Source organism: Oncorhynchus nerka, linkage group LG2 (assembly GCF_034236695.1).
Source record: "Oncorhynchus nerka isolate Pitt River linkage group LG2, Oner_Uvic_2.0, whole genome shotgun sequence".
In the NCBI taxonomy this organism is placed as follows: Eukaryota; Metazoa; Chordata; class Actinopteri; order Salmoniformes; family Salmonidae; genus Oncorhynchus; species Oncorhynchus nerka.
Genome location: NC_088397.1, coordinates 58,193,812 through 58,337,990, shown reverse-complemented (window position 1 = coordinate 58,337,990; position 144,179 = coordinate 58,193,812). Strand labels below are relative to the sequence as shown.

Here is a 144,179-nt window from a genome sequence, read left to right as displayed (position 1 = left end):
AACATTCAAGGCTGGCTGTAATCTTCCCCAGAAACGCTTTGGATCAGAGAGAGTGCAGCTCTGAGTTTCACCTTTAGCCAACACATTACTCAATGCCAAATATTGTACAAGCAGAGACAAAATAGAAGGGGAAGGCGGGGAAGCAAAGCAGAACCCAATCACAAGGCAAGAAGACACTTTGTGAAAATTTGTGACAAGCCCACCTGGCAGTACAGGAGATGAACACATAGTCCATATAAGGAAATCAGTTAATTTTCATTAATTAATTAGGCCCTAATCTATGGATTTCACATGACTGGGCAGGGGTGCAGCCATGGGTGGGCCTTCGAGGGCATGGGCCCACCCACTTGGCAGCCAGGCCCACCCACTGGGGAGCCAGGCCCAGCCAATCAGAATGACTTTTACCCCATAAAAGGGCTTATTACAGACAGAAATACTCCTCAGATCCCTCAGGTGAAGAAGCAGGATGTGGAGGTCCTGAGCTGGCGTGGTTACACAAGATCTCTGGTTGTGAGGCTGGTTGGACGTACTGACAAATTCTCTAAAACTACGTTGGAGGCAGCTTATGGCAGAGAAATTAACAATCAATTCTCTGACAACAGCTCTGGTGGACATTCCTGTAGGCAGCATGCCAATTGCACTCTCCCTCAAAACTTGAGACATCTGTGGCATTGTTTTGTGTGACAAAACTGCACCTGTGAGGAGTGACCATTTATTGTCCCCAGCACAATGTGCACCTATGTAATGATCATGCTGTTTAATCAAATACATTTTTTGGGGTCACATACACATATTTAGCAGATGTTATTGCGGGTGTAGCGAAATGCTTGTAGCTTCTTGATATGCCACAACTGTCAGGTGGATGGATTATCTTGGGACAGGAGAAATGCTCACTAACAGGGATGTAAACAAATTTGTGCACTAAATTTGAGAGAAATAAGTTTCTTGTGAGTATGGAACATTTTTGGTCAGTTTATTTGGAACTGGGAAGTGAAATTGATCAATATCTGTAAGGGCTGATCTACATTAGGGTGTCAGTTTACAGAGATCAATTATTTTGATGAAAACCAATGAGCCAATCCAGTGTTCTCCCTTGGGGGTGACTGTGGCGTGCTGTGTGCTCCTTGAATACAAAATCCTAGCTCCAAGATTCTAATCTCATTTAATGATTGTGGTTAAGAGCTGAAGGCTGAAGGGCTGAAGCTTGGGGAGGGTTGATTGTAACTCCTGAGGGACCCTGAGTCTGGCTCTGATTGAAGTTTATTTTATTTGGGATTAGGATGTCACCTCATCTGTCTTCCAGCAATGACACAGAAGAGACACAGCCTGGCAGCATGGTCAGAAGTTCAAAATGTAGGATCGGTCTAAGGCGCAGCGGTCTAAGGCACTCCATCGCAGTGCAAGAGACGTCACTGCATACCTGGGTTCGATCCCGGGCTGTATCACAATCGGCCGTGATCGGGAGTCCCATAAGGTGGCGCACAATTGGTCTACTGTCGTGAGGGTTTGGCCGGGGGGGCTTTACTTGGCTCATCGCGCTCTAGTGACTCCTTGTGGCGGATCGCGAGCTTGCAGGCTGAACTCAGTCACAGGTGAACGGTGTTCCTCTGACACATTGGTGCTGCTGGCTTCCAGGTTAAGCGGGCAGGTGGGTGTTAAGAAGCATGGTTTGGTGTGTCATGTTTTGCAGGAAGCATGACTCGTCCTTTGCCTCCCGAGCCTGTTGGGGAGTTGCAGCGATGAGACACGATCAAAAAAGGTGGAAAAATACAAAAATAAAGTTCAAAATGTATAACATTGGCTACATAGTGTTTCACCACGGCAACAAATTTGGTGAGAAGAGAGGAATAGCCATAAAGTACAGCATGTTCTTGAAACTAAAACTTTTATAGAGGCCAGTTGTACAGAAACAGGTTATTCCACACAGTACTAGGTTGAGTTATTGTGGTCCCTTGGCCACCCCTTCTTCTCTTTCAATCCACCGAGGTGGAATTTTCCACCATGGGAGCTCCATAGACCGGTGTGGAATGTAGACAAGATGGAACACGCTGCACCTGTCCTGAATTCTGGTAGTCTTGTGTTGTAGTGTAGTACTTTACTTGTGCACATCATATCCAGTGCCTGATAAAGGGGAATCCTTTTCCAAAGGGGTGGTCAATTACTCAGAATGTAGGCTACATCCACTAGTCACTGGGGCTACTGACTCGTTGCCCAGAGGGTCTTACAGCAGTCAACTACTGTACCACATTAGTTAAAACAAGTTGCAGAGGAGCATTTTTTACCACAAGGAATTGGTCTTGCAAATACTATGAAAACACAGATGAGAGGATGTCTTTACACTACACATGTGCTGACGTACAGAGCTGATACAGACATTTACGATTCCGCTATGAACTATCAGAGATGGTAATCTTCGCCTTGGAGCAAAAAATCGGAACTTGTAAAGTTATACATCATGGGCAGGGCATGTGCAGACATAGCAACAGCCTCACAGCTCTCTCTATCTCTCTCCAGACTGGTCTCATAGACTAGACATGACATAGCAAACGTAACTCCAGGACACTCAAATTAGTATGATATGTTAAGTTTGGTATGGTTATATAAGACAGAAGGTTAGGAAGGTGTTTGGTCGGGGTGGATGGGTGGGTGTATATAACGTGAATGTCTAGCAACCCAAAGGTTGTGTGTTTGAACCTCATCACGGACAACCTTAGCATTTTAGCTAATTATCAACTTTACAACTACTTACAATTGTTTTGCTACTTTGCAACTACTAAGCCTGTTAACCTTAACCCTTTAACCCTAACCTTAACCTTTTAAGCTTCCCCTGACCTTAACTACTTAACCTAATCAATCCTAACCCTAACCTTCACCCTAACCTTATCCCCTAACCCCTAGCCTAGCTAAGTTTAGCAAGCTAGCTAATGTTAGCATTAGCCACCCCTAGCTAATATTAGTCACACCAAACTGGAATTTGTAACATGTCATACATTTTGCAAATTCGTAACATATTGTAGTTTTTGAAAAATTCATAACATATTGTACAAATTGCAATTCGTGACATATCATATGAAATGGATGATCGACATCCACAAATTAATACATGCCACACGGAACGTAACATGTCATACTAAATGGAGTGTCTTGGATTGGAATAATACATTTAATACATTTAAAAACCACATCGCTCTCTCCCCTCCTCTACCACCCCTATAGGTAAATAAAGGGAAGACCTTAAGGAAAGGTCAAGACCTTAAAGAAGCAGCAGAATCACAGATTCACAACTATTTCCCCGAAACAGACTGAAATGTGGCACAACAAGACCATACTTGCCAAAATGTAAAACATGAGGCACTAAAAGTATGCTGCAGCTGGAATATCTATCTTGACTATTACATTTTCCTCCAGTTAGATACTCTGAGAACTACTCAAGTAGTTTTTTGGGAGTATCTGTCATTGATTTTTTACTTTTACTTCACTACATTCCTTAAGAAAATATGTACATTTTACTCCTATACACCCTAAAGTATTTGTTACATTTCGAATACTCAGGCAGGACAGCAATATGGTCTATTTCACGCACTCATCAATATAACGCGCTGTCATCCCTACTGCCTCTGGTCTGCGGACTCACTAAACACAAATACTGCGTTTGTAAATTATGTGTGTTGGAGTGTGCCCCTAGCTGTCTGTAAATCATTTTTAAAAACAAGAGAATCGTGTAGTCTGGTTTGCTTAAAATAAGGAATTTGATGTCTAGCATTTAATGTTACTTTGAATTTTTATCCAAGTATGACAATTGAGTAGTTTTTCCACCACTGTACTTAAGTACATTTAAAACCAGATACTTTTACACTTTACTTAAGTAGTATTTTACTGGGTGACTTTCACTTTTTTCATTTTCTATTGAGTACTTTTTCCACCAGTGCCAAACAAAAATGGCAAAGTGCTTTATGTAAAGCACGGGAATACATTGTCAGAATGGCATAGCGGTACATCTGTAAGGCTGCTCCCATGGGGTGGGGATTTTATTTCTCCTTATTTAACTAGGCAAGTCAGTTAAAACTTCTTCGGGATAGGTGTCCCTTCCATGGGACAGTTGAGCTAATGTAGGCTAATGCGATTAGCATGAGGTTGTAAGTAACAAGAAAATTTCCCAGGAAATAGACATATCTTATATTGACAGAAAGCTTACATTCTTGTTAATCTAACTGCACTGTCCAATTTACAGTAGCTATTACAGTGAAATAATACCATGCTATTGTTTGAGGAGAGTTCACAATTTTGAACATGAAAAGTTATTAATAAACAAAGTAGGCACATTTGAACAGTTTTGAAAACAACATTTTGAACAGAAATGCAATGGTTCATTGAATCAGTCTAAAACTTTGCATAAACACTGCTGACATCTAGTGGCCAAAATCTAAACTGCACCTGGGCTGGAATAATACAATTGGACCTTTCTCTTGCATTTACACACAATTCAAAGTGTTTCCTTTCAAATGGTACCAAGCATATCCTTGCTTCTGGGCCTGAGCTTCAGGCGGTTAGATTTGGGTATGTCATTTTAGGTGAAAATTGTGTGCCGCCCTATAGGACTCGCAATCACAGCTGGTTGTGATACAGCCTGAAAACGAACCAGGGTCTGTAGTGACTTCTCAAGCACTGAGAGGCAGAGCCTTAGACCGCTGTGCCACTCAGATATTACTGTTACATATACACACAGTGTGGAACTAGACCAGCATAAGTAATATGAAGCTTTGATTCTTCAAAGAAAGTGTTTTAAATCACAGCTCTCTAACACAAATACACAGTAATCACTGGTACAGGTACTTTAGGCTACATTAACACACCAGGAATGGGTGAGATTAAGAGCCTCACACAGCTTTACATGAATATATTATGGAAAAGTGAATCTGCTAGTGTTGTCCCAGAGCAAGAGGAGCCAACTCTGCCCACTCAAACCTGAATAATGGCTATCTGATGGGTCCTCAGTCGCACATTATATTACATCCCCTGCACAGGAAGCTGCTGAGAGGTGACCGTCTCATAGTAACGGTCAGAATGGAGCAAATGGAATGGCATCAAACACCTGGAAACCATGTGTTTGGTCTATTTGATACCATTCCCTTTATTCCACTCCAGTCATTACCACGATCCCATTATCCCCAATTAAGGTGCCACCAACCTCCTGTGATGCCCTGGAGCATAAGAATGAAACAGCATCAGTTTTCAAGACAACACAGCAGTTTAATGTGTAGCACATAAATGCCATGTGCTCTAATGTTGAGTAAAGGTGCAATATGTAGAAATCACTGCAATATGCTAAAATTAGAATAGTTCAACTAATTTAAGTTTATGTGACAAAACAAGTGTAGAGAATAATTGTACCATCTGAACAGCTGTGAGATATCTTTTCAACAACCAAAAATATATTATTTTAAGCTGTTTTAAGCTGAAGTACACCGAATGTAACCGAATGTACCGAATGTAAAAGATGCAAAAACTAAACTTATGAAGCACATAGAACAGATCTACTGCTTCTTAGACTTGCTTTCAATGAGAATTACAAATCTATATCTCACATTTCTATGTGAATTTTATTTGGGTCGTCCAAAAAGTCACATATTGCAGCTTCATTGAGTAAAGTGTGACATGACCTTTAGTTTGGAAAGTTTGGCTTGTTACTAGTATTAGTACCACTGTATTGTGCAGTGAGGCTCAAAGATATAAAATGAGGGGGTAGGAGAACAAACCACCTGCTGACCAACAATGGTATGGCTTCTAAGGTGCAACGGTAACTTGAAACTTGGAGGTTAACAGAGAACCAGTGACATCTATGCTCAGTCTGGTAAACAGAGGGGAATGAATGCACAGCACACCCAAGGCAAGAGGAGCTCAGAATGCTAGTATAACGTCCTCACAACGTACAAGCCTGGTGGGTTCACTTTACTTCAGGGAGTGCCTCACATAAATACACTACATGACTAAAAGTATGTGGACACCTGCTCGTCGAACATCTCATTCCAAAATCATGGCCATTAATATGGAGTTGGTCCCCCCTTTGCTTCTATAACAGCCTCCACTCTTCTGAGAAGGCTTTCCACTAAATGTTGGAACATTGCTGCGGGAACTTGCTTCCATTGAGCCACAAGAGTATTAGTGAGATTGGGCACCGATGTTGGGCGATTAGGCTTGGTTCAAAGTTGGCGTTCCAAATAATCCCAAAGGTGTTCGACGGGGTTGAGGTCAGGGTTCCGTGCAGGCCAGTCAAGTTCTTCCACACCGATCTCGACAAACCATTTCTGTACTGACCTTGCTTTGTGCACGGGACATTTTCATGCTGAAACAGGAAAGGTTCTTCCCCAAACTGTTGCCACAAAGTTGGAAGTACAGAACCGTCTATAATTCTGTAGCTTTAAGATTTCCCTTCAATGGAACTAAGGGGACTAGCCCGAACCATGAAAAACAACCCCAGACCATTATTCCACCTCCACCAAACTTTACAGCTGGAACTATGCATTCCTACAGGTAGAGTTCTCCTGGCATCTGCCAAACACAGATTTGTCTGTCAGACTTCCAGATGGTGAAGAGTGATTCATCACTCCAGAAAACACATTTCCACTGCTCCAGAGTCCTACATCACTCCAGCCAACGCCATGGAAAGCCATTTCATGAAGCTCCGTGATAAACAGTAATTGTCCTGACATTGCTTCCAGAGGCAGTTTGGAACTTGCTAGTGAGTGTTGCAACCGAGGACAGGCTATTTCTGTAACTAATAGATGTTTCCATTCACAATAACAGCACTTAAAGTTAACCGGGGCAGCTCCAGCAGGGCAGAAATTTGACCAACTGACTTGTTGGATGGTGTCCTATGACGGTGCCACGTTTAAAGTCACTGAGCTCTTCAGTAAGGCCATTCTACTGCCAATGTTTGTCTATGGTGATTGCATGGCTGTGTGCTGGATTTTATGCACCTGCCAGCAACGGGTGTGGCTGAAATAGCTCAATCCACAAATTTGAAGGGGTGTCCACATACTTTTGTATATATAATGTAGATGCTTGCCTTGCATGGCTCAAAACTACAAAGCACAAGCTTAGTCTGTCTGCAAATTCAGAGTGGGGTTCACAAATTACTACATACGATACGAAATATAACATATCATTCTAATTGGAGTGTCCCAGATTTACGTACAGAATAATATACAGGTTGTTCTACCAGCAATACACAAGAGTTATACATTTATAAACACACATCTCATACATCATCATCTCTTTGGAGATTGAATTTAATCTGCACTGTGAGATTCTGGAGGCGTTACCTAAGACCTCTTAAATGTAAGTAAATGTAATCGAAAATGTAATCTAAGTAATCCCCAAAACGAATGATTTATTATGAGAGGGCCATAAACAGTAACTAGTAATGCTACATACTCCAAGAAAGTTTAAAATTTCACCTTTCTGGTAAAAACAGTTATAAATTGCTGAGGTGTATTCACGTTTGAGGTGCACAGTACAACTATGATAAAAATATGAAAAACTTTATGTGAAATATTTCATATTCAACAAAACTGCATGAATAAGTCTTGAAGTGACTTTTTTTTCCAAATATACAGTAGTATAATCAAGAAACATGTACCAGAACCAATCAGATTCACTAAACAGGTTTTAATGTTTACCCTTTTCATACCCGGACTTTCATGTGCCGCTTAAGCACTGTGCCTTTGAAACAGTGCTGTAGGTACTCTAGTTGAACACCTTCCCTGCCAATGGGCTTTACAGGAGATTAAGTAGAGGACAAAAACAAGAGCACAAAGCTAAAGAGCCTGCACCGTTCCAAGGCTGCCAGCTTCATTAAACAGACTCATTCTGATAGCGTCTCTACATAAGAGGCTTATTCTGACTCAGTCCAAGGCTGAACTCACAGGAGCATTCACAGAAAGTTTTCTTTGAAACCCAAGATGATTATGCACACTTCATAGGTTTGTTGACTGTGTGAAGAGTGTTAGGCATGGAAATGTATCCCAAAGCTGCCACCTCACTACCTTGCCCAGTGGAGGGAGAGTTTTAAACCTTATTTATTCAAGGTGATTTTTCCCTACTATAACTCAAAAGAAAGAGAGACAGAGTGCAGGAGAACAGTGCAGCAACTAAACATTACCAATAGTCTTTTCAATCCGGTCTTTAGGACACACTTGAGTAGGAAACACCTCAGTCATGTTCTGTTGAAGTCAAGCATTGTGAACACTATGAGTTGGACGCCATTATCCAGATACCTTTGCAATAACATGTTATAGACACATGTAGGCCTACATGTACAGTGTTTGCCCATCCCAACTGAGCTAAGCCACACATAATAGATTCTATTAACTGGTTTTGGTTGTCTTTGTGCTGCGTGTCTAACCTAACTAATCTTGATGGCCTACTAATCGCTCTTCACCAAGACGCTACACTATTAGCCATGAACAGCATGGGGTTGAAGATCCTGAGCTTGACTGACACATCTTGAAATAATGACTGCTATTCTAATTCTAGTTTATGTGCCAGATATGCTTGTACTCTTCCTTACCCCTTATGATGGCAAAGCCTCACACACAAGCTTAGAGCACGCTGTTTTGTTGTTGCGCATATAAGCACTTCTAGGAACTCCAGCAGACAAAGAGATAAAACACACTTGAGGGAATCTTGTTAGAATGTCAAATCAAATCACATTTGGATTGTCATACGCGCCTAACACAACAGGTGTAGACCTTACAGTGAAATGCTTACTTACAAGCCCCTAACCTACAGTGCATTAAGTTAAAACATTTTTTTTTAAGTGTTCAGTAAAAAAAATGTAAGTAAAAAAAATTGAAAATAGAAAATAAAAGTAACAAATAATTAAACAGCATCAGTAAAATAAAAGCAAGGCTATATACAGGGGGTACCGGTAGAGTCAATGTGGAGGCTATATACAGGGGGTACCGGTACAGAGTCAATGTGGAGGCTATATACAGGGGGTACCGGTAGAGTCAATGTGCGGGGCACAATTTAGCTGAGGTAATATGTACATGTAGGAAGAGTTAAAGTGACTATGCATAGATTATTAACAGAGAGTACAGCAGCGTAATAGAGGGGTCTGGGTGGCCCTTTGATTAGCTGTTAAGGAGTCTTATGGCTTGGGGGTAGAAGCTGTTAAAAAGCTTTTTGGAACTCGACTTGGCGCTCCGGTACCGCTTGCCATGCGGTAGCAGAGAGAACAGTCTATGGCTAGGGTGGCTGGAGTCTTTGACAGTTTTTAGGGCCTTCTTTTGACATTGCCTGGTATAGAGGTCCTGGGTGGCAGGAAGCTTGGCCCCAGTAATGTACTGGGCCGTACGCGCTATCCTCTGTAGTGCCTTGCGGTCGGAGGCCGAGCAGTTGCCATACCAGGCAGTGATGCAACCAGTCAGGATACTCTCGATGGTGCAGCTGTAGAACCTTTTGAGGATCTGAGGACCCATGCCAAACCTTTTCAGTCTCCTGAGGGGGATTAGGCCTTGTCGTGCCCTCTTCACGACTGTCTTAGTATGTTATGGACCATGATAGTTTGTTGGTGATGTGGACACCAAGGAACTTGAAGCTCTCAACCTGCTCCACTATAGCCCCTTCGATGAGAATGTGGGCGTGCTTGGTCCTCCTTTTCCTGTAGTCCACAATCATCTCCTTTGTCTTGATCACGTTGAGGGAGAGGTTGTTGTCCTGGCACCACATGACCAGGTCTCTGACCTCCTCCCTATAGGCTGTCTCATCGTTGTCGGTGATCAGGCCTACCACTGTTGTGTCATCGGCAAACTTGATGATTGTGTTGGAGTCGTGACTGGTCATGTAGTCATGAGTGAACAGGGAGTACAGAGGGGACAGGGAGTACAGAGGGGACTGAGCACGCACCCCTGAGGGGCCCCTGTGTTGAGGATCAGCGTGGCGGATGCCTTGTTCCCTACCCTTACCAGCTGGGGGTGGCCTGTCAGAAAGTCCAGGATCCAGTTGCAGAGAGAGTGTTTAGTCCCAGGGTCCTTAGCTTAGTAGCTTAGTGATGAGCTTTGAGGGCCTTATGGTGTTGAACGCTGAGCTGTAGTCAATGAACAGCATTCTCACATAGGTGTTCATTTTGTCCAGGTGGGAAAGGGCAGTGTTGAGAGTAATAGAGATTGCATCATCTGTGGATATGTTGGGACGGTGTGCAAATTGGAGTGGGTCTAGGTTTTTTAAATTTTTTATTGTATTATTATGTTTGAACCTTTATTTAACCAGGTAGGCCAGTTGAGAACAAGTTCTGATTTACAACTGCGCCCTGGCCAAGATAAAGCAAAGTGGTGTGACAAAAACAACAACACAGAGTTACACATAAACAAATGTACAGTCAATAACACAATATAAAAGAAAAATGGAAAAATCTATGTACAGTGTGTGCAAATGTAGAAGAGTAGGGAGGTAGGCAATAAATACTGGAGTGATAGATTTGCAGATGATGATGTGCAAGTAGAGATACTGGGGTGCAAAAGAGCAAGAGGGTAAGTAATATGGGGATGAAGTAGTTGGGTGTGCTATTTACAGCTCGGCTGTGTACATGTACAGTGATTGGTAAGCTGCTCAGACAGGTGATTCTTAAAGTTAGAAAGGAAGTATTATATATTTTTTGCAATTCGTTCCAGTCATTGGCAGCAGAGAACTGGAAGAAAATGCAGCCAAAGCAAGTGTTGGCTTTGGGGATGACCAGTGGGTGGGTGTTGCTATGTTAACCAGTGAGCTGAGATAAGGCGAGGCTTTACCTAGCAAAGACTTATAGATGACCTGGAGCCAGTGGGTTGGCGACGGATATGTATTAAGGGCCAGCCTGACAAGAACATAAAGGTCACAGTGATGGGTAGTATATGGGGCTTTGGTGACAAAACGGATGGCACTGTGATAGACTAGATCTAGTTTTCTGAGTAGAGTGTTGGGGGCTATTTTGTAAATGACATCGCCGAAGTCAAGGATCGGTAGGAAAGTCAGTTTTACAAGGGTATGTTTGGCGGCATGAGTGAAGGAGGCTTTGTTGCGAAATAGGAAGCCAATTCTAGATTTCATTTTGGATTGGAGATGCTTGATGTGAGTCTGGAAGGAGAGTTTACAGTCTAACCAGACACCTAGGTATTTGTAGTTGTCGACATATTCTAAGTCAGAACTGTTCAGAGTAGTAATGCTAGTCGGGCGGGCAGGTGTGGGCAGCAATCGGTTGAAGAGCATGCACATAGTTTTACTAGCATTTAAAAGCCGTTGGAGCCCACAGACGGAATGTTGTATGGCATTGAAGCTTGTTTGGAGGTTGTTTTATTTTGGCCAGCCGTGGAAAAATGCTTGTTGAAATTATTGATAATCGTAGATTTATCGGTGGTGACAGTGTTTCCAACCCTCAGTGCAGTGGGCAGCTGGGAGGAGGAGCTTATATTCTCCATGGACTTCACAGTGTCCCAAAACTTTTGGGAATTAGACTCAGTCTGTGACAGGTTGAAAATGTCAGTGAAGACATTTGCCAGCTGGTCAGCGCATGCTCGGAGTACACGTCCTGGTAATCTGTCTGGCCCTGCGGCCTTGTGAACGCTGACCTGTTTAAAGATCTTACTCACATTGGCTACGGAGAGCGTAATCACAGAGTAGTCTGGAACAGCTGGTGCTCTCATGCATGTTTCAGTGTTACTTGCCTCGAAGTGCGCATAGATGTTATTTAGCTCGTCTGGTAGGTTTGTGTCACTGGGCAGCTTGTGGCTGTGCTTCCCTTTGAAGTCTGTAATAGTTTGCAAGCCCTGCCACATCCGATGAGCATCGGAGCCAGCATAATAAGATTCAGTCTTAGTCCAGTATTGACGCTTTGCCTGTTTGATGGTTCGTCGGAGGGCATTGGATTTCTTATAGGCTTCCGGGTTAGAGTCCCGCTCCTTGAAGGCGGCAGCTCTACCCTTTAGCTCAGTGAGGATGTTGCTTGTAATCCATGGCTTCTGGTTGGGGTATGTACGTATGGTCACTGTGGGGACAACGTCATCAATGCACTTATTGATGAAGCCAGTGACTGATGTGGTGTAGTCCTCAATGCCATCGGAAGAATCCCGGAACATATTCCAGTCTGTGCTAGCACAACAGTCCTGTAGCTTTGCATCTGTTTCATCTGACCACTTCCTTATCGACCGAGTCACTGGTACTTCCTGCTTTAGTTTTTGCTTGTAATCAGGAATCAGGAGGATAGAATTATAGTCAGATTTGCCAAATGGAGGGTGAGGGAGAACTTTGTACACACCTTTGTGTGTGGAGTAAAGGTGGTCTAGAGTTCTTTTCCCCCTGGTTGCACATTTAACATGCTGATAGAAATGAGGTAAAAATGATTTGTTTCCGTGCATTAAAGTCCCCGGCCACTAGGAACGCCGCCTCTGGATGAGCGTTTTCCTGTTTGCTTAAGGCCGTATACAGCTCTTAGTGCCAGCATCAGTCTGTGGTCGTATATGGACAACTACGGAAAATATAGATGTAAACTCTCTTGGAAAATAGTGTGGTCTACAGCTTATCATGAGATACTCTACCTCAGGCGAGCAAAACCTCGAGACTTCCTTAGATTTCGGGCACCAGCTGCCCCTTGTCTTACCAGAGGCCGCTGTTCTATGTTGCCGAAAAATCTTTAAAAAACTGCTTTATGTTAATCATATTGTTGTTCAGCCACGACTCGGTGAAACATAAGATATTACAGTTTTTAATGTCCCGTTGGTAGGATATACGTGCTCGTAGTTTGTCTATTTTATTATCGATTGATTGTAAGTTGGCTAATAGGACCGATGATAAAGGTAGATTACCCTCTCGGTGACAGAATCCTTACAAGGCACCCGGACCGTCATCCACGATACCTCTGTCTTTTCCTCCTGCGAATGACGGGCCTTGTCGGGTGTCTAGAGTAAGTCATTCCCGTTCGACTCGTTGAAGAAGAAGAATTCCTCCAGTACGGGGTGAGTAATCGCTGCCTTGAGATCAAGAATCTCTTTTTGGTCATAAGACACGGTGGCAGAAACATTATGTACAAAATCATTGACAAATAACGCAAAAAAAACACACAATAGCACAATTGGTTATGGGATCGTAAAACGGCGGCCATCTCCATTGGCACCATTATGACATGTGATGTGGTGGTGGATATTGAGTAAGGCAAATGCTGTAGGTTTAAAAGGCTCTCCTCTGCATGGAGTCAAAGTCTTAAAAATGTATAGTCACTGTCTGTAGGATCACTCTCCTGTAATATTACTATTACATAACTTATCTGCAATGTAGCCATGGATTAATTAGTCCAAATGAATGACAGAAGAAAATTAGAGAATTGGCTCCCTCATGTACAGTAATATGATGTTCAGAGACAACATTAGTTGAAATGGAAGGAAAAATGAAGATGTTTGTGGATTTTACAGCATTCTTCATCAAAGATACATCATATTTCTCCAATGTACACTACCGTTCAAAAGTTTGGGCTCACTTAGAAATGTCCTTGTTTTTGAAGAAAAAGCTCATTTTTTGCCCATTAAAATAACAGAAATACAGTGTAGACATTTTTAATGTTGTAAATGACTATTGTAGATGGAAACGGCTGATGTTTTAATGGAATATCTACACAGGCGTACAGAGGCCCATTATCAGCAACCATCACTCCTGTGTTCCAATGGCACGTCATGTTAGCTAATCCAAGTTTATTTTTTTATTTTTTAAAGTTTTTTAAAAGGCTAATTGATCATTAGAAAACCCTTTTGCAAATATGTTAGCACAGCTGAAAACTGTTGTACTGATTAAATAAGCAATAAAATGGGCCTTCTTTAGACTAGTTGAGTATCTGGAGCATCATCATTTGTGGGTTCGATTACAGGCTCAAAATGGCCAGAAACAAAGACCTTTCTTCTGAAACTCGTCAGTCTATCCTTGTTCTGAGAAATTAAGGCTATTCCATGAGAGAAATTGCCAAGAAACTGAAGATCTGTGTACTACTCCCTTCACAGAACAGCACAAACCAGAATAGAAAGAGGAGTGGGAGGCCCCGGTGCACAACTGAGCAAGAGGACAAGTACATTAAATAGTCTAGTTTGAGAAACAGACGCCTTACAAGTCCTCAACTGGCTTCACTAAATAATACCCGCAAAACACCAGTCTCAACTTCAACAGTGAAGAGGCGACTCCGGGATGCTGGCCTTCTGGCAGAGTTCCTCTGTCCAGTGTCTGTGTTCTTTAACCCATCTTAACCTTTTATTTTTATTGGCCAGTCTGAGATGTTTTTTTTCTTTGCAACTCTGCCTAGACGGCCAGCATCTCGGAGTCTGATGTTATTTTAATGAACATTTGTTTTTGATTTTCTTTCAAAAACAAGGACATTTCTAAGTGAACTCAAACTTTTGAACAGTAGTGTATGCATCTGGCGAATTTGATATGCTATAGCAGTAAATGTTACATACAGCACATACAACAAATACATACAATCACAGTAGGTGGCCTATTTGTAATGAGGGTACATTGATTGCCTGAAGCTTCGAATCTCTGCCATACATTGTGGTTTTCTTTCACTGAAGGGAGAGGAGAGGCCACAAATTATAACGGTTGAGAACATTCCCCATGTGGTGTCCAATGAGCAGCAGCAAAAGTTCAGGTGTTCCAGTCAGACAATACCCACTGTCACAACAGTCGCTTATTATAAACTTGACCCAAGTCCTCTCGGGTCAGTGGTGCTTTTCTTCTTATTTCCTCCCCTCATTCCCCTGACACACATACCATTACACCCTCAATCCATGCCCACATAATCCTTGTCAGCACTTCATTTATTGACCAGTTAGACCAGCACTAATGTCTGCCTTCCAGATGCCCGTTGTGACCTCCACTGAGTCGTCAGTCTTTATGTCCCTTATCACGAACTCCTACTCCAATCAATATGATGGCAGGCTCTTAATCACAAGTAATTAGGCAAGGTAACTTTGTCTTTATCACATTCAACTTGGGAAATGCTCTTGTGTATCTGTCAGAGCGATTTCATTTTGTGTGAACATTTTACCGTAAGGTTCCAGCAATCACCAGCAGACAAGGTTATGGGAAATGAGCCAAGGCAGGGATCAGGACCCCTTCACAGCTCAGGATCGAGATAGTGACTAAAGGTCAACATAGAAGGTCAACATACGGTATATTCACTGCATGCTGAGTACAGTACCTATCTAAAACACGCATTTTATGGAACACATTCTACTGACTGTTCTCTAGCAGAAGAAAGCAATCTCTAAACATCTTAGGTAAGGTACTGTTTTCTAATCTAAACCACAACTACATAATGCTGTCCGATAACTCTGAGTGAGTAGAGACAGAAACTAGAATGATAAAGTGTAAAGACGAATCGATTGGAAGTTATTCTCATTGTCACAAACCATCAATTGATCAGGCACTTAGACCTGGTTACAGACAATACATTGAGAGATGATTATTCTTTCACTGGAGATACTAAGCTTTTGATTGTGTCCCCATCTTGTGCTTCATATGTTTGCACTGATGAAGACCTCAACACTCCCATTTGAAATAATATTTGATGGAGAGGGATGAAAGTATATTTCCTTGGAAAATACCACAAACTGGGTTAAATCTCAAAGCTGCCCAAAATCTGCCCAGAGACCAATGAGAGATACCAGAGAAACTCCCAACTGTCTGGAAACAGCATGTTATGGATAGCACAGCAAGATGAAAATGACAGCCCAAAAATTGCAGAATAAAGTATGTACCATGTCTCTAATATTACATTCTCACTATGTGTCATTGCATCTAACATCATCCTTTCAGAGAAAAATGATGCTCCCTGCTGGAATCCATTATGAAAGGTTACAAATAGGCTAATTTGTAGCTCTGACGGCAGTGACACTAGACTTGGCAATGGGAACCGTAATAGAGTAGCTGCAGCAGTGCCAGTCCACTGACTGCTTTGATGAGAATACCATGGCTGAGAAAAAGGGTAGGTACGTTTTCTCTGTAAACGTTGACAAATTAAGAACAGAGAACCTTTGACTTTTTATCATGCTAGGGAGATGCAAAGTTCACTGCACACAGCAGTTTCTTTCAATTTCTCTCCCCCTCCCCTCAAGACATATTTTTCTGTAATAGCTTATTGCACTGGGAAACGATATTAGGTGCCAGCAACACACACATACTATACTATTACCTCTATATGAGCCTGTTCATATGAAAGGTCACTGTAGAACGAAGGCACTGTAAAGAGATTGCTGATTAAATGATTTTATATGAAAGAAATGCATCTCAAAATCACTTGGTTTCGTTGAACTACAGTAGGCATATGCATGTTGTGGAAATGAGCAATCATTAATTATCATGTTTGAAATAAGGTTCGCATATTCCTCTGTTGCTGTGCTGTCTGTGGCCTGTCTCTGTGTCATATCTGCATTCTTTCTTTCTGATGTTTACTTTAATCCTCAAAGTCAAAAGGGACAAACTGCAAATAGCCTATAGAGCAGATTAGGATACAAGTTTTCAAGAGGATGTGACTGTGTAAAATACTACCCCAAGCATGTCAATAATGAAGGAAGTAAACAAAGTCATTGTGATTTTATTGCCGTATTACATCTCGTAAACACTGGCAGAGCATGACTGTCTCATTTAAATGTTAATATAATTCCCATCATTCATAATGTAATGTGGTCTCTGGCATTTTCTGTTAATCTCTGTAGCATTGTACATGACACACCAATTTACAAGGATTTAGACACTGCTTCAGCATTGTATCACACTACTACAATATAATAGATCCAATATATTTCTCAGGTCACAGAAAGCTATTCATATTCAGCACAGTGTCTTCTTTCTGTCAGTTCAATTGAATCCCTGATATCATCTTTGCTATGGGAGTTTTCCTTTGAGCAACTATAGAACTATAGTGCACCCTAACCAATCATCATACCTACTATATGTAGGAAAGTGCCTGTGAGATTCTCCTCTGCTGCTCATCCTCCCCAAGAGGTGAAATAAGTGGAGCATTTAAACAGAAGGAGATGAAACCAGTGGGGTGGGAGGTCATGCAGTAATAGCCTTGGGGAAAATACTTCTGACAGATGACAGCTCTGAGGAGACAGAGAGGCAGGCTTAATGTTGGTATCTCTGGGACCTTTCCAGGCATTACCAGAGTGCCCAGAGTGTAGCACGTGATTCTCTGCTGCTGTATGTCTGCAATGTTTCCCTCCAGATCTCTACAAGGCCTCTGTCGTTCCTCCAGACCGACAGCTCTACCGTCATCGGACTGTAATTTAGCCCCTAATGCCCCAATCTCTTCATCTGACATGGGTATAGCTGGTGACACTAATGATCCCTACTCTCAATAATGCATTGAAATGGTTCCCTCGCTGTTGGGTGGCTTAACCTTTGATGAGGCTCTGGCAGATCTCAGGGCATAAAAAGGATTAGTTGATTCATGAAAGCCATTGTAAAAGAAAGGTTGCATCAGAGGATGGTCATTATTTAGGGAATTTAAACAAATGCACAAGCCCAAACAAATGAGAAATGAAAGCTTGAAGAACAGTAGTCTGATTCAATTTCAACATATGTTTATTAACAAGAGTGCAAATTGTATTATGTCTTAGAGAAACTGCCAATTTAGAGCTATTTAGAGACTGGCATCCATAATGCATATTACAACCATTGTTGCAACTGTACAATGTCTTGTATGCAGACACCACACTCTGAGTAGGGCAACAACAAGGCTTCATAGCTACAGCAAAAGACTATGAATGTGCACAGATATTTACATGATGTAGACTCCTGATGTAGACTCATGATGTAGACCCCCCCAAAAAGTCCAAAAAGTGCATATTCAGTTGAACAGACACAACTCTGAAAATGTGTTGCAAAGCTGAAAAAATGGTCATGTTTATATCACAATGAGTCTCCTGGCTGTAAACCAGAAGCACTCTTTGAAAAGTGCATGTAGCCCTTTCCTGCAGTCAAATGACCTAGTGGCCTCATTGGTTGAATGTTATTAATATTTTTAATAATTTAATAATTAATAGACATTCTTTTTTTTAAACCCGCTGAAAATCCGGTGTTTATATATCAAACGGTTTTGCTATATTTCAGTTTTTTGTGATGTATATAAAGTGTAATATTTGGATGTAAACTCAAAATGGAATACATTTCAACTCTATATCTGACATGGTACTGGTGTCTTCTTTTTTAAAGCCCATAATCATGTGTGTGAGGTGTATACTTGTGTTTCAAAGTAGATTTGTTTAAGACTACCAAAAACAATCTGTGTGAACCTGATTTAGCCCACTGCAGTAAAAACACATCCAACAGAACTTTGTTTTCCTCCCCCCGAAGGGAGGTTTTATAAATTCATGACAACACTGCGTATATGTTTTCCCTCCCATCGTCCTCCATATCTGACGTCCTCCAGACGCGCCTCTGGACAGATTGTGTTTTGAATGACAGATGAGAGGAAATGATTCATTTATCAGACAGGGCCCAGGCTGTAATCCCAGGTGCCCTGGTGATCAGACGGCTGATATTACACATCCTCCCCTGGCTGACGGTGGAAGCTGGTAATAGGCCTGTCAATAGATGTGCAGCGGCCTGGCAAAATCTCAACCTCTTCTATAGGTTATCTTTCCTCCCTCCATCCCTCCCCGACTTCTCTTGATGACAGCAAACAAGCTGGCTGCCTTTGAAAAATTGACATCCTTTTCTTAAAGGAAAGGGGGATACCTAGTCAGTTGTAAAACTGAATGCCTTCAACTGAAATGTGTCCTTCACATTTAACCCAACCCCTCTGAATCAGAGAGGTGCGGGGGGTTGCCTTAATCGACATCCACGTCTTCGGCTCCCAGGGAACAGTGGGTTAACTGCCTTGCTCAGTGGTAGAAAGACAGATTTGTACCTTGTCAGCTAAGGGATTCGATCCAGCAACCCTTCAGTTACTGGCCCAACGCTCTAACCACTAGGCAGACTGGTCATCCACGCCACCTAATTCAAACGTCAGTTCAAAAAGCTGAGCGAAAGGTGGGCAATTTGGAATGAGGGGTGAACAGGCATTTCAGGCCTATAATGTTTTTTGGGGAAGTGGAAATATGTGTTTGCACCCCTGGAGTGAGGATTTTCTTCAGCTTTCTACAGCATTATGTGTGCGAATACATGTTGTGAGAAACATTTCATGTTTCTGGCCACTGTACCGGTATTATACATAGACAATTATTACTGTGAACAGACAGGTAATTTCAGAGCAAAAGTAACAGGAAGTTCTGTAGACAAAGTGAGCTGCTGTCCATGGTGCTGAAAGGGAACATGTGCTAAGTGCACTGTTTTCCCTCACCAAAACACAATTAGAGCCACAGAGCGAGTCAGGCTCTCTACCTCATGGCAGAAATGTGACCATGACAGACACATTGGTATGTATGTCTTCCAATACAAGACACCCGAAAATCAGGTGTATTAAAGCCAAACTTTAGAGTGACCATGGATCCTTCTTTCTGTCTCTTTCACTCTCTCCCTCTCTCCATTATTTTAGGACATAGTCCAACACTGTTGGGTAGACTTCAGTTATGAAGCAATGAAATAATCGAATAAAAAGGCTGAAGGTGGGCGATAACAGACAGCATTTCAATCAGAGAGCCATTGTCAAACTGTAGGTTTTTTATACAACACAAAATTAAAATCTCCTCCAACTCTTCTGCTTTCAGATTTCTGTGGATGACCTTTGTCACAATTTGCATTGGAGCAATTTATAGTCTCAATGAAGGGAGATGGAGGTTAAATGAGTCTTTACAGAAAGCAGCTTCTCTTCCATTACTTTCCAACATGGCAATATTCTATAAACCAGACTATCTTTCCCTCAGTCCTATAGAATACACATCTTTTATTTAAAAAAAGGCAAATTTACCAGGCAGACGCATTTGCTTTTAACCAATAAGCAAGATGCAAATGAGTTCCAGGAAAGAAGGTCAATCGCATTTAAGTCCCATTTGAAAAGGTCTGGATGTTGCTAGTTTATAATGGAAGAGGACATTTTAAAAGTATTTTCCTAACTCATGACATACAAACAGAAAAAGGTAATTTTATTATCCCAAAGTTTATATTATCTGAAAGCACATGTTAAAGTAAACCTTTTCCAACATATTCCCCGAGGCCATTCCATGAAATGGGCAGAACTAAACCATGTACATTAGGCAGGTCACCAAAACTATTTGGCTTCTGATCACAAACCACTCTGCAGGATGTGCTGACTTGGCTGCTCTGTTCTAGTCCACCTGTTCACCAGGGAATGACCTCCAGACCCAGGTAGCAGATCACAGGAGGACTCATCAGCATCATGAGCCTATTCCAGATGAGAGGAGGGGAATGGAAACATCTGATAAAATAGTGATGAAAGGATAGAAGACAGGTTGAAGCGGGGGAAAATTGTCTGGAGAAGTATTCTAAAGTATAAAGTCAACCTTAGCTTATTGCCAGCTTTGCCCAACATTTGTGGAACATACATGGATTATGAAGGCAGGAGAACATTGATGCCAGTACTCCAGCCATTCAGAAACACTTTCAACAGAATGAATGCATCTGCTGTTTCATTACCTTCCTCCAGATCTGTATTTACTCCTTTGCTAGGCACAAAATATCAGCTACATTTCTGCTGTTGAAAATGCACAAGTGACGGTAGAGAAGGCTGTTTGAATATCACATTCACAGATCATTGGTTCTCTTTCTATTTCCCCTCTGGAGCCAATGGAGTGTCATGTTATATAATGATAGGAGACAGGAGCAGGAATAAGAAATAGTTGTTTTCATTCTCTACCCAAAATAGAGGACGTCATGAACATGAAGCCCAAAACAAACACTTGTATATATATATATAAATATAACACAGGGCTGTAACCCAAACGAAGCGCGAGGTGCAAAACCTTTAATAAGTACACAGGACGGGACCCGTAATAACAATACATGGGACGAGACCCGTATCTAACAAGTGCACACTAACACGGTAACACGAAAGCCGATACAACAGAGCACAGATACTCACAAGACCAATGGACATGGAACAATAATCCACAAGGACAATAGGGAACAGAGGGCACATATATACATATATACACACATACTAGGGGGAATGGGAACCAGGTGTGCATAATGAGACAAGACAGTCCGGGGTTGGTGGTATTGATCCAGTTCAGTGACGCCTAGAAGGCCGGTGACGTAGACCTCCGGAGCTGGTGAACGGAATGAGCAGCAGTACCGTAGGAATCCGTGACAGTACCTCCCCCGACGCTGGTGCAGTGGGACGACACAGGCCTCGGGGACGACCACGGGGACATGGTGCGTGTCGGTCAGGGCGCCAATGGTGAAAATCCCTGGTCAGTGAAGTGTCCAGAATGTCCACAGCAGGAACCCAGCACCGCTCCTTTGGGGAGTACCCCTCCCAGTCGATGAGGTACTGGAGACGCCCCACCCGACGCCTCGAATCCAGGACTTCATGGACTGAGTAAGCTGGACCTCCCTCGATGTCCAGCCTCAGTGAGGGGACCAGGCACCACTGGCCTGAGGAGAGACACATGAAAAGTTGGGTTAATGCGGTAATCAGCAGGGAGTTGCAAACGGTACATTACCTCATTAACCCTCCTCAGGACTTTAACCTGTTCAACCTATGGGGGCGCTATGTCATTATTGGATAAAAAGACGTGCCCGTTTTAAGCGCAATATTTTGTCACGAAAAGATGCTCGACGATGCATGGAATTGACAGCCTTGGAAAGACAAAACTCTGACGTCTCCAAAACTGCAAAGATATTATCTGTGAGTGCCCCAGAACTAATGCAACCAAGATGAAGTTTCATCCAGGAAATGCCCCAGATTCTGAAGGCGCTGTGTTCCAATGTCTCCTTATATGGCTGTGAATGCGCCAGGAATGAGCCTGTGGTTTCTGTCTATTCCCTGAGGTGTCTGCAGCATTGTGACGTGTTTGTAGGCATATCATTGGAAGATTGACCATAAGAGACTAATGACTTTAATGACTTAATATATATATATTTTTTTCCCTCCCCAAATGTGATGAACAAAACGGAGCGATTAGTCGACACAAATAATATTTTTTGTAAAAACGGAACATTTGCTATCTAACAGAGTCTCCTCATTGAAAACATCTGAAGGTCAGCAGAATGTTGTCATATAAACCACAAGGCCCATCCCAGCATGTCCCGGAACACTTCGTTGATAAAGGATTGGAGGACTGAAGGAACATTAGATGATGGTTGGGATGAGGGTAAAGGATAGCTGAACTCAACAGTGGCTTTATTCAGTTTTCGATAGTCAATGCAGGAGTGCAGTGCCCCATCTTTCTTCTTAACAAAGAATAAGCCTGAGGAGCCTGGTGACATAGAGGTGGCTGATAAAACCCTGCTGGAGGCTCTACTGTACGTAGATCTCCATGGCCTCGGTCTCCACATAGGAGAGGGGGTAGACATGTCCTCTCGGGAGGGCTGCGTCAGACAGCAGGTCAATGGCACAGTCCCAGGGGCGATGAGGAGTCAGGCATTTAGCCTGGGTCTTAGAGAAAACTCGGTGAAGATCCTGGTGTTCCTCTGGTAAATCCACTTGAGGGGCATCGTCCGGACTTTCCACCATAGTGCTGTTGAAAGACGTCGCGAGACACCTCCCCTGGGTTGGAGCAGGGGAATTCCCTGGCTTGCCACCTCCTCGCCTATTAGTGAATAGAGGGCAGGTCGGGGAGAAATTACAATTTTCTCCACCGTAGGAGCAGAGGCCCAGATTCCTCCTTCTCCTACACGCTGCCTCGGGAAAACAGGCAGAACCCACCTCCATCGGCTCTGGCCACGTAGCAGGTCTAGCCATGGGCTCTGGATTCCGGCCAAGTCTTCGTCTGGACCGCAGGAGGTTGTCCAACCGGATTGCCATGCTGATGAGCTGGTCGAGTGACAGGTTGTCATCCCAGCAGGTTAACTCCATCTGTACCTCCTCCCGCAGTCCGCTTTGGAAAACGGTGACCAAAGCCGACTAGTTCCATTCGGTGGAGGCGGCGATGGTCCGAAACTCCAGGGTGAATTCCCGAGGCAGTCGTAGATCCCTGGCTTAGTCAGAGTAGGTGCTTACCCCCCTCTCGGCCCTCCAAACACTGAGTGGAAGAGGATGGTGAAGCGCTCGTAGGACTCGATCTCGGGTCCTCCTGTTTCCTAGTCCAGTGCCGAGATGATGGTGGCAACCCTGTCTCTCCCGGAGACAGCCTCGGCATAGTGGGCGAGGTGGTCGCATTGCAGAAGGAATCCCTTGCATCTCGCTGGAGTGCAGTCAAAGCGCTCTGGGAGGGACAGGGGTATTCCGCAAACCGGATCAGATGGGACGGAGGCAGGTAGTGGTGGTGTGGGGGCTGGTGCCGGAACCGGTGCTGGAGACTGAGGAGACTGCACATTCACCTCCAAACGCAGGATGGTTGCCAGTACGCTGTCCATGGCGCTGCCGAGTCAGGAGAGACAGTCCTTGTGATGCTGGACTGTCCCTACGATGGTCACCAGCTCGGCCTTTCCCGTTGTCTCCATTAGATGGGTTGATTATTCTGTCACGTTGTATAATGATAGGAGACAGGTGCAGGAATGTGAAATAGTTTTTAAAATTTCTCTACCTAAAATAGAGTACATCATGAACATGACGGGGATGAATCCCAAAACAAACAAGTATATTTATAACACAGGGCTGTAACCCAAACAAAGCGCGAGGTGTAAACCTCTAATAAATACACATGACGAGACCCGTAATAACAAGTGCACACTAACACGGTAATACGAAATCTGTACAGGTACTCACAAGACCAACAGACATGGAACAATAATCAACAAGGACAATGGGGAACAGAGGGCACATATATATACACATACTAGTGGGAATTGGAACCAGGTGTGCATAATGAGACAAGACAGTCCGGAGTTGGTGGTAATGATCCAATTCATTGACGCCTAGAAGGGCGGAGACGTAGATCTCCGGAGCTGGTGAATGGAATGTGCAGCAGTACCGGGGGAATCCGTGACATGGGGGTAGTAACATGAAGATGGATTAGATGCTGGATCCTAAAATACCTTATTACTGCAGGTACAGTATGTTTCCCACAAGGTGTCAATAATCTTGAAGATGTCTTATTCTCAAGCTGCAGTTTTCTTAGAAGTCATTATTTACGTGATAATGCCCGATAACCATGTTTGGAGGATATATTGGCACGGGTTTGTCTCGGGCCGGCAAACCGTGCAAATGTATCCTCTAAACACCGGCTTTCAGGGCATAATCAATTTTATATAACGGGTTACCAACCATTCAAATAATGATTGACATATTTTAATTAAAAACTTTATTTTGATGAATTTATTCATACTTTTTTATCCATATATCCATAAAAATTATGCTAGCTGATTCATGATTTCGACTGGATGAGAAAGGTTGCCTGTCTTTCTGTCTTGTCCCGACACCCGACATGTTCATTACTATGGAACAGCTGGAGATCGAATTTGAATATCGAAACAATGTTGCAAATGTTGGAGAGACAGACAGCAAAGTTTATACAAATCTCTACTGTTGAAAACTAAATGTTAGTCTAAAAGAAATGTGAGATAATGTCTAGATGCTTTTTATAGTGGAGATCAAGTTTATAACTTGCCTGGCTGGGCTGATGAGACAGTGGATTGTGCAGTCAGATGGAACAGAGTATATAGGCATTATAACGTCATAGATTTAGCTGGTGGTAACTTGTGGAATAGACACTGGCAGGAATGCGCTTTAACCAATCAGCATTCAGGATTAGACCCACCTGTTGTAAAAAAAGGTTTAGACATATGTATGTATACGCTGGATACAGTGCATTATTACCATAGTTCTGGTTCTCTCTGATGTGGTAAGCTCTTTGTGTCCATAAGGCAGCTTCATGAATATTTAAATGTCATATGTAGGTGTAAATAATGCAATGTCATGCCCTGACCATGCCCTATTTGTTTAGGTCAGGGTGTGATTAGGGTGGGCATTCTAGTTTTTCGTTTTCTATGTTGGCCTGGTATGATTCCCAATCAGAGGCAGCTGTCTATCGTTGTCTCTGATTGGGGATCATATCTTGGCAGCCTTTTCCCACCTGTTGTTTGTGGGATCTTGTTTTTGTATTGTTGCCTTGAGCACTGCAATACTGCACGTTTGTTATATTCGTTGTTGTTTTTGTTGTAAGTTTCACTATTAAATATAATGTGGAACTCTACGCACGCTGCGCCTTGGTCCGATCCTTCCATCGACGAACGTGACATGCAAACAAATAAAAGCACAGTGCCCATTTACTAGGCAGCCAACAGTAAAACGCTGTGTCCCCTTAAGGTACAGGTAACTGCCAAAATAAAGAAAACACTTAAATGAGCGATACAAAGTATATTGAAAGCAGGTTCTTCCACAGAGGTGTGGTTCCTGAGTTAATTAAGCAATTATCATCTCATCATGCTTATGACAATTGCCCATTATTTTGGCTACAAGAAGAGATCTCAGTGACTTTGAAAGAGAGGTCTCAAAGTAGCATAGGGGGTTTAAAAGTGTGTGTGTGTGTGTCTCAGTCGCCAGATCTCAACCAAATTGAACACTTATGGGATATTCTGGAGTGATGCCCTAAACAGCGTTTTCCACCACCATCAACAAAACCCCAAGGGACGTAATTTCCCATAGAAGAATGGTTTCGCATCCCTCCAATAACGTTCCAGACACTTGTAGAATCTATGCCAAGGTACATTGAAGCTGTTCTGGTGGCTCGTGGTGGCCCATGCCCTATTAAGACACTTTCTTGGTGTTTCCTTTATTTTGGCAGTTACCTGTAATTGCCTTCACAATGACCGCAGTACAAATATTTTCAAACATGGCAGTACAATACAGCTTCCTGCTTGGTACATGCATTTCATTAGGTTATCAAGTTTATTAAAGTAGATTACTTTTCAAGTAAGTCTCAGCACGTTTGAGTGACCACAGATAATTGTTTTCCAGCTGTTTTCCAGTTTTCCAAGATTCAAGTATAATTTTTATAAATGTCTTGTTATAATCCTAAAATGATGGATGTGAAGTGAACAAAGTATGAAACGAATTCAGTGTGTTGGTTTAGCAGTCCTCTTAGTCTTGTTCATTTTAACAGCTCAGGTTTTTCTTGTTATTATCCATCTGTTATGACAGCTTGATTGAGCAGCCAGTCAGTTCAATACAATTCCATTGTACCCCCTTCGCTTTTCTCTTTTATGATAATATATTTCCATGCAATAGATTGCATTTAGCTGTTCAATTCGGGCACTACACGTGAATGGGGTCATAAGCAAAGATATCTGAACAATGCTTTGTATGGTGGACACATAATAACAGTATTAATGACCAACATGATCCCTTTGCTGGGCAACTGAATTACAAACCATGATGAAAATGTAAGATGTACTTCTTGTTGTCCATGTTTTTCCCCTTTGAATTCAAAGACCTCTCACATCACCATGATGGGTTTTTAAGACAACAATGGAATATTCAGACACAATGACTAAAATAACTCACGTACCAGTCCTGTCCAGCTCATATTCACGTTATTTTAAATAGGCAGACAGTACACAATTGATGCGGTTGAATTGGATTATTATTATTCTCTCTATTCCCTACATTCACTCTCTTGTTACTCTGCCAACCAGCTGTGTACTGAATAACTCGTTATATGTTCAACTCCTTCCTGTTCTGAAACCTTTGTGTTTTTAGAGTGCTCTGTCTGTCTGTTTTTCTCTGTGTAATTGGGGCTCTTGGCCAGTTCACCTGGAGTGGGCCAGTGGGGGAGTACCTGCCATCTGTACTGCTGTGGGGGAGCCCAGCCAGCCCACTGGCCACCTAGGGGCCGCACAGCACTTAGGGGCCGCTCAACACCTAGGGGCCGCTCAGCATCACCAGGAGGGCCTGACATCTCTATCGTCAACCGCTGGGTAATGAGGGCCAGACAGCTGGCCGACTGACAGTCTCTGCTACTGCCTCAAGGAAAACTGTCCGAAAGGCATTCTGAGCTTTTCAGCAATGTAAGCAGCTCTCTGGTCAAGACACTCTGGGTTTGACTGTGAAGTGTATACAATGGCACCCACTGCCTGTTTGTTAATTAAACCATGGTTGATTTTACTGCAAAATGTGACCTTATTCTGTATTTGGTTAATATTGTTTGGTTATGTCCTCTCTCAGGCTGTGTCTATAGCAGAATAACTCCACAAGAAATGTTATCTTATTCACAAAATTGCCTCTGAGGGTAGTTTATGTACACTTTCAAAAGAGATATTCTGGATGCTCTCTACTAGTCTGATTAGAAGCAAGGCGAAAGAGTTCATTGAACAAGTGTGGTTGCAGCAATGAACCTACAGATGTCAGTGTTTTAAAGGGAAATGTGACATTTACATCGCCATATAAAGAATGCAGTAAAAACATGTATATATTCGAACTGGCTCTGATATTAAAATAATTCACACACCCCTCCCCTCCAGTTTATCATCGATAGACACACTTGAGAACAAGGAACAAAGAAATATGAAATGTATTGGATGATACTGTAATTTAAGTCTTTCTAGCTTTTGTCACTATACGCATGAAGTAAAACACACAATACAACTGAGCACAGTATGTGAATGTGAGAGCATCAGATGACTCGGTCATGTGGACAGACTTGGCGATGAAGCCAACGCTCAGTCTACGAAAAAATATTGCACTGAGCCCTCGTGAAAGGATGACGCGAGGGAGGTTTGGTTTAATCCGCACACACTGTACGTGAGATGAAAGTAAACTGATGAGAGTCCGGTCTTGAAGCCTACCACCGGCATTCAAACACCGAATGGAAACGTGAAGAGTCTTTTGAAATGTGTAATTGGGGTTGCGAGTTTAGAAAACACGTATGCTAAATGTCCATTGATCAAATGAGAGAACTGTTTCCGCGTGATACATGAGAATCAAAATTGTCGCATCCTGAACGTTTTTCTCTCAGTATATGGACATTGCGCGCATCACCGCTGACTGTGCCATTGTGGGACATTTTCCAACCCCAAAGGAAGGACACTGAATCCAGCAGATCCTTTATTCATTCAACACACTAGACACATCATGAATTAGACTTTCTACTGCTCAAGGTGAGTACCATACTAAGATTGATAATTGCAACCCATGAGGACGAAATTGCAAAGTTGGGTTACTTTACGCGACCAGGGCGCATTGAAATGACAAGCGCGCGTCCAAAATAAATGAGCTACCGGTACATTCTTATTGTTCGAAATGTATTTACATACCGGTATATTATTTCAGGGTGTAGGCTATTCCAATTGTAACAATTCCGTAGAAGTCATGTTGAATTGAGTTATAGTCTACTGTGATATCATCTCGTTTTCCCAGACAGTGAGCAGCTGATGGGCACATAACGCATGCAGCACGCATATGCTTCATGACTTATTTATATGGATATAAAGTATCTATCTGGAATATCTCAGATTCTGATACATTCTCTACGGAGTCTCTCTTTAGTGGTACTGCACAATCATGGACATATTTCTCTATAGAGGTATCATCTGGTATGATCATGAGAACACCAAGATTAGACCTCTGTGGGAAATGGGTTTTTGAGGCAGGCACTTTACTTGATTGCCAACTGTCAGGGATTCTGGGTTTAGGCAGCAGCAGCACACACAACCTAAATATCCTTTCATGAGACGTCATTGTAAATATGAATTTGTTCTTAACTGACTTGCCTAGTTAAATAAAGGTTAAATAAAAATAAATAAAATCCTCATAATCATCATCATCATCATCATCCTTAATGGGCATACATCAAAATGTGCATCCTCATAGAGATAAATGCATCAGGTACCACCAAACCAGCTGTGGAGAGAGTTATCTAATCCCATTGAGAGTTGTTTGGCCATTATCTGTAGTTGTATGTAGTTTACTGGAGCTTCGGTACACATAGCCAGCCTTGGCACAGGAGTGAGAGTAGAATCTATTGGATTGATGGAGACAAAGTGCAAAGCGGAGAAGAGTTGGAGCCTAAACAGCCAGAGTAGATGCAGCTGCAGTGCAAACTTCCACAATGATGTTTACCAAGCTCATCTCATCTTTGTTCTGTGTGTGTATTTGGGAGAGGTATTGGATTTGGTGCCTTTTAGACTCTCCCAGTCAAGCAAACCAGATGGACCCAGGGCTCTCTGTGTTCCTGCTTATCTCACTGGCCAGTTGGACTGGATTTATTCAGATGGTCCCACCAGAGCTATAAAGCTTCTCACAGAGAGGGAGATTGGCCTCTCTCTGTTTGCTCACTAATGCCAGGCCGCTACTTTATCAGTTGCTTGCTAAATTTAGAATTGAAATGGGTCTTTATTTTTGTTCCTTTTTTATTGCTACACTGTAATATAATGATATTGCATTTTCCTTTGGAGGTGACTCAGAATTGCTTCCATTACTGTATTTCTCTATATATTTATTTGCAAGTGCCAATGGCAAACAGAGTGCTATTTTGTTGCAGCACAACTTTCTGTAATGTATTGATTAAATTAGACTTTCTGTAATCTACTGATTAGATAATATGTAACATCTGTCATGGACTCTCGTTTTCATTGCCTTTCATCAGTCATGAGTTCCCTTCATATCTTTAGATTGAATGTTGCAGCACTGCCTTGTGTGTTCTTTACCGAGGTGTCATGATCCCCCTTTGGGAAGGATTTTTGATTTAAACAAAGATTATAGATAAAAGAATACAGTTCACTCACATATGAGGTATATTTAGCGTGGCGTGGTAGCCTGATCAAATGTTGACACTATATAACTATGGTTGTTGTGTGATCAATTCAAATCAAAGTTTATTTGTCACGTGCGCCGAATACACCTTACAATGAAATGCTTACTTACAGACTATAATCAATGGTGTGAAAAAAAGGTGTGTATGTGTGTGTGTGTGTGTGTGTGTGTGTGTGTGTGTGGTGTAGGTAAGTAAAGAAATAAAACAACAGTAAAAAGACATTTGAAAAAAGAGTAGCAAGGCTATATACAGACACCTGTTAGTCAGGCTTATTGAGGTAGTATGTACATGTAGGTATCGTTAAAGTGACTATGCATATATGATGAACAGAAAGTAGCAGAAGCGTAAAAAGAGGGGTTGGCGGGTGGTGGGACACAATGCAGATAGACCGATTAGCCAATGTGCGGGAGCACTGATTGGTCGGGCCAATTTAGGTAGTATGTACATGAATGTATAGTTAAAGTGACCATGCATATAAGATAAACAGAGAGTAGCAGCAGCGTAAAAGAGGGGTTGGGGGGGGGCACACAATGCAAATAGTTACCTGTTCAGGAGTCTTATGGCTTGGGGGAAAAAACTGTTGAGAAGCATTTTGGTCCTAGACTTGGCACTCCGGTACCGCTTGCCATGCGGTAGTAGAGAGAACAGTCTATGACTGGGGTGGCTGGGGTCTTTGACAATTTTTAGGGCCTTCCTCTGACACCGCCTGGTGTTGAGGTCCTGGATGGCAGGCAGCTTTGCCCCAGTGATGTACTGGGCCATACGCACTACCCTCTGAAGTGCCTTGCGGTCGGAGGCCGAGCAATTGCCGTACCAGGCAGTGATGCAACCGGTCAGGATGCTCTCGATGTTGCAGCTGTAGAACCTTTTGAGGATCTCAGGACCCATGCCAAATTTATTTTCCTGAGGGGAATAGGCTTTGCCGTGCCCTCTTCACGACTGTCTTGGTGTGTTTGGACCAATCTAGTTTGTTGTTGATGTGGACACCAAGGAATTTGAAGCTCTCAACCTGCCCCACTACAGCCCCGTCGATGAGAATGGGGACGTGCCCGGTGCTCCTTTTCCTGTAGTCCACAATCATCTCCTTAGTCTTGGTTACGTTGAGGGAGAGGTTGTCTCTGACCTCCTACCTATAGGCTGTCTCGTCGTTGTCTGATCAGGCCTACCACTGTTGTGTCATCAGCAAACTTAATGATGGTGTTGGAGTCGTGCCTGGCCATGCAGTCGTGGGTGAACAGGGAGTACAGGAGGGGACTGAGCAGGAGGGGACCCCTGGGGAGCTCCGGTGTTGAGGATCAGCGTGGCAGATGTGTTGCTACCTACCCTCATCACCTGGGGGCGGCCTGTCAGGAAGTCTAGGATCCAGTTACAGAGGGAGGTGTTTAGTCCCAGGATCCTTAGCTTGGTGATGAGCTTTGATGGTACTATGGTGTTGAACGCTGAGCTGTAGTCAATGAACAGCATTCTCACATAGGTGTTCCTCAAAACATCATCAGGAGCAATGTGGGTCAGCGGCAATGCCCTGTACTCTAGTCGCAAATTAGTGTATGTAAGACAATTACACGGTTTGTGACTGCACAGCAGCTCACTACCCAGAGCTGGAAACTCCCCCGTTGCCCACGGAGACACTGATTAAACACAACTTCTTAGATGCTACAGCCTGAGGAGAAGAGCATATGTGAAAGAGGGAGCGTCACAAAGAAAGGCAGGGAGATAGAGTATGAGAGTAAGAAATATAAATAAAATCCCCCAAATGAACAGACATTTCCTGTAGCTGTTGTGCTCCCTCTTCTCTTACCTCCCCAGTCCTCCCTCAAGCACCTGTTTATTTAGAGCCTGAGCCAACATTGAGGTAAAACGACTGTACATTTATATTCAAAGTAGTGGAGAGTGTGGGAGGAGAGATACAGGTGGAGGGAAACAGGGAGCTCACCTGCCATATGGTTCCTTTGGCAGTACACTGCATGCAGGGATTGCTATCTTGCAATATGGCACAATGCCTACAGATTGTTATCACTATTGTCAATGTAAATGCTGCTGTCACAGTGCTATTGTATTGGATGATCTCCTACAGGCTACTTCCATGTTGATTTGTAATCTCTGGCACTTTGTGATGGCATTGTGCCAGTGTAAATGGGTGAGCCTTTTAGATATTAAGTGAGACACACTGATGAATTAGTGAGAGAACGAGACCAATGACAGGACATTGAATAGATGAGCAGGGTTGAGAACTAAGAGATAAGAGCAGAGATAAAGAGATATACAGGACTCTAGGAGGGAACTTGACTGTGTCAGACATGTAATGTGAGGAGGAAGCAATTCTGCATACTGTATAGGGGAACATGATTTGTGCAGCAAAGTCAGTCTCTATGCTTTTATTCCCTGTACCGTGCCCTTGACTCAGGCATTAGTGCAGCGTTTCAAGGTAGGGGCAGGACGGACCCTCCAGACCATGGGAAGAAGCTAGGCTGATGCTTGTATTTGCATAGCTCTGTGTGTGAGCCACCTCCTTGGCCTTATTTACACTTAGGATTAAATCTGGAATGGGTGCTGCCGGTGCACCGGAGACTCCAGAGAGGAAGTTGTGAATAGCAGACAGCATGAATTGTCTCTCCTCCTCTTCCCTGTTTGCTGTGTTTCTCTCTGGGCTTCCAGCGATTTTTGTCAGCAGTGAAGGTAGCAGATGCTCTGTAAATCTTTGATCGTAATTATTCGTGCCAGCTACCTCCATCATTGGCATCCTCCTCCCTACACAGCCATATGGGCCAGTTGAGGGAAATTGAGGAAACATACAGCCTTGGTCTGAATCAGTTATTATTGGCTTTGTGTGCATGTCCATATAAGGGTGTGTGTGCATGTGTGAATATGTGCTTCATGTGTTTCGTTCTATTGTGTATGTTATTTCCTCCTCATATGCTGTACTCTGTACCCGGAATCCTACTTTGTATATGGACGTCTACTGTCTATCAGTTGAGAGAGCAACATCTGCACTGCTTTCACTTTTCTATCCTGAATGATTGATGCCAACAAACCTTACACAGTATAGCGAACTATACAGTCATACCTGATCTACAGGGGCAGTTACAATAACTGCAGGATGTCGTAAGCAATACCAAAAAATGAACTCATGGCAGAAATGGACTGTCATATTGTACCAGCACAAAACTGACTGAGTATCTAGCTGAGGGAACACTTCCAAACAGAACTCTATAGTTGTTCCTTGTCCCTGTCCCAATCACACTGGAGAAGAGAGCTTGTATTTCACTGGCCTTATTCCACATTCCCATCAGCTGTTATTCCAACAGTGCACTAGTAGCTTTACTCTTCCCATTGTTCTGTTTCTAGTCACTACCAATGGGCGTGCCGTAGCAGTGTACAGACGTGCTCTGGCTACAGCAGAACATAGTGGGTCTCTGTCTTTCACTGAATGCTGAATTATAGAAGACCTGGTATTGCACTTGGGCTGCACAGGTCACTTTGACTTTCCCCTTTGATTGTCATCATACAGTACATACAACATGAGCACTCCCTGATTCAAATCCTGTTTCAAGTCACAATGAGCCAGTAGAGATCTACAGTGAAAGGTATGGAAGACACAGCCCAGGGAAGTTAATTTATGAATGAATCTGACTATGGCAATATTGGGATGTTCTATATTTCCATGCGGACCCAGAATTCTGCAGTGTTGCAGAAATGTCTATTTTATCGCTGTGCATAATGCCATGCATTGTCAAGAGGTCACTGATTGTGTTTTGGCAATATGCTTGAAGAGATTCCTTTCCACAACCTTGGTTCACCACCCTGTGGTTTTTTATGAGTATACCATTCTAGATTGATAGAGTGCTGTTTTATGGTTCCCCATAAACGTCCTCTGCTACCCTGCCATCATTCTTAATGCTTGGTCTCTAAAGCTAGCAATCTGAGAATTGTTCACTGAACAACACAATTGATATAAAAATGATATTATGTATAACAAACAATCCAACAAACTATGCTATCAAATAAAATTATGAATAGCTTGAATTTATTTGAAGAGGGATATGGTCACTAAATGGTAGAATTCACTGCTTGTATGCCTATCCAATAATCACAGTATTGAGTGGTTTAAATGAACATCCATATGTCATTATAGCCATTTTAGAGCTGAATGTGGGTTTGTAAGAAGACCAATAAAAGCAGAATCCATAGCCCCGGGCCTGGCCCTCCAATGAGTACACAAATAAGACACGGAGGAGTGATCACAAAACATTTATTTTACCATAAACCCCACAGGTCCCATGTGATTAAATCTGACATTCGTTTAAAAGTCATCGTTAACAAAGACGGCATTTTCATGTCCTAATTCCTCTTCCCATCACTGTAGGTACCAGTGTCAGCCTCCGGCTCTGGCTCGCTCTCCCCCCCATCTCCACCACGTATGACCTACTTCTGTCTCCGCATCATTGTAAACAGATCTACTAATTGCTTTAATTTATTCATTTGGAAGTCAAGTTCTGTTGGGGCTGGCGCCCTCCCAGTTCATTCATGTGTGACGTGTACAATTCTCCCCTCCCCCCATGACTCATCCACATGGATTTGTGGCAGACCCCACGACAAAGGTATCCCATCAGGCTTTGTGATTTAGCCAATGATTAAATGAGTGCCATTTTGAGTGCGAGACATTTTTGCAGTGTCCCATTGTGACTAACCTAGAAGTGTGGCACATGACAATATACCGAACAGAATGCATTGACAAGCTCTAGAAGGAATGAAGATATCTTTATGGATATATGGCTTTGTAAAGTTTTTGTCAACACCCCTGATATTCCACCCTAAAACCTAGAAGTGGGGAACATTGATTTTGAGCAATTCTCTGGAGGCAGTGCAGGTTTGATATGACCAGATCACATACAGATGTTAATTTGATCACTCTTTTGTTTGTCCTTGTTGCTAAAATATGCAGATGAGTTTCGTGATTTACATAAATTCACTGAAAACCCACACTAACACCCGTTATATTAACAGTATTGTACTTTTCATGTAGCCTACCTTTGACCAGCTAATAGCCTAACTATCGATCAAGCAACATCAAGGCCTAAACCTGTTCAAATCCTGTTGCTGCAGGATCATTTTGCTGTGAAAATATTGGTCCAATGAAGATCCTATATCTGTACACTCCTGTCCCTGTGCCTCCAACCTGTGTTATTACTCTGTTTTGTCCAGCCTGATCAGACTAGGCCACAAGACACACAATTTTCATCACATCTGATGTAATAACACAACTCTATTGTTGACTCAGTGTGAGAACATTGTGTCTGTCCTGCAGCCTGAAAGATGGTGTCAGAGTCTGTCTGATTCCAATCTTCTCACATGTTATCAGCCTGTGACCAGCAGGAGCCTCAAAGGCTGCTGCAAATGGAACGCATTGGGCCCCACTGAGCCATAAAGTACAATAAGCACTGTGCATGAAGTGCATAAAGGGGGAGAAGGAGACATATTTCTGTGATCATTTTAGTTCATGTTTATGTATGGTTACAGACGGTTACCCTCCAATGAATCACACATAATAAGACACTGCAGAGTTTATGCCAGAATGTCACCCCAATGCATGCTGAAAACATAGGCACAGCCCTGTGGATCTTGGTGGGGTTCTTAAGGTCAAATTAAAAATGGTGGCACGAAATTTTGACTCAGATTGGTGCCCGCCACCGTAGCCAGAGGCCTGAGCATGTTCTTCTATGAGTTTGTGTGAATGAGTCACGTCTGGGGCTGAGGCTGGGGTTGGCAGGAGCGTATCTGACTGACGAGGCAGTGTATTCAGCAGGGAGGGCTGCAGCCAGCAAGATGCTGTCTCTACAATCTAGGGTAAACAGAGCAGCATTACCGCACGCCTCAGACGAGACTGAATCGAGAAGAAAATAAATAGATGGGCTGCTGTTACTTCCTGCTTCTCGCCCACCTTGTTATGTTTAACTTGATCTTCACAACACTGAATTAACCTCTGTAGGTCTCTGTATTGCGGAACTAAAATTGAGGGATTACCTATCATTTTGCACAGACACAGGCACAACACTTGAGGCGCAACTAACATCTTAAAGCAAATTATGTTGAGGTTCATAACACTGAAGTTTGTCATATGATTTTGGATTGGAATGATTTAGAATAAAATATTGGATTTCCCAAACCACTGAACACAGCAACTCAAGGTGGTCTTCCATGATATTGTAAACTGGGAGCTTAATATAGAGTTTGAAATGGGGTGTACTCCTGGGGGGATAAAAATGATTAGTGACAATCCATTTGCTTGCGGAACCTGTTAATGGAATTCACTCTCTGCATGTACAACAATTAAATGCTGCATAGAGACAAACCAGATTGCCCTGAAGCCATCATAAAACAGAGCTACGACTCACACCTGTGTGTGAATCCTGTAGAAGGGCCCAGAGACTCACTAGGCTAAGTCTATTCATTATATTTCACTACAAAGGCCAACTGAATACAGTATGTTATTATATAACCACATGTATACCAAGATGGCATAGCAGTCAGACGTCCTTTGTCCTCGTCTTGTCGTGTCCCGTGTATATATATATTTACATCTTTCTTCGCATATCTTTTAGATATTGCTTTTCTAAAAACTCAACTTCAAAACAATCTCCTGCAACCCGCCTCACCAATTAAAAAAAAAGGTATTATTTACCTCAAATCTGAAATCCACAATAGAAGCTAGCCAGAAGCTAACCAGAAGCTAGCCAGAAGCTAACCAGAAGCTAGCCTGAAGCTAGCCAAAAGCTAACCAGAAGCTAGCCAGAAGCTAGCCAGAAGCTAACCAGAAGCTAGCCAGAAGCTAGCCAGTTTACTGGCTAACGTTCGTATTCAGCTAAACACGGTTTGTGGTCATCAGCTATCCTTTAGCTCGAAAAGCTATCGCCAGTTTTGTACAACACGACTCAGACCAGAACATATCGGACCTATTTTTCTCTCCATATCCCCGGATTTCAACCGCAAGCTCTGGACATTTACTCCTGGATCTCACAGCTAGCTAGCTGCTATCTGTGTGACTATTGGAAAACGTCAATCCCGGAGCAAACATCAATTATTCCGGAGCTAGCCAGCTGAAGAGTTCCATCAGCCACTTCTGGGCTACAATCACCTGTCCAGAACCATTTTACTGCAGATGCGGAGCCCCACCGGGCCTTCACGACTGGCCTACCGACGTTATCTGCCCGAGGGAGTTATCCAACTGGCCCCTCCGTCGCGATGTTACCTGAAAGCCCATCTGCGGCCCGCTAATTGTTAGCTGTCTTATCGGCTGCTATCTGAATAGGTCTATCGGACAATTTTTCTTGGGTCACTATAACTATATCTATTTTGCCATTCGGATTGATCCCCTCTACCACACAGAACCCCACTAATCTACCGACGGAAACGCACGAGGTGGCTAAAAACAGACCTCCATCCTATGCTAGCTTGCTAACGATGGCCCGGCTAGCTGTCTGAATCGCCATGACCCCAACCAACCTCACTACTCACTGGACCCTTATGATCACTCGACTAAGCATGCCTCTCCTTAATGTCAATATGCCTTGTCCATTGCTGTTCTGGTTAGTGTTTATTGGCTTATTTCACTGTAGAGCCTCTAGCCCTGCTCATTATACCTTATCCAACCTTTCAGTTCCACCACCCACACATGCGATGACATCACCTGGTTTCAATTATGTTTTTAGAGACAATATCTCTCTCATCATCACTCAATACCTAGGTTTACCTCCACTGTATTCACATCCTATCATACCTTTGTCTGTACATTATACCTTGAAGCTAATTTTATCACCCCCAGAAACGTCCTTTTACTCTCTGTTCCGAACGTTCTAGATGACCAATTGTCATAGCTTTTAGCCGTACCCTTATCCTACTCCTCCTCTGTTCCTCTGGTGATGTAGAGGTGAATCCAGGCCCTGCAGTGCCTAGCTCCACTCCTATTCCCCAGGCGCTCTCTTTTGATGACTTCTGTAACCGTAATAGCCTTGGTTTTATGCATTTTAACATTAGAAGCCTCCTCCCTACGTTTGTTTTATTCACTGCTTTAGCACACTCTGCCAACCCGGATGTTCTAGCCGTGTCTGAATCCTGGTTTAGGAAGACCACCAAAAATTCTGAAATTTCCATCCCTAACTATAACATTTTCCGACAAGATAGAACGTCCAAAGGGGGCGGTGTTGTAGTCTACTGCAAAGATAGCCTGCAGAGTTCTGTCCTACTATCCAGGTCTGTACTCAAACAATTTGATCTCTAAAAACAAGTCTCTCACCATTGCCGCCTGCTATAGACTACCCTCTGCCGCCAGCTGTGCTCTGGACACCATATGTGAACTGATTGCCCCCCATCTATCTTCAGAGCTCGTGCTGCTAGGCGACCTAAACTGGAACATGCTTAACACCCCAGCCATCCTACAATCTAAGCTTGATGCCCTCAATCTCACACAAATTATCAATGAACCTACCAGGTACCACCCTAAAGCCGTAAACACAAGCACCCTCATAGATATCATCCTAACCAACTTGCCCTCTAAATACACCTCTGCTGTTTTCAAGCAAGATCTCAGCGATCACTGCCTCATTGCCTGCATCTGTAATGAGTCAGCGGTCAAACGACCTCCACTCATCACTGTCAAACGCTCCCTGAAACACTTCAGCGAGCAGGCCTTTCTAATCGACCTGGCCGGGGTATCCTGGAAGGATATTGATCTCATCCCGTCAGTAGAGGATGCCTGGTTATTAAAAAGAAAAAGCCTTCCTCACCATCTTAAATAAGCATGCCCCATTCAAGAAATTTAGAACCAGGAACAGATATCGCCCTTGGTTCTCTCCAGACCTGACTGACCTTAACCAACACAACAACATCCTATGGCGTTCTGCATTAGCATCGAACAGCCCCCGTGATATGCAACTTTTCAGGAGAACTAGAAACCAATATATACAGGCAGTTAGAAAAGAAAAGGCTAGCTTTTTCAAGCAGAAATTTGCTTCCTGCAACACAAACTCAAAAAAGTTCTGGGACACTGTAAAGTCCATGGAGAATAAGAACACCTCCTCCCAGCTGCCCACTGCACTGAGGATAGGAAACAATGTCACCACCGATAAATCCACTACAATTGAGAATTTCAATAAGCATTTTTCTACGGCTGGTCATGCTTTCCACCTGGCTACCCCTACACCGGTCAACAGCACTGCACCAACCCACAGCAGCTCACACAACCCTTCCCCATTTCTCCTTCTCCCAAATCCAGTCAGCTGATGTTCTGAAAGAGCTGCAAAATCTGGACACCTACAAATCAGCTGGGCTAGATAATCTGGACCTTTTCTTTCTAAAATTATCTGCCGAAATTGTTGCAACCCCTATTACTAGCCTGTTTAACCTCTCCTTCGTGCCGTCTGAGATTCCCAAAGATTGGAAAGCAGCTGCGGTCATCCCCCTCTTCAAAGGGGAGGACACTCTTGACCCAAACTGCTACAGACCGATATCTATCCTACCCTGCCTTTCTAAGGTCTTCGAAAGCCTAGTGAACAAACAGATTACCGACCATTTCGAATCCCACCATACCTTCTCCGCTATGCAATCTGGTTTCAGAGCTGGTCATGGGTGCCACGCTCAAGGTCCTAAACGATATCTTAACCGCCATCGATAAGAACCAATACTGTGCAGCCGTATTCATTGACCTGGCCAAGGCTTTCAACTCTGTCAATCACCACATCCTCATCGGGAGACTTGATAGCCTTGGTTTCTCAAATGATTGCCTCGCCTGGTTGACCAACTACTTATCTGATAGAGTTCAGTGTGTCAAATCGGAGGGCCTGTTGTCCGGGCCTCTGGCAGTCTCTATGGGGGTGCCACAGGGTTCAATTCTTGGACCGACTCTCCTCTCTGTATACATCAATGATGTCACTCTTGCTGCTGGTGAGTCTCTGATCCACCTCTACGCAGACTACACCATTCTGTATATTTCTGGCCATTCTTTGGACACTGTGTTAACAACACTCCAGATGAGCTTCAATGCCATACAACTCTCCTTATGTGGCCTCCAATTTCTTATAAATACAAGTAAAACTAAATGCATGCTCTTCAACCGATCGCTGCCTGCACCTGCCCGCCCGCCCGTCCAACATCACTACTCTGGACGGTTCTGACTTAGAATATGTGGACAACTACAAATACCTAGGTGTCTGGTTAGACTGTAAACTCTCCTTCCAGACTCACATCAAACATCTCCAATCCAAAGTTAAATCTAGAATTGGCTTCCTATTTCGCATAAAGCATCCTTCACACTACCGATCCTCGACTTTGGCGATGTAATTTACAAAATAGCCTCCAATACCCTACTCAATAAATTGGATGCAGTCTATCACAGTGCCATCCGTTTTGTCACCAAAGCCCAATATACTACCCACCACTGCGACCTGTACACTCTCGTTGGCTGGCCCTCGCTTCATACTCGTCGCCAAACCCACTGGCTCCAGGTCAGCTACAAGACCCTGCTAGGTAAAGTCACCCTTATCTCAGCTCGATGGTCACCATAGCAGCACCCACCTGTAGCATGCTCTGCTGCAGGTAAATCTCTCTGGTCACCCCCAAAACCAATTCTTCCTTTGGCCGCCTCTCCTTCCAGTTCTCTGCTGCCAATGACTGGAACGAACTACAAAAATCTCTGAACCTGGAAACACTTATCTCCCTCACTAGCTTTAAGAACCAGCTGTCAGAGCAGCTCACAGATTACTGCACCTGTACATAGCCCATCTATAATTTAGCCCTAACAACTACCTCTCCCCCTACTGTATTTATTTATTTTACTCCTTTGCACCCCATTATTTCTATCTCTACCTTGCACATTCTTCCACTGCAAACCTACCATTCCAGTGTTTTACTTGCTATATTGTATTTACTTCACCACCATGGCCTTTTTTTGCCTTTGCCTCCCTTATCTCACCTCATTTGCTCACATTGTATATAGACTTATTTTTCTACTGTATTATTGACTGTATGTTTGTTTTACTCCATGTGTAACTCTGTGTTGTTGTATTTGTTCAACTGCTTTGCTTTATCTAGGCCAGGCCGCAATTGTAAATGAGAACTTGTTCTCAACTTGCGTACCTGGTTAAATAAAGGTTAAATAAAATAAATACATATCAGAATAGAAACTAGATCAGGAAAGTCTCAGAGTTAGGGCTCTAAAATTTCAATCAATTCCCTGGTTTTCCAGAAAATCCGGAATTTTCCAGCCCTGTTCAGAGTGTACATCATGCAGACGTGAGAAAGGCACTGTCAGGAGTTAGCATCTCTTGCTCTCCCTCCCAGGGGCCACAGGATTGAACTTTTATGTGGATCCTGCAGAGTACAGCCTGCAAGGGCAATGACACATTTTCTTTTTTATCTGGATATAGAGAGTTTTGACATTTTCCTTCTAACATCCAGCCTTAAATTTGTAGCTGACATGAATTGCAACCAAATAACTGCATGATGACAGGATGACAACATAACAGGGCAGCAATGCCGGTGACAGTATGTACATAGTGCATAAAACATTAAGAACACCTTCCTAATATCCTAATATTGAGTTTTGCCCTCAGAACAGCCTCAATTTGTTGGGGCATGGATATCTCCAAGGTGTCTAACGCGTTTCACAGGGATGCTGGCCAATGTTGACTCCAATGCTTCCCAAAGTTGTGTCAAGATGGCTGGATGTCCTTTCGGTGGTGGACCAATCTTGATACACATGGGAAACTGTTGAACCTGAAAAACCCAACAGCATTGCAGTTCTTGACACAAACCGGTGCACCTGGCACCTACTACCATAACTCATTCAAAGATACTTACATCTTTTGTCTTGCCAATTGACCCTCTGAATGGCACACATACACAATCCATGTCGCAATTGTCTCAAGGCTTAAAAATTGGATTTAACAATTGACAAGGAATCATAGCGTTCACCTGGATTCACCTGGTCAGTCTGCCATGGAAAGAGCAGGTGTGCCTAATGTTTTGTACACCAGTGTATAATTGTCATCAGTTTGAGAGTGAGTATATAATAGGATATGTGTTGTATGTTGTAGAGAACAGGGAGAGAATACACAGAGTGTCTGCCTGCCAAAGGGACAAGAGGAAACAGGGACACTCCAGTGATTTCCCCCCTGACGTCTTTGAGGCAGGGACAGATGGAGAGGAGATGCTGGAGTGGAGCTGGAGAAAACCCAGACACCACCGTGTCAGTCCTCCACTCCTGTCTGTCCTCTCCATCCCTGGCTCCTACACAACACACCCTGCCGGACACCCTGTTAGTAGTAGCAATGGAGTGCAGCCATGGCCACTGCTTTCCACTGCGAGGACACAAATTACAATTTGTATTTAAACTTTATTCTAAACAGGAAGTCTCATTGAGCTAAATTATCTATTTTCCTATCTTAAGGGGACCTGGGACAGAGAAAGAAGGCAATTGTCTCCAAGCTAAAGGCTTTGAGCTGGTCAGGGGCTTCCGTACCATTCCACTTGGAAGTTGAATGTTTTGTGAAGCAGTGAGGCTACAGTAGAGAGCTATTGGACTGGCATCAGACAGGACAGAGCATGTGGTGTGTGGCGGCAACACAGCCTTAGAGAGACAGCTTGGCTAAGTCTCTAGAGCTGCTGGGACTCAGACAAAAGAAGCTGGTGCACGCAGATGTGGGCTCCTAATTTACAGTCCTCTCCTCCGCGCATGGCACTTTTATTACTACTATAATGGACTGGGATGAAGTGAGTGCATGTATGAAGCCAACAATTCTACCTCATTGTGATCAATGTTCCCTTCCGTAGATTAATAAGGAGTCATATAAAAAAGGTAAAAGTGCAATTTGTTCTCCAGGTCCAAATTTACTAACCAGGTTATCTCATCGGTGTGAGATTTTTATTTATTTAGACAGATGCAAACTCAAAGCATACAGCACATGATGAATAGATTGTGAAAAGAAAGAAAGTCATGAATAAAGATTTTTTTTTTTACAAGGCTTTCACTCTCCTTTCTCTAATCCACTCATCCATCCACTCATCCATCCACTCATCCATCCATCCATCCATCCATCCATTCCATGCAGTATTCTAGGGCCATTGTTTGTCCCCTGGTTGAAGTAAAATATGCTAATGAAGTTAAAAGGGGAAATGAAAGGGTTGATGCTGTCCGACTCTGAATCCTTAATGATTCTCCGCCAAAAGGCCTGATTAATTTAGGAATGTCAGACGTCCTGGAAAGAGTGATTCATTCCTGGAGGATTTAACCATTTAGGAGAACAAGAGGGAGGGAAGGAAAGAAAACAGGCAGCTGGAAATATGTAAGCATAATTAATACATTTGGATCCTATTTAATTAGCTGTCTAAACAGTATGTAAAGCACAGAGTCACTGTTTGTCACTGCTTTGTTGAAGTAATAGGCTACAGACCTCCCTGGTCGTCACAGAGAGATAATGAACCCCTGCAGATAGGGAAAGCAGAGAGACCTCTCCTGCTAATCTGGCACTCTGTATTGATTGCAATGGGGATGGAGATCTACACTGCTCCTGTGAAGTGATTACTGGAATGACATGTTCTGTTGATGTATGTTGTGTCTGAGAAAGCAGAGTGGGAGAGAACAACAATGCTGAAACCATTTCAAGATTATATTTATCAGTGTGATTTTGTTCTGTCTCTGGCCTGTATCTTTTCTTAGCCCTGTCTTTTATAATGGAAAACTCTCGTCACTGTAAAATGTCAACCTTGTAAAATTGGAGGGAGGTTATTCATATATTTATTTGAACCAAAACCTTATATGAAGAAAACCCTATTTTATGAGTCCTTGCTAAAGATTTATGAAAGGTTTATTATAACGCCTTTGATTTGTTTCTAAATCATTCAAAGTATTCTAGGTCATCAAGACTAAACCAAACCATTTATTTTCTCTTTCAGGATAATGTGAAGACCATTGTTGCGGATATCAACTAGAGTGCAGCCTGACTGAGAACAGTCTTATTCATTCCTACCCTACAGCACTAGACATTTAGTCTGGACTTGCCATCTCTTAGAAGTCCTATGGGGATGGGGATGTGTTTGGATATAGGATGCATTTACAGCGGAAGTACTAAGGGGCAGTCATGGTCCCTGACGCGGTGGCTGTTGGTCTTGATGCCCATCTCCCTAGCAATGGGCCAAGGCCAGTCCCAGTCCCTCAACACCTTCAAGTCAGAGAGAAGGGAATGGACCCTGAACCACCTGATTGTGCACAAGACCACTGGCGCTCTCTATGTTGGTGCTGTGAACCGGATTTACAAGCTATCTGCCAACCTGACCCTCCTGGTCTCCCATGACACAGGACCTGAGTACGACAACAAGGCCTGCTACCCTCCTCTTATAGTGCAGCCCTGCTCTGAGCCCCTGGCCTCCACTGACAACATCAACAAACTGTTGCTCATAGACTACTCCCACAACCGCCTGCTGGCCTGCGGCAGCCTCTACCAAGGCGTCTGTAAGCTAATGCGACAGGACGACCTGTTTATCCTGGTGGAGCCCACCCACAAGAAAGAGCACTACCTCTCCAGTGTCAACCAAACAGGCACCATGTATGGGGTCATCGTGCCCTCTTCACTGGGCCAGGACGGCACCCTGTTCATCGGCACGGCCGTGGGTGGGAAGCAGGACTACTTCCCTACCATCTCCAGTCGTAAGCTGCCCCGTGACCCAGAGTCATCTGCCATGCTGGACTACGAGCTCCACACTGACTTTGTCTCCTCTCTCATTAAGATCCCCTCTGACACGCTAGCTCTGGTCCCGCGCTTTGACATCTACTACATCTACGGCTTTGCCAGCGGGAACTTTGTCTACTTCCTGACCGTGCAGCCAGAGACCCCAGAGAATGGGATGCCTGCTGGCAGTTCCCCAGGTGACCTGTTCTACACAAGCCGCATCATACGGCTCTGCAAAGGGGACAGGAAGTTCCACTCTTATGTGTCACTGCCAGTGGGCTGTGTACACAAGGGAGAGGAGTATCAACTCCTACAGGGCGCCCACCTGTCCAAGGCAGGGAAAGTACTGGCCAGGTCCCTCAACATCAGTGCCCAGGATGACGTCCTCTTTGCTGTGTTCACCAAGGGCCAGAAGCAGTACCACGAGCCCCTGGACAACTCAGCCCTGTGTATCTTTACCATACGAGACATTAACGCCCGCATCAAAGAGCGCCTGCAATCCTGCTACCAGGGAGAGGGCAACCTGGAACTACATTGGCTACTGGGAAAGGATGTGCAGTGCACCAAGGCGGTAGGTACCTGTAGCTACCTGAAGAGGGCTTTGCAACCAGTCCCTTCATTAGCATCCAGCAAGCCAGGGGCTGACCAGCACTGGCTCCTCTGATGTGGCATACAGACACATTATTCAGACAGTGAAGGTGACAGGTTAGATAATTGAATATTGAAAGCTTTTTGATTACCCCACAGCCTTGATTACACCAACAGTAGTAGGCCCCAAGGTAGCCAAAATCCAGTTACAGAGTCCCATTCAACGTTTTTATATTCCACAAGAGCAACAGAGAAGTAAGTGGGGGAGATTAATTTATAATTCTAATCAGAGGAGTTTTATATGCGGCTTTTATACCATTCAGAGGTTTAGGCTCTCCCTGCGTGGCGCAGTGGTCAGAGCAGCGCGCTTCTCTTCCGAGCATCATGAGTTAGGGTTATTTATTTGTATTTTTTTGGTGAGTGCAGAGGAAGGCGTTCTCAGGACCGTTTCAAACATCCAAAATTGAAGTCAGCCTTCTCTCTCTATGTTTCTCTCTCTGTCTCCCTTTTTCTGTTATTCAGTATGATAGGAGTATCTCAGCATTCAGAAAAACAGGTAACAAGGACATCCATCAAGGTTGTTATTCAGCAACTCTCACACAACCACCCATTTCGACAATAGTCACATACTGCCTCTTACTCCTATCATCACTGTTCCAGTGCAGAAGAAAGAAGAGATTCTCTCGAGAGGTGCAAGAAATTAAAGTACAAATGTGTTGCCCTAAAAAGTGAGATTTCTATTCTGCCTGACAGGCCATTAGTGGAGGTTTGAGGTGGGTTGTGCCAGATGTACTGTAGCAGGACTGCTTAGCTTGTGAGCCTCTTTGATGCTAAATCAAAAGCTGACATCTCTGGGGCTGTGTGTTTGTGTGATGTCAGATCTAGCGATTTAAAATCACAGAAACCGGCACCAAATACATAGTGTTTTCATGTTTGCCAAGAGCAATTAAAATGATCAACAAACACACTCTCCTGGCATTGTTGACAAATTTAACAGCCCCAATATCTTCTGAAGTCGCTGCCTTGAATACTATGGTAACAAATGTGAAGATTATTACAGTAGAAGATTATTACACCTTCTCTTGCTCTCTGTCGTCTCACCCATCTCTCCCTGTCTTTCCCCATCCCTCTCTGCAGCCTGTGCCTATCGATGATCACTTCTGTGGGCTGGACATCAACCAGCCCCTGGGGGGCTCCCAGCTGGTATCTGGCCTGACTGTGTACACTGAGACCAGGGACAGGCTGACCTCGGTCATCTCTTACATCTATAACGGCTACAGCGTGGCCTTCCTTGGCACCAGGAGTGGCAGACTGAAGAAGGTAAGCATGGGTAATACACTGACAGATATAACAGGGGGATTCTTTCTCCACAGTCATGTACAGTAAGCAGCCAACAGTTAGAGACCAATGAGGATTTATCAACAGGAAAAATAAATCAACAGCCAAGACTAGCAATATTATAGATTATAGCCCCCTGGGTTTAATCGCTATGCAAGAGGCACAAATCAATTTTGACAGTATTTAGTTTCTTCAAGAGTCTCTCTTGATTTAGGCCTCCCGAGTGGCGCAGTGGTCTAAGGCACTGCATTGCAGTGCTAGAGGCGTCACTACAGACCCTGGTTAATTCCCAGGCTGTGTCACAACTGACTGTGTTCAGTAGTCCCATAGGGTGGCGCACAATTGGCCCTGCAACATCTGGGTTAGGGGAGGGTTTGGCCAGGGGGGTAGGCTGTCATTGTAAATATGAATTTGTTCTTAACTAACTTGCCTAGTTAAATTAAGGTTAAATAAATAAAAAATATATATAACTGTATTGACATAAATCAAGATAGGGAAAGATTATTGTATGGATGAATGGGAACATTGTGACATTAGCCAGTGGGCACAGTGTCAGCCTGTCTGGCACACATGCAAGGTGGACTTGGAGCAGAGGCTCACATAACTAGACAATAACTCCTCTGCTTTCTCTTCCCTCAGTGTGTGGGTGTGTGTGTGTGTGTGTGTGTGTGTGTGTGTGTGTGTGTGTGTGTACGTAAGGACAGGGTTTATCATTACACTGACATGATGCAGACTCCATAGTTCCCCCATGGAACATCATGTCTGCACTCCTATTCCATCATTCCAAATGGTCACAGAGAGTGGAAGTGGGGCATGACAATAAATGCCATTAGGAGATCAGTCAGGCAACAATGCCATTGGAAAGGGCAGGCTCAGCACACTGGAAGGTCAGGGGTCAGAAGGTCAAATGAATAAGCAACACTCTCACCGTCCAGCATCTGGGGATATCACACCCAGCAACACCCATTTCCAACCTGACTTCACATGTCTTTTATCAATGGATTAGATATGTCTGTATGTTTGTTGTTGGAGTGTGGTCTTCGTGGATAATTTCCTTCTAGATTGGATTCTGTTGTCCCATTGTTTAGCCTACTGTGTTTTCCTGGCTCAAACTCAACACCAATGCCGAGTATGCCAGTAATCCACCAGTGTGCCACCAGTGACAGTAAGGCTCCATTCTAATAAGATTAAATGGTATAATGCAGATTAAATAGTGTCAGCAGGTTATGGCTTACTTTGACATAGTTATTCACTTACCAAGAAGAGGGCATTGACCTCTGTAATATAGGTGTTGCATGGCAAAACACGAGAAGGACATGAATGCATCCAATATTCTTCTCAGTGGTTAACTATAATCACTTAGTAGTATTTCCTTTGGATTCATATGATAAGCACACAGCTCTCATGAATGATCTCAAGTGCAGATACTGCATTCATTATAGCTTTTTGAGAACCGACCAAGTGAGGACACTTTCCAATGTGTATGTACTAAATTACTTGAGCTTTTCAAAGACAGCTTCAGAGCGGAAAGGAAATATTTGGTCATTGAAGTGATTAGAGGAGAATCTCAGACAGGATGATGGGGACTGGCAATGAAGGTGTGTTTGAGTCTCTATTGAAAATATTTTCATAACGGCATGCTTTAAACGGTAGCCTCAGTAAAGATATCTTCACAGCAGATAGACAGTTCACCACAAATTATATTCTAAATAGCAAGAGACAACATTCACGTTTAGATCCACAACATCTCAAATACAAACAAAAATGATTATTGTAATAATACAAAAAATATATATAGTAACACAAGGAATAAATTCTCAATGAGCAACGATGGCTTGACTATGTGCACGGGGTGGCAGTACTTTGTCAATGTGCACAAGGTAATTGGTAATTGGTACAAGGTAATTGAAGTAGATATGTACATATAGGTAGGGGTAAAGTGACTAGGCAACAGGATAGATAATAGACAGTAGTAGCAGCGTATGTGATGAGTGTGGAAGTGTTTACGTGTGTGTGTGGCGAATGTGTGCTTGTGTGTACATGTAATGTGTGAGTGAGTGTGTGTGTATGTGTTGGAGTGTCAGTATGTGTGAGTGTGTGGGGAGAGTCCAGTGTGTGTGTATGTGTTGGAGTGTCAGTGTGTGTGAGAGTGTGGGGAGAGTCCAGTGTGTGTGCATAGAGTCAAAAATAAAATGCAGATAGTCTGGGTAGCTTTTTGGTTAACTATACACTAACTATTTAGCAGACGTATGTCTTGGGGGTAGAGCTGTTCAAGAGCCCTTTGGTCCCAGACTTAGCGCTCCGGTACTGTTTGCCATGTGGTAGCAGAGAGAACAGCCTATAACTTGAGTGGCTGGAGTCTTTGACAATTTTTAGGGTTTTCCTCTAACACGGCCTGGTATAGAGGTCCTGGATGGCAGGAAGCTTGGCCCCAGTGATGTACTGGGCCGTACGCGCTAGCATCTCTAGTGCCTTGCGGTCGGATGCCGAGCAGTTGCCATACCAAGCTGTGATGCAGACAGTCAGGATGCTCTTAATGCAGCTGTAGATCTTTTTGAGGATCTGAGGGCCCATGCCATATCTTTTCAGCTTCCTGAGGGTGAAGAGGCGTTGTCGTGCACTCTTCACGACTATGTTGGTGTGTTTGGACCATGCTGGCTTGCTTCTGAAGCTAAGCAGGGTTGGTCCTGGTCAGTCCCTGGATGGGAGACCAGATGCTGCTGGAAGTGGTGTTGGAGGGCCAGTAGGAGGCACCCTTTCCTCTGGTCTAAAATAAATATCCCAATGCCCCAGGGCAGTGATTGGGGACATTGGCTTGTGTAGGGTGCTGTCTTTTGGATGGGACGTTAAATGGGTGTCCTGACTCTCTGTGGTCACTAAAGATCCCATGGCACTTATTGTAAGAGTAGGGGTGTTAACCCTGGTGTCCTGGCTAAATTCCCAAGCTGGCCTTCATACCACCTTATCATCCCCAGCTTCCAATGGGCTCATTCATCCCCTGCCTCTCCCCTGTAACTATTCCCCAGGTCGTTGCTGTAAATGAAAACCGGGTCAAATAAAAACATTAAGCGACTTGGACACCGAAGGACCTGCTCAACTACAGCCTTGTCGATGTGAATGGGGGCATGTTTGGCCCTCCATTTCCTGTAGTCCACAATAAGCTCCCTTGTCTAGCCCACATTGAGGGAGAGGTTGTTGTCCTGGCACCACTCTGCCAGGTCTCTGACCTCCCTATAGTCTTATCATCATTGGTGATCAGGCACCACCGTCGTGTCATCGTCAAACTTGATGATGGTGTCATGGGTGGCCAGCCAGTCATTGGTGAACAGGGAGTACAGGAGAAAGACTAAGCACGCACCCCTGAGGGGCCCCGCTTGGAGAGCACTATGGTGTTTAACGCTGAGCTGTAGTCTATGAACAGCATTCTCACATAGGTGTTTCTTTTGTCCAGGTGGGAAAGGGCAGTGTGGAGTGCAATAGAGATTGCTTCATCTGTGAATCTGTTTGGGAGGTATGCGAACTGGAGAGGGTCCAGGGTGTCTGGGAGGATGGTGTTGATGTGAGCCATGACCAGCATTTCATGGCTACAGATGTGAGTGCTATGGGGTGGTAGTCATTTAGACAGGTTTCCTTGGCATTCTTCAGCACAGGGACTATGGTAGACAGCTTGAAACATGTAGGTATTACAGACTGGGTTGAAAATGTCAGTGAAGACACTTGCCAGCTGGTCAGTGCATGCTCTGAGTACACGTCCTGGTAATCCGTCTGGCCCTGTGGCGTTGTGAATGTTAACCTGTTTTAAGGTCTTACAACACATGGGCTATGGAGAGCGTCATCACACAGTTGTCCGGAACAGTACTCTCATGCATGATGGAAGGGCAGCTATGTCCATATATCCTCTGCTTCTCTTGAGTTCTGCTTGCATTAGGACACTGAAACATGTACTGCACTTAGTACACACCCATGAGCATGCAGGCTAAGACATGCACACGTGCAAAAATACACACACACACACACACACACAAACACACACACACACACACACACACACACACACACACACACACACAAAAACAGGATGCATCCGTTAAATAGCAGTTAGGAAAATTAAGTCCAGATGAGTGCCTGAATCGCCCCCCAAAACAAAAGGAATGGAGGAGGGGATATAGAGGAGGACAGGAACAAGAGAACAGGAAGCAGGGCCCTGAACGAGAACCCAAAAGCTCTTAAGGGAAAACACAGAGACCTAGATGAGTCTGTGGTCATGTCGTAGAAATGGTGTTATGGGGGCTTGGAAGCTAGCCACAATGTAGAATGTTAAGTTCAGGGAAAAACTCAGGGATCATTCAGCAAACCTCATACCTTTGAGCCAACACTGACATGCTGTATGTTTTTTCTTTGTCAGACGAGCCCTCTCACACAGCACATGCGTACGCACGTACGCACAGCATACACACACACAAACACAATTAGAGTGCAGTAAGCCTAGTAAGTAATCATCTTTGGCAATTGCATTTGTTAACATACAGCTTGTTCAATGTCAGGGATCAATACAGCTCTCTTAGTAGCAGTGATGAGATGTCTGACTGATTAGAGCAGGTGTGTAACACAGACCTCCACCTCACTAAACACTAAGCACTACAGCACCATCCTGTCTTAACAGGACAGACACACGCTCCTCCTCATCAGCATTCAGCCAAAGTCATGATGGATACGGGTTAATCAATGTCCACTCCAGTCTGTCAGCTAGAATTTGCCAAAACACACAGCCGTTCAACCCTGAAGGTTACTAGACGTACTGGCTTTATGTCACTGTATTTTCAGTCAGTTAGAAAGAGATGCTTGGAAAATGTAATGAATTTTTGTTGCTAGTGTCCCTACTACCATACTGTATCTGGCAAAGGAATAAGGGACACTGGGTGGATACTAGACTAAAACGTATAGGCTAGCTGAAGAGATTGCTCCCAGTGTATTATCCATATGTTAGGATACACTAAACACACTTTGCCCATGCTAGTCACATCTGATCACATTTAGTGGGAATGGCAGGCCAACGACATGTACGGTGAACTGATCACCTTTGACACAAACCTCCAGGGAAATGGAAAGCTATAGGAACATTTATGTACAGAAATGTGTACCTCTTCTAGAACCATTTTAAATTGATTCCTTGATCATAATAATCTCATAATCAATCCTGCATGTTAATTGTTAAAGGAGGATAAATTAGAAAGATGTGACTCGGGGTAGTTGTCTTGCAACTTTCAAACTACCCAATTAGGCAATTTTTTTAATGACATCTTAGCCTTAGGTTTTGTGTTTTTTGTTTTAAGGATGGAAGCACAGACCAACAACCAATGAAAATAAGCTGAAAAAAGCAGCAAACCATGCCAATAGAGCTGGGAGGGGGGGGCAGGTTGTTTTCATAACTAAGATTTACATGGGATCATATGAAATTCCAATAGTTATTTGACTTTCTTGTTTGTATCCAATGTTGGTCTCTAAGGGGGTTAAGATTCATTTCCTCCATCAGTATCAGGAAGGAAAACACACCATTGTAGGTATAAATATGATTCAGGAGTGAAAAGCATTTCCTCTTATAGGTGAGTTTGGACATTTAAAGGGATAGCTCACCCAAATTAGAAAATGACACATTGGTTTCCTTACCCTGTTAACAGTCTATGGACAAGGTATGACAGCAATCTATGATTTGGTTTAGTTTCCCTGGCAGTAGCTGGCGCTGTTTCCAAATGCTAACATTTTAGTGACTATAAGTGACTTTGGTGAGCTTCACATGATTCTTGAAAAATGCTAACATCGGTGCCATGACTTGAATGGGATTTGTGCCACAAATGCTAAAAAGTTAGTATTTGGAAACAGTGCCAGGTAAACTAAACTATTTCTCTGAGTGAAAAAAAATGTGTGAGGGGCCTCATTATCATATTTACCAGCATGCTTTGTTGAAAGTTGATTCTTAGAATAGTTTGTTTCAATACCTTTGTTTCTGCATGCACATTGATTGATTCGTTGATCTTATACTATACAAAGATAAATAAATAAAACATTTCTAAACTAATCCAATCTGTAAGGGGTTTGATTGATCGCACCTGTTACTGAGATGGTTATTCCAGTTTAGATTGTTTTTAAATCCTTCACCATAGCAGTCATTCTGAATGCAGGTTGTGGGTGATACAATATTCCAATTGTTGGATTTCCTCCCTCTGGCTGGATTCTAATAGGAATTACTAATCACTTCACAAACCAGCATATTGTGATTTGAATGTCTGATGTGGCCCATGAGCCAGTATTTTCAGACCACAATGGTGAGGATAACTAAGCCATAACTAAAGGCCTTATCAAATGTATAATATATGGTCATAAACGGTTCATTTAAATGCATTCATTTACTGTAGATAGTCACTTGGTGAAGGCGTTAGGACTAAAAGTTATTGAATGCAGCAATCATGTCTGTCACTAACAAACACAGCCATGGGTGGGTGTCTCTCAAATCCACTCAAAAAAAGGCATGCTGGGAAATATGCAAACAAGGCTTTACACCATAAAGTGTTAAAACAACATCTACCCCCCAAAATACTGTAACACTACATGTGTTATTCCATTACACAAAACATTTAAGTCAGAATTTGCAACACCCATAGTGTTAGGAAACCAACACTTTAGGGGTGTTAGTTTGTTAAAACTTTGAAAAGTGTTAGTTTTTACACTGTGAATGTTAAATTCTGATCTGAAATTTGCTGTGTGTCCTTCTATCCATTAAAATCGACAGCACACAAAGAGAGAGCGAACATCTTTGTGTGCACATACAGTAAGAGCCTTGAAATTAAATTATTTGTGGTTTGCGGTTCATATGTTCTGTTGACAAAACATTTTCTTCATTAGATGACTAAGGTTGATAGGACAGCAGTCATCGGTTGATCCTTGTGAACTAGCCACTTTTCGTCCTGTACATTACTTCTACCACAAACTCTGGCTGAACTAGGACAGCTTCTAGAAACTGTGCATATGTCAGCAGCTACCAGCAGGCTCATTATAAAACCAGTGAAAGGCTCCTTCTCTCATTACGGACTGTGGGCTTAAAGACAGATTGAAGACATGTTGTAGTTCCACAGGGCCAGAGCCCGTGACAAACCTGTTTTAGATTATAAACCCATGTATAAATGGATTGAAATCAATCTCTGGGCTGGTCAAAAGGTCAACATTTCATCTGAGCTCATGAATTGGACCCTGTCCACCATGGTGGCCCCTGGTCAACCTCCTAATGCCCTGCTAAATATCTCTATGGACAATTTAGGATTTATTTACGATAACATTTTGCTAAGGGAACGCATACAAGCTTTGGTTTCTATTTATGAAATATGGAGTGTGGGAAATGGAATGGAAGCCGACTCCGCTTTGTGTGGGATTGTGGTAAGAGAGTCCGAGGGTGAGGGGGAAGACAGGGAAGGGGGGCAGGGATCCACTAAATAGACGAGAAGTTAAAGAGAACAACTTTCTATTGAGTGACTGGTTAGGAGGTTGAACGTGTCAAATCAATGGTGGACAGAGCTGGTTAAATGAGAAACGGAGCAAAGTGGACACCGTGATCCTCTGGTGATCCTGCTGAGAGAATCCCCTGACTGTTGGGGCTGCTTGCCAGGCTTTGGTCTGTTTGTCCCAGAGGGATTGTCCTGTAGGATTCTCCCATCTCAGCCCAAGAGCTGTTTTTCTCTGTACTCCCCTTTGTTTTTGGTGGGGAGCCCAGCTTGTAGGAGAGAACTTCTGACTGGAAGGTGGAAGGGTTGATTGATTGGTGCAGTTTTGGAGCCCAGGGGATCCAATCATGCAATCCGTTTGCATTGATTGCTGCTGTGTCTATTGAGAGAGCATTGTGAGTCTGCCAGTGACTGTGTGTACTGGCCTGGCACGCAGGGAGATTTGCTGCAGTCCAACCTGAGCTTGGTGCTGGAAATTTGTAGTGTCCAGATAACTAGAATGGAGAATATGTTGTTTATTATGGGCTTCTCTTATACTGTATTTAGAGGATTATTGTCTTTATCTAAAAAAGTACATTGAATTATATTTTTGTGCCTGATTTCTTAGCAGCCATTAATGAGGATATTTTCTCTTGGGTGTTGAACTTGAAGGTTTATTAATTTTGTCTGTCAAGACTCAGGGTAGATGTGATAATAATGTACTGTGATGTATGGAGCAATTCAGATGTCTGATACAGCCTACTAATGAGGGCAGTGTTTTCTGTGTATTGATGAAAATGTGGCCTGTGGACAGAAGGGGATAGGGGAAGGGAATTCAATTCTCTGTTTGGAAGTAGAAGCCTATCCGCCTGCATGCTTTTAATGAGCTCCAAAAAGATGGTGGTTTGAAAGTCATGCCAAAGTCAAATCTTTAGAGTCTGGTTTACTTGAAAACAAGCCAGAAAAATGCCACCACCAGTAACAGCATGAACTAATCCTGGAGTAGGGACAGCATTACAAAGCCAAGCTAAAACCACAGTAATCCAGGTATGTGTGGTCAAAACCATCCCTTTATTTCATATTCAAGCATACAGATGCAATTAACCAGACCCATGTCTGTCTTTCTCTCCTTCAGATCCGAGTGGATGGGCCTCCGGAGGGCGGGGGGCAGTATGAGACCCTGACCGTGATGACAGATGGCAGTCCTATCCTCCGAGACATGGCCTTCACTCTGGACCGCAACTTTCTCTACATCATGTCTGACAGTCTGGTGAGGAATCTCCCATTTCCTGCTGTATCAGAAGCAAATGTTTATCGGTTAACAAGACCCTTAACTATGAACAGAATGAAGTACGTACTGTATGGGTTCAAAGTTGTGATGCAAAGAAAAATAAAGAAATTGATGATTAACAAACATTATTATGGCTCAGGGTAATGTGTATAATATACACTATACAGTGCCTTGCGAAAGTATTCGGCCCCCTTGAACTTTGCGACCTTTTGCCACATTTCAGGCTTCAAACATAAAGATATAAAACTGTATTTTTTTGTGAAGAATCAACAACAAGTGGGACACAATCATGAAGTGGAATGACATTTATTGGATATTTCAAACTTTTTTAACAAATCAAAAACTGAAAAATTGGGCGTTGTAAAAATTGTAAGTGCTGTTATTGTGAAGGGAAAATGTCTAGGAGCAACAACGGCTCAGCCCCAAAGTGGTAGGCCACACAAGCTCACAGAACAGGACTGGCGAGTGCTGAAGCGTGTAGTGTGTAAAGATCGTCTGTCCTCGGTTGCAACACTCACAAGTTACAAACTGCTTCTGGAAGTAACGTCAGCACAAGAACAAGCGTCGGCTGGAGTGGTGTAAAGCTCGCAGCCATTTGACTCTGGAGCAGTGGAAACGCGTTCTCTAGAGTGATTTTTTGTCAGTCTGACAGACCAATCTGGGTTTGGCGAATGCCAGGAGAACACTATCTGCCTGAATGCATAGTGCCATCTGTAAAGTTTGGTGGAAGAGGAATAATGGTCTGAGGATGTTTTTCATGGATTGGGCTAGGCCCATTTGTTCCAGTGAAGGGAAATCTTAACGCTACAGCATACACTGACATTCTAGACGATTCTGTGCTCCCAACTTTGTGGCAACAGTTTGGGGAAGGCACTTTCCTGTTTCAGCATGACAATGCCCCTGTGCACAAAGGGAGGTCCATACAGAAATGGTTTGTCATGATCGGTGTGGAGGTACTTGACTAGTCTGCACAGAGCCCTGACCTCAACCCCATCAAACACCTTTGGGATGAATTGGAATGCCGACTGAGAGCCAGGCCTAATCACCCAACGTCAGTGCCCAACCTCACTAATGCAAGTCCCCGCAGCAATGTTCAAGTGGAAAACCTTCCCAGAAGAGTGGAGGCTGGTATAGCAGTAAAGGGGAGACCAACTCTATATTAATGCCCATGATTTTGGAATGATGTTCAATGAGCAGGTGTCCACATACTTTAGGCCACGTAGGGTATATAACGAGAATTGAAAATAGTAAAGATGAATTTGATCCGAAATATTTGATCTTGTGCTCTCCTTCATACATTGTGATACTATTGCACATTTTTAATTCTTCTCTGATTATATTATATTATACGTACACTCCATGTTGGGTTGTGTGTAAGATATGCAGGGCATGTTCAGACAGAATGACAGATGCTCTAATTACTCACCCATGAGCACTGACTAACATGTATCTCATACTACACACATCCCATAGAAACCACTAGACTAACATGTACCTCATACTACACACATACCACAGAAAACCATTACAAGTCCATTCATCTACACACATCCCAAAGAAATGACTTGCCTTCGATGTATCTTCTAATCTACATGCTACACACATCCCATTGAAAACCAGACATTTCATTGGTTTGGGGATGCTTTTTGGTGTTCTCCAGTTGGGCCAGCATCACAGCAGCTAGCAGAGCAGTTGTTGTTGGCAGATATCCTCTGGACTCTTTGGAGATAAGAGGGAACAGTGGTAATCACTTTCAACTCCCATCAAGTGATTTTTCTGGCACAGTCACATGGCGTTGTGTAATGGGATTAGATTTCAGTACGGCCAAAAGGCCTGCTATCACTGCTACACTCACTTGTCTCCCAACTGTTGGAATATATATTTTTAAACTAAACTGATGGACAAAGAGGCAGAGGGCGTTTGAACAACACAGGCGGCATACATTTGTTTAATGTGTCTAGAAATAATCTCTAAACATCAAGTGAAGGAATAAATGAGGTTGTCTGTGAGAAATGAGGGAGAAATGGGCACAGGCATTGTACATAAGTGTCTCTTGATACAAATGAAGGAAGCACTTCCTAGAGTGTGATAGACTGGAAGAGACAGGACATCACTTATTGACGAGCCCTGGTTGTTCAAGGAGATACTCTTCCCATTCGGACTGTAGTATGAGAACATGGATGCATGTAACCAACCAAGCCAGCCCATGGCCATGCACTCGCTCTCTCCTAATATTGGAATCATACAGTCTGCTTGTGGCTTTTGGCCCCTAGGGACCAGGAAAGGAGTAAAGCCTTCCTCCCGTTCTCTTATTCCAATCAGACCTTCCTAGAGCTTTACAGAGGAATTCCAGGAGGAGAGGGGCTTGCTGGGCTGCTCTCTCAGATTTCCTGCTTTCCCAGCCGATCCCAGAGTATGGGGATTTGGGGATTTCTCTGAGCCAAACAATAGAGAAATTATGTGAAATGAGGAGCGAGGCACAAACAGATTTGACTGCGATCAGGCGACCCTCGCAGAATAACAATGAGCCTCTCTGTCTCCTGCCGAGCATGATGATGCATAGTGGAGAGGAACGGAGTGTGTGTGTGTGTGTATGTGTGTGTGTGTGTAAGTAGTCTAAGAATGTACTTTTTTTATCCTACCAAGCAGCTTTATAATAGTGGATCTGTTTGATGTCCTCAGGTTGATTATTTGTTGAAACATCTATCTATCCCTGCTTTACCTTGAAAAGTACTGGGGCGGCAGGGTAGCCTAGTGGTTAGAGTGTTGAACCAGTAACCGGAAGGTTGCAAGTTCAAACCCCCGAGCTGACAAGGTACATATCTGTCAGGCAGTTAACCCACTGTCATTGAAAATAGGCTGTCATTGAAAATAAGAATTTGTTTACGTGACTTGCCAAGGTAAAAAAATTGTCCAAACATACACAATCTTCATTGAATTGTAATGGTCTGATGTAGCATGGGGTCAGAGGTTTAAAGCTGGTCCATAACAAGTGTTATTACAGTTATTTACTCAGAGGGAATACAACCTACAAGGCCAATCTCTCTACAAGTGCTGTACTGTGAAATAATTGCTAAAAGTTTCACATCTGCTGCTTCACAAACTCCATTTCTGAGAGTACCATTGTTTAGGACACATTAGATAATGAATTCCCCTCTTATTCCCATTTTAGTCAGTATAATTAACCTGAAGGCAATAGCTATAACCCGGGTGAAATGTAACATCATCATACAGCCTACACATCGTACATAAACAGTATAGGCTGCCTGTAGTGCTTATAGAGCAGGGCTCTCCAACCCTGTTCCCGGAGTGCTAATGTCCTATAGGATTTCGCACCAACCCAGCGCACCTGATTCTAATAATTAGCTGGCTGATTAGCTGAATCAGGTTAGTTACAACTGGGGTTGGAGCGACATCAACAGGAGGGTAGCTCTCCAGGAACAGGGTCGGAGAGCCCTGTTATAAAGGCAGCCATGACCCGTCTCGTCAAGGAACAAAGGCAGAGGAGGAAATACTTCGTATCTGGGCATTTTGTTGAGCGTGGTTTGGTTGGACTTTGTGTGAGGTTGTTTGGACAGGAAGGGTTAAGTCTCTGTCTTGGCTTCTGTCCTGACCCGTCCTTGAACCTTTTCTGTGAACACAACAGGTCAGGGAGGAGAGCAACCTCTGTCTGTCCTCCCAGCAGATCGACTAGTCACATAATAAGCTGATGGTTGATGGATAGGGTCAGTTGAAGAAAGATAACAACCTGAAGCATTCATCAAGTGACTGCCAATGACTTCAATGTGAAAATTAATTTGAGTTACATTTCTATAGATTTTCTAGGGCTGTACATTTGTAGGAGAATGTGGTCCTAAAAAAATCCTGCTGTCAATGTCATCTCATTGTGATTCACAGCTATGCATTTATGCTCAGGTAAAATCCGATGGACAAATAAACTCCCATCATCTGAGCACCAGAGGCACGCAGCACCAGAGGCACAGTGACACCAAGGCTCTGTCTGTCTGCTCCTTCCCATTCTCAGCTAGTTTAGAAGAGGCTGATCTGAGTTGGGTTGGTTTAGTCGATTACTCCTCCTGCATCAGATTTGCCCGTCCATCCCTTCTAAAATAATTTTCCTAATGGAATGCACTGTGTTCTGAACACTTAAAAAAATAAAGACGGATTTTGCGGGAAGAGGCAGATAATCAGTTTTGCTAACACAGACCTGGGAGAGAACCCACTTACGCTATCAAGTGCAGCAGAGACGTTCTAATCCATAATTCACTCTTCATTTGTGACTGCTTACAACAATAAATTGCTTGCATTGTCCGTCAAAGGAGAGAATAATAGCAAAGTATAAAATAGCAAAGAGCTTCAACCTGTTTGTGTATGCACTGGCTGCTGGCGCTGCCCACTCAACAGCAACGTCTGTCACAGCGACTAATGGGAGCGTATGCTTTGCCAGGCGTCCACACAGACAGGAGGTGTGTGTGTGTGTGTGTGTGTGTGTGTGTGTGTGTGTGTGTGTGTGTGTGTGTGTGTGTGTGTGTGTGTGTGTGTGTGTGTGTGTGTGTGTGTGTGTGTGTGTGTGTGTGTGTGTGTGTGGGGGCTGATCTAGGCTGTGAGCTCACCCATGTAGATCAGGCTTATCTTTGCTGTGGCTTTACTCCTTTCTCAGCCTGTTTGCCAGAGCCACTTCCTCTGTTGAACACACCCACAATCAATCAGCTGAATCAATCTGATTTCATGGACTACCAGTTTTTTCTCAATTTCCTTAGATACTGTAAACTGTGTGTCATTGGTCAAGCCTACAGGAAATACACTATTTCAATGGATACATGACATTTATCACATACCACACACAATTAACCAGCTAAAAAAGTAATGAAGCAATTATATAGAGCAATATGTTTTACACTTATTCTAAATCATATGCTACTCATATCTATGTCAATGTGAATGTTGTAGCCTCCATGGCCTCTGTGCTGCATCTAAGCCTTCCTCTGTTGTGTTGTAGGTGACCAAGGTCCCAGTGGAGGCATGTGAGCAATACGGGACCTGCGGAGAGTGTCTGAGCTCTGAGGATCCTCATTGTGGCTGGTGTGTCTTGCACAACATGTAAGTCCACTACCACACTCTTCTTAAAAGGCACAATGGCCATGGTTTAACACACCAATCACATAACTTACCAACACCTGGAATTTAGATGGAAAAAAGGAGTAAGAGTTTATAGAATCCCTTGAATAGAAAATTATGCTATTGAGCACACAGATACAGACAGACAAACTGTCACTGCTGGTATGGGGGGACAGAATGAGACAATGGGGACAGAGTACAGAAGGATTACAGGGAGTAGACAGGGTAACCCACTGGGCTGCTGCAGACTCTATAACATTTTGGTCTTTGAGAGACTGGGCTTACATCTTAATTGTCTGACCGGCATGTTAGCTTACGTAATAGAACAGGACAGACCAGAAGGGATTCAGAAGATTAAAACCCAGGCAGTGTTTCTGAAAATTTACTGAAACAGACCTCAGAAAGGATTTAATATGCAGTATTATATTGCATTTGCATTTCAGCAATCTCTACGATCATCATTATCTAAATTGCAGCTCTTGGAGTGTACTCTTACATTTACATTTAAGTCATTTAGCAGACGCTCTTATCCAGAGCGACTTACAAACTCTTATCATCCTACTTGACTAGCAAAACACAGAATAGATTTATCCTAATTATACTGAACAAAAATATAAATGCAACATGTAAAATCTCGGTCCCATGTGTCATGAGCTAAAATAAAAGATCCCAGAAATTGTCCACATGCACAAAAAGCTTATTTCTCAAAAATGTTGTGCACAAATTTGATTGCATCCCTGTCATTTGCCTAAGAAAATTTTTCTACCTGACATGTGTGGCATAACAATAAGCTGATAAAACAGCATGATCATTACACAGGTACACCTTGGGCTGGGGACAATAAAAGGCTACTCTAAAATGTGCAGTTTTGTCACACAACACAATGCCACAGATGTCTCAAGTTTTGAGGGAGCGTGCAATTTGCATGCTGACTGCAGGAATGTCCACCAGAGCTGTTGCCAGAGAATTTAATGTTCATTTCTCTACCATAAGCCACCTCCAACTTAGTTTTAGAGAATTTGGCAGTACGCCCAACCTGCCTCAAATTCGCAGACCACGTGTAACCATGCCAGCCCAGGACCTCCACATCTGGCTTCTTCACCTGTGGAATCGTCTGAGACCAGCCACCCAGACAGCTGATGAAACTGTTGGTTTGCATAACCGAAGAAATTCTGCACAAACTGTCAGAAACTGTTAAATAAAATAACATTTTATTGGTCACATACACATGGTTAGCAGATGTTAATGCGAGTGTAGCGAAATGCTTGTGCTTCTAGTTCCGACCATGCAGTAATATATAATAAGTAATCTAACAATTTCACAACAACTACCTTATACACACAAATGTGAAGGGATGAATAAGAATATGTACATTTAAACATATGGATGAGCGATGGCATGCGGCACAGGGAAGATGCAGTAGATGGTATAGAGTACAGTATATACATATGAGATGAGTAATGTAGGGTATGTAAACATTATATAAAGTGGCATTGTTTAAATTGACTAGTGATACATTTATTACATCCAATTTTTAATTAATAAAGTGGCTAGAGATTTGAGTAAATATGTTGGCAGCAGCCACTCAATGTTAGTGATGGCTGTTTAACAGTGATGGCCTTGAGATAGAAGCTGTTTTTCAGTCTCTCGGTCCCAGCTTCGATGCACCTGTACTGACCTCGCCTTCTGGAAGATAGCGGGGTGAACAGGCATTGGCTTGGGTGGTTGTTGTCCTTGATGATCTTTTTGGCCTTTCTGTGACATCGGGTGCTGTAGGTGTCCTGGAGGGCAGGTAGTTTTCCCCTGGTGATGCGTTGTGCAGATCACACTACCCTCTGGAGAGCCTTGTGGTTGAGGGCAGTTGCCATACCAGGCGGTGATACAGCCCAACAGGATGCTCTCGATTGTGTATCTGTAAATGTTTGTGAGGGTTTTGTTGACGTTGAGTGTGAGGTTATTTTCCTGACACCACACTCCAAGGGCCCTCACCTCCTCCCTGTAGGCCGTCTCGTCGTTGTTAGTAATCAAGCCTACCACTGTAGTGTCGTCTGCAAACTTGATGATGGAGTTGGACGGTAGGAACACGCAGTCATGGGTGAACAGGGAGTACAGGAGAGGGCTGAGAACGCACCCTTGTGGGGCCCCAGTGTTGAGGATCAACAGGTTGGAGATCTTGTTTCCTACCCTCACCACCTGGGGGTGGCCCGTCAGAAAGTCCAGGACCCAGTTGCACAGGGCGGGGTCGAGACCCAGGGTCTTGAGCTTAATGACGAGTTTGGAGGGTGCAATGGTGTTAAATGCTGAGCTGTAATCGATGAACAGCATTCTTACATAAGTATTCCTCTTGCCCAGATGGGTTAGGGCAGTGTGCAGTGGGATTGCGATTGCGTCATCTGTGGACCAATTGGAGCGGTAAGCAAATTGGAGACGGTCTAGGGTGTCAGGTGTCAGGTGGAGGTGATAAGATCCTTGACGAGTCTCTCAAAGCACTTCATGATGACGGAAGTGAGTGCTACGGGGCGATAGTCATTTAGCTCAGTTACCTTAGCTTTCTTGGGAACAGGAACAATGGTGTGCCTTTTGAAGCATGTGGGAACAGCAGACTGGGATAGGGATTGATTGAGTGAAGCTGATGAGCTCAGGGAAGCTCATCTGCGTGTTCATCGTCCTCACCAGGGTCTTGTGACTGCAGTTCGGCATCATAACCGACTTCAGTGGCCAAATGCCCACCTTCGATGGCCACTGGCACGCTGTAGAAGTGTGCTCTTCACAGATGTCCCAGTTCTTCCATGGCCTGCATATTCACCAGACATGTCACCCATTGAGCATGTTTGTTATCCTCTGGATTGATGTGTACGACAGCATGTTCCAGTTCCTGCCAATATCCAGCAACTTCCCACAGCCATTGAAGAGGAGTGGGACAACATTCCACAGGCCACAATCAATAGCCTGATCAACTCTATGCGAAGGAGATGTGTCACGCTGCATGAGGCATTTAGTGGTCACACTAGATACTGAATGGTTTTCTGATCCACGCCCTTATATATATATTTTTAAGGTATCTTTAATCCCACACATGTGAAATCCATAGATTAGGCCCTCATTTATTTATTTCAATTGACTGATTTCCTTACATACTCTATAACTCCGTAAAATGTTGCATTTATATTTTTGTTTTGGTACTTTATTCGTCATTTGTTTACTTTCGTGCAGTTTCCACTCTAAGTCCCAGTATTATACCTGTATGCATGCTACTTCCATGAGCTACTATTCACTACATAGCTTATACTGCCTGAATTAAATACTCAACTTGTCTCTCAAGAGTAAAACAGGGAGTTAGAAAATGCAACATGCAATCACTGTATATGCCCACCCAAAGCATGTGGAGTTAAACCCCATGTGACCTACAGAAGAGTGTGTGTGGTGGGTTAATGTCTAAGGGGCTAGGACAGGAGAACAAACAGCTCTATCAGACATGACATGGAGGGGGAGATGAGATAAAAGGGAATGAAAGGGCGTCTGGGATGAAATGGCTGTCCAGAGGCACTTCAATTAATGAGAGGCCAAGAAGTTAGTGTCTATTCTCCCTGTGGGTACAGGCTGTATCAAGGAGACGGTAGGAACAACAACCATCCATTCTGCCTTCATTGTCTTGTAATTACAGTTGAGGTCTCTGTGCGCTTTGAAGGCTCTCATGAGATGTCACCCTCGACAACATCTGAGAGTTCATTAAGCACCGTCTCATCCCGCAGTGGGCATTACAAATGTAAAAGAGAGACACGCTCTATTGTCAAATCCTCGTCAAGAGGAAGCGTGATCGCTGAGAGATGCAACCTTGAGATCCTCTCAATGTCTTAAATGCTTTTTGTGTGTGTTTGTGTGCATTTTCTAAATCTCCACGTCCCAAGCTATCACAATTTCTCATTTAAAGAGACTGATTATATAACCCCAACATAAAACACAATTTATCCCATCTTACAACAATCCAGAACAATCCAATCACACTGATATGGGCTCACTTTGCTTAGTTGACCTCAATTGCTTTGACATTGCAGCAATGTTGTTAAGATGTCCCTTAACATTTTGAATAATGTCCTGGTTCCCATCCATAGGTGTGCCAGAAGAGACCGGTGTCAGAGAGCAGAGGAGCCTTTCCGGTTCGCCACTGATATCGAACGTTGTGTGAAAATTATCGCTCACCCAGACAGCATCGCCGTGTCAGCACACAGTGTTCCCGTGAGTCAAATCTTAACCATTCGTTCTTTACTTCTGATCAAACTGATTCTTACATGTTTTGAGTTGATGGTGGTGACGTGGTCCTGAGTTTTTCATGACAGACCAGACAGTTCCAAACCATCTATCCCTCTCTCCTCCTCTGCTATAGCTCCTATTGGAGGTGAGCAACGTGCCTGACCTCTCAGCTGGGATCAGCTGTGCCTTTGGAGAGCAGGCGGAGATGGAGGGTCATGTCAACGGCAACAGAGTCATGTGTCTGTCCCCGTCTGGCAAGGAGGTCCCACACATACCTGAAGGACAGGGTGAGAAAATATATAGCTCCAGTATAGAACCTATTTCTCCGTGTTCCTCAGTGATACAGATGTGACCTCTTTTTCAGAGGACCAACAGCCTGAATAAAGTTAAGCACTGTATAACCAAAAACCTGGAAATCCATAAATATACTCAAAATCAGATGTATCCTTACCCCCCCCCCCCTCCCCCCCCATCTATCAGACTGGTTGAGTGTGGAGCTGCGTCTGAACTCTAAGGAGACAGGTCAAATGCTGGGCAGTACAGAGGTCAAGTTCTATAACTGCAGCATGCATCACACGTGAGTACAACACCCCCGGCACACACATGATCTGATCCATTCAATAGATAGTAGAGTGCAACCTCATTAAGGGCATTGATGTACACAACCCCACTTAAATACAGGCAGGTAGGTAACCTCTAAATTCAGGTCAACCTTAGGCAGTCAACCCCGCATTGTTAGCTTATTTGGTTCTACTTAGTGTTTCTAGAATGGTTCCCTGAGGAACAGTGTACATCAGGGATCATCAACTAGATTATGCAGTTTATCATAGCGCACTGCGCTTTATTAAAGGTGACAATTTTAGTACTCATCACTGCATTCGCTACCAGAAAGTTGGTTGGTCCTCTTTGATGTCATGTAGGTTGATACATTGCTACGTTATCATTTATAAAGCTATTTTACAAAAAGTCCCACTGTACCGACCATCATAACTAAACTTTAGACATACTAGTTACCACACCCGGTCTTAGGGATGGCTAACTATGGCAATTCCTTTGGTCTCTACTGAGTTAGGTAAATCAGCTTTAAGTTTTCTTGAACCTTATTTGTGGAACAAAAACTGGATCTAACCAGAATAGAAAGAGGAGTGGGAGGACCCTGGCAGCGTCATTAAATAGCATCCCCACTCCTCTTTCTATTCTGGTTAGAGCCAGTATGCGCTGTTCTGTGAAGGAAGTAGTACACATCATTGTACGAGATCTTCAGTTTCTTGACAATGTATTGCATGGAATAGCCTTCATTTCTCAGAACAAGAATAGACTGACGAGTTTCAGAAGAAAGTTCTTTGTTCCTGGCCATTTTGAGCCTGTAATCAAACCCACAAATGCTGATGCTCCAGATACTCTACTAGTCGAAAGAATGCCAGTTTTATTGCTTATTTAATCAGAACAACAGTTTTCAGCTGTGCTAACATAATTGCAAAAGGGTTTTCTAATGATCAATTAGCCTTTTAAAATGATAATCTTGGATTAACTAACATAATTTGCCATTGGAACACAGGAGTGATGATTGCTGATAATGGGCCTCTGGACGCCTATGTACTTATTCCATACAAAATCAGCCATTTCCAGCTACAATTTCTAAGTGACTCCAAACTTTTGAACAGTAGTGTATATACAAAAGTATATGGACATCCCTTCAAATGAGTAGATTCGGCTATCTCAGCCACACCCGTTGCTGACAGGTGTATCAAATCGAGCACACAGCCATGCAATCTCCATAGACAAACATTGACAGTAGGGTGGCCTTAATGAAGAGCTCAGTGGCTTTCAACGTGGTATCGTCATAGGATTCCACCTTTCCAACAAGTCAGTCTGCCAAATTTCTGCCCTGCTAGAGTTGCCCCGATCAACTGTGTGCTGTTAATGTGAAGTGGAAACATCTAGGAGCAACAACGGCTCAGCCGCGAAGTAGTAGGCCACACAAGCTCACAGAACGGAACCACTGAGTGCAGAGGCATCTGTCCTTGGTTGCAACACTCACTACTGAGTCCCAAACTTCCTCTGGAAGCAACGTCAGTACAAGAACTGTTCGTCGGGAGCTTCATTAAATGGGTTAACATGCCCGAGCAGCCGCACAGAAGCCTAAGATCACCATGCAAAATGTCAAGCGTCGGCTGGAGCGGTGTAAAGCTCGCCACCATTGGACTCTGGAGCAGTGACAACTCGTTCTCAGGAGTGATGAATCACACTTCACCATCTGGCAGTCCGACGGACTAATCTGGGTTTGGCGGATGCCAGGGGAATGCTACCTGCCTCAATGCATAGTGCGAGGAGGAATAATGATCTGGGGCTGTTTTTCATTGCTCGGGCAGGGGCCTTAGTTCCAGTGAAGGGAAATATTAACACTACAGCATACACTGACGTTCTAGAGGACTCTGTGCTCCCAACTTTGTGGCAACAGTTTGGCGAAGGCCCTATCCTGTTTCAGCATGACAATGACCCTGTGCACAAAGGGAGGTCCATACAGAAATGGTTTGTCGAGATCGGTGTGGAAGAACTTGGCTGCCCTGCACAGAGCCCTGACCTCAACTCCATCGAAGACATTTGGAATTAATTGGAACGCCGACTGAGAGCCAGGCTTAATCACCCAACATCAGTGCCCGACCTCACTAATGCTCTTGTGGCTGAATGGAAGCAAGTCCCCGCAGCAATGTTCCAACATCTAGTGGAAAACCTTCCCAGAAGAGTGGAGGCTGTTATACCACCAAAGGAGGGACCAACTCCATATTAATGCCCATGATTTTGGAATGAGATGTTCAATGAGTAGTGTAGCTCTCTGGCAGGTACATTCAGGTCAACTTTAACATATTACTATGATATAAATGCAGTACAAAGCCTCATCACATCCAATGAATCAGAATGCGGTGTCCATTAGCAGCTAGCGACCCTCTCTGGTCTATAGTGTGATTAATATGTCAGTCTAAACAGCCTCCCCCTTCTCTCCCCTCCCTTTTTGCCTCACACAGCACAGCAGCATCACATCGGCCTCCGTGATTAATTATCCTGTGTTTGAAACGGCCTGGCAGGCCAGTTCTATTAATACAGAGCTGTTACAGAACATACTGACTTACTGTTGCTCGTGGCCTTTCTGAAACACTGCTGTATTAACATTATGCGCTAGTGGTACAATGTTGAGGAAACTAACTATGCTCTCTTCATGCACTGCATCTTGGATGGATCATTAGAGACATACTAAGATCGTGTGTTTGGCCACAGAGTCTGGAAGCATTTGGATGTCTGTTGGCTGGTTGGTCATATGATGTCTGTAACGTGTCCATCTGTCCCTCCCTCTGTCTTTGCCCTGCAGGTGTCTGTCCTGTGTGAACAGTACCTTCCACTGCCACTGGTGTAAATACCGCAACCTGTGTACTCACAACCCCTCCAGCTGCTCCTTTCAGGAGGGCCGGGTCAATGCCTCAGAGGTAGCTGCATGGCTATGGATTAACAAACACTAGATTAACAATTTTGTCTCTATAATACACATTAACACATGTTTACATTAACCAGTGTTTAATCTTTCTTTATAATTGAATGGACCTTGATAGAAGCTTTTTGATGTCTGACCTTTGACTCCTGGCGTACGTTCTACAGGACTGCCCCCAGCTGCTGCACTCTGGAGAGATCCTGATCCCAGCAGGGGAGGTGAGACCCATCACCTTGAGGGCCCGGAACCTTCCCCAACCCCAGTCTGGCCAGCGGGGTTACGAGTGTGTGCTCCACGTCCAGGGAAACAACCACCGCGTCACCGCCCTGCGCTTTAACAGCTCCAGTGTGCAGTGTCAGAACAGCTCGGTACGCACTGTGTGACCCTCTCTAACACTCCCGCCGGGACCAGCCTCAACCTGGCTGTGCATTATCCAGGACCATTATCTCTAGTGTAGTGAATTACATCTGAGGTAGTCTCTGAGCGTAATCTGAATCTGATCTCATCTCACTGAAATGATCTGTCATGCGGTGTCTCGATAAAATAAGAAGTAGGTTGTCTGCAGTGGAAGGACTAAAACAGACATCTAAATTATGTCTGAAACCTAACATGTCCGTGTCATTCAAACATACATCTAGGTCCTTGTAATATGGACATAATAGGTTCCCTTGAGACTCAAGTTTCAGTGGAGACCAACTTCTCAGATAGCTGAGTGAGGAAGAGTGGCAGACAGGGCTACACAGACTACATGACATTTTAATGTATCTATACCTCACTCTCCTCTCTCACGTCCAATGAACAGCCTCTCTAGTCCCCGCAGAGGCCTGTCCCAATATGGGCAAGTCCCAGGGGAGAGGAGCAGATAGTGATCATAGAAATGACAGGTGGTTAAAAGCCGCATCTCTCTCTCTCTCTCTCTCTCTCTCTCTCTCTCTCTCAGTACATCTATGAGGGTGTAAAGATCAGTGACCTGGCGGTGGACCTTTCTATCGTTTGGAACGGCAATTTCATCATCGACAATCCCGAGAAGATTAAAGGTGCCTGTGCCATCCATCATTGCCTGCAATTGCTGAGGAGTGGAAAACAGTCACTCTGTTGGGATGAATGGGGTCTAGCCCACGTCAAAGCTTTCCCTCTGCCTTCAGATAAAGTTCACATGGCTCTCACGCTCTACTGTGTTATTATTAAGGCCAATCATTTGTGCTGTGAGAGTGAAGGGTGAACTTTTGTGTTTACCATTTTTGGTTTCTGACTGTTAGAACTCTTTCCATTATGTATTTGGTTGTAGAATAGTGCCATCCAATATCTAAATACTGTGAAATATACACGCACTGAATATAATTCAACTGCGGTCCTCCTCTATCCCACAGTGCACCTGTATAAGTGTGGTGCCCAGCGGGACAGTTGTGGCATGTGTCTGAGGGCCGAGAAGAAGTTCCAGTGTGGCTGGTGCAGTGGAGAAGGCCGTTGCACCATGAAGCAGCACTGTTCACCCATCAGCCCCTACGTCAGCCGCTGGCTCAACCTGTCCGGCAGGAATGTCAAGTGTACCAACCCACGCATCACCGAGGTTAGTTAATCAGTGAGACCCTTACCTTTTCCTGCAAACCTCTACTTTAACCTTCATCATTATCCATCATAGGACCTTAGAGGTCTTCTCAGAAATAACCAGTAAAAACACTGGGATCAGTCCTTAGACATGAGCATCATATCCTCCTTCAAATCAGTAGAACACAATTAAGGAAGGACTATACGAGACACAGCGAGTGCCACATAGAGTACAACATTATCTCTGCAACCAAATGAATGCAGCCATGAGCCGTGCACTATGCAGCCTATTTTGTGAGTATTTTTGGCCCTAACTCCTTCTTTATTACAAGAGACATAGTGGGTCAGACAGACATATAACTAATGCTCCCACTTCAAAGAGCCGCAAGCCTTTGAAGTCCCTGTCACATTATTAGTGTTTCAGTGGCAGTCTGGGAGGGAATTGATTCAGACCCAGACTGCTACTGCCTGCTGCTGGGAACAGGGATAGAGCTGCACTACAGACCTGAGGGGTGTTTGTGTGGTCAAGCCATTTTAAGGAGAGCTTCTGAATAATTATCTTTGTACATAGTGATGCAGTGCTGCTACAGGGCCTACGCATGGAATATTACTTAAAGGCTCTATTTGAACCGCATGTTTTCTGATTGATATGTTTTCTACCTATTATTGTATCCTCTCACTTTCAAACACTAATATACAGTGTTCTGAAGTGCTCTAAGTCTCGCACTTCTCCATGCCACTGTCTCCTCCCTGTAGGTGAGTCCAGTGGCAGGGCCTCCAGAGGGGGGGACACTGGTCACCATACAGGGAATGAACCTGGGCCTGTCCTTCTCAGAACTGTTGGGGAACGTGGAGGTGGCAGGGGTACATTGCACTCCACAGGAAGAGGGCTACATCACTGCAGAACAGTAAGGACCAACACGCACAGAAGCACCCAGACACACATGCATGCACAAACTCAGGCACTTACACGCAAAGACACACACACACACACACGCACACACAAAGATGATAGAGTGATATGATAGAGATAGAGATAAACAGTTTGCAGCAGGCTTGCTTTAGTGTACTGAGGAGTGGAGAGCAGAGCTGTTTTGTGTGTCTTCGTGAGGCTGACGGCACCGCTGTAATTGAAATGCGCTGCATGTCACTGACTGCAGGGACAATCTGTTAGCCACGGGTTTCTCCCACAGCCATGTCATTCAATTGGTCCATGGCTGAGGGCACCTTATTTATATCCTTGTATAAAGAAACATGCCAGCAGAAAATTGGAAAACTCGCCCGACATAGCAGAGGGGGGCGAGAAGAGGATTCATTGGGTCCTGTTATTGTCAGGTGAAAGGTTAATCCCTAAGACATTTCTGGGACTACTCATTTAGGCCCCACACAGTGCTTTAAAGCATGGCATTACAACCATTATTTTTACTGTAGGTCAGTTTTATAATGACTTATTCATTGCATACTTTATCTTATTGACCTGACACGCTAACAAATTTATGGAGAACACACTGTTGCCATGGTGCCCGAGTTAATGGTGGGTGGTAGAGATGGGGTGTAGTTTAACATTGCTATTCTATTGGTGCTATTGGTTTTCCATTAGGAAGAACGATGGCCTTCCATATTGACCTACCACTACTTTGAAAGTCTGCCACAATCACATTGAATGGAGAGACCAACAGAAAATAGCACTTTCTGTTCACTTGAAAAACGTGTACAGCAAAGTTCTCTCTCCCTCTCCCTCAATTCAATTTGCTTTATTGGCACGACGTAACAATGTACATATTGCCGAAGCTTATTCATATCGAAATTGTCAACAGGACAACATTGACAACAATAACCAAGTGTCAAAATAACCATACATTCAACAATAACAATAAGCATACAGTAGTCTCTCTCTCTCTCTCTCTCTCTCTCTCTCTCTCTCTCTCTCTCTCTCTCTCTCTCTCTCTCTCTCTCTCTCTCTCTCTCTCTCTCTCTCTCTCTCTCTCTCTCTCTCTCTCTGTGTGTCTGTGACTTGACAGGATTGTGTGTGAGATGGACTCTACGTCTCAGGGAAGGGCACCTGGTCCAGTCCAGCTGTGTGTTGGTGAATGTAGACCAGAACTACAAACTCAGTCCTCCCAGCTCTACTCCTTTGTGGTATGATATGCATACATAGTACACATCTCTCTACTTCAGTATTATTGCTCTGGAACAGTTTGTTCTCATAGACTATCATATGAGTCATCGACAACAGAGTTGACAAAGTAACATGCCATGTGGAATATTGAGAAAATGCTCTTTTCCCAGACCTCTAACCTGGTGGGACTGACCCCTGGCCGAGGGCCTGAGTCTGGCGGAACTAAGGTCACCATCGTGGGGGAGAACCTGGGTGCTGGTAGCAGAGTGAATGTTACCTTTGGAAACCAGACCTGTGAGCTGTACAGGTGAGTGCAGAGGAGAAGGCCAAAAGAGAATCCTCTACGGAAGCTCCTACAAAGATCCTTATATAAAAGTGGGGACTTGATGAAAGTGCCTACTCTTATTTTGTCGGGACCAATTTTAAAAGGTCCTGTGCAGTTAAATATGTGATTTTCCTGGGTTTTATGTACACAACATGACCAAAGGTATGTGGACACCTGCTCGTCGAACATCTCATTCCAAAATCATGGGCATTAATATGGAGTCGGTCCCCCCTTTCCTGATATAACAGCCTCTACTGTTCTGGGAAGGCTTTCCACTAGATGTTGGAACATTGCTGTGGGACTTGCTTCCATTCAGCTACAAGAGCATTAGTGAGGTCAGGCACTGACGCTGGCTCGCAGTCGGCATTCCAATTCATCTCAAAGGTGTTCGATGGGGTTGAGGTGAGGGCTCTGTGCAGGCCAGTCCAGTTTTCCACACCGATCTCGACAAACCATTTCTGTATGGACCTCACTTGTGCCCCCGTGCTGTCATGCTGAAACAGGAAAGGGCTTTCCCCAAACTGTTGCCACAAAATTGGAAGCACAGAATCATCTAGAATGTCATTGTATGCTGTAGCGTTAACAGTTCCCTTCACTGGAACTAAGGGGCCTAGCCCGAACCATGAAAAACAGCCCCAGACCATTATTCCTCCTCCACCAAACTTTACAGTTGGCACTATGCAAGTAGCGATCTCCTGGCATCCGCCAAACCCAGATTCTTCTGTTGAACTATTTCAACGCGTTTCCACTGCTCCAGAGTCCAATGGCGACAAGCTTTACACCACTCCAACCAACACTTGACATTTTGCATGGTGATCTTAGGCTTCTGTGCAGCTGCTCGGCCATGGAAACTGATTTCATAATGCTCCCGACGAACAGTTCTTATGCTGAAGTTGCTTCCAGAAGCAGTTTGGAACTCGGTAGTGAGTGTTGCAAACGAGGACAGACGTTTTTTACTCACTACGCGCTTCAGCACTCGGCGGTCCCGTTCTGTGAGCTTGTGTGGCCTACCACTTTGCGGCTGAGCCGTTGTTGCTCCTAGAAGTTTCCACCTCACAATAACAGCACTTACATTTGACCAGGGCAGAAATGTCACAAACTGATATGTTGGAAAGGTGGCATCTTATGACGGTGCCACATTGAAAGTCAGAGGATGCCATAGTCTTCAGTAAGGCCATTCTACTGCCAATATTTGTCTGTGGAGATTGCATGGCTGTGTGCTCGATTTTATACAACTGTCAGCAACGGGTGTCGCTGAAATAGCCGAATCCTCTCATTTGCATATATACTTTTGTATATACAGTGTGCTTTTGTATATACAGTGTATTCTTCCACACTATGAGGTTGGATTAATTATGATAATGCTCTTTTAGTGTAAGAGCTGTTTGAAAAGACTCCCTGAAATTGGTGGGATGGAGTTTTGGCCTGCCTGGTAACAGCACCAGGCATTAATTTAGTTAGTAGACCAAGAAAATGAATAAGAAATGATTTATTGGGAAATTGCTAAGAAGCCATTTATGTTTATTTTTGACCATTTTAATTTAAAACAATCCCAGAAGGTACTTAATTGTTACCCAGAAGAGTTGCTATTTGAGAATGAGAGAAAAAAGACTGTTTTGGACCTTTAAAGATCAAAAAGGCCTCCTTGTGAGAGTCAGTAGGGTGAAGAAGAGGAACCATTAGCTATAAATCCTCTAATTACCACTTTTCCTCTGTAACGTGTCTCTACTGAGGAAGAGGCAGACAGTAATGCTCGCTCGCCCTGCATGGTAATGTTCATAACTCACTGTAGTAGAGTTAAGATTCCCATGCGGTAAAGAGTAGGCACAGACAGAATCAAAGGAATTTAACCTGGTTGGTTTTCCCTGTTGGTTTTCCCTGTTGGTTTTCCCTGTTGGTTTTCTCTGTTGGTTTTCCCTGTTGGTATTCCCTGTTGGTTTTCCCTGTTGGTTTTCCCAGACGGACCATGTCGGAGATTGTGTGTTTCTCGGCACCCTCTGTGACTGGCGCTGGCCTGGTGCAGGTCAGCCTCATTGTGGATCTGGCCAAGGTGCCAGGAAACCTGAGCTTTGAGTACATTGAGGATCCCACAGTCCAGCGCATCGAGCCAGAGTGGAGCATCACTAGGTACAGTAACCCCCCCAGCATAGAATAAACTGATATTTTAATAAACTATTGATGTTTTTCCCCCATTTGGTTCAGCTGTATATTACTGAGGGATAAGGTGAGTGAAGATGCAAGGGACCACAGCAACCTGTTCTGCTGGCCTTCCTGTCAAAGATTATGCATGATAGTTGGTGCAGTGCGGGGTGTGACTCGAGGACACAGAAACAGCCAGCCAGGGAGAAGTTGTGCAGTGGAGTGGCTAGTGGCTTTCTACTAAGTCAACTGACGGAGGATTTCACAGACTTATAATTAAAGTCCCATCGTCTCATCATCTGTGTGCAGTCACACCATGTGGCCACCAAAGCTTAGGTATCCTTTGAAGTGTGGGAATGACTGGATCCATCTCAAGCTAACTAGACAGATGTTCCACTTTTCCATTTAGTTTCTCTCTTCTCTTCAGATCGGTCTAATTTTATTCTGAGCTCTACATGTAGACCAAGTGATAACAGGGTTAGTTTGTTTGTGTTAATACATATAACACAATCAGGTAGCATTCAGGAAATGCCAGTCTTGGATACCTGATAGATGAATAAACAGGAAGCCAGCTAGCAGAACCGTTCCACTTGGCTCTAACTGGCCAGAACAGTTCAATGTTTTCCTGGTACCAAAGATGCATTTATGCTGAAAAAAGTACAATTCAATACAAATCAGGTTATTTTGATGACGACAGGAAGAGGAAACTGACATTTATCTCCCGGATCACCTATTCAGTGGCCGATATAGAGGTGTAAAATGGTGTATGTGTTGTGTTTTCTAGTGGACACACTACCCTGATGGTGACGGGGACCAACCTAGATGTGGTGCAGGAGCCGAGGGTCAGGGTCAAGTATGCCGGTCACGAGTCTGTCAACGTGAGTCTGTCCACTGATAACATATTACTGTATCTCTTTCCCCTGTCCTGTATATTGTCTAGTCCTGAGAAATGGTGGCCAATTCTAATTGTCATTTCAAAAGTGTTGACAATTATTTCTTTGTTCTTGTCTGTCTCTGTCCTTGGATCTCTCCCCAGGTGTGTAAGGTGCTCAACACCACCACGATAAGCTGCTTTGCTCCCTCCCTGAAGGCAGAGTACACACCGGAGCAGGAGTCAGTGAAACACGTGGAGGAGTTTGGTTTTGTCTTCAACAACGTGCAGGCCCTGCTCACCTACAACAGCACCAGTTTCATCTACTACCCCAACCCTTACCTAGAGCCCCTCAGCTTGTCTGGGGTGCTAGAGCAGAAACCTGGCTCTCCCATCATACTCAAGGTGGGACCACCCAGCCCAACCTTAAGCAGCCCATAACTCTGTAGCAGTACTGTCATAAGATGAGGAGTTCTATCTACTGACCTGACGGATGCGGGGTTTCCCTCTCTGTGTTGCAGGGGCGTAACCTGGTGCCCTCGGCATCTGGAGGGGCCAGGTTGAACTACACCGTGCTGATCGGGGACACACCCTGTTCCCTCACCGTCTCTGACACACAGCTCCTCTGTGAGCCACCCAACCTCACAGGCCGGCACAAAGTCCTGGTCAGTTTGTCTGTCGAAGTCCAGTTCTAGATAAACTATTAAAGGCCCAAAGCAGACGTTTTTGTATCAAATCATTTCTGTGTAACAATTAAGGAAGAATTTTGATAAGACAGTCTGCGAGTGGTCTGAATGGGGAGGGGAAAACTGAAAACTATCTGTTAATGGTAGACAGGTTGGTTTGGAACTCTCTTTATTATCGGTCTATTAACTTATTTGCCACTTGGTGATGTCCCCAAGCAAGCCAAAACTCCACCCATGCAAAACCTGCTGATTAGAAGTTCTTGAGTAGATTGTATTTTCAACTGGATGGAAATAACACTGATCAAATTATTTCAGACTTTTACACTGTTCTTTTCATTAGCTGCTATACAATATGATACCAAACACAGGAAAACTGAATTTTGACTGCACTTGGACTTTAAGTCAAATGCAGCTTGGCCAAGGTCAAACAAACATATAAAAAGGAAAGTATTGATCAGTATAGTTTACCTATGTGTTACATTTTGCATGAGGGCCTATGTACACGTGTGTTTATGGTTTATTGTCTATGTACAGGTCCAGGTGGGTGGTCTCCACATCTCTCCTGGTGCAGTCCACATCCGCTCAGACAGCCTGCTCACCCTCCCCGCCATCTTCAGCATCACGGCTGGAGGAGGCCTGCTGCTCATCATCGTCTTCATTGTCCTATTGGCCTACAGACGCAAGTCGCACGAGAATGACCTCACTCTCAAACGCCTGCAGATGCAGATGGACAACCTGGAGTCGCGAGTGGCTCTGGAGTGCAAGGAAGGTGAATCTGACCAGCACATGTTATCAGACAATCTCAACTGCCCATACAAGAGAACAATAAAATGCTAATCCAATCATGCTCTCTCTCTCTCTCTCTCTCTCTCTCTCTCTCTCTCTCTCTCTCTCTCTTTCTGTAATTGCGCCTAGCTTTCGCTGAGCTGCAGACTGACATCAACGAGCTGACCAGTGACCTGGACAGGGCTGGGATCCCCCACCTGGACTACCGCACCTATACCATGAGGGTCCTCTTCCCTGGCTTCGATGACCATCCTGTACTCAGGGAGCTGGAGGTAACCAACCATTACAAACGTGGCAACACCTGACCCCTTGCCATCTACTGTATCTGTACATTATTTGTAGAATCAGATGATATACCCCATGCAAGATCCCTCTACTCTCTGAGGGTTCTGTGTGTGTCTCTGTGTGTGTGTAGGTGTCTGGGAGCGGGCAGCAGGGAGTGGAGAAGGCTCTGAAGCAGTTTGCCCAGCTGGTGAATAACAAAGTGTTCCTGCTGACATTTATCCATACTCTGGAACTCCAGCGCTCCTTCTCCATGCGTGACCGCGGCTATGTGGCCTCGCTCATCATGACCGCGCTGCAGGGCCGCCTGGAGTACGCCACAGACGTGCTCAAACACCTCCTCTCTGACCTCATCGAGCGCAACCTGGAGAGCAAGAACCACCCTAAACTACTGCTGCGCAGGTACAGACAGAGAACGCTTGTTTCCTGTTTTTCTGAATGCTGAAAACCTCATATCACACAGAATAACTGTGTGAGAGAGAGAGAGAGAGAGAGAGAGAGAGAGAGAGAGAGAGAGAGAGGTGTGCCGTCACAGCAGCGGTTTGTGACCTGTTGCCACAAGAAAAGGGCTACCAGTGAAGAACCATCACCATTGTAAATACAATGCATATGTATGTATATTTATTTTCCCTTTTGTACTTTCACTATTTGCACATCGTTACAACACGTTATATAGACATAATATGACATTCGAAATGTCTTTGTTCTTTTGGAACTTCTGTAATGTTTACTGTTAATTTTTATTGTTTATTTCACTTTTGTTTATCATCTATTTCACTTGCTTTAGCAATGATAACATATGTTTCCCATGCCAATAAAGCTATTGAATTGAATTGAGAGAGAGAGACAGAGAGAGCGCGAGGGTAGACAGCCATTGTCAGTCTGACTTATACTCTATGTGCCACTCATGAAACATTCAGCTGAAGCTCACATTTTCTCCCCTCCACCTCACTTTATTCTGCACAGCACATTGTTTTCCCAGGACTGGGAGAAGCCTGCTAAATCTTTCATAGGAGGCACTCAATCTGAGACACACTCTTTAAATATAAGGATGTGTTAACATGGGAGCCAGCAAGGCTGACCTTGTTAGCCCAAACATTGTGCAGTCACAAAAACAATCCCAAAGATAATGGAATGCAGGCAATGGGAAAGAAGCGATAGCCAGCTATATGTATGAGAAAGAGCATTGAGCAGGAGCTAGGAGCTAGGAGCTAGAAGCAGAGCTGCCATGTCTATCGGCACCATCTTTCCAGAAGGAAAGAGATGAGCAAGTTAGGAGGCTGCAATGGAGCTATACTGTAGTATTACCTCTAAGGGGAGGCGAAAGGTTCATATTTAACATCTAGATCTTTGAATGTTTTATCAAATAGAACATACAAGTATGTTTTAGTGTATCTATTGATACATAATAAATCACAATCTTGCCCACATAGTGTTTGATGATGGGATGAGCACTGCTGACACAGTGAAAGGAGAGAAAGTGGTCAGATAGTAGCTTTTGCACAATTATGTCATGACCCAAATAGGTTCCATTCTATAGCAGCAGCACTCAGGTTCTGGTGTTAGTCCTCTGAGACCATGCAGAGCAGAATATTACTTTTACATAAACTAACTCACCATGTTGTTTTTTTACACAACACTGGGTTGTCTACCGTCCCTCTTAAGCATTCTCTCTACCTAAATGGTCAGACCACTCTACGTTCCGACATCTCCCTCTTTTAAAATGTATCCGTCTGTTCCTTTCTTGCAGAACCGAGTCAGTTGCAGAGAAGATGCTGACTAATTGGTTTGCCTTCCTACTTCACAAATTCCTTAAGGTAATATCAATGACTTGGAACCTCATCACTGCAGATGTCACCATGATATATCACTCCAATCCTCGAATGATTGTTATTGATGATACACCAGATGGATTTCTATGTGCGTTGGGATAACACGTGTGTGATATGGACGTGTTTTATGAACAATGTACATCTCCTCTCCTTTCCTCTCTCAATCCTCTCCTCTCGCACACGTCCTTTCCTTCCTGGACAAAGGAGTGTGCAGGTGAGCCTCTCTTCATGCTCTACTGTGCCATCAAGCAGCAGATGGAGAAGGGACCTATCGACTGCATCACCGGGGAGGCACGCTACTCCCTCAGTGAAGACAAACTCATCCGCCAGCAGATTGACTACAAGACCCTGGTGAGTCACCATACCATACAACAATATGTCTTAGATGTCAGATTCTTTTAAAACCACTTGGGAGTATTTTCTTAATCATAGTTACCACCATAAAAGTGAGGTGCTTGCTTACACCACAGTTGGTAGGGGACATGCTGTGCAGCGCCTCTGTAAATATTAACTCATGGTGCCCTTATGTCAAAGCTCTGAATAGGAGATAATTAATTGGCTACTGTAGATAATACGATCTAGAAGAAAAAGAAACGCACACCTATTAAGACGAGGTGCTGGCTAGCGAAGTAGAAAACTTGAAAATAAAAGAGAGCCGAACACTCTAGGAGCTCAGATGCAAAAATGTAATTACCAACGTTTCGACAGCCAAGCTGTCTTCATCAGGGTATGTAGATAATACAACAGTAAAGAGCCAAAAGGATGATACAAATCATGTTTGACATGCTGTTCAGTGACACAATCAGCTAAGAGTTAAACCTGATGATGTAATCAAGGCTTGCCCCTGGGAGAACTTGTCCGTAGCTAAAGCAGAAGTTGGATGCAGCAACAGTGTGGCTCATCCCCCAGAGGCATTAGCCTGAGAGCAGCCCAGTTACAAGACGACACGTCTCTGGTCACCCTGTGGGAGAGGTTGTGTCTCATTATCCATTTAATGCCCCACTAGAGCTGGCAACCCGGCATTCAGCTGAAAGTGTGAAATTACATTTCTGGCCAAAGCTGTGAGAGAGATGGCACACAAGGAGAGGAGAGCCTTTTCCATGCAGCCAGGAGGCCGATTTAAAGAGAGGGACAGTGAATACTAATAACAGCACTCTCTCTCTCTCTCTCTGGTCCCTCCTCAGACTCTGAGCTGTGTGAACCCAGACAACGAGAACAGCCCTGAGCTCCCCGTTAAGGTGCTCAACTGTGACACCATCACCCAGGTGAAGGAGAAGATTCTGGATGCTGTCTGTAGGAACATGCACTTCTCCCAGAGGCCTCGGGCTGCGGACATGGACCTGGGTGAGACAGACTGGCTCCAGTCAGAATGAATGGATGACATACAATAACTAATACAGTGGTTATTCACTGTCTGCTTGTGTCTGACTTATTGAACCTTGCAAAGGGACTCATAGATGCACACCTGGGTTTTTCCCCTCACCAGAATGGCGCCAGGGGAGGACGGCACGTGTGGTCCTGCAGGATGAAGACATCACCACTAAGATTGAAGGAGACTGGAAGAGACTAAACACCCTCATGCACTATCAGGTCAAACCACTCAATCCCCATCACACAGTTCACTAACACAGTTCACAGCCTCTGTACATGCTGTTGTCCACAATGCTGCCTCTGGCCATAGTAAACCAAACTAATCCACCTCTCTCATCTCCTGTATGAGTCAGCTGCCTCCTGCTACAGGTAGATCAAGAGGGGTGTTCATGTTAAACAGCTTTAAAAAGAGCACTAGTGTAAACACATTAAAGTCCATCTCACTCTGCACTCACAAATGCTCTGACTATGGGGTGTAAAACATGTTTGCATTAAGCCAAGCGATAAAGACATCCAACTTTAGCTGCCACACCAGGAGGGAGGGTTTGAAAGAGATGAATGTGTTGATAAAATCTATCAAGGAAATGAACAATTTCCCTCGATTACTTTTAGTCTCTCTGGGGGGGGAAATGCTCCCCTCTGCTACGTACCTGGTTTTGTGACAGCCCGGTCTGTGGCTCCTGTAGAGCAGCAGCAGTGAATTCTACTCATGCTGGGAGCCTGCTTTACTGCAAAAGGCATACACACCTCTCTGACCTTCTTCTCCCCTACCAGTGTTACCTCCAGTGTTGCGCAGAGCGTCTGGAACTCCCTCCCTCCAGCCATCTGTGACTCTGAGTTCATCACTATCTTTCAGCCCCACCTAAAAACCCACATCTTCACCATTGCCTACCCCCTAAGTTCAAGTTCATTATACTGCATATCACAAATTGTAAATTGAATAACTTCTATAGGTCTTCATCGGGCCAAATTTCTCATATCAATGTCATGTTCTGACCCAATAATGTGGATTTGGGAGTGGGTCAAACTGACATGAACCCTTGTGTTTTCCGTATGAATCCTGCAGGTGTCAGACCACTGTGTGGTAGCCCTGGTGCCCAAGCAGATGTCCTCGTACAACCTGCCCTCCTCAGCCAGCTTCCCACGCAGCATCAGTAGATACGGTCAGTCAATCAGACCTGCCCTGGAGCCACTCCCACCACCAAACCACTTACTTACCTATTCATTGTTCTAGAGATAATATATCGTGACCGTCTGTCTGGGACCCTCTCTCTCTGCAGATGTACCATTCCGCTCCACCCCCACCAGTCCTGACAGCCCTCACTCCCGCGTGCCCATGCTCACCCCGGACATGGAGAGTGGGGTGAAGGTGTGGCACCTGGTCAAGAACCACGACCATGGGGACCAGAAGGAGGGTGAGCGTGGCTCCAAGATGGTGTCCGAGATCTACCTGACCAGGCTACTGGCTACTAAGGTATTCCCTTACTCTCCCCCCAGAGCATCTTAGCAATTACAGATTCAGTCATTTTGTTCCAATGCTATGGTGTGTTTTTAACATCGCTGTGGTTTTTTATTTAGGGTACACTGCAGAAGTTTGTGGATGATCTGTTTGAGACGTTGTTCAGCACTGTGTGCCGGGGCAGTGCTCTTCCACTCGCCATCAAGTACATGTTTGACTTCCTGGACGAGCAGGCTGACAAGCATGGCATCCATGACATGGACGTTCGCCACACATGGAAAAGCAACTGGTAAGGGAGTGCAGATTACAGTGCTACTTGAAAGCAATAATGATTTTATGCTAATCGTGTCAATATATAGACTGTCTGTAAACTGTTCTTTCTCATCCTCCCTCTGTCCCAGCCTGCCTCTGCGCTTCTGGGTGAATGTGATCAAGAACCCGCAATTTGTGTTTGACATCCATAAAAGCAGCATCACAGACGCCTGTCTGTCTGTGGTGGCTCAGACCTTCATGGACTCCTGCTCTACCTCAGAGCATCGCCTGGGCAAGGACTCCCCCTCCACCAAGCTACTCTACGCCAAGGACATCCCCAACTACAAGAGCTGGGTGGAGAGGTGAGATGAGTGTGTGTTTTACTCACATCACTCAACTGTAATATTATTAATGGATTCGTAGTTATTCTTTTACACTGAAATCACAGAGGAAGACTGACTTCAGTGTCCAGGCTTTTTTTTTAACAGTCCACAGTGAAACATATACCCACTGGGCACACACTAGTTGAATCAATGTTGTTTCCACATCATTTCAAATAAATGATGTTGAACCAACGTGGAATACATGTTGAATTGATGTCTGTGCCCAGTGGGTAGCAGCTAGCTACGACATGTTTGCCAGTTTGCGCTCTGAAGTTGTTTCCACCCGGAATATTAACAAGACAACACTCCATCTTAACTTGTCCTCCACACTGGATTGGTCGAACAGTGTAGAAGAGAACCTGTCAACAGTTTTTTTTTATTATCTCGTCATGTCCAGAATGTGGGGTGTGTAGTTTCAGGTGTTTCTTTTACGCCTGCTGTGTTTAGGTTACATGTTGGCTGACAGAACAGCCTGTGTGCGTTTCTGTCTCCCACTAGGTACTACGCGGACATAAACCGCCTACCTGCCATCAGTGACCAGGACATGAATGCCTACCTGGCCGAGCAGGCCCGTCTTCACTCCAATGAGTTCAATGTGCTGTGTGCCCTGCACGAGATGTATGCCTACGTCAGCAAGTACAGCCAAGAGGTGAGGCCCTATACCTCAATGTCTTTACAAAATACAGTAAGGGGCTAGGGTGGCATCCAAAACAGGGGCATCTAGAGGGTATTTGCAGCACAAAGTACAGTAACCTTGTGTTTCCCTGCCTGCTTTGCTGATTTCGTGTCTGTCTTGTATGTGTATGTGTCAGATCATTGAGGCCCTGGAGCAGGATGAGCAGGCCCAGAAGCAGAGGCTGGCCTACAAAGTAGAGCAGATCATCACAGCCATGTCTGTGGAGAGCTGAGGCAGACGTGTGTACTCAGAGACACACAGACAGACAAGGCCCAGGACACAGGTCATATGCTACCAGAAGAGCAAGCAGCCCCACAAGCAGCAGGTGAAGGAAACTGAACAACATAATAATTCAGCCTGAGTGCTCAACAAGGAAAGAGCACAGATATACAAGCAAATTCACCAAGCACTGCTGTCCTCTCTCTGTCTGCTGCAGTGGGGCCACATGTGGAGGTGTAAGGGATGAGCAGGCATCGAGAGACTACTAAACAGTACCACAAAAACTAAATACATGCATATCATAGCCTTGGCCTTGGACTGACATTCCCTTTTCAGCGGACAAGTCTAATGCTGCGTCATAAAGCCTTCAGGAAGCCTTATGAAGGCTCCTTGAAGGTTTCAGTTAATGAACTCTGCGATTAGGTGACATTAAAATGTCATCTCCAGATCATCCAAGGTAGCAAAACATTTTTGTTTGGTTACCGCCCTGCCAGACACTCAATTTACTAGACACACTCTGAGCACTCTATCATAAAAACCCACACAAAGCTCTTATTACAGGATGGGGGGGTCAATTCTATTATGGCGTACTTTGGGCTGGATTCAATCAAATCTGCCTTAGTAATGTTTACACAGTAACTCTGCCTACTGCCTGTGCAAACATGTGCCTAAATCTGGGAACTGGATGCATTGTGAGGGGAGGTAATCTGGTGCCCAAAACCTTCTATGAGTCTATTTGAATTTATTTATGCTGTTGTGTACATACTGCAGTCCAGATTTAATTGAATTAAGCCATCAGAATTCAGTACATTTGTAAAGAGAATAAATCTGAATAGAAAACCATTCCAAATATACCCATTATTTAAAATGATCACTTCAGCCTGTTCACCCTTGCTCTTAGTCCTAAAAGTTTCTCATGTTTCATACTATGTAAAATGCCCTGTAGCCAAAGTAGAAATTATATTTAGAAAAGTTTAACGAGGTGGTTTTAAGTTATTAAGGCACTCTGGGGATGACAGAAATTAGGGAAGTGGGTTTCTAGACCATTTATTTAACCAACTGTATATTAGCAGTGACCCAAAGTAGCCAATGGAGCTTTGGGAATCATTCCTTAGAGCTGGAAGATTAATGACACTTCCTGTGGGTCAGATCAGTTTCCTCCTGGTTTATGAGACCCCTCAGCCATCAGTCAATGTTTACATTGAACATGATACTTGAATTTCAGTAGATCATTGTGTTATACTTTCAGAGAATCCTCAGGTTTCTACATAGCATACTTTCAAAGGTGGAAACTCAAGATTCCTGTTGCATCAAGTAGACTGTAGCTTTCTTTTAAATATGTCCCATTAACGTTTTTAAAAGATGAGGTCAAGATGAGAGAATAGCCTTTTAAATGGTTTGAATTTAACATATTCAAATGACAAATGATTTTTGCTGTTACATTCACTGAGTGTCATCTTAAAGATTAGCATTATAAAACTGGACTCTCCATAAGATTGCTTTAATTCAGGGTTTCTGTTTGATATGTTTATCTGCACTGAAATCATTCATTACCCTCTTGATGATTTCTCCATTATTCTCCAGTAATTTTGACCAGTTACTTGTCCTGGGCCCGTTTTCCCAAAAGCATTGTTCATCGTTAGACCCTTCTTCATAGGAACATTATTACATCTCCAAGCTGTTTCCCAAAACCATTGTTATTAACGTAGCACTTGGAACCAATCGTAATCTCATGCCTGTCTCAGACAACTTGTAGAACAGCTAAGTGCGTCCTTAGATGCTTTTTCCCCTCCTGCGTCCCATTATACACAGAGGATATCCACTAACCTTAGAATCACATGGTTTATCAGTGTCTGTGGCTGCCAATGACTTCAGAACAAAGCTGACTACAAATCCAAAGTTGCCAATGTCTTTGCAATAGATACAAACATGCGACGTATAAAAATATGCTTCAAATGAAAACTGAGATGAGTACATTAAAATATAAACAGTAGGCCTGTTTCATTCATATAGAAATACATTTAATGTTTAAAAAAAATTGTATTTCACCTTTATTTAACCAGGTAGGCCAGTTGAGAACAAGTTCTCATTTACAACTGCGACCTGGCCAAGATAAGCAGTGCGAGACAAACAACAACACAGAGTTACACAACTCAAATAAACAAACGTACAGTCAATAGCACAATAGAAAATTATATGTACAGTGTGTGCAAATGAGGTAAGATTAGGGAGGTAAGGCAATAAATAGGCCGTAGTGGTGAAGTAATTACAATTTAGCAATTAAATACTGGAATTATAGATGTGCAGAAGATGAATGTGCAAGTAGAGATACTGGGGTGCAAAGGAGCAAAAAAATTAAATAAAAAATAATATGGGGATGAGGTAGTTGGATGTGCTATTTACAGATAGGCTATGTACAGGTGCAGTGATCTGTGAGCTGCTCTGACAGCTGATGCTTAAAGTTAGTGAGGGAGATATGAGTTTCCAGCTTCAGTGATTTTTGCAATGTTCAATCAATTGAGTTCTATTTTGCTATTTGTAGACTACTGTCTGTATTTGTCTCTATATATTTAATGATGTGTAGCATAATGTACGCAATGATATGCCAAATCGGTGATTTAGTGCATTTTCATAAATGTAATTTGGTAAGCGTTATTATAATATTTGCAGCCGTAGGTGGGAATATCTCTCCAGAAACTGATCCGTCGTCAGTATTGTTAAATAATTATAATGTTAAAGGAAAGATTTGCATGGAGAAAGCTGATCTGAGAGTCTATCAGTATGGGAAACGCATGTTACATATTTGGCAGTTGTAGGAAAGATGTCTTATTAAAACACTTAAGCCTAAATTCCATCGCTATCAGGAAACCGGGCCCTGGTCATTTTGGTCAACTTTGGAGGGCACTCCACAAATAGATATTCGTAAAAGAGTTTTAAAAACGTAACAGTTGAATCAAAATAAGAAAACCCATGTCCTGTTTAAGTGTTAAATGTTTCATGTGTGATGTTTTTATGATGATAATTTATAAATGTGTGGTGCAATAAACTGTAATACATTTTACCATTGAACCTTTTTTAACCAATAAATTATTGTATAAATATTGTACATACAAAACATTACTATTTTGGAAGCAAACGATTCACTTTGTACTGTTGCTATACATTAAAATGTCAACTGATGTAAATACATTTGTCTGGATTATAAATGAGTCATTGCCAGCATGTGTAGGCCTTGATTATATGTTACACTTGTAGCTTATGGATATGCATATTATTCTTTAAAATATTTCAGACCAATAGAATAGACGCCTTGACGCTGACTTGGCCCTTCTGCCTCACAATGAAGCTAACATGCAGTGGATTTTCTACTGAAGCATCTTGTGTTTCAACTCCACTTCATGTTCCCATTCTTACACTGGAGCCAATGTCTGATGCGATTATTGGGAGGTGATTTGTCTGCCGGCGTAAGCAGCACTAGAACCAAACCAGCCCCGTAGCCTACTCTACTCATCATGCTTTGGCTGCATTAGCATGCAAATTGAATAGTGTTGTAAATTGGTATCGGTTTTGCCTGGAGTGGTTCTCTGAACAGGGCTCCCACAGTCTGATGTCAGAGGTCGACACTGATCTTTGGGATGTTGTTCAACTGTTGTCCATTAATCTGGGTAATTGCTAACATTGATTTGGCTATCTCCATTATTGATGCCTTTAGAGCTCAGAAAGAGCTTGGAAAAGTAAATAATAACTTCAGGTCTGTCTTATTTTCTCAAAAAATTGTCCTGAGTATTTTATTGAGCTAAGATAAATCATTTGAGCAAATGAAAGAGGGATTGGATTCTCAGAATCTTTGAAAATCCATTTGTGGAAAATAGAATGAATTAAATACGAGCCACAAACGTGGCTATATTTGAACAAAGAAAATGTTTGAATTAGAGATGGTACTTGACCACTTGTCCTACAGCCAGCACACCATTCTACAGTATGTAGGTACAGTAGAGGGGGCCTCAAGGGTACTTACCATAGGAGTAATTAATTATTCATACTAACCCTCTGGGGCTCTATGTAAAGGAGTGGGGGAGAGGTACCTTGCCTTTAAGACCCTATACTGTACCTGTCATATCCAGGCAGAGGGGCCTTTTTCAGTACTAACAGCCTGACTTCTCTGCCTGTCAGAGAGCCTCCACCCAGCAGCTAGCATTCAGCTCACCTCCCCAAGAAACACTGGGGAGCATCATTCGAGCTCACACCTTCTCCACCCACAGACAGACAGACGGAGACAGACAGACAGACAATCAGCCTACAGGAAGTCCTATTATTTGGCATATGGCTAGAAACCAACTGGATTTATTCACACTACAGTAGAGCTACAAGAAACACACTGGGGAACTTTAATCACAACCCAACAACCATACAATCTGAGAGTGCATTTCCCCTGCTTGATGGGAACATAAATAAGCCTACTTGATTCTATCTAGTCACAATATGGCTGCTTCAATAGTCCAGATCTCGTCTTCCTCCATAGCCCTGGCTGCATTATGTTTGAGCCAGGGAAAGCAAGACCTTGCTTTCACTGCAGATCTTGGAGAATACTTCAGTTCATAGCTATTACTGTGCAATGAATACTAAATGGGAAAGACCTTGGAGTCTCTTTGGACCCTGAGCAACAGAACAGTCCATGTAAAGTGTAGCCATTCTCTACGCACAAAGAAATCATACTAGTATCTACTATTTATCATTTAATATCTCACCTCACTTTTTCTCAAGCACATAATACATTATGCAGGTGCACATTTACAAACACACATTCTGTCATAATGTAGTTAAAAATGATTGTTTATGAAAAAAAAGTGCTAAGTATAGCCATCATAGTCAGTGTTGTTGGATAGATGGATAGATGGATAGTCTAGTATTTAATATTTGTTGCTCGTTAATCTCCAGTCTGGTGCCCAGACTTCATCTCTTCAAAATGTACAAACGGGTCATATCTCATGTTAAGAACAAGGTGATTACTTGTAAGTCTACCTAACCTTTTTTTCATACACTTATTCACAAGTCATATCTAAATAAGATTCATACACCCTAGTCAATAATTCATTTTCATGCCACTAGACGGTAGGCAACAATCAGATGGCAACAATCAATTAGTTCTTAGGCTGGGAGGTGTAAACTGCATTATAGGAAACTTTCATCAATGCCTGAAAAAGTGATTTTTCAATGAAATGTCCATGTATCAGAGAGCACTTTAAAAAAAGTATTGATTCAACCTCAGTGAGAAAAAACCAAGGCTGGCCAAAACAACTCCCTCTTGAGTAGGGAAAATACTGCAGAGACCTGGATAGAGAGAAACTGTGTTCGTGGCCGGACCCATTCTATTCAAAAGTCACCATTACATGTTAGCCTAATTTTTTATTTATTTTACTAGGCAGGTCATTTAAGAACAAATTCTTATTTTCAATGACAGCCTAGGAACAGTGGGTTAACTGCCTGTTCAGGGGCAGAACGACAGATTTTGTACCTTGTCAGCTCGGGGATTTGAACTTGCAACCTTTCAGTTACTAATCCAATGCTCTAAACACTAGGCTACCCTGCCGCCCCAAGGCTACCCTGCCGCCCTAATGACTTACTGCAAAAGCATTTGTGTCAGTCTATTTGTCTTCCATTGTTTTATTCTAGTTAACTATAGGGCTATTATTGGCAACGATATAAGAGAAGTAATCATTCTCTGTTTTACGCTGTGGCATCTCATATTGAGTGACAATTACATATTCCCTGAACATCATATACAGTGGGGCAAAAAAGTATTTAGTCAGCCACCAATTGTGCAAGTTCTCCCCCTTAAACAGATGAGAGAGGCCTGTAATTTTCATCATAGGCACACTTCAACTATGACAGACAAAATGAGAAAAGAAATCCAGAAAATCACATTGTAGGATTTTTAATGAATTTATTTGCAAATTATGGTGGAAAATAAGTATTTGGTCAATAACAAAAGTTTATCTCAATACTTTGTTATATACCCTTTGTTGGCAATGACAGAGGTCAAACGTTTTCTGTAAGTCTTCACAAGGTTTTCACACACTGTTGCTGGTATTTTGGCCCATTCCTCCATGCAGATCTCCTCTAGAGCAGTGATGTTTTGGGGCTGTTGCTGAGCAACACAGACTTTCAACTCCCTCCAAAGATTTTCTATGGGGTTGAGATCTGGAGACTGGCTAGGCCACCCCAGGACCTTGAAATGCTTCTTACGAAGCCACTCCTTCGTTGCCCGGGCGGTGTGTTTGGGATCATTGTCATGCTGAAAGACCCAGCCACGTTTCATCTTCAATGCCCTTGCTGATGGAAGGAGGTTTTCACTCAAAATCTCACGATACATGGCCCGATTCATTCTTTCCTTTACATGGATCAGTCGTCCTGGTCCCTTTGCAGAAAACAGCCCCAAAGCATGATGTGTCCACCCCCATGCTTCACAGTAGGTATGGTGTTCTTTGGATGCAACTCAGCATTCTTTGTCCTCCAAACACGACAAGTTGAGTTTTTACCAAAAAGTTATATTTTGGTTTCATCTGACCATATGACATTCTCCCAATCTTCTTCTGGATCATCCAAATGCTCTCTAGCAAACTTCAGACGGGCCTGGACATGTACTGGCTTAAGCAGGGGGACACGTCTGGCACTGCAGGATTTGAGTCCCTGGTGGCGTAGTGTGTTACTGATGGTAGGCTTTGTTACTTTGGTCCCAGCTCTCTGCAGGTCATTCACTAGGTCCCCCCGTGTGGTTCTGGGATTTTTGCTCACCGTTCTTGTGATCATTTTGACCCCACGGGGTGAGATCTTGCGTGGAGCCCCAGATCGAGGGAGATTATCAGTGGTCTTGTATGTCTTCCATTTCCTAATAATTGCTCCCACAGTTGATTTCTTCAAACCAAGCTGCTTACCTATTGCAGATTCAGTCTTCCCAGCCTGGTGGAGGTCTACAATTTTGTTTCTGGTGTCCTTTGACAGCTCTTTGGTCTTGGCCATAGTGGAGTTTGGAGTGTGACTGTTTGAGGTTGTGGACAGGTGTCTTTTATACTGATAACAAGTTCAAACAGGTGCCATTAATACAGGTAACGAGTGGAGGACAGAGGAGCCTCTTAAAGAAGAAGTTACAGGTCTGTGAGAGACAGAAATCTTGCTTGTTTGTAGGTGACCAAATACTTATTTTCCACCATAATTTGCAAATAAATTCATAACAAATCCTACAATGTGATTTTCTGAAATGTTTTCCCTCATTTTGTCTGTCGTAGTTGAAGTGTACCTATCATGAAAATTACAGGCCTCTCTCATCTTTTTAAGTGGGAGAACTTGCACAATTGCTGGCTGACTAAATACTTTTTTGCCTCACTGTAGGTGGAGGTACACAGTGCCATTTTGCTGTATCCAGTGGCGATTTTAGCATGTAAATCCTGGTGGGGCAAACTCAAACTGTATTTCTTAGATGCATGCCAGCAAAGACCTACACAACACAACACTAAAAACAATAAATTAATTGCACTATAATGGCAATAAGAGGTGCCAACAAACTGTTAGGGCCAACATAAAGCACAATGGAGTGAATCCTTACTACCAATACACCTGGCTATCAGCGGAGTCTTGTTTGGCAGCGAAACAATTAATTCAGCCTCGTTTACCGCCTTTTTAAAAGACATAGCTGATATAGCTGACTTGCTTAAACAAATGTGGTTTCTACTAACAATTGAGATATACAAACAATGGCATAAGGGAACGATGAGCGGACAAGAGTCATTCCGTAATTTCGATGAAGACATTAATGAGCGAGCTACGACGGACGTAGTCAATGTAACTATGTGTTCAGCACTTTTGAAATGTACAGTGACAGAATACAGAACATGGGCTGCTATTACAGAATTTTCCCTGTACACCAAGTTAGAACCGTAGGATAAATAAAGTGGGCGGATAAAGCAGACAATGAAACCTCTTACAATATTAGATGACGTTTCTCAAAAACAGGTTATAGGCTACATGTGCAGCACCACCGAGTCAGAACAGTAACGTTCGGCGAAATGAAGAGGTGAAAATAGACCAAATTATTAGGGTGAAGCACACTGGCTATTAACAGCTTACTACACAACATAAACTTAGTACTACTTTCTTAGCTACAGTATACATATCTCCCTTGTATATTACATAATGTATGCAGCAGCATACAATACATTTTTGGACTCACATTGACTTGTGATGTGCTCACATAAACATGAAGGCGGTGCGGCGGTTTTTTTCATCAAACTTTGTCATCAAAGTCTGGCATTCTCTGGATTCATGGTGGGAACTCAGAAAAAAAACACACACAGTCACTCCATTGAATAGCAGGCTACTGGTTGCATTGCACTGCTTGCAGTTGGCCACTGATTCCTTCCACACGACTCACTGTTGAATTTGCGATTTCCAACTTGTGTAATTTTTATGTCCAATGACCGATGAGCACCGATATGTTTTATCTATAATTTCTCTTCATTATTTCTCTTCATATGACAAGGATTAAAAAGGATTTGCCAGTAGATTGTCGACTTGATTCATGATGATGACTGCTAGCTAAGAGTTTGAAAGTAAGATATTGACATGATCTGTCCAATCAAAGCTACTGTACATATGACGTGATTTGACGTCATTTTATCTGTGGCCAATGACCTTGAGCCTTCTTGGAAGAGCACTTGTAATATAACTCTAATGCAGGACCCAAAGGGCTGAAATTTTGGATATCTACCCTTACTAAGGACATGAAGTCTGCGATGAAGTAGTGTCCCCATCAGTGACAGAACACTGAGCCAATCATGGCGCAATGCTCCTATTTTTTGCTGGCTCGCCCCGCTACCACAGAAAGCACTGAGCTAGGCTGAACATCTGTATTTTGGAGCTGCCTTACTCAAAAAAACAAAAAAGAGACCATGTGTGTATGAGGCTTTATTAACTCAATGATATAAATTGTTTATTTTTGTAACATTATTTGCAAACTGATATGTATTAATGCCAAAATAACATGCAAAACAAGCAAAAAAATCTCTATATTTTTCTTCAATGAGTCCAACGCAAGGGATATACTACGGACACCCGACCAGGCCCAGATCCCCTTGATTCACTGGAAGATGAAATGTACGTTTTGTGGAAAGAGATCAGATGCCATGTGAGGATCAGGCGACGAGTGGCTAATCTGCCCTTGCCCTCCGTTCTGCTAGCTAACGTTCAATTGTTGTAAAATAAATGGGACAAACAGAAAGCACGCATATCCTACCAACGGGTTATTAAAAACTGTCATATCTTATGTTTCACAGAGTCAAGGCTGAACGACGACATTAAGAACATACAGCTGGCAGGTTATACACTTTATCGGCAGGACAGAACAGCATCCTCTGGTAAGACACGGGCGGGGGCCTTTGTAAGCAATAGCTGGTGCATGATATCTAAGGAAGTCTCAAGGTTTTGCTCGCCCAAGGTAGAGTATCTCATGATACGCTGTAGACCACACTATCTACCTAGAGAGTTTTCATCTGTATTTTTCATAGCTGTCTCTACATACCACCACAGACCAAGGCTGGCACTAAAAGCACACTCAATGAGCTGTATTCTGCCACTAGAAAACAGGAAAACGGTAATCCAGAGGCGGCGCTCCTAGTGGTCAGGGACTTTAATGCAGGGAAACTTAAATCAGTTTAATCTAATTTCTATCAGCATGTTAAATGTGCAACCAGAGGGAAAAAAATTCTAGACCACCTTTACTCCATACACAGAGACGCGTACAAAGCTTTCCCTTGCCCTCCATTTGGCAAATCTGACCATAACTCTATCCTACTGATTCCAGTTTACAAGCAACAATTCAAGCAGGAAGCACCAGTGACTCAGTCTATAAAAAGTGGTCCGATGAAGCAGATGCTAAACTACAGGACTATTTTTGCAAGCACAGCCTGGAATATGTTCTGGGATTCTTCCAATGGCATTGAGGAGTACACAGCATCAGTCACTGGCTTAATCAATAAGTGCATTGAGGACGTCGTCCTCACAGTGACTGTACGTACCTACCCCAACCAGAAGCCATGAATTACAGGAAACATTCGCATTGAGCTAAAGGGTAGAGCTGCCGCTTTCAAGGAGTGGGACTCGAACCCGGAAACTTCCCACTATGCCCTCCGACGAACCATCAAACAAACAAAGCATCAATACAGGACTAAGATTGAATTGTACTACACCGGCTCCGACACTCGTCAGATGTGGCAGGGCTTGCAAACTATTACAGACTACAAAGGGAAGCACAGTGAACTGCCCAGTGACACGAGCCTACCAGAAAAGCTAAATAACTTCTATGCTCGCTTCGAGGCAAGTAACACTGAAACATGCATGAGAGCATCAGTTGTTCCGGTTGACTGTGTGATCATGCTCTACGCAGCCGATGTGAGTAAGACCTTTAAACAGGTCAACATTCACAAGGCCACTGGGCCAGACGGATTTCCAGGATGTGTACTCCAATCATGTGCTGACCTACTGGCATGTGTCTTCACTGACATTTTCAACCTCTCCCTATCTGAGTCTGTAATACTATGTTTCAAGCAGACCACCATAGTCCCTGTGCCCAAGAACACTAATGTAACCTGCCTAAATGACTACCAACTTATAACACTCACGTCTGTAGTCATAAAATGCTTTGAAAGGCTGGTCATGGCTCACATTAACACCATTATCCCAGAAATGCTAAACCCACTCCAATTTGCATACCGCACCAACAAATCCACAAATGATGCAATATCTATTGCACTCCATACTGCCCTTTCCCACCTGGACAAAAGGAACACCCATCTGAGAATTCTATTCATTGACTACAGCTCAGCATTCAATACCATAGTGTCCTCAAAGCTCATCACTAAGCTAAGGACCCTGGGACTAAACACCTCCCTCTGCAACTGGATCCTGGACTTCCTGATAGGCCGCCCCCAGGTGGTAAGGGTAGGTAACAACACATCCGCCACGCTGATCCTCAACACGGGGGCCCCTCAGGGGTGAATGATCAGTCCCCTCCTGTACTCCCTGTTCACTCATGACTGCATGGCTAGGCACGACTCCAACACCATCATTAAGTTTGCTGGTGACACAACAGTGGCAGGCCTGATCACCAACAACGATGAGAGCCTATAGGGAGGAGGTCAGAGACCTGACCATGTGGTGCAAGGACAACAATCTCTCCCTCAACGTGATCAAGACAAAGGAGATGATTGTGGACTACAGGAAAAGGAGGACCGAGCACCCCCCCCATTCTCATCGATGGGGCTGTAGTGAAGCAGGTTGAGAGCTTCAAGTTCCTTGGCGTCCACATCAACAACAAACTAACATGGTCCAAGCACACAAAGACAGCCGTGAAGAGGGCACAACATAACATTTTCCCCCTCAGGACACTGAAAAGATTTGGCAAGTGTTCTCAGCTCCTCAAAAGGTTTTACAGCTGCACCATCGAGAGCACACTGACTGGTTGCATCACTGCCTGGTATGGCAATTGCTCAGCTTCCGACCACAAAGCACTACAGAGGGTAGTGCGTACGGCCCAGTACATCACTGTGGCCAAGCTTCCTGCCACCCAGGACCTCTTAACCAGGCAGTTTCAGAGGCCCTAAATATTGTCAAAGACTCCAGCCACCCTAGTCATAGACTGTTTTCTCTGCTACTGCACGGCAAGCGGTACCGGAGCACCAAGTCTAGGTCCAAGCGGCTTCTTAACAGCTTCTACCCCCAAGCCATAAGACTCCTGGACAGCTAATCAAATAGCTACTCAGACTAGCATGCTGCTGCTATCTCGGTTATCTATGCATTGCCACTTTAATAACTCTACCTACATGTACATAATTACCTCAATTACCTCGACACCGGTGCCCCCCGCACATTGACACATTGACTCTGTACCGGTACCCCCTGTATATAGGCCCGCTATTGTTATTTACTGCTGCTCTTTAATTATTTGTTATTCTTATCTCTTACTTTTTCAGGGATTTTCTTAAAACTGCATTGTTGGTTAAGGGCTTGTAAATAAGCATTTCAATGTCAGGTTTACACCCGTTGTATTCGGTGTATGTGACAAATACAATTTGATTTGAGTTAAATTGAATATTGACAAAAAGTTTTTCACACATTTCACACTTGATTATGGAAAAGTCTGATGGCGCCATCACCTGGCCAAATGCATTATCACAGCCTCAGGGAATAAACAACTCGGAAAGGAATAGAAATACCCCCACAATGTGGCATGCTCTCTTTATTGTAACATTTCGATTAGGTGGTCTTCTTCAGGCTAGCAATCAAACATATGGGAGAATGCTGTGTGTGGGTAGTTCTATTCCTTTCGTGTGACTTTCTTCCACTCTACACCTACAAATTTGTTGGATGTGCAAACACTGTGCTATAAAATCACTAGGCTATAAAATGATCAAGATTGGGAATGTGAACTTGTCTGTTTGCGTGTTGACATGAGTTGCTCTGGATACATGTCTGTATATTTGTGAGTATGTGTGTGTAAATGCATGCCAGTGTCTGTGTGACAAAAAAAAGTGTCTGTCTCAGAGGGTTGCCTGCGTGTGAGCTGCACAGGGTGCTGAGCTGCACAGGGTGCTGAGCTGCACAGGTCATACAGCCATATGATTAAAGGTCACAAGCCCATGGTAGCACAGCCTCAGTCAGTTCTCTGACAATGCACAGTCCTCACCTCAACTCATTCCTCAACTCCCATTTGGTTTTCCTCTGTCTTCTCTCCCTCTCTCCTCTTTCTTTGTTCTTTCCTACCCTCTCCTTCTGCTTCCTCCTCACCACACACCACGCAGATAGATTGGGGTTGAAAGCTAAATTGGGGTTGGCTTCTTGTTTACCTAATATTCAACAGCTCAGTCTGAACTGAAAGTCCTCCCACTCTAACAACCCCTCCCTCCCAACAGTTGGGAGGGAGGGGTTGTTAGAGTGCAGCAGCAGAAATCACTTCAAGACATGTTCCCTCCATTCCAGCCAATCACAGATGATTGTGGGATTTATGGTTCCTGCTCTCAAAGGTAAAAAAAAATGTGTGTGTGTGTTTTTGCCTCAAACATTCAAATAAATCAACAAACACCCACTCAGTCTGTGTCATTTACAGAAGAGTGATGGAAAGTGTCTCTTTGGTCTCAACTAATTCATGAATCACTCAAGCCACTTGTCAGCAACAAACTGTGTGCCAATTTATTCTCTTCCCACAAAATGACGTCACATTAGTAAAGAGTCTCCATTTACAACTTCCTGTGGAATCTGGATTCTGCCTCAGGCTCTTCTAATTACAAATAATTATCAGATGAAAGTTCCCTCTCCCAGTCCAAAAAGAACAGCGCCGTGGAACACCAGAGGTACAACAACACGGACATTCAAACAGTTTCAACAACAATTCTGTCAGATTTTTCTTAACTTTTTCCCAGTCTGCCACAAAACAGCTTTAAATTAATTGTCTACAAGGAGCAGTGTATGTGAAAAATAATTCAGAACATACTTGTGATCTGAAATCCCTCATAATGTCTCTACTTAAATTGGCACCTTACAGTGAGGGAGATTTCTCATTAATTAAAAAGGGAGCTTGTATTTCTAACATTGCAAAAACAACAAAAATGGTCACCCATTGCTATTCCAGTGCTAGCCTTATTAGTAACTGTAACAACCCACTTCAAGAAAATAATATGCTTTTGAAGCCAATCCCTGATGACCTTTTCTGTCTCATTAAGACCGGAGTCGTGACATTACAGTCAGAACAAAGGAGCTTCGTCTTTACTCAGCTTTTATATATGAAGATAAAGCACAGATATAAGAAAAAAGGTCTACATTCATCATCACATTCTGATGTCCTATGCAGGACAAGGTTAGCATTCAACTCCACTTTATCTACCTTCAAAACATGGGTGTGTTGGGAGAGAATCAGCGTTATTATCCTGCCTCGTTGGCAGAGGAGTTTGGTGGCACCTTAATTGGGGAGGACAGACTTATGGTAATAGCTGGAGTGGAATCAGTAAAATTGTATCAAATACATCACACACACGGTTTCCATCAAACACATGGAAACCATGTGTTTGATACCATTCCCACTGGGTACGTTCCAGACATTATTATGAGCTGTCCTCCCCTTAGCAGCTTTCAAATCAAATCAAATATTATTGGTCATATACACATGGTTAGCAGATGTTAATATGAGTGTAGCGGAATGCTTGTGCTTCTAGTTTCGACGGGGCAGTAATATCTAACAAGTAATCTAACAAATTCACAACGACTACCTTAGAACACAATGTAAGGGGATAGAATAAGAATATGTACATACAAATATATGGATGCGCTATGGCCGTGCGGCATAGGCAAGAGATGGTTTAAAATACAGTATATACATATGAGATGAGTAATGTAGGATATGTAAACATTATTAAAGCTGAATTATTTAAAGTGACTAGTAATACCTTTATTAACCCCATTTATTAAAGTGGCCAGTGATTTGAGTCTGTATGTTGACAGCAGCCTCTCTAAGTTAGTGATGGTTGTTTAACAGTCTGATGGCCTTGAGATAAACAGCTTCTTTCAGATTCTCGGTCCCAGCTTCGATGCACCTGTATTGACCTCGCCTTCTGGATGATAACGGGGTGAACAGGCAATGGCTCAGGTGGTTGTTGTCCTTGATTATCTTTTTGGCCTTCCTGTGACATCGGGTGCTGTAGGTGTCCTGGAGGGCAGGTAGTTTGCCCCCGGTGATGCGTTGTGCAGACCACACTACCCTCTGGAGAGCCTTGTGGTTGAGGGCAGTGCAGTTGCCGTACCAGGCGGTGATACAGCCCAACAGGATGCTCTCGATTGTGCATCTGTAAAAGTTTGTGAGGGTTTTAGGTGACAAGCCAAATTTATTCAGCCTCCTGAGGTTGAAGAAGCGCTGTTGCACCTTCTTCATCACTCTGTCTGTGTGCGTGAACCATTTCAGTTTGTCCGTGATGTGTACGCTGAGGAACTTAAAACTTCCTCCTTCTCCACTACTGTCCCATCGATGTGAATAGGGGGGTGCTCCTTCTGCTATTTCCTGAAGTCCACGATCATCTCCTTTGTTTTGTTGATGTTGAGTGAGAGGTTATTTTCCTGACACCACACTCTGAGGGCCCTCACCTCCTCCCTGTTGGCTGTTTCGTCATTGTTGGTAATCAAGCTTAATGATGAGTTTGGAGGGTATGGGGTTGAATGCTGAGCTGTAGTCAATGAACAGCATTCTTACATAGGTATTCCTCTTGTCCAGATGGGATAGGGCAGTATGCAGATTGATGGCGATTGCATCGTCTGTGGACCTGTGGACCTATTGGGAGTGGGTCTAGGGTATCAGGTAAGATGGAGGTGACATAATCCTTGACTAGTCTCTCAAAGCACTTCATGATGAAAGAAGTGAGTGCTACGGGGCTATAGACATTTAGTTTAGGTACCTTATATTTCTTGGGAACATGAATAATGGTGGCCATCTTGAAGCATGTGGGGACAGCAGACTGGGATAGGGATTGATTGAACATGTCCTTAAACACACCAGCCAGCTGGTCTGCGCATGCTCTAAGGACACAGCCAGGGATGCCGTCTGGGCCGGCAGCCTTGCGAGGGTTAACACATTTTAACCTTTTAATCACGTCGGCCACGGAGAAGGAGAGCCCACAGTCTTTGGTAGCGGGAAGTGTCGGTGGCAGTGTATTGTCCTCAAAGCAAGCAACGAAATTGTTGAATTAGTCTGGGAGCAGGACGTCGATGCCCACAACGGGGCCTGTTTTCTTTTTGTAATCCATGATTGTCTGTAGACCCTGTCACATACGTCTCATGTTTGAGCCATTGAATTGCGACTCTACTTTGTCTCTATACTGGTGCTTAGCTTGTTTGATTGCCTTGCACGGCTAGGACTCTAATCGAAGAGAATTCTCTTGGGAGATTATGCGGTCGGCCTTTGATTGTAAGGAATTCTAGGTCAGGTGAACAAAAGGACTTGAGTTCCTGTGTGTTGTTATGATTACACCTTGAGTCGTTAATAATGAGGCATACACACCCACCCTTCTTATTACAAGAGAGATGTTTGTTTCTGTCGGCGCTACGCATGAAGAAACCCGGTAGCTGTACCTATTCTGATAACGTATCCCGAGTGAGCCATGTTTCCGTAAAACAGAGAATGTTAAAATCTCTGTCTCTCTGGAAGGCAACTCGTGCCCTAATTTCGTCCACCTTCTTGTCTAGAGACTGGACATTGATGAGTAATATGCTTCGAAGCTGTGGATGGTGCGCTCGCCTTCTAAGTCTGACCAGGTGGCCGCTCTGTCTGCCTCTCCTGCGGTGACGACGTTGTTTTGGGTCGGTCTCTGGGATTAGATCCAATGTCCAGGGTGGAGGTCCGAACAAAGGATCCGCTTCGGGAAAGTCGTATTCCTGGTCGTAATGTTGGTAAGCTGACGTCGCGCTTATATCCAATAGTTATTCCCAGCTGTATGTAATAACACTTAAGATTTTCTGGGTTAACAATGTAAGATATAATACATTCAAAAAACAAATGACTGCATAGTTTCTTAAGGACTTGAAGCGGGGTGACCATCTCTGTCAGTGCCATCTTGCATCCGTAAAATGCAGCCACTGCTTGTTAGAGATGTGTATAAGTGTGTGTGTAGGAGGTATATGTGTTTGTGGGTGTGTGCATGCATGAGTGGTGGGCATGTGCCTGTATACATTGTGCCAAAGTATGTGCTTGTAAGAGGCATGCGTGTGAGTGTGTTTTAGATTTGGGTGTGTGCATGCATGTGTCTGTGAGATAGTTGGCACACAACTTGAGAGTTTGTGGTCTTTCAAGTAGAGGTTGAATTTAGAGGGCTCCTCATGTAAAAGCAGAATGAAAAGATATGCTGTTGAAATCAAATCCTGCTGTGAACTATTATTTATCCCTTTACTTTTCTCTTATCCATTTCACCCAGCATTTAACACACACACGATCAAAAGAGCAACAAACAAAGCTAACAACATAACCTCAAAAGATGCTTGACACACACAGGCTACAAATAAATACACAAAGCTGTCAGAAATCAAATACAACAAGAAAAGGTGAATAGCCTAGTCAATTTACACTGAGTCTACAAAACATTAGGAACACCCGCTTACACATACATATACACATTTGATGTCGCTCTCTTCTCTCCCTCTCTCTCTATTGAGAGAGTTGAGAACTGTTCTATAATTTCATATGTTTCTTGTTTGTCTATCATTTCTATGTCTTTGTCTACATGTTTAAATATGTTGACTACAATCAAGGGGAAGATATCAGAATAGGGACATTTGGGAATAATAACATATTGTACAGGATACATATGTACTGTAGTGAAGCCGTCTCTATAGTAATGCAAGGTCTCTTTCATGATGTTGTGAAACATCAATTGCTATGGAAATGCTGGTGTGTTTTTTAATGACGTTTAAGGTAATTACGATGCAACTATGATGGGGATACGGTATGGATTACAATTATCATCATGAATATTAAGGCTACACACACTACATGTTACACACAGTGTAACGGTTTTCTTTTGGTGAAAGAGGCGGACCAAAATGCAGCGTGGTTAGTTTTGTACATCTTTAATAAAGATGAAAATACAACAATCTACAAAACAAGAAACGTGAAAAACCGAAACAGTCCTATCTGGTGCCACAAACACAAAGACAGGAACAATCACCCACAAAACCCAACACAAAACAGGCTACCTAAATATGGTTCCCAATCAGAGACAATGACTAACACCTGCCTCTGATTGAAAACCATATCAGGCCAAACATAGAAATAGACAAACCAGACACACAACATAGAATGCCCACCCAGCTCACGTCCTGACCAACACTAAAGGTGCGGACTCCGACCGCACAGCCCAAACCTATAGGGGAGGGTCTGGGTGGGCATCTGTCCGCGGTGGCGGCACTGGCGCTGGACGTGGACCCGTCGTGGAAATTTCCTCTATTTACCAAATCATGAGAGCAAAACCACACACAAGTCAGAGTTAGTTATCAAAGTCCATCTTTAATTATATGAGCTCTATCACAACCCTGTGACTCTCAGATCAATTCAGTGTCTATCAATGAATTCTCTGAGAGTCCCTTCCACATTTCAACTGAGATCCTTTAATAGCAAAAAACACACATAGTCAGACAGCATAGACATAATAAATCGTTCAGCTTTGTCTCCTAAACTATGTTATTTTCTCAAACTCAGAACCATAAACCAATCCTCCATATCAACAGGCATATATCAAATCCATCCTATCTTGACAAGATCACAGAGGCACACTGACTGGCACACAGACATTGTGGAGCCAAGAGATACACGCTTGACCTCTCCCCTCTCTCCGGCCCAAGCAACTTAGTCTTGACATAGAACAGATACTGCAACCCCGCCACAGTATTATACAAAAATAACATTCTGATGAGAAGTACCTTACAAACATATGATGAATATAAAACATCTTACCTATGTTACCAACCAATTCTGATTATTCCCCAACAGACCCCACTCCATAATTGTCTTAGTCCACCTCCTTAGCGTCCCTTGAGTGGCGACCCTCGCTGCTAACCTTGGCCTAGGAACCTTAACAACGGGCCCCACTGGACTGAGGGGCAGCTCCGGACTGAGGGGTAGCTCGGTACTGAGGGGTAGCCCGGGACTGAGGGGTAGCTCGGGACAGAGGGGAAGCTCGGGACTGAGGGGAAGCTCGGGCAGGTTGATGACTCTGGCAGATCCTGGCTGACTGGCAGCTCTGGCAGATCCTGGCTGACTGGCGGATCCTGGCTGAATGGCGGATCCTGGCTGAATGGCGGATCCTGGCTGACTGACGGCTCTGGCAGATCCTGGCTGACTGGCAGTTCTGGCAGATCCTGGCTAACTGGCAGTTCTGGCAGATCCTGGCTCACCCGCGGATCCTGGCTGAATGGCGGATCCTGGCTGAATGGCAGGTCTGGCGGCTCCTGGCTGACTGGCGGCTCCTGGCTGACTGGCGGCACTGGCGGCTCCTGGCTGACTGGCGGCACTGGCGGCTCCTGGCAGACTGGCGGCACTGGCGGCTCCTGGCAGACTGGCGGCACTGGCGGCTCCTGGCAGACTGGCGGCACTGGCGGCTCCTGGCAGACTGGCGGCACTGGCGGCGCTGGGCAGACTGGCGACTCTGGCGGCGCTGGGCAGACTGGCGACTCTGGCGGCGCTGGGCAGACTGGCGACTCTGGCGGCGCTGGGCAGACTGGCGACTCTGGCGGCGCTGGGCAGACTGGCGACTCTGGCGGCGCTGGGCAGACTGGTGACTCAGGCTGCGCTGGGCAGACGGGAAGCTCCTGCAACGCTGGAGAGGAAAGCTCTGACAGTTCTGGACTGAGGAGCTCTGGCGCCTCTGGAATGAGGGGCTCTGGCGCCTCTGGACTGAGGGGCGGGAGCTCTGGCAGCACTGGACAGGTGAAAAACGTAAAAACCCCGACCTAGTGAGATATACATGGAGGAGACTTAATCAAGCTAGCCGCCTTGACTACTTTGTCTCCTTCTCTCTTACACCAAAGGTTAAAAAAGGTTTAATAGGAGACAGAATGCGATTGGATCATCATCTAATTGGACTTCACATAACTCTTATAGAATTTCCACTTGGACGGGAATATTGGAAATTTAATCAAAGTTTACTGGAGGACAACTTATTTTTAACTAAGACAAAATAATTTATAACTGAATTTTTCCAGTATAATATAGGTTCAGCAAATCCCCTTATTGTTTGGGACACCTTTAAGTGTACCTTCAGAGGTCATTCTATTAAATAGAGTGCCAGAGTCGCCAGTCTGCCCAGCGCCGCCAGAGTCGCCAGTCTGCCCAGCGCCGCCAGAGTCGCCAGTCTGCCCAGCGCCGCCAGTGCCGCCAGTCTGCCAGGAGCCGCCAGTGCCGCCAGTCTGCCAGGAGCCGCCAGTGCCGCCATCAATAATAAAAAGACAGTTTCTGGCTAAAGAGACAAGACTAACAAGGGAAATACATGAACTAATAGTACAGGTAGATATCAATAAAAATGATACTACAGAGATACAAAATAAGTTAGAGGAAAAACAAAAAGAACTTGAGGAACTAATTCAAGAACAATCTAATGTAATCTATTACAAAAATAAAGCAAATTGGATGGAATATGGAGAAAAATGAATCTAAGTCATCTAAATATATATATTTTAATTTTACCCCAATTTTCATGGTATCCAATTATTGTAGTAGCTACTATCTTGTCTCATCGCTACAACTCCCGTACGGGCTCGGGAGAGAAGAAGGTTGAATGTCATGCGTCCTCCGATACACAACCCAACCAGCCGTACTGCTTCTTAACACAGCGCGCATCCAAAGCTACACCGCACCTTGGTTAGCGCGCACTGCGCCCGGCCCGCTACAGGAGTCGCTGGTGCGCGATGAGACAAGGACATCCCTACCGACCAAGCCCTCCCTAACCCGGACGATGCTAGGCCAATTGTGCGTCGCCCCACGGACCTCCCGGTCGCGGCCGGTTACAACAGAGCCTGGGCGCGAACCCAGGGACTCTGGTGGCACAGCTGGCGCTGCAGTACAGCGCCCTTAACCACTGCGCCACCCGGGAGGCCTCTGAATTATATTTTAAAAGAGGAAGCTAAATATTTTTCCATCTCATCCTCTCCCACTGAATGAAGATTGCAGTAAGGAATTCTTTCCAAATAATAAAAAAATGGAAAATAAAAAAATGTACAGAAAGATCAGTGCGAAGGCCAAATTACAGAGGAATAACTTTTTGAGGCTATTAAATCCTTTCAGTCTGGGAAAACCCCAGGGCTTGATGTCATACTGGTAGAGGTTTTTTTGATATACTAAAAGCTCCATTGTTGATTATTCTACTCCTGTAGAAATGGTACTCTGTCAGGTACTCAGCAGCAAGGTCTGATTTCACTATTATTAAAACAAGACACAGACAGCAAATATAAAGATCCAGTCAATCTAAAAAAACTAGAGGCCCAATGTTGTGATGCAAAAAATACTAGCGAAATGCATAGCACTCCCAATTAAAAATATTTTATGAGGTATTGTTAATCCTGATCAGACAGGTTTTTTTTACTTGGACGATACATTGAAGATAATATGCGACAACAACTGGAAATAATAGAACATCATGAAACATCTAAGAAGCCAGGCCTGGTATTTATAGCGGATTTTGAAAAGGCCTTTTATAAAGCAAGACTGGATTTTACTTATAAATGCCTGATATTTTTCAATTTTGGTGATTCTCTTATTAATTGGGTAAAAGTAATGTATAGAAAACCCAGGTGTAAAATAGTAAATAGCGGCTACTTCTCAGAGAGTTTTGAATTGTCAAGAGGAGTTTAACAAGGGTGTCCGCTGCCACCATATCTATTCATTATGGCCATCGAAATGCTAGCTATTAAAATCAGATCCAACAACATTAGAGGATTATAAATCCAAGGCTTAAAAACAAAGGTGTCCATGTAAGCTGTTACTCAAGTTTTATATTAAGATATACTGTACCTGCTAGGTCAGATTGAAGATCTATATAACTTTTCTGGACTCTCTGGACTAAAACCTAATTTTGATAAGTGTACGATATTACATATTGGATCTTTAAAAAATACAACTTTTACATTACCCTGCAGTTTACCTATAAAATGGGCTGACGGTGAAGTAGACATACTTGGCATTCATATCACAAAAAATATAAATGAGCTCTCCACAATGAATTTCAATAGAAACCTAATAAAAATAGACAAGATCCTGTAACCATGGTGAGGTAAATACCTGTCTATTTATGGAATAATTGCCCTGAAAATTGCCCTGATTAACTCCTTAGTTTACTCACTTATTTATGCTGCTGCCTACTCCTGATGATTCATTTTTCAAATCATATGATGCAAAAATATTTAGCTTTATCTTTGATGCTAAACCAGAAAAAATAAGCATGCCTGTCTATATAATGAATATGAATTGGGTGGGTTGAGATTATTAAATATAAAAGCACTAAACCTCTCTCTAAAAGCTTCACTTATTCAAAAGTTTTACTTGAACCCTAAATGGTTCTCAAGTAGATTACTAAGTAAAGCTCATCCATTGTTTAAACATGGTCTTTTTGCCTTTGTGCAGATTGTCATGTCTTATTTTCGATTAATTGAAAATTATACTTTTTTCAAAGTATCTTTCTTTTTCAAACAAGCATTGCAGAGCTGGCTACAATTTCAATTTCATCCCCCCGAAAAGCTAGAACAGATATTACAACAAATATTATGCCTGAACTCAAATGTGCTGGTTGATAAAATACCTGTATTTATGGGAAAGATGTTTGAAAAGGGTATTTTGTTCTTATATGATATTGTAAATTGGAATAGTAGACTTATGTCCTTCATGGAGTTGTCAGAATTGCACAGGAAGATCTGCTCAATCCAAGAGTACAACCAATTGATTACAGCATTGCCTCCAGAATGGATGAGGCAAGTGACAGTGAGACGTGGTAGGGAACTGGTCTGTCTGCCCAATATAAAGGATCAAAACTTGCGTAGGAATAAAAATAGCATAAATAGGAAAGTATACCAGTATCATTTGAGGATCAGGGTGTTGACAACTGTGCCATACAGATTGCAAAATAGTTGGGAAGAGATTTTTGATGTACCGATTCCATGGTACATGGTGTATGGGTTGATACGTATATAAAACGATTCAAGACTTCGTGCTTTTCAGCTAAAGTTATTATATAGAATTTTTGCCACCAACAAAATGGTCAATATTTGGAGCATAAAATCATCAATGCTCTGCAGATTTTGTTGTGAGGATACAGAATCAAAGTGACCCTAGAAATAGTACTGATGGGAGATCTGGAGAGACCGGGGCAGTCAATTACTAATATACTAATACTCTTGGTAAAAGTATTTAACTTCAATTTACAATCTGTGGATTCTATTCGATTAGATAGATTAAAATTGTATGTTAAACATCACAGCATAGTTGAAAGATATACACTACCATTCAAAAGTTTGGGGTCACCTCGAAATGTCCTTGTTTTCCATGAAAACATGCATGAAATTAGTTCCAAAATGAATATGAAACATAGTCAAGACTTTGACAAAGTTATGAATAATGATTTTTAATTAAAAAGATAATTGTGTCTTTCAAACTTTGCTTTCGTCAAAGAATCCTCCATTTGCAGCAATTACAGCCTTGCAAACCTTTGGCATTCTAGTTGTCAATTTGTTGAGGTAATTGTTAGAGGAATTAAATTCCTATATGTTTATTACCCAATTCAATTAATACACTCAGCCCATTTCTAAGGATTTGTAAGAAACTTATTTGCATTAAATGGGCGGAGACCAGTCTCAAAATCAAGCACTAGCGTTTATTATCGAGAGTACTGAACATGATACAATTTACAACAGGTTATAAACTGAAAATGACGTCATTAGGTTTCAAACTGTCCTGTCCCTCCTCCACTCCGGTACAATGGAAGTATAGTTCTCAAGCCTTCCTACATCGACCCCCACTAGTTTAGATAATTTATGACCAGGCCAAAGCCTCCCTGTGTAGATAAGCATTCTAGCCAGTCTGACGATAAATTCATTCGTTTCTACCAAAGAACAGACAGTCATTGTTCTAATTCTGATTATAATTACACACATTATATTCAGTACTAGGATTAAACTAAAATTCATACATCTATACAGTAACATAATAGTATTCTGATTAGTCAGTCCTGATTGAAATGTATACATAATTAGTCATTATTGATTAAAAAAATCCCTTAACAGTAATCTAAAGAGATTTCCTCCCATGCTTCCTGAAGCACCTACCACAAGTTGGATTGGCTTGATGGACACATCTACATACCATACGGTCAAGCTGCTCCCACAACAGCTCAATAGGGTTGAGATCCAGTGACTGTGCTGGCCACTCCATTATAGACAGAATACAAGCTGACTACTTATTAGTTATTGTATAGTTTGGAGCTGTGCTTTGGGTCATTGTCCTGTTGTAGGAGGAAATTGTCTCCAATTAATCGCCGTCCACAGGGTATGGCATGGCGTTGCAAAATGGAGTGATAGCCTTCCTTCTTCAAGATCCCTTTGACCCTGTACAAATCTCCCACTACACCACCACCAAAGCACCCCCAGACCATCACATTGCCTCCACCATGATTGACAGATGGCGTTAAGCACTCCTCCAGCATCTTTTCATTTTTTCTGCATTTCATGAATGTTCTGCTTTGTGATCCGAACACCTCAAACTTAGATTTGTCTGTCCATAACACTTTTTGTTCCAATCTTCCTCTGTCCAGTGTCTGTGTTCTTTTGCCCATCTTAATATTTTCTTTTTATTGGCTAGTCTGAGATATGGCTTTTTCTTTGAGTCGCCTCTTCACTGTTGACGTTAAGACTGGTGTTTTGCGAATACTATTTAATGAAACTGCCTTTGAGGACTTTTGAGGCATCTGTTTCTCAAACTAGACACTCTAATGTACTTGTCCTCTTGCTTAGTTGTGCACCAGGGCCTCCCACTCCTCTTTCTATTCTGGTTAGAGCCAGTTTGCGCTGTGAAGGGAGTAGTACAGAACATTGTACGATATCTTCAGTTTCTTGGCATTTTCTCGCATGGAATAGCCTTCATTTCTCAGAACAAGAATAGACTGACAAGTTTCAGAAGAAAGTTCTTTGATTCTGGCCATTTTGAGCCTGTAATCGAACCCACAAATGCTGATTGAAACCCTAGACCCACTCCAATTTGCATACCGCCCAAACAGATCCACAGATGATGCAATCTCTATTGCACTCCACACTGCCCTTTCCCACCTGGACAAAATAAACACTTATGTGAAAATGCTATTCATCGACTACAGCTCAGTATTCAACACCATAGTACCCTCAAAGCTCATCACTAAGCTAAGGAACCTGAGACTAAACACCTCCCTCTGCAACTGGATCCTGGACTACCTGACGGGCCGCCCCCAGGTGGTGAGGGTAGGTAGCAGCACATCTGCCACGCTGATCCTCAACACTGAAGCTCCCCAGGGGTGTGTGTTCAGTCCCCTCCTGCACTCCCTGTTCACCCACGACTGCATGGCCAGGCATGACTCCAACACCATCCTTAAGTTTTCAGATGACATGACAGTGGTAGGCCTGATCACAGACAATGATGAGACAGCCTATAAGGAGGAGGTCAGAGACCTGGCCGTGTGGTGCCAGAATAACAACCTATCCCTCAATGTAACCAAGACTAAGGAGATGATTGTGAACTACAGGACAAGGAGGACCGAGAACGGCCCCATTCTCATCGACGGGGCTGTGGTGGAGCAGGTTGAGCGCTTCAAGTTCCTTGGTGTCCACATCAACAACAAACTAGAATGGTCCAAACACACCAAGAGAGTTGTTAAGAGGGCACGACAAAGTCTATCCCCCCTCAGGAAACTAAAAAGATTTGACATGGGTCCTGAGATCCTCAAAAGGTTCTACAGCTGCAACATCGAGAGCATCCTGACTGGTTGCATCACTGCCTGGTACGGAAATTGCTCGGCCTCTGATCGCAAGGCACTACAGAAGGTAGTGATGTACGGCCCAGTATATCACTAGACTAAGCTGCCTGCCCTCCAGGATCTCTACACCAGGCGGTGTCAGAGGAAGGACCTAATAATTGTCAAAGACCCCATCCACACCAGTCATAGACGGTTCTCTCTACTACCGCATGGCAAGCAGTAAAGAGTGCCAAGTCTAGGCCAAAAAAGGCTTCTCAACAGTTTTTACCCCAAGCCATAAGACTCCTGAACAGATAATCAAATGCCTACCCAGACTATTTGCATTGTGTGTGCCCCCCCAAACCCTCTTTTTATGCTGCTGCTACTCTCTGTTTATCATATATGCATAGTCACTTTAACTATACATTCATGTACATACTACCTCAATTGGGCTGACCAATCAGTGCTCCCGCACATTGGTTAACCGGGCAGTCTGCATTGTGTCCCGCCACCCACCACCCGCCAACCCCTCTTTTACGCTACTGCTACTCTCTGTTTATCTTATATGCATAGTTACTTTAACCATATCTACATGTACATACTACCTCAATCAGCCTGACTAACCAGTGTCTGTATGTAGCTTCGCTACTTTTATAGCCTCACTACTGTATATAGCCTGTCTTTTTACTGTTGTTTTATTTCTTTACCTAGCTATTGTTCACCTAATACCTTTTTTGCACTATTGGTTAGAGCCTGTAAGCAAGCACTTCAATGTAAGGTCTGTTGTATTCGGCGCACGTGACAAATAAACTTTGATTTGATACTCAACCCGTCTCAAGAAGGCCAGGTTTATTGCTTCTTTAATCAGTATAACAGTTTTCAGCTGTGCTAACATAATTGCAAAAGGGTTTTCTAATGATCAATTAGCCTTTTAAAATTATAAACTTAGATTAGTTAACACAATGTGCCATTGGAACACAGGAGTGATTGTTGCTGATAATGGGCCTCTGTACGCCTTTGTAGATATTCCATAACAAAATCTGCCGTTTCCAGCTACAATAGTAATTTACAACATTAACAATGTCTGCACTGTATTTCTGATCAATTTGATGTTATTTTAACGGACAAAAATGTGCTTTTCTTTCAAAAACAAGGACATTTCTAAGTGACCCCAAACCTTTGAACGGCAGTGTATGTAGCGTAGGAATATGAAGAGGGTGGCCAGCAGAGATAGTTGGGATGGGCTGAGGGAAGCTGAGGGTTGGGATGTGGAATCGGAGACAAGTGGGAGTGGAGTTCCTGGGCAGGGGATAGAATAATGGTCAAAGATAAAAGAATAAAAAATAAAGTCAAATAAAATATAATAAAAAGTATGTTTGAATGACACCGAGAGGCACTGTTTTACAGCTAATGCCAGTTCGCCTGAAGCCGATGCCGTGCAGGTGTTTGTACACATGCATATACATACACTCTAATTCAAATGCACACATACACGGACACAGTTGTAAATAATGCCAGACATGCACTCAAACATACACAATTGGCCTTACTGTTATGATTTTAGATGTCCTTGATGTTTTTTGCATTGTTGTTTTCGGTTTTGTTTCATCTTTTTCTTTTTTCTCTTTAGTTCAGTTTCTTGGTTGTTGGTGCATTGGGGGGTTTCTTGGGGTGGGGAATGGAATGATTTATATATTTTTTTCCGTGGGGGGGGGGGGGGGGGCTATGGGAGAGGTCTCGGATGGTTGAGGGGCAGCTCTTGGGGAACTGTGGTGGGATCTTGGAGGGTTCGGGTCCCTGTTTTTGGCCTGAGATCTGTCGACCTGCCCTTGAGCAGGGCGTTGACCCTGGATGCTTCTGTGTGTTGCTCTGAATTGGAGTTTGTTGGACGACTGGTGTGGTGTAGTTGTTGAGCTGCTTCACTGCAAGTAAAGTTTTGGATATAGTTTTGGATGTTTTGGATATTCAATAAAATGCATAATATATAATATATACAAATAAATAAATATTAGGAACACCTGCTCTTTCCATGACATGACATTGATTGTGTATGTGTGCCATTCAGAGGGCGAACGCGCAAGACAAAATAATTAAGTGCCTTTGAATGGGGTATGGTAGTAGGTGCCAGGCGCACCAGTTTGAGTGTGTCAAGAACTGCAACGCTGCTGGTGTTGCAGTTCTTCTCGTTTGTATCAAAAATGGTCCACCACCCAAAGGACATCCAGCCAACTTGACACAACTGTGGGAAGCATTGGAGTCAACATGGGCCAGAATGCATGTGGAACACTTTCGACACCTTTTTAAAGTCCATTCCCCAACGAATTGAGGCTGTTCTGGGGAAAAGGGGGGTGAAACTCAATATTAGGAATGTGTCCCTAATGTTTTGTACACTCAATGTAGGCCTATAAATATTTACATGGCACAGAGACTGTGTTTTGAAACTCCTTAAGCTACAACAGATTTGGCCAACAGTCAACGTACTGTAAAAAAATAAAAGCTATATTTAATGCCTAGGCCTTAAGTCACAACTAAATGTAAGGAGGAGAAATGCCTTCCAGATGAGCTTTTTCACAGGCTGGAGAGGAATGCACATGCTGTCTGTATTGGTTTCCTGGGCTGAGACGATGACAGACCGGGCTGCAGCACGCCATCTAAAGACAGACTATAGCTGGAGTCAGAAAGAGAGGGAAGGACAGAGTGCAGAGAGAGAGAGGAAAGTAAAAAGAGACAGAGTTAGAGAGACCATGAGAGAGAAACAGATAGAGGAATTTGCCATGGCACTTCCAACTGCTCTTTCACAGTGGAAAAAAAGGGAATTCTGTGCTTTTACTGCTATATGAGAGGAAGTCATGATTCACTGGGACACCAGCAGCCAAAATGTCTCTAACTATTTAACAGCCTAAGTAGAGAATGTTTTACTGCTGTGTACGCCAGCTGTGGTGTGTCCATTCCCCAGTTACCCATACTACCCCATCAACCCCCCAGTCCTACTCCATCGTCCCCCCAGTCCTACCCCATCAACCCCCCAGTCCTACTCCATCGTCCCCCAGTCCTACCCCATCAACCCCCAGTCCTACTCCATCAACCCCCAGTCCTACTCCATCAACCCCCAGTCCTACTCCATCAACCCCCAGTCCTACTCCATCAACCCCCAGTCCTACCCCATCAACCCCCAGTCCTACTCCATCAACCCCCCAGTCTTCAACCCCCAGTCCTACCCCATCAACCCCCAGTCCTACCCCCCAGTCATCAACCCCCAGTCCTACCCCATCAACCCCCAGTCCTAGTCCATCCCCCATCAACCCCCAGTCCTACCCATCATCAACCCCCCAGTCCTACTCCATCAACCCCCCAGTCCTACTCCATCAACCCCCCAGTCCTACTCCAGTCCTCCCCATCAGCCCCCAGCCAGTCCTCCCCATCAGCCCCCAGTCCTACCCCATCAGCCCCCAGTCCTACCCCATCAGCCCGCCAGTCCTACTCCATCAACCCCTCCTCCCAGGATGAGGGCAAAGCTCAGGCTAAGAAGCAGCAAGAAGCCAACTATCCACCTCAGCGGCTGCTGTTTTCATTGAATGTTACTGATAGGGGTTTGGTTAGGGGGATGGGGGATGGGGGTTGAGGGAAAGGGAGGAAATGGATGAAGGGAGAGAGGGGAATCGAGGCCAAAGCAGGGACAGGGGACATTAGGTATCAGGTTACGGGCCTGTTTCTCCAGCATCAAAAAAGAAAATGTAAAGGCTTGTGTAGGAAGGTCTTATTTTTAGCTTAATAACATGTCATACCAATGTTTTGGCTAGCATCTTAAAAGCGTATTTTACCTCAGTGCGTCTGCATAAGGCCATTAACACACAAATGGCCCACAGTCTACCTTCCATTGTGTGCAGAATGACTGCTTCCCTACAAACACTTTTAGGCGTGATCTGGGGTCACAATAGAAGTGAACAACTTCACAATGTGAAGTTATAGCCACGCATTATAGACATTTCATTTTATGAACCGCAAGCATTCTAACTTTGAATAATTAGCCAATATAATTTGTATAACAAAATATAAAACTATGTTCAACTATACACCCCATTTTTCTCCTCTTCCCCCTCCTTCTGCCCCCCCCAGTAGGGGGCACTAAGGAAGGGTTAATTAACCAGTGAGAGAAGGGGTGTGGGGTTGAGCCTCAGTGAGGGAGGAGAGCCATATAAAAGTGCCAGAGCAAAAGTGGCGCTTTATCCGCCCCGCTCAAGATAGGAGGAAACCCTCCTTCTCTGTCACACATTCACACTGGACAGGAGGAGAATGTTAGCAGCAGCATCCAAAAGGAGAATGACTGAGACCCACAAAATGATAGCTTTCGCTTTGCTTTTCATCGCCACACTCCTTCACGGTAAGTCAAAATTCATACATCCATGCTTTCCGAGCTGAAGTTGAAAGAAAGCATGGCCATCTGCAGAGACAGGAAGGGTCAGGGTAGAGACTCTTCAGAAGTATCTTTGCAGTCACTGTGCCTAGAGTATAGACTAGTCTTTACATGGCAGAATATAATTTATTGTCTGGAACATAAACACTGGAAACATGCCTGATAGCAGGCTAAACCTCCCAATCCTGTACTATCTGCGTCTGATCTATCACATTTCCTGCCAATGAGAAGAGACTTCACTTGAACTTTGAGCCATGTGTCTTTGTTCTGATGGCAACACCAAACTGCACATAAACTAACATTACAACAATAGCAGTTATTTATGTTATACTTAATTGCATTCGATTTTTGTTGCCGTGGAGGATGACACATTGAGGTAGTAATTTGTTTCATCTCAAACTCATGCCATGTTCATGGGATTTATTACAGATGATGTCAATGGTAGTGGAAGTATCAGATTCTATTTCTACGAGTAGAAGACAGCTGGTTCAGCTATGGAAAGTACCTCGGTCTGAGGAACACATGCATGTAGATTAATGTTGAAAAGGAATCAGTATACAGTACCAGTCAAAAGTTTGGACACACCTACTCATTCAAGGGTTTTTCTTTATTTGGATTATTTTCTACATTGTATAGTGAAGACATCAAAACTATGAAATAACAGATATGGAATAATGTCTTAACCACAAAAGTGTTAAACAAATCCAAATATATTTTAGATTTTAGATCCTTAAAAGTATCCACCAATTTGCATTGACGATAACTTTGCACACTCTTGGCATTCTCTCAACCAGTTTCACCTGGAATGCTTTTCCAACAGTCTTGAAGGATTTCCCACATATGCTGAGCATTTGTTGGCTTCTTTTCCTTCACTCTGTGGGCCCACTAATCCCAAACCATCTCAATTGGGTTGAGGTTGGGTGATTTTTGAAGCCAGGTCATCTGATGCAGCACTCCACCGCTCTTCTTCTTGGTCAAATAGCCCTCACACAGCCCGGAGCTGTGTTGGGTCATTGTCCTGTTGAAAAACAAATGATAGTCCCACTAAGCGCAAACCAGATGGTATCGCTGCAGAATTCTGTGGTAGCCATAGGGCTATCTTCTGTATACCACCCTACCTTGTCACAACACAACTGATTGGCTCAAACGCATTAAGAAGGAAAGAAATTCCACAAATGTACTTTTAACAAGGCACACCTGTTAATTGAAATGCATTCCAGGTGACTACCTCATGAAGGTGGTTGAGAGAATGCCAAGAGTGTGCAAAGCTGTCATCAAGGCAAAGGGTGGCTACTTTTAAGAATCTCAAATCTAAAATATATTTGGATTTGTTTAACACTTTTTTCATTACTATATGATTCCAAATGTGTTATTTAATAGTTTTGATGTCTTCACTAGTCAAAATAAAGATAAAACCCTTGAATGAGTAGGTGTGTCCAAACTTTTGACTGGTATTGTATCTTACAAAATCTTGAATCTTAAGAATGGGTGGACACTTATTTAATATAATTCACCATTCAATGAAAAGATGAACATCACAATGCCATGCCAAGCTCGCTGACATAAATTACTGGTACCAGAATGCCTTACAGTTGTTCCAAGCAGTGTGATGGAGAATGCATGGGTGCAAGAGGTGGAAAAGCAACAGGAGAAGCAAGAGGTACAGTAGGGACAGAGAAACAGAGAGGGAGAAAGATGGCGAGAGTGAGAAAAGAAGGGAAAAGAACAAAGCAGTCTAAAGTTTGTTTAAAGACCGTACTTCCTGGGAAGAGACAAGTTTTTTTCCTTTCAAACAAATTCATATTTATACCATTTGTTTTATCGCTGGGTGCTACCATCAACTTTAGAGATGTAGAAGAGAGAGGGCTGTATTATGTTAGCACTACGCAGAATTACTGTAGTACGCTGGATTGAGTCAGAACTAAAAGACACTGGCATACAGTGGCTGTAGTAGGAGGGGCTTGTGAGAGATGGGGTTAGAGAAATGATTCAAAGAGCTACAGCCAAACAGCAGGATGAGGGAATCTACTAAGGTGTTGTGGAATCCCAGAACTTGATGCAATTGTAACTTTTTAATGTCACCTCTAAAAGTTCAACTAAACCAAACAGAGAATAGATGGATCTCATCTGCAATCTCTCCACCTTATTACAGCTTCACATGATGAGATTGTAAATGCCTGCCAGTCTAGGTTTGAATTTGAGTAAAACCAGTTTTCTTAACTGAAGTCTCTAACTAACATTTCTAGAGGTTGTGTTTGTGAACACACTACAAAGGATTTAAGCCATATGCTTTTCCTTGGTTAAGGAGGCTTACTAGTTTCAGAAAGAACTCGACCTGACCTCAGGGCCTGTAATTATGTGAATCATAGATATTGTTTTAGCAACATCTACTGAACACTCACATAGGAACATGGATTTGTCCCAAAACATAAGGTAATGTATACAGCAGTGAAACTGTAACGGACAATCGGTGGAGTGAAATACATACACAAGTAGAAACAGATGTCGTGTGTACTGAATCCTGACTGAAGTCCCCAGCACTTAGCTGTCATAACCGCAGGGTGGGGCAGCCATGGGTGCAGCATTAGGGCCTGATTGAAAACATGAGATCCTTCATCCTCTTTCTGGGTTTAATGCCAGGGAAAAGATGGCTGGGTTGGTTCTGGGACAGAGACAGAGATGAAGTTGGCAGGTCAGGATTCTGCTGTTTCAGTGGCAAGAGCTGCAATGCTGTGTTTATACCCCGAGGGACTGAGGTCCAATGTCACATTCCTCAGCCACTAAAAGCAGCACTTTCAGATGCAAATTCCTTAGGTCCACTAGGAGAGATGTACTATAGTGTCATACACAAGAGAAACCTGAAGAGTGACTAGAATCGCCAGTAGAGTGAGGTTTTATTCAGCATCGTTCCACCTCTAAAAGCTCAAGAACAAGAATTGACACCCACCATCTCAGATTGTTCTGAAATCGTTTCTGTTAAGATTAACATTCATGAAACATTATTTTGTTGAAATATAATTAGATCTCTGAGAAATTAAGCCAATTGATTGCATCCAAAAATTGGCCATTTTAATTTATACGATTCATATAATATTCAATAAATATAGTACCTAACATCCAATTTGGACCAAAAATATTTTAACAATGGGCAAGACATGAAGAATCTAAACGAATGGTCAAAAGCTACCGACTGAACCCCCCCCGAGCCAATCCCATCCCAACAACGAGTATATAGTATCAGTTCTCTGTCTGACAAGTAGCATGGAGCTGTGGCTCGGAGTATTGTTTCTCATCCTATGTAAGCAGCTTCATTAAATAGTACCCGCAAAACACCCGTCTCAACATCAACAGTGAAGAGGCAACTCCAGGATGCTGGACTTCTAGGCAGAGTTGCAAAGAAAAAGCCACATCTCAGACTGGCCAATAAAAATAAAATATTAAGATGGGCAAAAGAACACAGACAATGGAAGGAGGAACTCTGCCTAGAAGTCCAGCATCCCAGAGTCGCCTCTTCACTGTTGACATTGAGACTGGTGTTTTGCGGGTATTATTTAATGAATTTAATTTAATTTAATTGATTTAATTGTCATTTTTTTGTCAACGATCTACACAAAATACTCTGTCAAAATGGAATAAAACATTTGATCAATTGTAAAAAAATAAAATTATAATAATATATTTTTTAAATAACACAAATATACTGTATCTTGATTAGATAAGTATTCAACCCCTTGAGTCAAGACCTTTGGCAGCGATAACATCTGCGATTACAGCACATTATACTTTTTTTATTCTTCAAGCTCTGTCAAGTTGGTTGTTGATTATTGCTAGACAGTCATTTTCAAGTCTTGCCATAGATTTTTAAGACGATTTAAGACACAACTCTAGCTAGGCCACTCAGGAACATTCAATGACATCTTCGTAAGCAACTCCAGAGTATATATGGCCTTGTGTTTTAGGTTATTGTCCTGCTGAAAGGTGAATTTTTCTCACAGTTTCTGTTGGAAAGAAGACTGAACCTGGTTTTCTCCTAGGATTTTGCCTGTACTTAGCACTATTCCTTTTATTTGATCATAACAAACTCTAGTCCATGCTGAAGACAAGCATACTCATAACATGTATTCAGGACATAAAGGGAATGTCTTTGTTACATTTTTTGCAGTTTTACATTAGAGCCTTGTTGGAAACAGGAAGTTAGAACGGACACATGTGTCTTTGTAGTGACTGGGTGCATTAATACACCATCCAAAGTGTAATTAATAACTTCACCATGCTCAACGGGATATTAAAAGTCTGCTTCTTTTATTTTAACCATCTACTAATAGATGCCCTTCTTTGCGAGGCATTGGAAAACCTCCCTGGTTTTTGTGGTTGAATCTGTGTTTGACATTCACTGCGTGACTGATGGACCTTACAGATCATCGTATGTGTAGGGTACAGAGATGAGTTAGTCAGAAAAAAATAATGTTAAACACTATTGTTGCACACAGAGTGAGTCCATGGAACTTATTCAGTGACTTGTTATGCAAATTTGTACTCCTGAACTTATTTAGGCTTGTCAAAACAAAGGGTTTGAGTTTTTAATGAATTTGAACAAATTTCTAAAAACATAATTCCACTTTGACAATATGGGGTATTGTGTGTAGGCCAGTGACACAAAATCGAAATGTTATCCATTTTAAATTCAGGCTGTAACATAACAAAACGTGGAAAAAGTCAAGGGGTGTAAATACTTTATAAATTCTCTGTGTATATTTTTTACGAAGTCGCTTAAACGAGATCCTAAGTCATTCAAACAAGATAATCCGTAGTCTCCTCTTTTTTTGCCTTGGGCTTCAGGGCATCCATTAGTAAACACAATTAAACTGCCACAAAACTGCAGGAAAAACCAAACTCAAGTGACACCTGTATTAACAGTTGCTAGCCTACGTATACCAGTGTGAGAACAGTACTCAGTACTGTTGACTCATCTGTTTACACAGCACGCTGACTGTTTGACACCTGCTCATCATACGGATTTAGCCAATCCCATCAATGCAACACACAGCATTTAACACACTGCAACAACTGACTGTAAATGTTAAATTCCACAAGCAAACACGGTGCAAAGACAGTCGGAAATGTCCGACCTAGTGATACAGTAGCCTATCCAAAACCCTGCCAATTATTCTACACACTTTTATTTTAGAATGGCTATGACCTGTTCTTGCTTGGACAAGACTTATGTGGCTACCTGTTAGAGATAGGGAGCAGTATTTCCCCTTTGGATGAATTGCGTGCCCATAGTGAACTGCATCAAAAGCTGTCCTAAATTGCTAATATATGCATATTATTAATAATATTGGATAGAAAACACTCTGAAGTTTCTAAAAACCGTTTGAATTATGTCTGTGAGTATAACAGAACTCACAGGGCAGGCAATCTTCCAAACTAGTTTTGAAATCCTGAAAGTTGGGGCAACTTTGACGTCATCGCCCCGTCCCTTCCCAACAAGTTATGCATCTGGAAACACTTCCTATGTCTTCCACTAGATGTCCTCATTCAGTAGAAAGTGTAATGGAGCATTTGCTGGGAACTTTGACCTAATGGTAAGGAAAGTAGTAGGTGTGGCAAAAGATTTCCATGTGGTTGAGGCGCGTTTGCGTTTGAGTGCTTCGGCTGTTCCAATCAGCCCCAGATGAAAACGAATGATCCGGTTGGAATGCTATTGGATCTATATGATTATAACATCCTGAAGATTGATTCTGCACTTAGTTTGACCAGTTTCGTCGACCTGTAATATGTAATTTGGAAGTTTTGATGCAAAGTTATCCTGGACCAGAAGTCATTTTTTGGGCATTTGAGCTGAAAGTGGTAGCAAATGCTGCTACTTGGACACTAGAATTGAACATTATGAAACAAAACGATTTATTGTTGAACTAGGACTCCTTGCACTACATTCTTATGGAAGATCATCAAAGGTAAGGGAATATTTATGTTGTAATTTTGTAGTTCTGTTGACTCCAACATGGCGGAGAAATATTGTTACGTCTGAGCGCCGTCTCAGATTATTGCAATGTTAGGCTTTTTCTGTAACGTTAAAAAAAAAATGTGACACAGCAGTTGCATTAAGAACCAGTGTATCTTTTTAATTATATGTAGAACATGTATCTTTAGTCAAAGTTTATGATGAGTATTTCTGTTATCTGGCGTAGCTTTCTATAATTCCTCTGGATATTTTGGAGAATTTTCTGAACATGGCGTCAATGTAAACCGAGATTTATGGATATAAAATGCATATTATCGAACAAAACGTAAATGTACTGTGTAACATGTCATATGACTGTCATCTGATGAAGATTTTCAAGAGGTTAGTGATTGATTTAAAAAAAAATCCTGCTTTTGTCATTTTATCTTTTGCTGTACAAAATGGCTACGTTTTTTTCTTTGTTTTGGTGGTGGTCTAACATAAATATATGTTGTGTTTTCGCCGTAAAACATTTAAAAAATCGGACATGCTGGCTAGATGAACAAGGTGTTTATCTTTCATTTGAGGTATTGGACTTGTTAATGTGTGGAGGTAAAATATTTCTAAGAATATTTTTTGCATTCCCTAAGCCACCGTTTCAGCTGGGGGGGGGGGGGGTTCCTGTAGGGGAACCCATAGCCTCAAGAGGTTTTAACCAGAAAACAACAATGTGTTACTGTATGGAGAAATGACAGGGAGGGAGGAGAGAGTCGTAATGAGATCTACAGAATTATCATAATGCCTAGTGGGTGAGGTAATGACGTTGTGTGAGAGGAGTGGAAAGGGAAAGGAGGGGGCCATTAGTATCTCAGTAAACATGTTCAATCTCAGGAAAAAGGGAGTCAGACGCATGACTTATTAGTGTTTTTATACCAGTACTATCTATGTCAGTTTAGTCTATTAAACATACACTGCCCAGCATTGTATCCACTGTATTAGCACTGTCCGTAGTAGCTGACAATAGTAGCATTCAATAGTAGAAACTATTAAGTCTGGAACTTCACGTAAAACAGGCTTTCACCTCAGAGGGCCTGATGGGTAGAAGTAGTAAAATAACACATTTTTGGAGAAAAAGTATTAATTCAATATCACTGTGAGCCAACAATTTCAGTAAACAGTAGAATATTTCGGCAAGGAGTTCAGATGTTTAACAGGCTAGCTAGATGGAAACTTAATTCACCTAGATGATTTGATATTGTGTATTCTACTGACTAATGAGTCTGAAACGGGCACTGGTGTTGTCTAGGGAAGCATAGCTCTCCTATTACTTCTTCGTGGCATATGAGAGCTGGGACTGAGATGGAGTCAGTATCAAATCCCATTAGTCTAAAAGACATGGCCATCCCCATGTAAGGGTATCAGTGATATATCAAGACCCCCATTCAAAAGGCCCCACTTACAGGCACAGACGGGCACAAGGGTCTTATATTTCACTTTAAAACTTGCCATGGCGTTTATATGCCCATGGTTTCACCCTGTTGGAGGATAATGGGTGTTACACACTGGAGAGATATCCTTACCCTCTTTTAGCAGTGAGTGTTACCTCTCTTATAGCATAAGCCTGGCAAAGAAGACTTTAGACAAACCATATTTGATGGTTGGTTTATTGAAATATCAAATGCTTCAAGGGTTTAGAAATTATAAGTTCGTTTTCGAGAGTGTGAAAGCGGTGCAGGTGTTATACTGAAACAAATATAAACGCAACATGCAACAATTTCAAAATATTTACTGAGTTATAGTTCATATGAGGAAATAAGTTAATTGAAATATATTCATTAGGCCCTAACCTATGGACTTCACATGACTGGGAATACAGATATGCATCTGTTGGTCACAGATACCTTTAAAAAAAATGGGGCTCACAATGGGCAACAGAATCTCATCACTGTATTTGTATGCATTCAAATTGCCATCAATCAAATGCAATTGCATTCGTTGTCCATAGCTTATGCCTGCCCGTACCATAAGCCCACTGCCATCATGGGACACTCTGTTCACATTGTTGAACATCAGCAAACCGCTTGCCCACACGACACCATCCACACGGTCTGCAGTTCTGAGGCTCATGAAACATGGGACAAACACGTTACATGTTGCATTTATGTGTTTGTTCAATGTATATTAATCCACATGAGTAGTTAAGTAGTTTTGAAGAAGTAAGAATCGTATCTGTCCAGCCACATAGCTAACTGGGTATGAGGACATGAATGCACATACTAAGACTTTAAAGAGTGTAATAATATAACTTCCATTTCCAGTAAATGACACAGAGGCCTATGTATTAATGTCTGTCATTAGACCAGAGAGACATTTCCCTGGGGGGCTCGTACCTACCATCCCAGCGGGAGTGTGTCTGGGGTCAGGCTCCCTGGCTGGCAGCGACAAGAGAACGTTTATTTGCACTGGGGCCGTGTTCCCACGCATCCAAGAAATCTACTTGAAACAGTTACTGAGGAAGTCCCGCAGCATCATCAAGGAGCCCACTCATGAGCTGTTCACTCCCTTACCATCGGACAGACGGTATCGGAGCATGGTCTGCAACAGTTTCTATCTAAAAGCCATCAGACTGCTATACACTTCAACTGGACTGAGGACCTGCACGGACTCTCCGTCCCTTAGCACACACACACACACACACACACACACACACACACACACACACACACACACACACACACACACACACACACACACACACACACACACACATCACAATTGCTGCTACCACTCTTATTTACTATTGCTAATAGTGCACAATTTAAACACTTGGCCTACAATCCCCCCTTTTCTGATACATGTGTAAACATTGTACTATAAATTGTGCCTTCCTGTATTATACTGATGCTAAAATGTTTATTCTATTCTACTGAGCCATTTACTTTGTTGGCATTCTTGTATTTTATTATTGTTGAGAAGGAGCCTGCAAGTAAGCATTTCATTGGACGGTGTCTACCATGTTTATTCTGTACATGAGACTAATAAGACTAGAAACTTGAACTTGGAACAGGCTGAGCTGAAGACTTATCCCACAGTTAGGCTATTAATTACAGGCCCTTCTTTAGTGCTGCATGGGGCCTAATTGATTCCAGGTCAGGCCCTGGGTGGAGTCTATTAGAGACGGGCACCATTGGTTTAACACAAACACCTCACTCTAGATTACATTCACAGCCCATGAGACCCCCCCCCCCCCTTGGGATCACTACTAATACCAGAATATATTGGTGTGGCAGGATTGCTATCAGTTCTGCGAGTCCAGGTGCTAAGTCAAGTCTGTTTGCACACATGCTGTAGAATTAATGTGGTGATATAAGCCAGGGTAGGTCTGGGCTCAGTTGAGCATAGCTTGGAAATTCAACGTCATGTAAAAGTCAATACAAATGACCATGTAGCTTGGTGTAAATTAGAATAGCAACCCTCAAGATAAGTGACACAGAAGACTCTACTCTTTCAGGATTGGACATCATTGTTGTGACAAAGTTGTCATAGTAGCTACAGTACATGTTGGGATGCAAGTGTTATACTATAAGTTATCCAATTGTTGTTCTCTTCCAGGTGGCGTAGTTGCAGAATACGAGGTTGTTACTGGGCCCACACGGCCAGTGAATGATGCTGGAGTCATTCGTGGGGATGACATTGCTACTACACAACTGTCAGATGAAGGTAAGACAATTATCCATTAGCAGATTATCTCCACAGAGCCACTATGGGTGTTGCTGTATTTATATACCGTCCTATAGGCTCATCCCATCATTTTTTGTCAACAAAGAATTAAATGCAATTGGACATAGACCTAAAACCCTAATCCTTTTTTTCAGAAGCAGATACACCCTTTGTACAGATCATTGTATTCCCCAGTATTCCTGGACTGGACCTCTCAGACATTTTAGATGATACCACAGTGGCTCCAGTCACCAAGGTGGTAGAGGAGACCACAGACATGAGGGAGGCCACAGGGAAGGCTGGTGAAGCAGCAACCACAGACGACGACCAGGAGACCCAGGCTCCCCAGCAGATTCTGACCTCCCAGTCAAGTGACATGGTGCTCATTCCAGAGGTGATCCTAGAGTGCAGTGACAATACCATCCAAATTGGGCCTCCCGAGTGGCGCAGCGGTCTAAGGCACAGCATCGCAGTATCACTACAGTTCCGGGTTCAATCCTGGGCTATATCGCTGCTGGCCGCGACCGGGAGACCCATGATGCGGCACACAATTGGCCCTGTGTTGTCTGGGTTAGGGGAGGGTTTGGCCGGCCGCGATGTCCTTGTCCCATTGCGCTCTAGTGACTCCTTGTGGCGAGCCAGGCACAGGCAAGCTGACTTCGGTCACCAGTTGTTACGGTGTTTCCTCTGACACATTGGTGTGGCTGGCTTCCGCGTTAAGCATGCACTGTGTTGCAGCGATGGGACAAGACTAACTACCAATTGAATATCACAAAAAGGGGTAAAAAGTACAAAAAAATATATAATATTATTTGTATTTTTTATACCATCCAAATCACCCAATCAAAGTACAGAATGAATGACACACACTCTAGTCTAACTGAAGTGGTCTGGTCTCTCTCCACAGGCTGGTGTGATGTGTGTTGATAAAGAAGCGGTCCAGGACAGAGATGCAGTGAGTCTGAAACTAAAGGCCTCGTCCAGCTGTGTAAGTACTGTCCACGCCACAGGTATGCACGCACATGTATGGACACACACCTCACCAAAAGAAAAGCCACTGCCTTCCTGATCTGACATTCAGGAAACCCTCTTGGCAGCAGTGTCCACCTCAGTTCAAACTGTATCCAGAGGGTAGTCTCAAGGTGGAAAATGTGAGCGGAAGCTAAGATGGTCAGAGTAAGAAGTTAGATGATTGGGTCTTGAAGCAAAATCATAACAGGAAAAAGGAAAATGAGTTTGTTTACAGAGATGCCACTTTCAATTTGCCCCTTTTCAAATCATTGCTCATGAGCTAAGAAGGAAATTCCTCTTCATTAATCAGCAGTGATTAATATGTCTCCAGTGGGCATTTTTCAAGGAGGCAAGTGGCACACCAGCCCTTCTCCTCCCTAGTTATGCCTGCCAGGTGAGGAGGGGGGGTCAAAATAGTTTATTTACAACTCAAGGTATGCCTTCAGGAGAGAGGTCCAGAGAGGGCGAGAAGAACGTGTCGAAAGGTTTGGCGTGAAGGGTGGCTGGGCGGTGGTGGGGCTGCTGTAGCGTATGTATCAAAGTGATTCCTCAGCATCTTGGGGCAGTGCCAGTTGGGCTAACAGGAATTCCGCTCCGTGCAGGTCGGGCCAGGTAAGGGAAGGGATGTCTGGCATTTCTCAGCTGTGTCTGTCTGCCTGCTGTCTGGAGCTCCAGCTCCTCTGATCTCAATCAAGATTAAATTGTATTAAATGGTTCCCTGGAATAGAGGAGTCTCCCATTAAGAGGCCTATGTAACCTATGTAACAGTATTGAATGGGACCAAACTCCCCCCACTCTTTCTCCATTTAGGCTTGCATTGGAAAGACCCTGCAGCATGGCATGTAATCAGTGACACGCTCACTCTTACACCAGATTAAGCGTTATGACTTGATTGGCTTCATCCGGGTTAGACACCACATTTCCTTTGATGTGGGGGATCTTAATGACACATCCATGTATGTTTCCAATTATGAGGATCATATTTAGATTTTAAAAAAACTTTAAAAAATCAATTATAAACAAATTACTGATGAATACTGATACAATTCTGAGGTAAATGGTGCGCTACACAATATAGCTGCATCAGGGGCTGGAGGCAAAACATGTTTTACCTTGAGCTAACAGCAACTACTCAAACTTCTAATAGAACATTCCTGAATGATAACATAAAGTAGGCTAGCAAATACATGTCATCCAATGACCCCTCACCCTTCAATTCTAACCCCTTACAGAGAGTACTCGGAAATAAGTTGATTCATGGAAAAGAGAAGTGAATAAAACTGTTTTCAACATAGATTATAGTTTGTGTGCTGTACATGAATTATATTCTACATGCTCTGAGTGCCATAGCAGATGAGGCCTTGAGAGCGGTCTAGTTTCCTTGGCAGAGCCCGTGAGCTTTGTAATGAGGCCAGCTGTCCACTTTGGGGCTGGGATCAAGGGTTTGAGAAGAGCTGTCTGTGGGGGCTGGTGGCTCTATTTGGATCATGTTACATGGGGTGGAGTATAATTGCACAAGGTTTTGGTATCATTTTTTTGGCTTATGGGAAAGAAAGAAAGATGGGATGAGGTAGGTTCCTCTCAGGGTATACATTTCTAAAGAGCCATAGTTGCGAATGTGTATGCACATTAATGTACTGTATGTGAGCACATTTCGGGAAGACAATTCCCACTTCAGTTATCTAAATGACAAGGACTAACCAGAGGTTCTGTAGCCCCAAGTGCAAACACTTTATTAATCCAACTAGTCTTTCCACAGGAAGAGACCAGGTCTAAAATCGAAAGTGTTCTGGAGCACCTGTGTGGGGTCGACTGTAAACTGGAGGTCTTTCAGGAGGACGACTCTAATGAAATCCTGATCTTTGGCCAATACATAGAAGGTTAGCCTCATCCTCTGCTTTTTAATTATGTGGGATGATTTTGATAGTCTGTTGTTGAAAAAATATGAACCAAATCACATGTTCTCTTCTTACAGCTGATGCTAAAGGAATGGCAGAGAAGTTCAACAATGACAATATAAAAGACAAGGTAGAGTCTCGCGCATCTTTATTTCTAATTAAATACCAGGAAAACAACACATTATTCCAATTCCACATATGAAGTTCACAGAATTCACACCACGTACACATCCATGTCTGAGTCATGAGAAAGACATTATGTTCAGTGGCCACTGCAGTCACACCTACAATAAAGGACTTTAATTTGTGCACAGTGGTAAGTGAGGTAAAGTCACAGTGCTGATTTGGCTCCTGATCTAACCACAGTGAAATAAACAAGGAGACATGCCTCCACCACAGACATGATTCCTCGCTCACGGCTCCAAGCTGCCGGGAAGATGTTGCATGACAAACACAAATGTCCCGGTGGACATGGTGTTGAGTGTTCCCAGCGGGAATGAGGAATGGGGGATCCTTCTCATGCTCCCTCCAACCATGTTGTCCTTTTGACATTAGACACTCTGTGCTCCATCTCTACACCCGCTCTTACACCCCTTGCAGCACTAAAAAAAGTTTAGTGAGCTGCACCCAGCCACACTTTTCTCATTATGTTGGTCAGTCAGTTCAATGGCACCTTTGTGTTCAGACTTTGCTGTGGAGGGTTGGGAGATTATGCCCTTTCTCCACTCAGTCAGTTATCTCTATACTGTATAGCCTTACGATAGCCCTGGGTACAGAAAGCCTGTAGTCATCCTCTACATCAGGGATGGGTAACTTTGATGGGGGCCACAAAAAAACATAACTCATTATGTGGGTCTTCGTTTGTAGTTTTACAGCTATTTTACTGCAGTTCTACACACTTTACCATAGGGTGGAGGTAAATGTTTGCAGTTTTTAACATGATAACTGATGATCAAATGGGCAGTACCCTGGTTAGTAATTCAACCATGCTTACCACAAGTTTAGATAGCTGGCCGCTAAACTAATTTACCAATCTAAAATAAAATTGCTGACATAGGCTAATTGAGTTTTATTTGTTTTATTTTAATTTCACCTTTATTTAAGCAGGTAGGCCAGCTGAGAACAAGTTCTCATTTACAACTGCGACCTGGCCAAGATAAAGCAAAGCAGTGTGACAAAAACAACAATGTTACACAACCAAATTTTTAAATTGCACCTTGTATATTCTATTATTCTAACTCTCAACAGGAAGTTGAGACCCCGACTGTTTTAATTGGTACATGGTCTACTGAAGGGGGCTGCCAGTTGCCTATCCCGGCTCTACAGTCTAGGGGTAAAATATCCTGATCCAGATGGCATCAGAGGCCCTGCTATTACTAGTGACAGTATACAATCTATACCAGAAAAATGCAGATGACTGCTGTAATTCACACAGGGTATTTTGTAAGAAAGACCATGTATAGTTCCAGCCATGCAGGGATTGTGGATTCTTTGCATGTAAAACTATTTAGAACTTTTTTCCCCGTCCCCCCTGCGTCCCCCTCACATTTATGAAAACCCTGAATTCCTGATATTAACGTGTATAACTCTTGTCTCTCCAGATTGATTTTGAGGAAGCTGTTCCTCGCTGGGGGAAGAACTCCAAGCTAGTGCTGGTCTCCCTGCTGCTCACTGGACTGCTCCTGGCTATTCTTCTCATCGCAGGCTACTACCTGAAAACCCACCGCCCACCACCCAAGGGAGCGAGACTGGTGAGTGGTCATGATATGAGAGAGACCCATAGAAAGATAAAACTGTAAAGGACCAAGTTCACTGGGAAGACTGGGTGGTTGATGCACCTCTTGCTTGTCTATTTAAAATGTTATGACTGGATTTAAGGTGAGGTTATCCTTTGGTTGCTTCCTCACTCAAACCCACACTCACATAAACAGCTCTAAGTCTTCTCTGCTGTTTCTATTTCATCCTCATAACAAGTTACATTTTTTTTTCTCCTACAAAAGCCTCATGAGATTGTCTGAAATAGCTTTCATATGGGCCACGCCCATATGCTGGTTTAGACAAAAGTATATGGCACTGCCTTCCTTTGGCGTCTTCTTTTCACAGTCAATCGTCATAGGCATCACATAAACTAACCTCAATCTCATCTGATTGACAAAAACATTCCTAACCTCAGCCCAGACTCCCTATCTCCACCATACATGTTTACATTGCATCATAGAGTGATTGTGTTTTATTTGTACATTTAAAAAAACATTTTTTTTAATTTTATTGAACCTTTATTTAACTAGGCAAGTCCAATCACTGAGATGAGATTAGAGATACTGGTTAGAACTGCCCTGCAATATAAAAAACACTCACAAAATGTGAGTGTTTGCTATTCACATGAAGCATTGCCTGATGTGAACCATGCCTCAAAAACAAAGATCTCAGAAGACTAAGAATAGTTGACTTACATAAAGCTGGAAAGGGTTACAAAAGTATCTCTAAAAGCCCTGATGTTCATCAGTCCACGGCAAGACAAATTGTCTACAAATAGAGAAAGTTCAGCACTGTTGCTACTCTCCCTAGGAGTGGCCGTCCTGCAAAGATTACTGCAAGAGCACAGCGCAGAATGCTCAATGAGGTTAAGAAAATTCCTAGTCTCAGCTAAAGACTTACAGAAATCTCTGTGACATGCTAACATCTCTGTTGACGAGTTTACTATATGTAAAACACTAAACAAGAATGGTTTTCATGGAAGGACACCACGGAAGAAGCCACTGCTGTCCAAAAACCCCATTGCTGCACGTCTGAAGTATGCAAACGAGCACCTGAATGTTCCACAGCACTACTGGCAAAATATTCTGTGGACAGATTAAACTAAAGTTGAGTTGTTTGGAAGGAAGGAACACAACACTATGTGTGGAGGAAAAAAAGGCACAGCACACCAACATCAAAACCTCATTCCCAACTGTAAAATATGGTGGAGGCAGCATCATGGTTTGGGGCTGATTTGCTGCCTCGGGGCCTGGACAGCTTGCTACAGTATCATTGACAGAAAAATGCATTCCCATGTTTAAGCAGAATTCCTCCTGACCGTTGTGCAGGTCTGCTCCGCTTGGTTGAGGTTATTGCTGCCAAAGGAGGGTCAAACAGTTATTAAATCCAAGGGTTCACATACTTTTCCACCCTGCACTGTGAATGTTTACACGGTGTGTTCAATAGACATTAAATCTATAATAGTTTGTGTGTTATTAGTTTAAGCAGACTGTATTTGTTTATTGGTGTGACTTAGATGAAGATCAGATCAAATGTTATGACCAATTGATGCAAAAACCCGGGTAATTCCAAAGGGTTCACATACTTTTTCTTGCCACTATATAAAACCTGTCCTAAACTCAATAATCAGTGCAAACTGTATGTGATGTGCCGTTGTTTGCTATTCCTTCAGTTGAATCTGTACTGTTATCACAATATTTCAGTAGTAAGTCCAAGCTCTATACCTCAACACTTATGGCCCATCCCAGTCTGCCATCAGTGTTTCTTTAATTGAATCTATATGGTTCCTCTGTTGTGCCTGCAGGCCGAAGAGGGTTTCCAGGTGGATGAGGAGAACCAGGCCAACACCCTGGTGTCTGTGGCCCCTCTGCAACCACAGGAGCCCCTGGACAAGCCCCCCACCAACGGCCACTCCGCCACCCAGACCCCCGTTGCCGACACCGAAATGTGAACAAGCTCTGAAGGACACCCCCACCGCCCCATTCCTCCATCACCACATTCCCAATACCTCTCCCCCTTAGAGTTACCTGGGGATACTGCACTCTGACACAGACACAGATTCAACATCCAACCCCACATGATCCAACCCTCCACCCCCAGGATGATGACAATGAGGAAACTGATGACGACGATGCCTGTAATGTGAAGAAGAGATTGTGATCACTGGCCTCTATTAGGTTTCAGTAGCATCAGAGAAGGAGCCTAAACTCAGTTTGGGGGACTGGACAGCTGGGACACAGACTGCAGTCCAGAAACAATAATTACAGCAAAGGAAGGGCAACAGATCACCAAAATTGACAGTTTGTGTTGCTGTTTCCAAATTCAAGTATAAATCAAGGTATATGCTATATCTTAAACACTTGCAGATCTGAAATGTACTCATTTGAACTAAAGGGTCATTGTAGTTTAAAGTATTGATTGCTTGGTTCATTTGTTTGTATGATCTTATGTGATTGTTTTTTGACTTGCCTGTTCGAGGTAAGAAGTCAAATTTGGGTAACAGAAGTGGAGAAAGAGTGATTCAATTAATGGAGATCATTTGAACCATTTGAAGAGGTTGAATAGGCAGCTTTAAAATAAGTATCAATATGACTGGCTAATGCAGAGCTCAGAGTTGAATCCTGTTAATCGAGGCCTGTCATAAATTGTGTGAGGGGCTGCCGTATGTTTGTTTCAGAATTATGTACAGTAGGCTTAGTGTGTCACTATTTATCAAGACAAACTTTCTATTGTATAGTTTTTTCTGTTCTGACTTACCACTGTGTCTTTGAGAATGTTGAACCAGGTAGACTCATTTTATCATTCAGGAAAACAGGCAGACAAGTTTTGTGTGGCGAATTTGATCAATAATATTAGTCTCTATGGTGCACTGCCGCTAGATTTGGACAAAACCCCTAACATATTCAACATTTCAAAGACACTTTATGTCCTCAATAAATCAGTCCATCATGAAACATACATACATGGATGAAAGTAAAGCTGTATTTTAGCTATTGTTTTTTAAGGACTGATTGTTTTCATACCATATTGCATGTGTACATATGCCCTTTTTCTCGGTTTGTAATATCTGTGTCCCACATAAATTCTGATTGTGTCAATGTTGCTACTGTTTCTTTGTCTTTCTGACCATGTCACACTAGCCTGACCATGTCACAAAGCATGGCACACACTTCCATCTCTTTATAGACCCCATATGAGGAACAGTGAAGGCATTATTCCAATGAGGTTCTTATGACACCTACAACTGTTTTGGGCTTCTTTAAAAAAACATCTTTATAAACCAAATGTTTAATGTGTAATCAAAAAGGTATCAAAGGCTATACATTTTTTTTCTCAACTAGATACAGTTTACAGTATTAACTAGCATTGCCTGATGAATTTACCCACAGATTACATTATTTTAGACATTGAATTATCTGACAGTGTATGCTAATCATGTATATTTCTATACCATTCATCTAATACCATTCTAGATATCATATGACAGCCACAAATGTTTGTTTATGGTCATGGATATGACGTGTGTTAATTGTTGCTGCAGAGTCCATACAGAACTAGATCTACCCTATTCTATGGGGAACTGACGAGCATCTGTGGTACAGGGATAGCATGATAGTTAGTGGGCCTGCCCTCGTACAGGTGTAGGATTTTAAATTTGATCACCCTGTTGCAGGAGAACTTTCAAACTTGTAGTATATTTGAGGTTTAAAAGGCTTTTGAAGTTTGTAATTTCCACTTTGAAATTTCAGACATGATTTCCCTTACGAAAAATGTATCATCCCCTACAAAAATGTCCATGAATTATAATCCACATTTCCTGTTGCTGCAGGATTCTTTTCCTGCTGTAGCAAACTGGTTTAAATTAAGATCCTACATCTGTACTATAAAAGTTCTTACATCAGGCTTTAAGTAGATCCCTATGGACCAGGGAACAACTATGGGTGTTAATGTTTAAATCACCAGGGAGGTGTATGCAGAGCAACCCCTGCACAATGTGTACTGTACAGAAGTCATAGGAAGTATTCTGCCCTTATGCATTCTTATTTCGACATGAAACCCATCACTTGTGTGCTTGGCCAAAGAACTCTATATTAAATGTCATCTGACCAGAGCACTAGTTCCAATCCAAGTGCCAAAGCTGTTCAGCAAACTCCAGACGGTGCCATGATCAGATGACATGAAAATAGAGCTCTTTAGCCACAAACACCAGTGGTGGGTTTCAAATTTAAAAAACTGAAGCATATTCAGAAAAGTACCTCATACCTACTGTAAAATATGGTGGTGGATCTTTGATGTTATTGGGATATTTTGCTTCCACTGGTCCCGGGGAACTTGTTAAGGTCAACGGCATCATGAACTTTACAAGGTACCAGGACATTTCAGCCAAAAACCTGGTAGCCTCTGCTAGGAGGCTGAAACTTGGCCGCAAGTGGATCTTCCAGCAAGACAACCACAAGCACACATCAAAATACACAAAGAAGGGTCCTCCCGAGTGGCACAGTGGTCTAATGCACTGCATCGCAGTGTTAGCTGTGCCTCTAGAGATTCTGGGTTTGAGTCCAGGCTCTGTCACAGCCGGCCGCGACCGGGAGCCCCATGGGACGGCGCACAATTTGCCCAGTGTCATCCGGGTTAGGGGAGGGTTTGGCCGACAGGGATGCCCTTGTCCCATCGCGCACTAGCAACTCCTGTGGTGGGCCGTGCACAGTGCACGCTGACACGGTGTTTCCTGCGACATGTTGGTGCAGCTGGCTTCCGGGTTAAGTGAGCAGTGCGGTTTGGTTGGGTTGTGTTTTGGAGGACACACGGCTCTCGACCTTCGTCTCTACAGAGTCCGTACGGGAGTTGCAGCGATGAGACAATATTTCAATGACCAATTGGATACCATGAGAAGGTGTTAAAAGTAACAAAAAAATAAAATACACAAAAATTATAAATTGACCAAAAAATCTAAAATGTTCAATGGCCATCTCAGTCTCCAGACTTGAACCCCATTGAAAACCTGTTATTTGAATAAAAGATGACAGTCCATAAGAGTAGAAAAAGGATATCAAGGATCTGGAAATATTCTGTATGAAGGAATGGTCTAAGATCCCTACCCAATGTGTTCTCCAATCTCATAAAAACATTTGAGAAAAAGGCTCAGTGCTGTTATCCTTGCAAGGTGAGGTATTGTAAGGTTTTGAAAACGGGTTTTTTATTTTTTTATTTTACCTTTATTTAACCAGGCAAGTCAGTTAAGAACACATTCTTATTTTCAATGACGGCCTGGGAACAGTGGGTTAACTGCCTGTTCAGGGGCAGAACGACAGATTTGTACCTTGTCAGCTCGGGGGTTTGAACTCGCAACCTTCCGGTTACTAGTCCAACGCTCTAACCACTAGGCTACCCTGCCGCCCCGCCCCGGGTGCCAATCATCTTGAGAAAAAAGTATTACTTCTTTAAACAACAACAAAAACATTTGAGAAATTGCATTAGGATAAAATAATATAATTTCCTTTATTTTGTTGCACACAAAGCTCAGTAGTTTTGTATGATTTATTTTATCATGTATTTTTTGCTCATCTTTTTGAAGGGTGCCAATCATTTTGAACCTGACTGTAAATATAGTTAAAATCATACAACAAAGTTAAACTCTCCATATAAAGAAAAACAACACCTGGAATATCCCTCGTCATACATACCATGTGGTATTGCATAAATCTATACCGCTTAAACAAAAGCGTCGTAAAGTGATTAGTCAGAGTTTGCTAATGTACCACTATCTAGGAAGTCAATTAATCTCAAAGGAAAATCGAGAGTGGTCTAACTAAATCTAATTTCTCAAAGTATGTTTCATTAGGGAGCGGTCTGCTGTGGGTCTAATCCAATCCCATTGTTTTTTACAGCTCAAACTGATTACTTCAAATTCATATGATGGATCATTTTCTATTTCAGATGCAACAATTAGTGTAGGCCTATTGGGTAGCTCTTACAGATAGGAAAATGTATCTTGTTGTACCCCACCATTACATACAGTTGAAGTTGTAAGTTTACATACACTTAGGTTGGAGTCATTAAAACTCGTTTTTCAACCCCTCCACAAATTTCTTGTTAACAAACTATAGTTTTGGCAAATCGGTTAGTGAATGAACTTATCCCCTGCAGCAGAGGTAACTCTGGGTCTTTCCTTTCCTGTGGCAGTCCTCATGAGAGCCAGTTTCATCAACTTTGTGCATGACACTAGCAATTCTTCCAACAATTGTTTACAGACAGATTATTTCAATGTATCGCAATTCCAGTGGGTCAGAAGTTTACATACACTAAGTTGACTGTGCCTTTAAACAGCTTGGAAAATTCCATAAAATGATGTCATGATTTTAGAAGCTTCTGATAGGCTAATTGACATCATTTGAGTAAATTTGAGGTGTACCTGTGGATGTATTTCAAGGCCTACCTTCAAACTCAGTGCCTCTTTGCTTGACATCATTGCAAAATAAAAATAAAAATCAGCCAAGACCTTCTCCACAAGTCTGGTTCATCCTTGGGAGCAATTTCAAATGCATAAAGGTACCACGGTACCCATGGTAAACACCATGGGACCACGCAGTCGTTATACCGCTCAGGAAGGAGACACGTTCTGTCTCCTAAAGAGGAAGTACTTTGGTGCAAAAAGTGCATATAAATCCCAGAACAACAGCAAAGGACCTTGTGAAGATGCTGGAGGAAACGGGTACAAAAGTATCTATATCCACAGTAAAATTAGTCCTATATCGACATAACCTGAAAGGCCGCTCAGCAACGAAGAAGGCACTGCTCCAAAACCACCATAAAAAAGCAAGACTACGGTTTGCAACTGCACATGAGGACAAAGATCGTACTTTTTGGAGAAATGTCCTCTGGTCCAATGGAACAAAAATAGAACTGTTTGGCCAATGACCATTGTTATGTTTGGAGGACAAAGGGGGGGGGGGGGCTTGCAAGCCAAAGAACACCATCCCAACCATGAAGCACGGGGTGGCAGCATCGTGTTGTGGGGGTGCTTTGCTGCAGGAGGGACAGGTGCACTTCACAAAATAGATGGTATCACGAGGGAGGAAAAGTATGTGGATATATTGAAGCAACATCTCGAGACATCAGTCAGGAAGTTAAAGCTGGGTCGCAAATGGGTCTTCCAAATGGACAATGACCCCAAGCGTACTTCCAAAGTTGTGGCAAAATGGCTTAAGGACAACAAAGTCAAGGTATTGGAGTGGCCATTATTAAGCCCTGACCTCAATCCTATAGCAAATTTGTGGGCAGAACTGAAAATGTGTGTGTAAGCAAGGCGGCCTACAAACCTGACTCAGGTACACCAGCTCTGTCAGGAGGAATGGGCCAAAATTCACCCAACATATTGTGGGAGCTTGTGGAAGGTTACCCAAAATGTTTGACCCAAGTTTAAATTGTTTAAGGCAATGCTACCAAATACTAATTGAGTGTATGTAAACTTCTGACCCACTGGGAATGTGATGAAATAAATAAAAGCTGAATTAGAATAATTCTCTACTATTATTCTGACATTTCACATTCTTAAAATAAAGTGGTGATCCTAACTGACCTAAGACTGGACATTTTTACTAGGATTAAATGTCAGGAATTGTGAAAAACTGAGTTTAAATGTATTTGGCTAAGGTGTACATAAACTTCCGACTTCAACTGTTGGTGCAGTACAGACATACATTATCAGAATATTACATGATTTACTGTATTTATGGATCGCTATAGGGCAAGCTATAAATCAAAATTTGTCTCCATCATTAGTTATATCTCTTGTACTAACTTTAACCAATCAAAATAAGGAGTTGGAAAATAATCTCTGATTATAAAGCCAGTAGTGTAACAGTTTAGCTTGAAACAGCAAATAATGGGAAGTAGAAATTGCACCACTGATCTGCTTAATTGATATCAATGGTGTAGAACCATGACTGTTCAATCTCCTGGGCCACATGTGCAGACATGGAGAGAGGAGCAGACAAAGCAGACTCCTACAACCAATCAGGTCTATCCCAATACACCCATTTCTGCAGACCATTAAGTTAATTTTAGGGGTACTGGGTAAGAGAGAATATTTTGTATCCATTTCTCAGAGAATCATGCATAAAATACTATAAGGTAAGGAGCAATGGGAAAAACTGTTTTCTAGCCATCCCCAATTCTCAAAACACACAAGAGGAAAACCCTGTCGCCCCTCCCTTCTTACCTCACTCTGACTCAGATTGGAAGGACCACCCTTCCATTAGGGCAAGGTTTCTCAAACTGGGGTGCACGTTTTGTTTTTTGCCCTAGCACTACACAGCTGATTCAAATAGTCATCTAATCAAGCTTTGGTCATTTGAATGAGCTGTGTAGTGTTGGGGCAAAAACAAAAACATGCACCCCTTGGGGTCCCAAGGACTGAGTTTGGGAAACTCTGCATTAGGGTGACACCCTCTCTCAGGACACCCCGGGCTCTCAGTCATTAGTCAACAGCATGTAAAATATTATATAGATGCTGTTAGAAACATAACACATTCCTTTGACATACACTTTCAATCCTATTACATCAACACGCCTCCTCCTACAACCACTGATATATTGCACATATGATAGTCTCAGACAAGTACTTTCTCATTCTACAAATCTGTGTAATGGAAAAAAAGTTAACTGAAGGCCATGACATGCCAGTAATCATACCACCAAAAAGTCAGCAATGATTTTTAATCACTGCTGAAATTATGAATGTATGAATGTGTTTTGATTTTCATTTGTTGTAAAAATGCACAGGCATAGAGATGCAAAGAACACACGAAGCCAGACAAAACCCTTCGACCAGAAAATGAGATATGATAATTACTTCGTATGGCTGTTCAAATCAAACTACGCAGCAAAGTAATGGCAACGTGTGTAGGCCAATGTCGACTCTGTATCATATTGCCCTCTGCTGTATTGAAGAAGGAATTACAATAACAGTTCAGGGACACTAAGGGAGTTGGATTAGACTGAACCGGGGTGACCTAGGCTAAAAACAGCACATTACCAAAGCGGTGAGGGAGGAGCGTCCGGCTGAAATCGAAAATCACCAGGCCTTAATGACAACAAAACAGCATGATGAATCTTTGAGAAATATAAAACATGTATTTTCCATCAAATTAATGTTCATATTTTCAAAGTAGTTTTCCTTGGAGAGGCAGCTTATGCGTTTTTACACTTTTGCACGTGAAAATACCGAATCCAAACTCATTACTCCGTATGCTTGACATACACATTTTTCCCCCCACCGAATTCGTTTTCGGCATTCAAAGGGGCATCCGGCTCATTCCCGGGAGGCAGTCCGGTTTCAAAACGATTGCAAATCAGTTTTAACCACGAGGAAGCTCCTATCTTCGGGTGGAACCCGGGCGAGCTAAATCGAACTCCCTCGCGGGCACAACTTTTCCTCACGCAGCCTGCATACCAAAACAGGAGGGAACAGAACGTCAAGTACCACTTTCTCCAAGAACATTAGACATTGTGTAATACTTATGTAATACATTTTCATATCTGAAAAATGCTTTTGTACCTTATACCTTCCTACTATACGCTTATAAAATCCAATAGGCCTATTATAAACATGTTAAAGGCAATAGTATAGCCATGTGGATATGTTTATTTTTTAGCAACGGTAATACCGTCTTTTTGTAGGCACTAACGGGATTTTGGATAAATCCCGAAAATAAGCTATGTTGTAAACACAGGCTTAGAGAGATCTATACGTTTTGTTCTCTGAGATATTATTAATCGGCTAATATTACTTTTTGTGAATTTTGAAGCATTTATATAATCAAAATAAGCACATAATGGCTTCATAATTCATACAGGTCATGTTTTTTTAAATTTATTTTTATTTATTTCACCTTTATTTAACCAGGTAGGCTAGTTGAGAACAAGTTCTCTTTTGCAACTGCGACCTGGCCAAGATAAAACATAGCAGTGTGAACAGACAACACAGAGTTACACATGGAGTAAACAATTAACAAGTCAATAACACAGTAGAAAAAAAAATGGGCAGTCTATATACAATGTGTGCAAAAGGCATGAGGAGGTAGGCGAATAATACAATTTTGCAGATTAACACTGGGGTGATAAATGATCAGATGGTCATGTACAGGTAGAGATATTGGTGTGCAAAAGAGCAGAAAAGTAAATAAATACATTTTAAAAAAACAGTATAAAAACAGTATGGGAATGAGGTAGGTGAAAATGGGTGGGCTATTTACCAATAGACTATGTACAGCTGCAGCGATCGGTTAGCTGATGTTTGAAGTTGGTGAGGGAGATAAAAGTCTCCAACTTCAGCGATTTTTGCAGTTCGTTCCAGTCACAGGCAGCAGAGTACTGGAACGAAAGGCGGCCAAATGAGGTGTTGGCTTTAGGGATGATCAGTGAGATACACCTGCTGGAGCGTGTGCTACGGATGGGTGTTGCCATCGTGACCAGTGAACTGAGATAAGGTGGAGCTTTACCTAGCATGGACTTGTAGATGACCTGGAGCCAGTGGGTCTGGCGACGAATATGTAGCGAGGGCCAGCCGACTAGAGCATACAAGTCGCAGTGGTGGGTGGTATAAGGTGCTTTGGTGACAAAACGGATGGCACTATGATAGACTGCATCCAGTTTGCTGAGTAGAGTGTTGGAAGCCATTTTGTAGATGACATCGCCGAAATCGAGGATCGGTAGGATAGTCAGTTTTACTAGGGTAAGCTTGGCGGCGTGAGTGAAGGAGGCTTTGTTGCGGAATAGAAAGCCGACTCTTGATTTGATTTTCGATTGGAGATGTTTGATGTGAGTCTGGAAGGAGAGTTTGCAGTCTAGCCAGACACCTAGGTACTTATAGATGTCCACATATTCAAGGTCGGAACCATCCAGGGTGGTGATGCTAGTCGGGCATGCGGGTGCAGGCAGCGATCTGTTGAAAAGCATGCATTTGGTTTTACTCGCGTTTAAGAGCAGTTGGAGGCCACGGAAGGAGTGCTGTATGGCATTGAAGCTCGTTTGGAGGTTAGATAGCACAGTGTCCAATGACGGGCCGAAAGTATATAGAATGGTGTCGTCTGCGTAGAGGTGGATCAGGGAATCGCCCGCAGCAAGAGCAACATCATTGATCATCATTGTCACCTCAGTACCTCCAGGCTCTGATCAGGCCCTACACCCAAACAAGGGCACTGCGTTCATCCACCTCTGGCCTGCTCGCCTCCCTACCACTGAGGAAGTACAGTTCCCGCTCAGCCCAGTCAAAACTGTTCGCTGCTCTGGCCCCCCAATGGTGGAACAAACTCCCTCACGACGCCAGGACAGCGGAGTCAATCACCACCTTCCGGAGACACCTGAAACCCCACCTCTTTAAGGAATACCTAGGATAGGATAAAGTAATCCTTCTCACCCCCCCTTAAAAGACCTAGATGCACTATTGTAAAGTGGCTGTTCCACTGGATGTCATAAGGTGAAAGCACCAATTTGTAAGTCGCTCTGGATAAGAGCGTCTGCTAAATGACTTAAATTTAAATGTAATATATACAGAGAAAAGAGTCGGCCCGAGAATTGAACCCTGTGGCACCCCCATAGAGACTGCCAGAGGACCGGACAGCATGCCCTCCGATTTGACACACTGAACTCTGTCTGCAAAGTAATTGGTGAACCAGGCAAGGCAGTCATCCGAGAAACCGAGGCTATTGAGTATGCCGATAAGAATATGGTGATTGACAGAGTCGAAAGCCTTGGCGAGGTCGATGAAGACGGCTGCACAGTACTGTCTTTTATCGATGGCGGTTATGATATCGTTTAGTACCTTGAGCGTGGCTGAGGTGCACCCGTGACCGGCTCGGAAACCAGATTGCACAGCGGAGAAGGTACGGTGGGATTCGAGATGGTCAGTGACCTGTTTGTTGACTTGGCTTTCAAGACCTTAGATAGGCAGGGCAGGATGGATATAGGTCTATAGCAGTTTGGGTCCAGGGTGTCTCCGCCTTTGAAGAGGGGGATGACTGCGGCAGCTTTCAATCCTTGGGGATCTCAGACGATATGAAAGAGAGGTTGAACAGGCTGGTAATAGGGGTTGCGACAATGGCGGCAGATAGTTTCAGAAATAGAGGGTCCAGATTGTCAAGCCCAGCTGATTTGTATGGGTCTAGGTTTTGCAGCTCTTTCAGAACGTCTGCTATCTGGATTTGGGTAAAGGAGAACCTGGAGAGGCTTGGGCGAGGAGCTGCGGGGGGCGGAGCTGTTGGCCGAGGTTGGAGTAGCCAGGCGGAAGGCATGACCAGCCGTTGAGAAGTGCTTATTGAAGCTTTCGATAATCGTGGATTTATCGGTGGAGACCGTGTTACCTAGCCTCAGTGCAGTGGGCAGCTGGGAGGAGGTGCTCTTGTTCTCCATGGACTTCACAGTGTCCCAGAACTTTTTGGAGTTGGAGCTACAGGATGCAAACTTCTGCCTGAAGAAGCTGGCCTTAGCTTTCCTGACTGACTGCGTGTATTGGTTCCTGACTTCCCTGAACAGTTGCATATCACGGGGGCTATTCGATGCTATTGCAGTCCGCCACAGGATGTTTTTGTGCTGGTCGAGGGCAGTCAGGTCTGGAGTGAACCAAGGGCTGTATCTGTTCTTGGTTCTGCATTTTTTGAACGGAGCATGCTTATCTAAAATGGTGAGGAAGTTACTTTTAAAGAATGACCAGGCATCCTCAACTGACGGGATGAGGTCAATGTCCTTCCAGGATACCCGGGCCAGGTCGATTAGAAAGGCCTGCTCACAGAAGTGTTTTAGGGAGCGTTTGACAGTGATGAGGGGTGGTCGTTTGACTGCGACTGTTTTAACTGACTGTTATTATTATAATATAGAACAAAATGTATAAGATCTCTTAAACCTGTGTTAACCTCAGACCTTATTTTCTGCATTCACAATGCCATAGCAATGGCGGAACGAACCAGAGGTTTCATTTCCGTTTTTTTAGGACTACAGTCTGGCGAGCTCTATAAAGCGCAATAGTAATGCCGTATGTTTGTAGGCAGTAAATCCTGCATGGCTAGATTTAGATCTATGAGATCATCTTAAATCTTAAAACTTTTTGAAGCATTTGTTGATTTACTGATATCTCATAGAACAAAAAGTAAAGATCTCCTAAGCCCGTGTTACCCGTAGACTTTATTTTCGGTGTTTATCCCAAAACTCCATCAACGTTCCCCATAGGAATGTCCGAACGAACCAGGGTTAACTCATTTCCGTTTTTAGGACTACAAGCTGACGAGCACTAATTTATGCTTAATGTCGAATGGTTTACGGTAAACTGGGTCCCACCACCATGTGATCTCATCCAATGTTTGTAAACATGCGTCAACCACATGTGATTCCGACGTAGGCAAAAAATAATTCACCAAGGCCTGGCCAACCAGCCAAAGGGGGAGTGTCAGGGGCGGGCTTCGAGTGTTGCGCTATGGAAAAATCGATGGGGCTACTGTAATAATGTGAGGGGTGCTTTATGGAAACAGGTGCTGTCCAGTTATTGAAAACATGATCTAGCCGAAATGGTCGCCAAATGAGGAAAGAAGACATACGTTGAGGTAAGCTATCAGGCTAAATCATAGTTTTATTCTAGGAATTACTGAGACGTGTTGCCAATTTCAGTAGCCTAATGCAAACGATGTTGTAACGACACATTTATCTAATACAATGTGTTATCACAAACATCTATAAACAAATCTGATATAGCCTACAATATAGTGATTGTGGATATGGTCCTCTTAAAATGCTCTTCGCCTTCAAATAAATATGAAAGTGCCAATTTAGTAAACGTTACATATAGTGGAGGTAGTAAACTAATCTAATACAATTACCATTCTCAATTATAATCGACAGGTAAATAGTTAAATTTGTCTGCGTCAGAGCGAGTGCTATTGTGACAAACGCAATGGAATCCGGTGGGAATTGTAGCTTACCCCGCAGATACGGAAACCCCTCAGAAACATAGCATGAAGCCGATTACTTAATATAGGCTATTTGTTTTGGATAGAGGAATGTTAGGCAGGCTAAAACTGTTTGCGACGACATGGCGTGTGAAACGGGGATTGGGAATAGGATGCTGCGCAAGAGATGGATGTGCGTAAATAGGAGCGAGGAGGATGTTACGCACTTGCACTTAATATTGGCACGATCACTACTTATTTCCTTATGGCGGTTTAAAACATCATCAAACACAATAAAGCCCAATAATAAAATCAAGACAGAAAATTATCCAAAAAAGTACTTGTTTACAAAACAAGCTGTTACCGATTAAATTAAGTTACTGTAGACTATATAGTCATGTTTATAATGAGTAAGTTCGCGTTTATAAAGGACTATGCGTGCTACTTACAGAATATATTCATATGAATCTTGTGACTTATGCGAATGAAGGCCATACTGACATAGTTGGTGTTGTGATTGCATGACAGTGCGCACTTGATATACCTAGATGTAAACAAACCAAAACACCATGTAGGCTACTTCCCAGGAGTGTAGGGGCGCTGTTGGGCATATTCACATGACTTGACTTTTCTCCATTCGTGGCAATGCATTATCATCTCCAGCTCTAGTATATAGGCTTCAAATTAAGTAGATATTTTTGGAACATATTACAATAATTTACAGACAGAATAATCAACTGAAGGGGCCTAAATGAGCTCAGTTTTAAATTGTGAAAAATAAGAGAAGCTAACCCCCTGGATTTCTCCTATTCTGTATTGGCATGACAGGATGTACAAATACGTTAAGTCAGTTAGCAGGCTTGCCTCGTTTCTATTGGGAACATAATTAAATGTACACCTGCCAGAGAAAGCCTTTTTCACAATAGGTGCTCGACACACCTGTTTGTGATGCCACTTATTGTTGACAGTCAAACCACAACCCACTGGGCAAAAACTGGTTGAATCAATGTTGTTTCCATGTCATTTCAACCCCAACGTTTTATATGACGACGTTGAATCAACATGAAAAACTGATTGGATTTGAAAAAAAGTCATCAACGTAAATGGAATTTAGTATTTTTTTCTCTCAACCTTTAACCTAAATCCAATGACCTAGTGACATTTTTTGTTAATTTAATGTTGAATTCATGTTAGCTGACAACTCAACCAATTGTACATTTGAACTAGATGAACTGACATCTGTGTCCAGTGGGAAGCTTCCCAGCCCTGGCTAATGACCCTAATTATCGATGTCTAGGTCCGTCCCATTGCTTCACCCTGGGGGGCAGGTCATGAAACTCCACAGGTGAAAATGATTCACAGTACAGGACCATCACTGATCGCCCCCACCAAGTAGATCTGCCCAGTCACTAAAAAGAGTCCGTTAGTATGCTAGTATGTCAAAAAGAAAGGTGAATTAAAATAACTTCCCATGTTATATTCTGAATAGAAAAACTCATTCAAGCTTGCAAGATGCTGTAGACTGACTCGATTATTTTATGTTTCTATATATTTTGATATAAAAAAAGCAGTTTCATAACAAAGAATTCAAAACGTTTACCATACCCACCCTCTACTGACCAGTTAATGATCTGGCCCACTTTCAGAGACAAGGAAAATCTGTGACATCAATACCAGTTTTTCTGCTGTTCCAGTCAAACAAACAGAAGCAGACACACGTGTTTAAGAACAACTTTTCTTAATTTAAAATAGCTGCAGTATTTCACAATGTTTTTGTTGAGGACTATGAAACAAAAACTTAAAATGTGCAATTTAAATTAATTTAGCAAAATCAGGTGCTATCTCTGTCTGCCAATACTCTGCATCTGTCAATCCGTAGCAATGACAGGAAAACATCCAAACTAAATGTTGTTGTTTACTGCAGGAACTGAATCACATGTAAATTAAATTTAGAGAAAAAAAAGAGACCCTGGCACCTGTCTTTACAACAGAGCCTTATCCCTCCTACATGGAGCTGAGAGTTTGGAAGGTGGAATACTGCTGAGAGATGACAGTGCTAAAATTAAACCCCACTGCCTGCTGGATGATGATGTATAAATAGACAAGTGGGAAGAAGCGGTGTTCGTTCACAGGCATCATTATCAGCTCTGCACTTAAAGTGCTGCTGAGGGGAAAAACCTCTTGCACAATTTTTATTTATTTGCGTTGCTTTGTTATTGTCCCTGTTAATAATACTATTTATTTCCAATACGTCGCTGAGATGCAAAACTCCATTAGAGTAATTATCTGCATATACAGCAGTAAATTGCTTCATGTGAAGTGTAGTGAACCCATGGACTACTGACCAAAGTATTTGTACGAAACAGAAAAACCTGCAGATCATTTGTCTTCCACTCTCAGATCATGTGACATGCAGCTTATATTTCACTACAGGCAGAGCAAGAGGTGGAACAGGATGTGAGCCAACTCTTCCGTCAATAGCCCCGCCCCTAACCCCACCCTCCTGCCAGCCAAACACAATGTCCCGCTTATCAGCAGCCTGATCAGGTTGTCCACTAATGTAGCTCATCTTTCAGTCTCAATTTGTTGCTTTTTCTTTCAAAGTCCCTGGGGAGGTTCTCAGGGCGATGAGGAATGCAATATACCCTCAACACTTCATGCCTCAAACCTTATGTTTTTCCTCTGCCTCACTGCACCTCAGTGAGGTAGTCAAAAAAGCTTTGCTGCGCCATCTCCTTCATCGTTTCTGCTACCTACCAGATAAGTCAATGTGCCCCTTCCTCTTACAATTATACAAGATATAACATACAAAACATGGGGATAGATTACAATTTTTCATACGATTAACTTTAACAGTTTTGAATGTTAATGTACCTCCATTATCTCATTGCATGCCAGCTAAATTAGGACCT

General features: G+C 43.1%; 2 protein-coding genes and 1 long non-coding RNA gene across 5 annotated transcripts; 2 read left to right on the top strand and 1 right to left on the bottom strand.

Annotated features, from left to right (window-relative positions):
* The first annotated feature begins 27,843 nt into the window (after positions 1–27,843).
* Positions 27,844–86,217, top strand: LOC115138605 (plexin-A2-like). The gene is made up of 32 exons (XM_029675638.2): positions 27,844–28,176; positions 43,776–45,119; positions 46,274–46,456; positions 55,082–55,216; positions 60,237–60,337; positions 64,468–64,591; positions 64,740–64,893; positions 65,087–65,183; positions 67,974–68,088; positions 68,258–68,458; positions 69,031–69,127; positions 69,461–69,660; positions 70,395–70,546; positions 71,660–71,777; positions 71,928–72,064; positions 74,042–74,209; positions 75,006–75,099; positions 75,258–75,497; positions 75,614–75,757; positions 76,313–76,547; positions 76,694–76,836; positions 76,980–77,248; positions 78,597–78,663; positions 78,883–79,029; positions 79,863–80,022; positions 80,165–80,268; positions 81,116–81,212; positions 81,330–81,523; positions 81,628–81,797; positions 81,910–82,122; positions 82,642–82,792; positions 82,956–86,217. Exons 2-32 carry the CDS (start codon positions 43,899–43,901, stop codon positions 83,049–83,051), a joined length of 5,727 nt encoding a protein of 1,908 aa, XP_029531498.2. The 5' UTR covers positions 27,844–28,176; positions 43,776–43,898; the 3' UTR covers positions 83,052–86,217.
* Positions 86,218–112,794: 26,577 nt separating this feature from the next.
* LOC115138596 (hematopoietic progenitor cell antigen CD34-like) lies at positions 112,795–130,432 on the top strand. 3 transcript variants are annotated; one of them, XM_029675624.2, is made up of 8 exons: positions 112,796–112,963; positions 122,556–122,663; positions 122,822–123,057; positions 123,571–123,651; positions 125,434–125,554; positions 125,650–125,702; positions 127,174–127,323; positions 129,135–130,432. In XM_029675624.2, the coding sequence occupies exons 1-8, from the start codon at positions 112,876–112,878 to the stop codon at positions 129,279–129,281; spliced, it is 984 nt and encodes a 327-aa protein (XP_029531484.1). In that variant the 5' UTR covers positions 112,796–112,875; the 3' UTR covers positions 129,282–130,432. The 3 variants fall into 3 exon arrangements, with proteins under 3 accessions (XP_064856548.1, XP_029531484.1, XP_029531475.1); XM_029675615.2 differs by having other exon boundaries at positions 112,797–112,963; positions 122,819–123,057; XM_065000476.1 differs by lacking the exons at positions 125,434–125,554; positions 125,650–125,702 and having other exon boundaries at positions 112,795–112,963; positions 122,819–123,057.
* A 2,372-nt stretch (positions 130,433–132,804) lies between these two features.
* On the bottom strand, positions 132,805–141,422 carry LOC135572603 (uncharacterized). Its single transcript, XR_010464446.1, has 2 exons — positions 141,301–141,422; positions 132,805–136,776 (listed from the first exon to the last, which is right to left on the bottom strand). It is a non-coding gene; the product is annotated as an uncharacterized LOC135572603 (long non-coding RNA).
* Between the last annotated feature and the right edge of the window lie 2,757 nt (positions 141,423–144,179).

Coding starts and splice junctions, on each gene's coding strand:
- LOC115138605 (XM_029675638.2), top strand. CDS start 43,899: ATGGGGATGGGGATGTGTTTGGATATAGGATGCATTTACAGCGGAAGT. Junction 68,089..68,257: donor GCCGGGTCAATGCCTCAGAG/GTAGCTGCATGG, acceptor TACGTTCTACAG/GACTGCCCCCAGCTGCTGCA. Junction 75,758..76,312: donor CAGGCCGGCACAAAGTCCTG/GTCAGTTTGTCT, acceptor GTCTATGTACAG/GTCCAGGTGGGTGGTCTCCA.
- LOC115138596 (XM_029675615.2), top strand. CDS start 112,876: ATGTTAGCAGCAGCATCCAAAAGGAGAATGACTGAGACCCACAAAATG. Junction 125,703..127,173: donor ATGACAATATAAAAGACAAG/GTAGAGTCTCGC, acceptor TTGTCTCTCCAG/ATTGATTTTGAGGAAGCTGT. Junction 127,324..129,134: donor CACCCAAGGGAGCGAGACTG/GTGAGTGGTCAT, acceptor TTGTGCCTGCAG/GCCGAAGAGGGTTTCCAGGT.